Here is a 134804-nt window from a genome sequence, read left to right as displayed (position 1 = left end):
AGTTAATCAGACAGCATTCTCAAAGCACAGACAGCCGTAAACTTGCTGCCTGCAGAATCAAGTGATAGCCATTACTCAAATGGAACCATCAATGGCTGCACTGTGAACAGGCGTGGGAGTAAGTCTGTCCACACTGGAGCTGCGTGATTCGTTCCAATGTTTCAGTTACTGGCATTTTCAAAAAGTATATAAAAGGAAAAAAAAGATGCAAATTATTGCTAATAACACTATCATTGTCATTTATAAAGTTTACGGCTCATAGTCATGAGCCAACATCCGTTTTGCAGTAGGTGCTGTACAAACAGAAAACAAAACAACAACCCTTGTTCAGAAGTGCCATCTTCAGTGTTTTAAAAGAAGAAAATATTAAAGAAATATTTTTGTAAATATGCAGGTAAATTAAGCTGTTCACTAGAAACCACTTCATTTTAACATTTAATGAAAAATCCCTATGCAAATCAAGGACTTCTAATGATATAATAGATTAATTGCTTTTTGCCTCCTTTACAATTCAAGTCTTCCTTTAACTAATTCTCATTTCAAATCCACAAACTATTGCTAAATTACAGCTGCTCTTCTACAGAAAAGAAGAGCTGCTAACTTGAGCTAATGTTTCCAACCACGATAAGTTTACCACAATCCTTTATGAACAGTTACAACTGTCAGTTTCCAATACTGGATTTCAGTGCAGGTTCTGGTCACTGGATCTTAATATCCGTATTTCTCTTACATAGAACAGCCCTTTGATATACTCTCCACTATGCGTACTTATAAATGGTGTTCAAATTGTTTCACAACATTCTTTTGGATAACCTAAATATAGAGAATTTCTCTTTCTCATTTCACAAATCTCCCAAACCTCAAAAGATATATCATCCCTTTCACGAACTTGTTCTGTGATTTGCAGTACATACCATTTTCAGAAATTTTTTATTCTACAGTAGGGCTTTCATGTTTCTTGAACTTAGAAGTTCTGCTTTGGGTTTGGTTTTTTTCCTCAGCAAATTATTGAAACTCTGGCTTGAACACCACGCTTTTATTGGTTAAGATGCATCACATTAAATTAATGTGAATTGAGAGGACAGGAACTGCATTTTCTGGTCTGCAGTCACGAAGTCTTAATAACAAACTTTGTACCGCGTGTGAAAATATGAATGAACATTACAGTATACTAGATTAGTACCTCAATGTGGCAGAACATGAATAAATTCTATTTGGATGACTAAGGAAGATTTTAGTAATCCTTTGTGAATTTATGCACAGGCTGGACATGCTCTTTTACAACTTGGGCATTTCTCTCTGAAGCATTTCCTAATACACAAAATGTTGCGTCTGCTTCTGGTTTCACCTCGTTTGTTTCACTGCTCCCAGATTTGTTCAGGTGTTTTTCATTTTGATTTGAAACGATCACAAACACTGGTTGTTTGCCATCGACTTTTCACAGGATGAGATACCACAGATCAAAGTCGATTATCTGTAGCTGGAAACGGATGACTTCTTAAACTACATAATGGTCACTGCTTTGCAGTAATTTCTAAATGGCTTTTTCATAATTGGAAGGTTCTCTGATCCCCTTTCAAATATACAAATACATAAAACATACAGGACTGAAATATTTAGCAAATGTTGGTCATGTAAGTACAACAGCAAGCCCAATTCCGCTCTTCCCACAAGTGCCTTACTATGAAACACGAAACGTTTGACTGCTCCCTTGAAGTACATCTGATCTTTTATGCATTTCCCCACCACTCTACCCGGCTCTTACGCTGCCTTTATCAGAAGCCCAGTTTGCAGCCACCTGTACAGGCTCTTCTCCATATCACCTGTGCTGGTGGCATCCCAAGAGCGCGCAGCAGAACCCATCAGCATCACACCCAGCCACTTCGGCCCCGATCCTACAAACACTTCAGTGAAACTACTGCTGGAAGTGTTTGCGGACTTAAGAGTCTTTGTAACTCAACCACACTTCACGGAGCGGGCCAAAGAGAAGTCTGGAGCTGGAAGGAATGCATTCGCCCGCCGCCCCTGGGCCCGCAGCACCCACAGAGAGTGCTCAGAGCCGGCAAGAGGGGCTCACTGGGACCCACCGGGGAGAGGAGAGACATCGTCACCCACTTACACCTAGGGACTCTGTCCAACGCCAGCTCTCGCATCAGCTGCACTGCTCCTGTCACATTACAGTTAGTCAGGCTTTAATGTAAAAAAATAACAACTTTTTGTACAATCACAACGGATATAAAAAAGCGAAGAGGGAAAGTGAGGGATGAATCTGTAACCATTGATAGCATGTGGGATAAGGGCAACCCACCCCGATTTGCTTTTGCATTTGGGATTTTCCTGACGCCTCCTCCCCGGAGGCAGAGGGGGAGCCCCCAAGCGAAGGGAGGCCGGGGAGGGCGCGGGAGGCTGGGGGCCGCCAGGTCCTGCCGCCGCCGGCCCGAGGCTCGGAATATGGCCGAAAGCGGAGCCCCCGCCCGCCCCGAGGCACGGCCGCAGCGGGCAGACCCTGCCGGGGCCCTGCCCCTGCGAGCCCCTGGGGGAAGCGCCAGCAGCCGGGGAAGGAGCCCGTGAAAGCGGGCGGGGGTGAGCAGGAGACGCACCTTTTCAGCGCCCCCCCGGCATCATCATCATCTTCTTCTTCTTCTTCCTCCTCCTCCTCGGGCCGGCCGGTGACTCCAGCAGCGGCGGGGCCTCGGCGGCGGAGCGGTCTGCAGGACGGGGCCGCCCCCGCCTCGCCAGCGCTCCACGGCCGCCGCTGCCCGGGGCGGCGGAGCGAGCGCGGCGCCTACCGCGGCGGGCCGGGGGCGGGGGCTGCGGGCGCGCACCGCCCCGCCGGGCCCGGGCAGGGAGGGAGGGAGGGAGGTGCCGCGGGGGGCAGCGCCGCCGGCTGACTCAGCCGCGGGGCCGCCGGGGCGGGTTCCCCCGGGGCCGCCTCTCCTCGGCGGCGGGGGGCAGGGGGGATTCTCCCGCCGGTCCCTGCCCCGGATCGTCCGAGGCCGGCGGGATGCGGGCGAGCCCGCCGCGGGCAGCTCCTCCGCATCCTGCCCCAAGCGAGGCGAAGCCAGCGCGGGGGGCTCTGCCGCTGACAGGGCTTTGCAGCCCCCCCCGCCGCCGCCATGGGTGCGCGCCCCGCAGCGGCACCGCGTCTGCCGGCGCCCCGGGGGGACGCGTGGCCGGGGGCGGCATCCCACCGCCGCCCCGCTCCCTGCCGTTGAACGGCTCCACGTCGTGCAAGTTCGGCGGGTGGCAGTGCCCCCGAACTACCGATTCCACTGATTCTTCCCCCTCCGTCAGTGCGCGTGGCTGCTCGTAAAAGCCCACAGAGGGGGTCCCCGAAGCCGGGGAGCGCACCCCGGGTTCCGTCCCGCCGGGGATCCCCGCGGCAGATCTTCCTCCTACCTCCCGCCTCCGCTCCGCTGGGTAACGGCGCCGGCCCCCGCAGCGGGACCGGCTCCAGCGACACCGCCGTGCGCGCCCTCCGGGCCGGGGCCGGGGCCGGGGCCGGGGCGGGGGCGGGCCGGGCCGCGGCTGCCTCACCGCATCGGAATGTCGGCCCGCGCCCCCCGGCCGGCGGCGGGGCACAAGGTGGTGTGTGTCCCCCCCCTGCAGCCCGGTGCGGGAACAAGGGCCCGATTCGGGAGCGGGCTGAGAAGCGCTGCCGCGGACAAGCCCTGTCCTGGGCTCCGCTGCCAGCCGCGGTCCCCGGGAAGAGGGAGCCGGGGCTGGGGAAGGGGAGGGGGAAACGCTGCGTGGTTTCCACCGGCCCTGCGGAAAAAATACGGTTTCGGTGAACTCGGCATCTTCGCGTGCCATCTTTTCCATGCAGAGTACAACAAGAAGAAAAACAGGCTCATAAACTTTCATTTCAAAGGAGGCGTTCTCATTTTTCTAAACAGGAGAAAGCTGGCCATAGATCACACGCTTTCATTTTGGACATTTTTATGTGAAGGGCACCGATTCTCATAACTAAGGTATGTGGGGATGGTGTCCCAGTACAGGGTTGTAAAACTTACAGTTAATTTACTTTGTTCCTTTCCAGTGTAAGGAACTTGTCATACTGTTTTTCAAGGGAAGAACAAATCCGAACGCTTGAAAGTCAGATTTATTACTATACATTCTACCCTGTTACCTCAGCAAACACTCTGCACCTCATTGCAATAATTGTCTTGTGAGGATAATGCAAGTACAATAGTAGCGATGCCCTGTAGATAGTAATCACAGTGAAGGAAGTCTATTAGCAATTCAACAAATACATCAAAAAAAGTCAATAAAGTTACCCACTGAAAGTCTACAGAAGTTATGTGCTTGCAAAAAGTTTACATTTGGGGGTTTTTTTTAAACAAATTAGGTCAGATACAGTGTTATATATATTATATATATTCACTTACTGCTTCCTGGCTTTACGTTTGTTATCTACTCTGACTCTTCCGGTGGCTTACAGGTCCTGGTTATTAGAATAGCGAGAGAAAATACATCCAATATAGTAAAGTGCCTTGATCTTTTTAGCAGTGTAACATCAAAATCATTTATTGCTTAGGAGACATGAGACATGGCCAGTCTGGGTTAATTTGGTTAATTAACTCATAATATTGATCGTTCCATACTGAAATACCGTACTTATTGGATAAAATCCGGGTCCTACAGAAAATGTAATATTCCCTTTGCCTCCAATGTGGCCCTATTTCATTCACAGCATATAGCACCCCCAAAAAATGCCATAATACAATATTTTGCAAAAAGTAAAGTTTAACTAGTCAATCTTTTCTTTACCAATTCACGTTCTGTCTGGTCTGTGTATTTTTCAGTACTTCCATATAGTCATATACTGAATATTGACCCTAAATACATTCAATTAATAATACTTTAGTGTACTTTACATTTTGTTAGCATCAGAGGCATAGTAACGACTTCATAACAAATCGTGCAATAGGTTTTCAGCACTACAATAGTGACAATGAGTTATCCTCTAAACACACAGGCAACAGGAACCTTTCCAGGGAAGCTTTTTCCAGTTTCGCTCTGCTTTTCCAGTTGTTTTAAAGAGTGCAGGAAAGTTATTATCACATTATTCCAGTGGAAAATATATATCAATTTTCCTTCACAACGTGTTCGCTCTTCATTTTTTTCAGCTTGCAAAACTCCAACAATAAAAGGTATCCTGCACTGAAAAGAAAGTGATACATTTTACAGAATGGAAAATTTGGAGAAATCGCCATATCCTTGACTGAAGAAAAGACTAAGGCTAATTTCAGGCACACGTCCCTGGGCCAACTGAGCATAGCAGGGATCAATAACATGCTCAAGCGATTTGCTGCATTAAGGATCTCTTTCTGAGATCCAGCTTCTCACGTGTAAATGGAAGATTTCCATCTTTCACTGGGACACTGGAAGATTATTTAATAACGGTAAGATTTTCAAACATTATGGTAACAGAAGATATCAAAAAACTTCTAACAATGTGAAAGTTGTAAGTCAAATACAATGGTGACAGGGGCTCCCTACAAAACAATTAGAGGCTCATTTCCTCTGGGATGACATTCACTTCTCTGAATACTGTAGGAAAGAAGGAATCACAGGGCTGCAGGACTGCTGACATAGCTGCTCTCTTCCTAAAATGTGTTTACATGATTGATAGTTCAGAAATTGCATCCTTGAAAAGCATCGTAGACTGAGGAAAAATTAAATATGAAGGAATAATGTGCCTAGATATATCTAACAACAATAAGCTGCTAATTAATGTTTTTTAATGCAATTCCCTTCTTTATAAACACATCAGAAGTTATACACAGGTCATGAGAAAGATGAATTTGCAGCCCAACTACACATTTATGACATTATGGTTGAGACAAACCATCTTCTTTCTATTCCAACAGCAGTGCATGGTCCTCTGAGATGCTGCAAGCAGATTTACTTGGGAAGAACCTCATTTCCTTGGGGACACGTTGGAAAGCTGCTTGTTAGAATAGTTACCCGGGTAGTCTGTTTGCCTCCGTTACTGCGAGATTCATCGGTTTTAGACCTCTCTTCCTGGTTGTACACATAACAGAAGTAACTCCCCTGAACAAATGTCACTGACCTTCTTTCAGAACTAATTTGTTGCCGAGGTGGGAGAAGTCTGCAGGCGCTCATTAGCATCCAGGACTCCTCTTCCTCTGCAGGGGACTCCCACGCCCAAGTTTTTCAGAAGTGAATTTTGAGCTGCTTGACCTCTGCACTGTACAGATGAAGAAACTACTTTTTTGCTGCCCTGGGCTCGATTCGTGGGCCACAGTTTCTTTTTAACATTCACAGCCAAGCAGAAAGTGTTTTCTTTTCTCTCTCGTCGTATATCACTGTCCCCCATGGTGACTGGTAGCCATCGCACTGTGCCATGGGCTCCCTCAGGCTCGATGATATAGGTAGACAACTCACCCAACTCAAATTCACCATATTTGCTGGATTCACTAGCAACGTACAGCAAACATAAAAACTCAAGGTGCAGATTCACATAAGAAGTTTCACTAATCTTGGATTCTACACACAATTTTTATATGTAGAGAAAAATATAGGCCTTTCAGAAAATATTGATGTGTCTTTCAGCTTTTACTAGCAGACAGTCTTCTAACCAAGCACATATTATTGGAGTTTGGGTTACAAAATTGATTTAGAGATGAACTTCAAAGTGATGCATAAATATTAAATTCCGCACATTCCCGCAAGATGGTAAGTATTATTCACATTATGCAGATGGGGAAACTAAAGCAATGTGAGTTTATTTGGGCGATTTTCCCAACGTCGGGAAGAACAAGTAGCTACGGTGGTAGGATCAGTACTCAAGAATACCTGGCTTTTTTTCTGTGCTCAGTCTGAACTATACATCACTTGCCTAAACCCTGCAGTATAATGTATAAAGGAGTATTTTGTCTTTAATCGTGGTATTCTGTAGCAATATTTTCAAACAATTTATTTAACAAATTACATAAAACACTTAAATCTGCTTTTGATTTCAAAAAAATAGCCAAAAGGTTTTCCCTTGGGCTTTGCTCCAAAATTCACCCTTCAGCTAGAAGCAAAGAAAAGCACGCATGCTTGCGCACATGCAAACAGAAATTCTAAAAGAAAATTAGAAACACATGAAAATAAGGACTGAGAGTGTTTTCTTAACTGCGTTCTGGTTTCAGTACAGCAAAATTTTCATTGATTTACTAATGGATAGCGATTTTTCTTGTGAAGGAACCCATAGGCCCTATCTGCAATTAATTCCCCCGTTCCATTAGCCCAGTTCTCATTCTGCACAAGTACAGCCCATGGACACAGGGTAGCGACCGCCCTGTCGGGGCAGCTCAGCTCTCTCTCTAAAGCACAATTTTAATTCAATCATAAGGTGATTCTGCCCCATGAGCAGAGTTTTTACAGAAAGACAGTTTCAGTTAAGACAAGTATTATTTTATTGTAATTTCTAGATAAATAATCAAACCCAGTACAATTTCTATACTGGTTCAAAATAATAAACATATGGAAGAAAAACTACTTGAATTTCAGAAATTGTTTTAAAATTATTAACTCTGGACTGCAGGTTTCTTATCAAGCCTGCTATTCTATGAGTGTTCCAGGGGCTTGGTGACTATAGTAAAGATTTAATGTCACTTTACGTGATGTGAAGTCTGTTTTGCCCGTCTGACTATTACAAACACCAGCAGTCATGGAGGCAACTCTGAAAGCCTAATGAACATGCTCAAAGACTTCCTGACATTTCAATTAGCAATAAAAAAAATAAACTAGATAAAATAAATCACTGTCTAAAAAGACTAATAAGCTGAAACACTTAATTTAGAGTTTTGGAACTGGCATCAACTGCTCGACCTTCAAATCATTAGTAAAGTCATCTTCCAATTAGTCTTTGGAAGAGATACAAAAGATTTTGGAGTAAACTTAAAAAAACCCCATACATTATTTTCAAATATTTCTAAGAGAGAACATTTCTGATAAGGATAATTAATTATAAATATGGAATAACTGCATTATTGCTTTTTTGGGTATACAAGTTTTAGTCTGACAAATTTCATATTTCAGCAGAGTAACTCCTGATATAGATCAAATTAAAGGAAGCCGTTTATGCCTCAACTGTATTTCCATTGTATAACTTAGCTATATTTTTAGTACCGGTTCTTGCTACACCGTTATTTTATGACAGTTCTTTAATTTAGCAACTATATTAGAATGCAGGATTTCATCTTGTTTACTTCCTATTACGGTTCAGGGACAATGGAAGTCAAACAAATTATTAATACCAGTAATTAAATAAAGTTAATAAATTTAATAATATGAACACTACCCCGTAATTTTCTCTTAATTCTTCCTAAAAACAGAAGATGGAAAATATATATCTATCAATGGGTGAACCTACGAGAATTTGAGAGTCAAGAATAGTACATAAATATTAGCAATATTAAAGTGGCAAGTAATAAACACTGACATTCCAAATCAAATTATACCGCCATACTATGTACAAATTATACATACATACTATCCTTGTACAGTCTCAGATTTAAAGTCCCGCAAACACACAGTAAAGCCTTAAGATATTTATAATGATAAAATGTGTTGTTTCTTGAATGAAATTATATGGTCCAACCAGGATGGAATATTGTCCTGAGCATCTAAACAATAAATCCTGATTTATCTAACAACATTAGATGTATCTATCTTTGTATAATCCCATTAACTGTTCACCTTCACTTGATTAATCCTGTTGAACAGTACTTTATTTCTAGGCTTGTTTCTCCCGCTCAACATTTTCAAGGAAGCTTTACCAAAGGCAGTTCTATCGCCTTCAGTTTGTATACCAAATTATTATTGTACTCAGGGATTCACTTCCTCCGCAAACCAACAAATGATCTGACTTGCCCGTGCTCTGTCATCACCTTAAACAAGCAGCCGGGACAATGAATTATCCATGTAATAAATTATAAAACTTGTATTGTCCTTAATGCCCGTGTCTAAACAACCACCAACCTACAGGGTCAATTTAACATTCCGTTCCTTTACTGGCAACCTGCCATAGCACGCATTTGACCAAATCCAAGAACCAAGACAAGAATTTGTTTAGGTAACCAACCAGAACTGTTAACGCCATAAGATATTTTAAACATGTGTTTATTTTTCTTTTAATAGCTGAAAAATCTGGGTGCCAACACAGTGGGCAGTAATATTGCACAACACATAGCTACAAAGTATGTTAGTATTTTTGCTCTTCTTAATGTTAAGATACTTCATGTTGGATGATTCAAAGTACCCGCTACGTAAAAAGTTTAACTCAAAATCTCGTAGTGTTTTCCAGTGAAGTTTGGCAAAAATTGTTCCTTTGCACAGATACCTAATAGACACGCACATTGTGAGATTTAATTATTAAAAGTATTAAAAACATGGAGGATACCGGGAGGGAATTGCATCAAGTTGCCAAGAGTTTTCTTCCATTTTTCCAATAGGCTGCTCTTCTTTTAAGACTTCATTCTGCTACTTGATATTGGGTATAATTTGTCTTTTGTGCTACAGAAAACGTGTATTCTTACTATAGCCAAATACGGCCATTTTATGTGTTATCTATTTATTGCACATACACACAAAGTTTAATGTCCACAGCCATTTCTTTCTCTAGATACTCTTAAAGGATATGCCCATAGATGAAAGATTATCAGCTGAAGACTAAGATTAATCTTTAATTAAAATTTTAATGCTTGAAATAAGCATCCTACTTCCTAATGCCATACAGTCTTAGCATCAAAATATGAGATTTTTGCATGCGTATAATACACAACCTTCTTGAAATTAGTAATATCACAGTAAAAGTACATTTTTCAGCGACTGACATCTGTTTCAAAGCACTAACCTGGGTATTACCTGATTCTTCCAAGACTGCTTGAGAAGAGACATTATAAACCTTATAAAAAGACCCAAGCATATCTAAGTTACTTCTAGCTTTCCAATAAAACCTCAAGTTGCTGGAATTTACTAATGTATAAAGGCTGCGGAACAGACCAAAGTTTTGTATAATGTTGGCATACATGACTCGACTAAAAGTTTGCCTCATCCTGAAAGCAGACATTTCGGTAGTGCTTTTTACAGTCTAACATTAGGATGTTAAATTTTATGTGACAAAGTCTAAAGATAAATGAGTTCTATAAGCTTTTATATCATTCCGATGAATTAGGGTACAGTTTAAATAAAAATAACTCATAACTTTTGCTGTTCAATCTAGTAAAAACATATTTTGGAATTCACATACCCTGAATGTCTTCCTCGTGTTTTTGTTTCATATTTATTATAGTCTCCTACCTTATGCAGGTACTTGCAAGATGACATCTTACAAGTTTTGAGGAATGACCTGAGATATGTAACGCACTTTGATCTGCTATTAATACCACTAGATAGCTGGACGATTCAAAAAAATGCATTTGCTTTTGGGAAATGGATGTGTTTGGGAATAACAGCACTCAAAAATCAGCACAGAAAACTTTAATAACTGGTTTCGGGAGTTAATATCCTCGAAGATATTAATACAGAGAGATTTGTACGACTATTAACCAAATGGTGTTTAGACAGAGAAAAGGAAGTAAATTGACAAGTGATTAAATTTAAAGAAGAGTTGAAAATGAGAGCGTTGTTCACAGAGCTAGGTTAATCTTCAGTCTTTGCTGGACAGTTTGTGAACTACATCTTAGAAAGAGGTAACTTGGGCTAGGAGAAGCCTTGCTCCCGTGTCACAGAACACACTGGCAATTTCATCCTTATCACTCTTCCGTTTTGGGATCCTTCATTTCTATTGCAGATGGATGACTTCCAAATAGAAAGCATAATTCAGACAATGTTCAGGAAATCAAGGCGGTTTGGGTTATACAATGCAGTATTTAAAAGAGCTTGGGCCCTCGTGTCTCTTTTTCAAATTTAGTTTTTCAACGAGAATGTGATGCTGTTCTTTGTTTTTCTCATTAAAAGCTATTGAACTAAGGTAGATTCCAACATGTATTTAAACTGTTAGCTTATTGAATCTGGCAAAAATAAAACTGAATCAATTTTATAAAGAAAACCTATGACCGGACTATTCAGATATTCCAATGTGTAACCAATTACTTCTTTTTTTCTTTTTTTTTTTGCCAGATTGATTAGGATTTGCTAGTGCACGTGAATTCTGGACATGAAACAAAAGGGTTTGCTTTCCCCACTATTTTGACATTTGATATTACCAAAAAAAATAAAAGCTCAAGAATGAGCATCTGACAGTTAATATGTCGAAGGATCCATCTTTTCCATCAGTGATGGCAGACTACATTCTGTAATTTTACATTTAAAAGCAATCCACTTTTATTAACTTCCTTTGTAGTTCTGTTAATATATTGACTTTTGTTGTCACTGTGCTTGCATACATGCCGTTTGTCATAGCGACATACAGTTATACTACCAGCAGCATTTGATTCATATATAAATTCAACGGGATTTCTTTGATACTTAGGGACATAAAGAAAGCACGTGGCTTTGCCACATCATCTTTCTTTTTATAAGTGCTAACAACAGAATGAAAAACAACGAACATATTCCTCTAAACAGTAGGTTTATGAAAAACAAGTAAGTCCATTATCTGCCCAAATCATTCTGAAAGGTTATGAATAGCAATTCACACCAAATAGTAATTCACTGCAAATCTAATGTAGCATTACACTAGCAAATTAATTCAAAAGGAAAATAAACTGAGAAAAAAATTTTCAGCACTGTAATAGCACCCATGTTTTAGCCTGGTAGGCACTTCAGTGCTTTACTGAAATATATAAAAGTAAATAATAAGCTGCTGTGTTCTACAAAGTCGGGTTGGCTGATTAGGTGTTGAAAACGTGAGAGTAGGGGAATACTTGTGGTTAATCCTAATGGTGATTCAGAAATGAGTACATGTGCCCAGGACTTTCCATGAAAGGAGCCAGACAATCAGACTGCAAAAAGGGCAATTGCTACTTTGCTCTTGAAATTAAAAAAAGGACATGAACTTTGCAATATCTATTATAGCCTTCTTCCCCAAAAGGCAACATCATTACATTTACTGTAAATTCTAAAACCACACATTTTACAATCAATGTGTAAAGTTCTAGTACTGAATATTTAAAGCAAAAAAAAAAACCCCAAATTACCTTGTTCCATTAAGTGCATATCAGTGCGTATAGTTTCACAGCTAGTCCTGGACAACTCAATTTTATGTAACCTTAACTACAACAGCACCTTATTTAAGTGTTCTTTCTTTTATAATAAAAACAAAATAAGCTTCAGCTTCTGTTTTATATGCCAGTTGAGATTCTTTGCAGTAATTCCTTCCACATCTGCTCTGCAGCTTTCAGGTTTATAAAAGCAGTATCTCCCAATTTCATTTCATCAAAATATCCATATGCTGTGTTTTATAGACACGTTGGTACATTTTAACACCGAGGCACTAATTACAACTTGGAATCATATGCTAAGGCTAAGAAAATAAACACATGCGGTTATGAGGCATCTAATACAGAAAATCCCGAAAAACCTAGCCAAAAATTCCTCCAAGTGTGATAACGTGCCAATGTAAGAATACCTGAAATTATCACAAGGGTTGTAAAAATAAAATTAAGAGAGGTAAAGGGGGAAAAAAAGTAACTAATAAAAGTAAACACAAGCACCACTACATTCTAAACTAATGACTAAGGTCATGTGCAGAAATGTTGCCATCCAGACTATGACAGTAAAACTGTTGTTAAAGAACGAAATTGGGAAAGGGGCCGGTATGGGAAGAGCTCAATAAGCCATTTGTCCAAAACATAATTTTCTAGGATTTCTGAAGATCGGTGTCTCCTCCTGATTTTGAGTTTGTAAATTGCTAGTGTGTTGTAAATGTCATTGTCCTTCCAGTGAACAGTCCATCGACGGCAGCAGCTGGGGGGACAGACAGCACGAGATGGATGATCTCCAAATCACATTCATCTTCACCACGTGCAGGATTAGGAGAGTTTTGCCTTGTCCTGACCAACCTGTGGTGCTGTATCCCCTTTTTTGTCTGCTGTCACCGCACACCCAAAACTCCCGTCCCCTTGAGGGCACAAGCACAGCAGCCACCCTCACTTCCACATCTGCCAGATGACAGTCTTCAGCACAACTGAGAAACTGAAGGTGGCCGCTGTTCTTCACAGCAAATGGTACGTAAGCACGGAACGAGCTATATAAAAATCAGGGGGCCTAAAAATATTCCTTAACCTCAACAGAAAGAGAACTAGGCTGTAATTTTAAAAAGTGCAGCGTAATCCCTCGTGCTTCTGTCTAGAAGTTCCTAACGCGCTAAGGACATTTCAGTGGGAGAAATGAAATGTGAATGGTGCTTTTTCATCAATTGCCTCCCTGGAACATATTTGTAAATGTGCACATGAAAGAGGAAATCTGTCTCCTCACAAAAATTGATCAGTAAAGACTGCAAATAAACGTCTAAATATCCAATAAAAGGAGACAAAGCGCAAATTAGAAAAACATGCTACAAAATATCTGTGGACATCACAAAACTTGGAAAGACCAGAGAGTCCTCTAGAAAATTTAAAACAGCTGAATCAAATTGCTAAGTATATTCCTCTCGAGGAAAACAGTATGTAAGTTTGTTGATCAAAACCCTGACATCTAGAGAGCTGCAGGCTAACACAAAGTAGCATCCATTACCTCAAAACCAAGGTTTCCAGGTTTCAATAAAGGCATACTAAAGAAATGAACACTAGTTTTCGTATTTTCTTCCCCGCTAACCCTGGGATACGAGTTGTAATCTGAAGCAAGCAGCACCCTGTCAAGGGTATTCTTTTATAATCAGCAGAGAACGAACTGTTCCTTCTCTTCCTTAAATCTGTGCCCAACCACACAGGCAGGGTTCACGGGGACAGTTGTGCTACAGAGGACTTGCCAGGGAGAGAACAAAGATTTTTCCCCCACACCTTTCCCTTTCCCTTTTCTCCCCCTTCGAAGCGAACGCGAGATACAGGAGGCTGTTCGCTAAAGTTGGGTGGGTCAAGATGATTTATGATAGACATTTACATTGAAATTTAGAAGTTCTGCTGATGCAGGAAATATGGTAATCTGTAAATTTTACAGTTCGCATAGCTTAAAAAAAAATATATTTCCACCTTCCTTCCTTCCCTGAAAATACAACATAGCCGAACTGTGCTGATAACATCGTAAATTGAAATTAGCCACCTTTTTTACAGATTGAGAACTAACGAACTGCAAGGGAAATACGGCTATGGGGTTCCAGCAAGTAAAGCAGAAGAGTGAGATGAATCGCATGAGCAAACCGGGCTTCTGGGGCAGAAAAGGCCACCACCTCCCTGTTTGTAGTCTTCCCACAGGAGATTTCAAATGGTGGTATTTCTTTATCACTCTCCATTTTCAATAATGAAGAAAATGTTTTGCCATATGGCAAGAGTAAAAAAATGTCAGCTAAGTGTTTTCGTATGGACTTCCTACGTACGTTACTACAAACAGCAGAACACAGGGCCTTATTCATATTATATAAAGATGGTGTTTAATGAAGAAATTGAACACACATCTATTACAAGGCATTAGTTGGCATGAAATATTTCTGGTAAAGTGAAAATCCGACACAATCAGGATTACTTTTTGAAAGTATACAGCTTTTTCCTTCACTTCCTGACCAGAGCTCAATAGTGACTGAACAGTTTTTATGGTAATATAAAGGAATATTTGTTTTAAGAAATAAATTAAGAATGGGAAAGCATAAAGTAAATATTAGTATCTGATTCCCAGTGCACTTTACATGAAATAAAATGGATTTGCCACATAGCCTTTCCAAGTAATATTAAAAAGATTTTTCTCTCCTTTGACGTTGCTTAGCTTCCCAAAATCTGTCCAGTACTTCCTATTAAATAGAACACCAAGTACCAGTGCCAGCTAACACCAGCAAAAAGTCCTCCAGCCAACCTTCCAATGGAAAATAAGTTGACGAGTATTTTTTCTAGCTCACTGTAGTAGTTAAATGTATCACCTCCTCCCTGTCTAATATTTCCGTCCCTTAAATTAAGTTGAAGTTGGAACACCCATTCCCAATGCTACCGGGCTTCAAGCGTGTGGCGTCTGTGCTCAAAAGCTTGCACGACCCTCATTTAATCGTCTGGTCTGACTGAAGAGGCTCTTCCAGCACCCCTGGTCCTCTCTCCATACCCCCACACTGGGGTGACCAGGGCAACACCGTTACTGGGAAACCCTGGCATTGGAAATATTTGGCAGTAGGGCCCTGGGGAGGAGGTGTTAGAAGATGTATAGGTCCTCCCTGCCTCAGCACCCACACGAGGAACCTGCTCAAGGAGTGTGCAGGGGTCTCACCCCAGCCCCAACATAAAAATCAGAGCGGAACAGAAAATACTGTTGTAAATCCCCCAAACAGGATTAAAACAGGAGGCAATAGTTACAACACACTGATCAACTACTCAGGCAGCGTATGTGCTCTATTTCTGTGTAAAATTAGAACTACTAGCCTAAATTCATCACAAATTACCCCCAAAAAATTAATGGCAAGAACGTACTTGTCATCTTCTTTTTTTGGAGGTTTTGTTTGTTTGGCTTGGGTGGTTGTTGTTTTTTTTTTTAAAGAATGCTTAGGACATATGCTAGCTATACAGACCATATCATATCCAACAACATCGTTACTGATGAGATGCCTAATTTTATTACAACACCCCCTCCCAATTCACTAATGTTCACATGAAGGTGGTAGGCCGGCTCTCCCCTTCCTTTCCCAGGGAGTGTTTTGGGGCAACAAAGAGCTTACAGAATTTCAGCGAGAGCACTGCTGAAGTCCCCCTCACCCTCTACAGTGTTTTGCTCTGAGAAGGGGTGCAGGATGCAGTTTAAGAACACCAGAGAAGAGTTTAAGACATTATTCAGGGGTTTGCTGAGCAGCAACCTATGCGGTCATTTGGAATCCTGTTTAAATTTAGGCATTTACATTGTCTACATCACACTGTATTGAAACTTTCATTGTCTAAAACTGTGGATTTTGATTTTTAACAGGGTTTATTTTAATCTTACACATTAAGGAATAAATTAAGAAAGACAGCCCCACCTACTGACAGAACAGTCACACTACAGAGTAAAAATTAAAGAACTTGATACTCGCCGGCCAGAAAACGAGTTTTCTTTCCATCTCTTTCACACGGACCCCAGAATCACTTTATACCTGCAGGGCAAGAACTCAAATCTCTCATTTTCCCTTTGCTCAGTACGTAAGCTCAGATGACAGGGTAGATTCTCATTATCCTTTCCAGAATTTACTGCTACTTGACAGCATAACATAGGAACTTCATTCAGAAGCGTCAGAAAATAAAGTTCAATACAAAGGGAACTGAAGAATCAAAAGAATCAGCTGAAACCTGTTTGAATAGTTCACCTGCGTATCGTATCCCTTGTATTGCTTCCCCTGCTCAGGACTGTAAGCACGCTTTATCAAGTCAATAATGAACAGTATTTTGCAACTTTAGTGAAGTTTGTTTTCCAAGTAATAATGAGAATGCTTTTTCCTTTGAAATCCTTTGATCCTTTTTGCCTTTTTTTTGGGGGGGGAGTGGATAGGCATAATTCTAGAATTTTGTTTCAAGAGTCTAAGTGCAACAGCCCTAATCTCTGTGCACTATGTCATTATCCATTTGTAAATAAGGAAGATTTTAATGTTGTCTATCCAAAAAGCTCTTTTTTCCTCGTCCCTTAATGTTTAAATTTCTGTATCTTACACATTTATAGCTGTTCCGAAGAACCTACAGAACTGCCAAGAGAAAGTTGCAGTGTTTCTCCACAAAATTCTGACATAATTAGTCTTCTCCAGCCTATGCCTGGCACAGTAAGCTCTCTTGGAAGCACTTTGCTTTTTCTTTTCCTTAGAGCCTGCGAAACAGATGGTGTCAAGTCATCCTACAATGAGTTAATTTTTGAGCATATAAGGTGAAGAAGAGGGTGCTGGATAGACGGGCTAACACTGCTAGTAATTCCCCACTATGTGACTCCTCTTCCTCATCAGTTTTTCCCTCTGTAACGCTGAGTCAAGTCACACCCAGAACTAAAGCTCTGCACAAAGCTCTCAAGCAGGCAAATACCCTTGTCCAGTTCTGTTCTCTTCTGCTCTTACAAAACCAGACAGACAGCACTACAAGGAGGAACCACTGTTATACGGGTAATTTAAAAATTACTACAATCTTTGTAATATTTAGCAATGGTGGGGGGTTTTGCTTCTTCTGCTTTTTTCCTTTTTGGCGGGAAGTCGATTTAGTTATTGAAACACTGGTTAATGGGAAGCGCTGGGACGAATCAAGTACCACCTTGTGACAGAAGGGACAAGGCTTGAATGCAAATCATGACCTACGGAAATAAAACAAAAAAACCAAACAAAACCCCACAAAAAAAAATTGCCACTTGGACACTGGAAAATTTAACTTTACTGACCCATCAATACCACAGTGTTTCCAGCTAAGAAATTTCTGTATGGAAGCTGATAGAGCTTCTTTTCATCTCTAGCTTATTTCAAGGCGTAAAAAGTGATGCAGCATGCTAATAGTAGCAGAATTTGAGGCATATTTCATATTTAACAGGGACTGCTTGATTAACAGTTCTTTCATAAAGCTTTTACAATCAGTACATTCAAATATGTTCTACTAATCAATGCAAAACCAGAGATTAATTCTTCAGGTTCATTTTATTAGCAACGATGAATATAAATCTCTTATGAAAATATTCTTAACATTTCAATATATAAGAATTGTCTATAAAAATATACTACTACATAACAAAGCCAGTAACTTCTACAAAACATATCATTCAACATATATTTAACAATATATAGGACATAGTAAAAATCTTTTAATTAATGCTGAGGGTATTTTTACCCCCTTTTTGTCAAATAACAACTCACATAACATAGAAAATTGCTCATTCTGATATACAGAAGTGTTATCACCACAGAAGTCTATGTATGTTCCACCCTGAAGTTACCTGCATCTGCAGGAACATAAAGCCACAACTTTTCTTTGGATGGACAGGCAGTTATGACCACAAAAACATTCTGCTGGTAACTGCAATGTCAGCGTTGCACACCTGCCGTCAGCATTGCCAAGCCTGAATCCATGCAGGGACAGAGATCACGCTTCTGCTGCCCCTCTGGGACTGATGCCACAGATGAGCCTGCCGTGGTTACCACGATTAGAGAACTGGAAAACAGACTCCTCCTGGTTAACTACTGCTAGTTCGCAAGGAAATAACTTTTAAGAGGCTGCCTCTCTAGAAATAAACTTTCTTCCAACAGACTGCCTTGAACAAAAGCTCAAGCAACAGAAAATACTGCAGGGCGGAAACTGTTTATACTAAATGATGGTCAAGGGTAGTATTCCCCATCTTGTCACCACCCATTACAGGAAGAGCCATCTTAGAACAGTTCTAGGGAGAGAGCCTAATTTCAGATTTCAGAAGAAAAATGACAAGTTGAACTAGTTATTTCACCAATGCTGTTATGCTGAGGTTACTTCATGCCTTGTATTAGACAAATGCAGGAAATCCATTTTAATTATATAGACTGCCCTTGTCTACACAATGAACCTGTCAAATTCTTAGCGTAGATGTATTTAGAGAGCTTTTAGAGCATACTTTGACAACCAACTTAACCTGAAAGAAATTGGCTGCTGCACAGTGGCAGTATATAGCTTTTTCAGCCATCAACTTTATATAGAAGAGTTGGGTACGTAAGGCTTTAAGGCAATGAAGTCCCACTGAAGAAAACAGATGATTAGTGTTTTGCATAGTAAAGAACGTAAGAAACATGCTTGTGATGCGTCAGTAACAACTAGATCCTTCTGCCCTGCGCATATGTGCAAAGTGACCAATAATTAATTATTACCCTTTCTATTCAGGATCCACTGAAATCAGTACTTGAAATTCAACCTATTAATTCAATGAGAAACTTAACTTTACAGCGTAGCAATCGCAATGCAACAATATTCCATCGTATTAGAAAGGAAGGACTTCCTATTAGAAAAGTACATTTATTGAATTTAAAAATACTGGAAGGACCACAACAGGACACTACAGGTGATGAACATTAATAATATATTTCTGACTCAAAGCTCAGAAAAATAACATTTGACCCTGAGAAACTTGCTGTATTAAAACTTTAAAAGCTAAAAAAGATTTTGAACGTAAAAATCTATCCAAGAACAGAAGAGAAAGAAAAAAGGAAAGGAAAAATCAGAACCTGAAAGTATCAAGGCTCAGCCAGTTTCATTTCAGATTGTCAAACTGTTAGGCTCTGGAAGGAAAAAAAGAGTTTGACCATCTTAACAGGAACGGTAAGAAATATTTTCCATTTTAAAAAAACCCCAACATTTTAGGGTATCCATACTTTTGTATAATTTCATTCTCTTCAAGGCTTACAACTAAAATTTTGGTTTTTAACCTACATGAGAGGAAGAAAAATTTAAAAACTGAGGTGGTTGCAAAAACTTAAAGCTTATATGTCTTCCATTCCCAAATTCATCTAGAAAAGCTAGTTATAGAAGCCAGCTTGTCATGCTTTTAGAGAAGCCCTAGTCAAGTCCTTCATTCTCACACTGGTTAAACAATTCTCTAAAAGATGGATCAAAATCAAAATAATGTTCCAAAAAACACAACATTCTCCAACATAGGATCTTGATCAGATTATTACTTTAACAACATAAATATTTAGAAAGGTTTTGGAACAGCAAAAGGAAATAAGTAGATGGAGCAATAAGGAAACCCTATAGGTTTGGACAAAGAAAGAAAATAATCATCTGTGGGTTTTGGCACTACAGATATGGAAATATATTGAAAGAGTTTCTGCAAGAACTTGAGAGAAAAATTACCAATCACTGTATCAGGCTGTTGATTTCAGGTCAGCTTATTTTCTACACTTACTTATGCGTTAAGGGCAAGAAAACAGTCCTTTCGTCAGTAGTCTGTTCTTCTCTAAGCGTAAACAAGATCCGTTGAAATCACATGACATAAAGATTTTTTGATATAAGCTTGTACATTGATTTTATTCTGCACTGACAAAGCAGCATTCATACGCTGTAATTTAAACTATTATCTAATTTCCCTTCCTAATGCTTTCACACTGTCATCAAGTTCAGGCTACTCTGGTTTTGCCCTCTCCAACAACCTTACCAAAAAGTTATGTAGCTGGATGAGCTCCCAGGGCCAGCTCACCACAACAACCGCATAAGCAGGAGCACAGAGCCAACGGGAGGGAGCAGGACTAGCTGACAACCCACATTCACATCAACCTGAGCTGCTCTGGAACCACACCTTTGTAAGTGTCAATTCAAACACATGCATATTAAGCATGAAGTGAAGCAGTACAAAAAAAAAAAAAAAAAAAAAAAAAAAAACCACCAAAATGCAGTCTTATTTTCCTTCCCTCCCCTGGAAGCTGTTGCTGAATGGCAGCGATGGCTGAGCAGCAGAAGAAACAATCTCCGATTAGAATTTCAAGTATTAAGCAAAATGGGTGCCAAACTGGAATTTTATTACTACATCAGGCTTTAAAGAAACGTAAAAGAAGTTTCATACTACTTCTCACCTTGTCAGCAGTAGCTGAACTTCAGCCTTCAGGAGAGGCAGAGAATGGACAGCTATAAGCAGGAACTGATTCTATCCCTGAGGTGGAATCTGCTCATGTCTATAAACATATAAGGATTAAGGGTGCTGGTTTACATACAGAATCTCACACAAAGATGGCTCCTCACATACAGATGCATCCCAAAGCACAATATGCATTCCTCTCCTTCAGGACTCAAGTCCCTAGATCTGCCCAGCCCTGCAATGCTTATTGACAAAATAAAAAAATTGTGACTAGACATCTGTAAATCAAAATAAGAAAACATCTGCCACTTCGTGATTTGGAAAAAAACATGTATTAAGTCTACAGAACACAGTGTTCTCCTTTAGAAAAACAATGGAGTGAGTAAATAACTGGAAACCGCCTTTGGACCAAATAAAGATCCAAGTTAAAATCTTCTTGAAGCACTACTAAGACAAGACCAAAAAGTACATAAGACACCATTTGGGAAAATCCCGCTACCTGACACTAAACATATATTCCTCCTCAAACACGAAGGACACTAAGATCAATAACACAAACCTTTTTTTCTTAGTACTTGTTGCTACCAAGAGAAAGCCTACAGAAGTGAGAAGTTGTGCAAGAGAAGTGACCAAGTGCAGATTTAAAAGGGCCAGCTGCAGAAATGGGGCTGAAGCTGCCCACTAGCACCGCCTGATGTAGAACGGATGCCTCTGTGTCATGAGATGTGCACGCCTTGCTCCACCATCCCACCAAGCTCTGCTCCAACCCCTTCTGTAGAATCTCTGCTGTGACCTTGGCCAACTCGCATTTTCTGTGACGCTGCAGCTACTCTGCACTCTTGCAAATTCTCAGGAAATAGGCAAATGCTTTATTGTGAATCCTCCTAACTTTATGAAGGCCAAGAAGACTTAAACTTGGTCTCCTAAAGAACTTTTGCACAAAAGAATCTAAACAAAAGGGTCATAAGCAGCATTTAAAATAACTTATATTAAATACCTAAAAAATATAATCTTTTGCATAGAATAAAGAAAAGTGCAGCTACAGCCTAACATTCCATACCACAAGAAATGGCTAATTTACAAGTGGTATACAATGAACTGTTGTCTCTCATCATCGAGACTGCAGCAACTAAAGACACGTTTATTGGGAAAATCACATTAAGAAAAAGGGATTAGGATGTTTCATTATGTCTGTAAAGCAAGTGCAAATATTTAAAATTCCTTTTAAATGAAAGCAAAGCTGATAGATAATTTTCACAAGTTAATTTTCTCTTGATATTACTTGGAAAGATGAAATAGCCTTTGTTCTTTTAGAATCCAGATTAAAAATAACTCCCCATTTGGCATCTGTTTTGTGCACCAAAAAAAAAAATTATAAAGCTTGTAAGTGTGCAAGCTCATTCTGTTCTATAACGGTTGGATATTTACAGGATTATAACTCTTCATTCCCTTTAACTTTTGTACTGCAATCCCTCTGGTAATCAAGCATAGAACAGTATTAAATAAGCCTGGGAGACTGATTTCCACTGCTCAGAAGAATAGAGAAAGGGTCTAAAAGAATCAGGAATTTTAGGAAAATAAAAGCCAAAAAACTATTGTCCACTTTTGATAGGAAGCAAGCAACTTTTAAATATCTTTCTACTTCTCATATTTGCATGCCTAAGTAAGAGAAAGAAAAGCATATACCTCATCAGTTGCTAAAACATTTCCGATTTTGGGTTTGTTTTTTTTTTTTAAATCAACTTATTTTATTAGATATAACTTGTTACTACAATTTGGTAAATGAGATATTTAAAATAAATAAAAATAAATATTGTACATATATTTCAAGATTGCTTGTTTCTGTAATGAATTAGTGTCTGTATTGTTAGATTTCATTTTGCTTAGCTTTTTTCAAGCTTTGTCGCCACTTACGAATGGCAGTTCCAGAACTACTAGCTACTACACAAAGGGCACCACCCACAGTCCACCAAGTTGGTAGATGATTGAGAAAAAGAATTTGTAAAATGAAAGCAAACACCACATCCATTGTTTTCATTATGGCTACAGGTCCAGCTTTCTCTATCTGTAATGCTTTTGTGAGAAATATCTGACCTCCTAACCCTAACAAGCCTATTAATATTAGAAAAACCCTATCTTTACCACAATATGGTAAACGCCATTCATTCATAACAAACAATGCTATAACACACCCAATCAAACCAATGACTGCATAATACCAAATTGACAAAAAATAATGCACAGATTTTCCCACTTTCCTTAGTATAACAAAAGTCGAAGCTGCAGATACTGTGCTTGTAATTGCTGCTATAGTTCCTTTAAGGTGATCTGTGTAACTTCCTTCAATCCCCGTAACGTTCGACCCAAACAGAAATGGTGGTCTGGCAATAAGAACCACTCCAGTGATTGCGAAGAGGGTGAATAGAAGATCCCAAATACTGTATTTCTCTTTGAGAAAGATCCATGCCAGCAACGATGTAAAAACAGGACTGCTAAAAGTTATAACAGTGGCATCAGCTAGTGGCATGACTTGGAAAGCATAGTAGAGAAGAATCATTGCGCTAGAGCCAAGGAATCCTCGGAAGAAAAGAAAAATTCTTTTACCTTTTGGTCCCAAAAACCCTGTCCTGAAAAACACAAATGTAACAGAAATGTTAAATTAATGTCACTGGCTAGCTTATTTCGTGACCAATACCCAATCACATTTAACTGTACACACCTTTCTAGATGAGGGACTTATCTCAAACATCAAAATATTTTTAACTGATTCAAGACCAATTTATTCCTATCCCCACCCCCAATCACATTCAGAGTCCAGAACCTGTTCTAGCTATTAATATCTTGCTTGCAAAATAATCCAAGAGTATGTACAAATTACTTTTCCCCCCCCCCCCTCCAAGAACACCACTTCATGGAAGATCAAGACATTTGATACAATCCCTGTAGAAACCTCTAAAATTCAGGGAGTCAAAGATTTTCAGTTTTCTGAATTGCATTAAGAAACTATCAAGCAATCCAAAACAATGCAGTTATGCAACTGAAGTCTGAATTAAAATAATACTGCAATCTGATTTGAGTGAGTGATATTTCTAGATCTATTTTTAAGAAATCACTTAAAATTTAAAGATTTGCTACACTTACTTGTAGTATATTAAACCAGGAAGAACGAATGCCATTTGGAAAACACATCGAAATGCACTCACTTCCACTGAATGTACATCTTCTATTTTTTTAAGAAATAAAGAGGCCACTGAGAAAAGGAAGGCAGACAGTACGGTGTAAAACAGACCAAGTCCTGGACATGCAGCTTTCTTCTTCTTTGTTCCTGCAACAGATAAACTCCAGTTAATAATGTTCTATTAGGTTTCTCAGGTCAGGCAACTCTACATGCTGCAGCGCTCCATACATTCGTATCTGCTATTGTGGTAAAGGACAGGGGAAGTAAAACAAATAAATGCAAATACCATGTGTATTTACCAGACCTACCTTGAAAACACCTGTCACTGACCACCACAGCTCTCCTTTTTTTCTAAAAGCAGGAGATAAGAGATTAATACTTTGGATACAAAACTGTTCCTCCACTTCTCAGTTCCATAGGAGTTACTAGGCTTTACTTCATGGAGGCATCAGACTAGTTTAGGAATTCACATGATTCTGACCACCACCCAAGGACCAATAAATACAACTGACTGAAAAATGGTCCACGGTCAGATACTGAAACTTATTCCCTGGGGATCATCTGACTATTGAGTAAGTTAATTAAGGTTCCTAAGCAACTGTTTAATTTCCTCTCTCACAAACACACATAGGTAGAAATTGTGTACAGAACCTCTACTTCTGTTATACTTCATGTTTATTTTGCAGCTAAATCACCCTAAATTTGACCTAGGCCTACAGAAGTTTTATATAACATTTTTATCTTGCTGTAAGAATCCAAATATCTTCTTCAAATAAACATTTTTAAGCAGAACAAATTTAAGTGACTGATTTTAAAACATCATAGGGCTGCTGAAAGTACTGATATCTATCACAGTTCTATGAAAACCTTAGTTTACGCCTATTTATCAGACTTTCTCTTCCTGAAGTAGTTTCCCAAGTCTAATGGTTTATGTTCAAGCTTCCCTATTGCCTCAGGCTCTCTTCAGTGACATACTCTTCCTCATTCTGCTCATCTTCTCCACCCTCGACTATTAAAAAGAAAAAAAAAAAAAAAAAAAAAAGAGACAGGGTGAACTGCTGCTGACCTCAACGCTATCTCCAAAGAAACCAGCCTTTTTTGTTATTGCTTTGCTGCCTAAGAGGAAGAGTCCTTCCACCTAACCTAGAGGTGGACACCATGCAAAACAGAACCCATGAAAAATTTGAGTGGGATGTTACCTCACTATCTCTTTTCTTTCTGTCTGCATAAAACATTGGGAGTTGCCTTTTATTCCACGACACCCTCTAAAGATAAGAGCGAGAACTCCATGTCCCTGCGGCAGTGTTTTGATAAAAGGGCGCCTCATCTTACATTAGTGTGGGGGCCCTGAGCCTTATGGATCCTCTAAAACGTAATCAGCAAGGCACTGCTGTGAGTTGCTTAGCAACTAAATATGGTTTTGAGGGGTTTCTTGTTTTGGGTGTGTGTTTTTTTGTTGTTTTTTTTTAAATTAACAAAACTTGTCACAAACCATTTTAATCCTCCTGGAGATCAGCACTCAAGGCTGAGAAACTGCACCTTTCTCAGGGCTGAGGCTGTGGGCTGACACAGCGTGTACAGCGCTGGTTCTGGCTTTAACCATTGCAGAGACCCAGGCTTTACAACTGCGCCCAGAAAGCCAGCTTTTGAAGGAACCCAGCCCCACTACAGCTGAAAACAAATGATGGTTTCTACTAGAGATATTTCTATTTAGCAACAGCCACTTACATAAAAGCAACTATAAAAACTACCACAAACCAACACTGGACCAGGACATCTACCAACTATGAAACAGAGCGGATTTAAAAAATGTTCATGAATTTCATAACGTCCTAATCCACGTAGTCACGCGACAGAACTACAAAGTCAACAACGACTCTAACATTAAAGCAAGAGGAATCAGGCAGGCCTATAACTGAAATGGGAAATCCAAACCCAGGCTGGGTTATGGATGAGCACAGCACAAACACAACTATTAACTTTTATTTCAGGCATGATAGCTTGTCTGATTACTACAGAATGAAGCCAATCTAAATAATGGAAGCGTTGAAATGGAAAAAATCAAATTAAAGCAAAGTAAGCCAAAAGGACCTTATACCCAGAACTAAGCTTTGGATTTGAAGGAACAAAGACAAACCAGAAGGAACTCATTCTTGTAAGTTAACCAATATACCAAGCCTATCAGAAACAGTGTCTTGTAATACTAGAATTTAAACCATCAACATCTCATATTGCCAAAGCGTGTGCTCAGTGCAATAAGAAAGTGTTTTATTTCCTTTTAAAAATAAAATGGTACAAGTTCTTCCACCAAAAACAAGAATTGCGGTTCTGAAGAATACTTATTTCAAAATATGTTCTAAGGAAAAGTCAGGTTAAGATAACATTCCCACCTTACAAAATATTAAGCCTCCAAAAACTAGCCCAATGCCATCAAAATACTCAAGTACTCATGCTTTAAAAAAAAAAAAAAAAGTGTAGTAGTCTGAAAATAAAAGTTTCAAGTAGTACCCAAGCCCTGTTTTCTGAGTGTCAACAGGTTTGAGATTTAGTTTTCCGATTTTATTTCCTGCACATCTCCACATGCAAGGCTTTCAAACAATCTACCACTCCTGTTTTAAGTCCTAGTCAAAGGTCTCCCACTGCACACCTTTTTCTGTCTAAATTCTTTCTGTTTGCGTTTTAATGCCATGCTTTCTTGCAAGCAGTTCTTATACTTGCAAAATACATACAGTGAAGAAAACTACACTTCTCACATACACTTATCTTGATAATAGTGACAGAGGCAGAAAAGCACTGGCTATGGGGAGGGTGGTCACGGAGAAGATGATTCTCCCAGACCTTCAGGAAAGCCAGAAGAGGGTGATCTGTTCCTCAGACCTTAAGAAGCAGAAGAACAGCTCTCTCACAGACCACAGCAAAGTGCCAGGAGCACAACAGCCTGCATATGAACTAATCATGGTCATGCAGACAAGATCCAGCCATGATTCATAAAGTTCAACCATTGACTCAATTAACATTTTGCTGAACAGACTAACTAAAAAAAAACAAAACAAAACAAAAACAGAAGTATTTTTTGGTGAATAAATGCAAGTTTCTCAGGATTTCAAATATTGGGGTTTTTCCTAAACTTTGCCTCAGAAGTGATACTAATGTGTATACTATCTCTTTTGGCCTCTCCACAGCCCACTAGCTAACAAAGATTTCAATTTTCTGCTGGAAAGTCAATTATAGTCCACATTTAATGAGAAACACATTTTCAGTGAAGTTGTTTAAAAATTACACATGCTGAAGTACTTCAGATAACAACTTCAAAACTTATTTTAAGATGGCATTTATGTTTTAGAAGGAAGCTGCATTAAACTCACAACAGCCTGCTGTGTATTTCACAGTAAGTTTGTGCCTTCAGCAATTCAAAATGACTAAGAAGCAAAGCACGAATTAAGGCAAAATAAAGAGTATGCTCACGCTAAAGCAAGGTAAGAATTACCAAGAAGTTGTAGTTCAAGTCTATGGGCTTGCTGAAGAGCACTCGTGCCCCTTCTCAACATATTTACGGTGCCAGAAGCTCACACTGCTGGAAGGCACCTCGATTTACGCAAACCTGTCAACTTTTACTTTAAAACTTTGACAACAGGAAGCACTGTTTTCCCGAGGGATAATCGCTAGCGAAGCTCTCGCAGCCCTACGTGTAGAACAGACCGAGCATCAGCCCGACCCCGGGGATGGGAGAGAGCAGCCGGAGCGCCCCGGGCGCTCGGCCCCGGGGCACCACCGGGGGCCCAAGCCGAGCCCGGCGCACAAGCCCAAGGGCCGGGGCCACGGAAGGCGGAGGGGAAAGAAAACAGCGAGGCCGAACCCGCTGGCAGGGGACGGGATGTTCCCCCGCCGGGCAGCAGGTAGGAGCCGCCGGGGCCGGCGCAGGTGCCGGGCGCCCTCTGCGGCCGCCCCAGCTCGCTCCGCGCCCCGCCACCGCCTACCGTGAGCCCCGGTGCCCTCGGGGGCCGCTTCCTCTTCCTCCGCCCCGCCGGCAATGTCACCCCGAGAGCGGGTAGCCCAGCCAGGAGGGCGTTAGCACCCCCCCTGCCCCGCTCGCCAGACTCCCCCTCCTCACCGGGTGCCTTGCAGCAGCGCGGCCAGGATAAGCCCGAGCAGCAGCCGCAAACGCGGCGCTCTTCGGCGCCCGCCGCCTCCATGCCGGGCGCCGGGCACAGGCAAGGCTGCCCCGTACCCCCACCGTCCTCCCGGCTCAGCGGCACCTCCGACTCCTTCCCGCCCGCTGCCGGAACAGCGGCGGCCTCGCCACCCTGACACAGCACCATGCGGACGCCGGGCTGCCCGCGATGCTAGCGGCTCCTCACAAGCCGGCCGGCACCTGGCCTCCTGCGCATGCGGTGCCGCCGCCCAGCGCCGCCCGCCGCCCGCCTTCCTTCCCTCGCACTGGAGCGCCCTTACGCCCGCGGGGCGGGGGGGCCATGCCAGGTGGCGGCTTGGGAGCGCCCGAGTGAGGGCCACGCCTGGAAACAGCCCCTTCCCATGGCAGGTACCTGCCTGAAAGCCTGGAGGGAGCCAGACATCCCCCCCGGGGCTAGGCGGCAGCGCCCTGCCAGTCCCTGCCCGGCGTCCCCTCAGCCTGTGAGGGACGCGGGGCGGGCGGCCGAGAGCCCTGCCCGGGCGAGGGGCCTGGGCCTCGGCGGGGAGGAGTGCGGCTGGGGCGCCTCGGGAGGGGGAGCTCGCATCCCGCCGGAGAGAGCGGCGGGGCTGGCCACCGTCGGGCCATCGCTAGCCGGGGGTGGGGCCGGCGCAGGCCGCGGCCGAGCAACTTTCTGAGGCGGTGCGCTTGCGAGGGAATAAAACTGCAGGAAAGGGTGACGGAAAGTTATTTTAGGGGCGTTGTTGCGTCATCTGAGCGCCTGAAATAAAAGTATAGAGCTGTTAACGGTAGGCGGGACGGGTGCCCCGCGGTGCCGGCTCGTCAGCCCGCTCGCAGGCAGGATCCGCGCCGGGATAATTGAGCTTTTATGGCAGCTCCTGCATGTTCCGTGTGTCACAGTTTGAAGTCCTACCGCTGCAGTCTCCGCACCGATTTAAATAGCTCGGCTTGCCTTCAGCGGGCCCATTAGCCTCTAATTTCTAATTTCAGGAAGAAGTTCTTTCCTGTGAGGGTGGTGAGGCACTGGAACAGCCTCCCCAGGGAAGTTGTGGATGCCCCATCCCTGAAGTGTTCAAGGCCAGGCTGGATGGGGCTTTGAGCAGCCTGGTCTAGTGGGAAGTGTCCCTGCCCATGGCAGGGGGGTTGGAACTAGATGATCTTTAAGGTCCCTTCCAACCCGAACCATTCTGTGATTCTGTAATTGCCGTGTCAGCGAGTGGCAGCAGCAGCATGTCTCTCTGGAAGCGCCACTGCCTGCACCGGCCACGTTCCGGGGGGTCAAAATGGAGCTGGGAACCTGGTGGGCCATTTGGTCGCTCTGTGTGCAAGTGAGCAGCCGTGCGGGATTGTTATTTGGGTACAAAAAATCATTTAACCACCTTAAAACAATGCCACCTGTGTCTTTGGGCAGGGGAAGCGGGAAGGGGAGCTGGTGTGAAGAAATAGAGAGCAGCTCCCTTTCCTTACCTGTCAAGGAGTGTGGAGAAAAAGAACCAGTATAAATTTCAAATGCTAAAGTTGTTCCCTTTTGAGCAAGTTGAGCTGTTATCAATAATTAAAATGGGGAGGAATTTCTATTCAAAGAAGCGACTTACGCTCACACTACTCTTTTTAGCTGCCTAAATTAATCAGTGTTTATTTCATTATTCTTAACAAGGGGAAATGTAATCTATACTTTAGCAAGACGGGTACTAAATGGTAAATACAAGCTATGCCACACAAACTATTTCAAGCTTTCCCTGAAGCTACCTCATAAAAGCTATTTCAAGCTTTCCTTGCCTCTGATTTAGCACATTTTATAGTCCATGCTAACCCACCAGAGGCCATAAGTATTTCATTATCTCAGAGCTTGATTAATATGACCAGAATTATTTCACAAATTAACTAAAAATTAGATGTGTTATATCAATTATTAAAAAAGAGAAACTAAATCAATTAAAAAGTTTGTGTTGAAGTCAGGATTAATTCTTTCTAAAGATTTACATTTTCTGAACTCCTCTTGCTATAAACCAAGAAAATAAGTAAATATCTGCTGCACTAGATATAAACTACATTTATTAAAGGTCCTATCAGCACACTGCTCTACAAAGTCTCTATTGAAAGCTTTACTAAATCTTTCCTCTGTGGAGACGCGATGGCAGCTGCATGTCCCACGAGTGGGAGAATCAGGCCAGCAAAATTTCCCCAACAGACACCCTTAATTAAGAAGTTACTTTGGCCTGATGCACTTCCGTCTCCCTCAGAGTTTGGTTTAATTTAGAGAGGGAGGTGCAAATAAACCTGGCGTCCTGCTGCTTTCCCAAAAAACTTACACTTCCCTGTACTCCAAGGCCGGTTCTCCACGTTGCTGTTCCATGACTCGCCAACATGAAGTTAGAGCTGTCCTTCCCCAGAGAAGTTTTGGTGGAAGACACCAGCAGACATCCCGCCCCTCCCCAGCCATCCTGGGGTGGCAATCCTGCAGGGTCTCTAGGAGGAAGACCTGACACGTCCCCTGGCCAGTGAGCGTGACGCTGGCTTGCAGAGGGCACGCACCCTCAAAAAAGCCCGTTTTGGCAGTCACTCAGTGAGTCACCTCTATCCAGCAACAGCAGAAGCAGCTGGCCAGCTTGAGTCCTCAGTGAAGAAAACCAGAGCCAAAACATTTGATCTATAGTACAGGCACACAACAAAATTTAGTGAGTTCTTAGGATTTCTGGGTATTTGTTTACATACTTTGTTAAAATATGCAGATGATGTATTTATTTTATAATACTGCCACCAAGAAACCCAAAGTAAAAATTTTAAGTGCCACACTGCCAAATACTGTGCTGTAGCGAGATTCAAAGAGACTCTGACAACCCCCTTTCCCCCCCGTCTAGCTTTGAAAGAGAACATCTAAGAGCGGTGTTTGTTTATGCCAAGATACATAAAGTGTTCTGTTTGCTCCTGGTCGAACTGCCAGGCTTGTCTCGGTTGAGAGATTCCAAGTTCTGCTTGTAAAGTACAACCCTCTTCTCCGAGTAAGGAGAGCACAAAATGACAGAGCAGTTGCAGCTGCCCAAACTAACCAGTCGGCAAATGTACTTTGCAGTCACGCTGCCCTAGATTGGAAAATTAAGTAGCTGCATAAATGTGACAGGTCAATGTTTTATGCAGCCCTTTCAAGTACAGATTAAGCCTCCTCTGTGTAATACTGTGCTCAAAACTAGCGGTTCCTTTCTCCGGCACATTGCCAGCTTGCAACCAACAGCAGAGCAGGAAGGACCTCCTATAATATCTTCCCTGAGTGCAAAGTCCATAAGAAAAAGCTTTAGTGAACTTGGGCAATTTGAACATTGAAAATTAAACTGCAGCACCAGCTAAAATGGCATTTATCTGGTTTCCATAATACCATAAGTGCAGAGGGGGAGCCAGCTTCTCCTGTGTAGCCACCACTCTCCACACAGAGAGTTTTGTTGGGTTACGCTTTTCAAAGGAGGAACATTTTCATTCTCATCCAGAATTCAGGCAGGCAGTTTTTGTTTTTTATAAATGCAGGAACAAGCCAGTGCTTTGTCATAGGTTGAGATACAGACCTGACAGGGACAGGTACTTAGTAAAAGTACTGTAATGAGTCACTGGTCTGGGTCTGTGTGCCTGGTGAGGGATCCTTTGGTGTTTGGTTTCCATCTCCCTGCCTGCAAGTGCTGTCTCCAGCTCCACAGAGTGGCTTTTCAGAAACTAACGGAAACAGGCACAAATGACAAAGTGATTATCTGAGTTTTGTGGAGAACCGTGGGAGTTTTCTATGAGATTATACAAACTTTACCCACTATCACATAATTTCTTTTATCCACTGCTGAGATACCCTAATGAGCTTTTTGAAACATTGCTGCCTCTTAGAGGTTTAGTGAGAATTAAGTAATAAAACCCAGGGAGCCTTAGAACTTAACTAGCCCTTCCTCCCCTCACTTAAGAGCAGCACTACGGGCTCTGCAGAGCACTGGTGAAAAATCTGGCAGGCTGGATTCCTGGGTTCTGCACATGGAACACCCTGGTGACATCTAACCCAGTTCGATCTGAACATAGCTGTGCCAGCACAGTTATGTACTGCCTAAGCTATAAAAATAGTAGATTCAAATCAAAACAGCGATCTGTATTGATGGCTTTTATTCTGTAAAAATGCTAGTTCTGTAAAACCACTTTTAAGATCTTAATTTGGGATTTGTCTAGCAATAAATTCATTAAAACTAATATAGGCTAGTGCAAAGACAGTAACACAATAAATAATAAACTTGCATTTGTTCCTTTCCTTCTGAAAAGGTTTAAGAAAAAAATTGGTAAGAATTACTGTATCAGCTTCTGAAATGGATCCAACTCTTAAGAGCATTGCAATAACCATTTACCTCTGCACCTGAATACCATAAAACAGATGATTATTGCAGCACCAAGGACTTTCATTGTCCCGGTCATTCATTCAAACTTCTGGTCAACCCAGAGTTGTTTGGGAGTCATAGAATAGCTGAGGGTGATGGGCACATCTGGTGCCTTGAAAGGTTGTCTAGTCCAAACCCCCCTGCTCAAAGCAGGGTCAGCTAGAGTTCAGGACTGTGTCCCTTGGGGTTCTGAATATCCTCAAGGATGGAGATTGCACCACCTCCCTGGGCAACGTGCTGCCGTGTTCAGTCATCCTCACAGAAAAAGAAAAAAAATTGTTTAAAATGAATGAGCCCTTGTAGTCTCGTGGCCCAGTGAAGATGTGGTCCATATGAGCTGCTGCCACTCCATCAAAATTCCAGTGCGTGTCTTAGTAGTTTTAATGTCCATCTTGTCTGCTAAAAGAGACCCATATTTGTCAGCTTCCGTGTTAAGATGGACAGTGAATGACACTCAGTTTTGCTGTTGCGACAAATTGCTTCCCTATGTATATATGTGACTTTTGTACAAACATTTAATCTTGTGTCAAAGAGTGTGTTCAGAGTATCACAGTTTTCCTCCCCCTGAGTTGGTGGTTGTACTGAATAGTAATATAATAGTAGGAGATAGGCTAGAACATTGAAATAATAGGGAATCCTGTATATAACGCAGAGAACCTGGGGCTCTTCTTAACTGCATTTTTCACATTGCACTATTGGCAGTTGCTGTCAGGACACTGAAAGTATTGAGACAAGTACATTCAGGTAGAAGTAAGGAGTATATGTAACAAAAAACTTCTGTGGTTTTCAGAATGAAAGATTAGCAGGACAGTATTCAAATTCTGCTTCTGTACTTGTTAGTGTGCTTTCAATCCAGTATTAAAGGTGTGCTGTTTAGCTGATTTTGGTCACATAAAGGTCATGCAGCAATGCCTCTATCCTCAGATGGCTTAACTACACTGCTTGCTAAACAACCAAGTCTCTGCAGTTAGTATTCATGGGAGGATAAATTAAAAATAATTTTTCCATGTACACTGAACACTGTAAGCTTACTGTTTTCTTTCTTGTATTTGACATAAATTTCTGAAGAATTTATGCAAATCTAGATGGTGATCCTTAAATTAAAAATATTATGTCATTTTTTGGTTCTCTTTAATCACATGGAAAAGGGTGTTATTCCAATACATCTTGGAGAGAAAAATCTTTTCTTTTAATCTTGTAATAAAAAAGCTATCTGATTTTTTTTTTTTTTATCATTTTGTGACCACTGAAGAACATAAACATCCAAGCAAACCAACAGAGTGAACTTTAATAGCTCACTGGCAGACAAGAAAATAAACGGTAGTACTGGTTTTGTTGATCATAAATATCTTTGCCACAGGCTAAACCAGTGTGAGTTTTGTAAAGCAGGGTGGCAGGTGGCATTCGGGTATTTGCCCTGGTACTCAGAGGAAACAGCAGCACTTGCTGTCTTAACTGCAGGGAAGTTTTACAGATTGTTGTTATCAATCATGGAATAATAATAACATAATACTCGTGTAATAATAATATCATGCTAAAAAGGCAAAACTTACTGAGTTAATCTTGAGGAACAGCGTTTTTAATGGTAAATGTATATTACACCCCCTGTGTGTCTCTATCTCAGATGTATCTCAGGTGCATACACATATATGTGTATGTACTTAGTAATTTATATTGTGACACAGTGAAGATAATGAACAGAATTCCTACATGTTTCAAGGCTATTACTTCTACTTCTTTAGGAGAACCTATGTTTTGAGTATAAGCTTGGCAAAGGAACTGATGTGAAAGCCCAAATTTGGAAAACTGTCCTTTCTGGCAAAAGAAGCATGGGTGGTGAACGATATTCAGGCACATCGTTTCATTTGGTTGGTTGAGGGTATCTGAGTCCTCACTGTATGTAAAAATTTTCCAGGAAAGGGCATGTAATTTTTTTTATATGTACTAGAGGAACATGGATTCACTGTAACACAGTAACTATCATAATTCCTTTTTCAGTTGTTTATTGGGGCCATTTAAGCAGTGAAGAGCTTGCAACCTTGGCATGTACCCTTTCCCTCACTGTACTTTCTGATCCGGTGTGTCAGTACTATAGCTAGGAACACAGAACATTTAGCTGTAAAACTAACTAAAACTCTCTTCCCTTTCAATAACTCCTTACTCATAAAGAGTAAGATCATGCAGTGCATACAGAAATGCACAGTGAACAAAAAGAAAATAAGATAAAATGAACAAGGAATCCAGAAAAAAACATTGATGGCATTTGATGTATAGAGTCACAGAATCACAGAATCATAGGGGTTGGAAGGGACCTCTGGAGATCATCTAGTCCAACCCCCCTGCCAGAGCAGATTCACCTAGACCAGGTTGCACAGGAACGTGTCCAGGCGGGTTTTGAATGTCTCCGGAGATGGAGACTCCACCACCTCTCTGGGCAGCCTGTACCAGTGCCCTGCCACCCTCAAGGTAAAGACGTTTTCCTTCATTCCCATATTCCAGTTTGTGCCCATTGTCCCTTGTGCTGTCGCTGGGCACCACTGGAAGGAGTCTGGCCCCATCCTCTTGACACCTGCCCTTTAGATATTTATAAGCATTGACGAGATCCCCTACAGGGATAGAAGAGAAGAAATAAGCATGCTAGCGTTTACGTATGCATTGCCCTGGGTAGGTGCTTCTCCTGGTACGTATCTCCTCCTGGTAGTTTCTTAAATTTAGATATTCCAAAAATAAAATGCTTCATTTTGGAAATATTTAAATTTAATTTTTTGACATTTTAAGCCCCCAACATCTTCTTAATTTAAAATATTTCCCAAATCCATCCCAATTTCTGGATCTTTCAAAAAATCGCGTTTGGCAATTTTGATAGCTTTCCTTGTTTTTTTCCACCTCCTCCTTGGAGGATTTATTGGAAATATGCCTCAGAACTTGTCCTGTTATTCAGTGCTAATTGCCACTTACATATAGCAGAGATTACTATATAAGCTTGTTCAATACAGCTACCAAAGCCAAAGGTCTTTGGAAGAGGGAAGGGCAGATACTCTTTGAACTATAGAAAGAAAACAGGAGTAGGCAGCAGGTATCAGTCACCATTCTGTAACGTGCTTGAATAGAAATAATGTAACCATGAAAGACATGCTCTTTTTAAATTATTCAGACAATTAGTAGTAGACAAGGGGGAGTATTTTCTTCCTTCTTCATAGCAGTCAGCACTATAGAGAGAAAAGAGAAATAAAAAATATTACATAACTTTGAAGTTCATGGTGATTTTCCAGAGATTTCTTTTCTGGCAGGCAGTGCAGTACAAAAATCAAGTAGTAGAAGTACAGCTTGAGTGCCGTTGAGTGTTAGCGGTCCCAAGGAGGAGCGGAGGAAAATGGAAATTGCTCACACTTGTTTTGTTCTGTTCTATAATGGCATTTGTGACTGTTAAGATAATTTGTTCAATTATGATTTTTCACTGTCACCTGAACTGTTTTTTTGCAGCAGTGGAAATGACTGAATATAAGTTTATCTTCATGGAAGGGGAGGGAACTATTTCAATCAGCAGCATTTCTTGGCACTTACACAGTACGTTTCCTATTCTGTAAGCTATCTGCCTGGGGCTGCTCTGCAGGGCAGGAAGGGGGAAATTTCCTTCCTCGCATCTCCTATGAATTATTGAGCATTCCTTTATATACCTTACTTGAAGGAGATTATTCTTCCTTGGCTTCTCCTTTTCCCCAGAACAAAAATTACATACAATGTACATGATCTTGTCACAGGTGATGGATCGGTCTTAGTGTATGGGGACTCCATCATACATATATGTATTTATAGATGTGAATTGATATTTATATAAAACATATTTATGTTCTGTACTTATAGAAACATATGAGCTATATAAAACACTAACATGATTCAGCCTGTGCACCTCTCATCTTGTTCTGACATGCTAGTGCAACATCGGCGCCTCTCAATTTGCTTCTACTCATATGTTCAAAGGGGAATGATCTGAAATACAAACCCAACTGTTGTTGTTATGGGAGGAAAACCTTAAACACAGGTTTTTAACCCTTTCCATTTGTCAGGGATACGGATATAAGTGGGGTCTTTCTTGTTTCCATTATTTTTTAAGTGAAGTCCTGCTCTTTCATTACCTCCAGGAGCTGCAATGCAGAACAGGATTCCTTGTTATAGAAAAGAAACCCTGCTGCTGCCATGCATACAGAATGCACGGATTCTAGGCGTTTTGCTGTCCACAAGAATACTTCCTTAAGGCAGCATGGTTTCTTTTCCTTCCTTGCTGGAGGCTGACAGGGTATCCTGGGAAATCATCGTGCTGTATATCCTATGCTATTTTTTTTTTTCGTAAGCATCGCTTCTGGCCAAGTAGGCAGGACGCTGGAGCACATGAACCCTGGTTTAACTCTGAACTGTTATTTTTATGTCCCTGTAACCTCAGCTAGCTCAGATCCTGCTCGCAGTGCCAGTGTGGCAGCCCCTCAGGAATGGGCTGACCAAGCTTTTGCAGAGTGTGCTGATCTCTGCAATCTGTTCCTGGCTCCCCAGCAAGTGGACGCAAAGTGAGCTTGGGTTTGATGACACACACAAGCTGATCATTCCCTCTGAAATACCAGCAAAACTGGGAATGTTCCGAAATGCAAGAGCTGGCGTCCTCGAGACCCTGCTGAGTTGTCCTTGTCGCTGGGAGGAGTGCCTCCAGTCTGTGGCTGTACTTCAAGGAAATAGTCACTGCTGAGGCACACATGGAGCTTGTTCCCTTCCTCCAAGGGCAGCTTCTGGGCTGCCGGCTCCTTGTGCAGGCGTGTGGAGGGCTACCAGGTACTGCCAAGGAGGGAAACGGAACTTGGCAATTTATTGGCTTAAGAGAGCTCTGATTGTATACAGGGATATCACTGTATCAGAGTTTGTAATAGTCTTGCCAGGTACACTTTACAGCTTGTGTCATTGAATCAACTGATTATTTTTCAATTTTACCTCGTTACATTTATGCATGCTTTCAGACAACAGTCACAACCCCCCCAATAGTAGGATTTTCTGTGAAGCAGTTGAAATCAGTTTCCTTTTTTTTCTTATTCTTAGATCCTTTGATAGTGTCACTGTTCTCAAAATAACTTTACAGAAATTCTGAAATGAGTTGTAGGATTTTCTGTGAAGCAGTTGAAATCAGTTACCTTTTTTCTTACTCTTAGGTCCTTTGATAATGTCACTGCTCTCAAAATAGCATTACAGAAATTCTGAAACGAGTTGTAATTCTGGAACAAACATTCATTTCCTATTTTGTTCAAGCTAATACAATATGATTATCGTACTGCTGTTGCAGTTTGATGGACTCCAGAACCCTGTATAGAAAGGCAGAGCTTTCCTAGCGGCCGCTGGACCGGATACTTTTCTTGGTCTCAGCCTTGAAGCAAGTTTAGTTTGAAGGAGTTATTGTTATCTTTAATAATGCTAAGGATGAGTTAGAGATAGTTTAGTTTGAAGGAGTTATTGTTATCTTAAATAATGCTAAGGACAAGTTAGAGATAGGGTTTAAGACAGGACTAATGCCAGTGCATGTGGATTATTTAAAAGCAGTGGATTTGTAATGGTGTTTGCAGTTTATAATCCACGCAGCTAATGCCTTCAAATGTAAACATTAAAAGGATGTTCTCTTTTCAGTAATGTTCTATATATCAGAAAATTTAGACATTCACAGGTGCAACTAAACTTTCCAAAACCAACCAGATTTCCTGACCACAGACTATTGTTCCTGTTCCAGCTTTGTCCTTTTTCTTCCTTTTTGCACTCTGCAGCAGCATATTTACTGGTGTTTTTCCTGAATGGGGAGTATCATTATGTTATTGTATATGGAGGACAAAAGGGAGCGGGGTACGGTTTTCAAATTTCACAGTTATTCGGAAATTGTGCAATTTGGGGCTGTTTATTTGTTTGGGTTTTTTTCCAAAAATGGCGATCTGTTCTTCTATTTTAGAAATTATTCCCTAACAGGACAATGCTATTACCTGGTTAATCATAAGGTACTTTGCAAATAATATTTCTATAGCTCTAATATTCAACTCTTAAAAATAACCTTATAAAAAAGCCGAGTTCTGTTCTTCCCAAGGGAGTCTGTGTCTGTCAGGACTTACATAGCTGAAGCCAGACAAAGTTGTGCAATTACATTTTCAAGCGCTTGCAAATAGTTTGCCAAATTTTTCTAACTTTTGACATCCCCCAAATATATGTTGCTGGTATCTTCCAGAGTTTTTCAGCGTTCATATTCTCAGTATTGTAAATGCTTCTGAACAGCTAATTCAAATGTATATCTTACATATTTTATTTTGTGAATCTCAGCAACAAAGTTGCGGTAATTTCTGAGCAATGTGTCTCAAGAAGTGAAAGTAAGAAATGCCACACCGGAGCGCAGTCGTCATCCGGCTGCTTGGCTGCCCTCTTCTCCGGAATGGCTACAGCCAGATGCTTCCCACAGAAGTGCAAAGGACCTCCGCTTTCCTAATAATTAGAAATTATTTTAAGTGCTAAAAAAAAGAGAAATACAATTTTTATGTAGTTTGTCCATGTTTGATGGCTTTCTGAATGCCGTGTTCTTGTACTCAACAACTGCCTATCGCAATGAACACCACAGTTTAGCTGGGGGGGGGCAGGGAGTATTTTGTTTTATTGGCTTGGTGTTTGTTAAAGTCAAGTGTCATCTTGTTCCACACCTTCAGTGAGTTTCACCGCATTTCTCCGAGTCCTTAATCATTCTGCAGTGTGTTTTTTGAGATGGCTACAGTAGTACTGCATGCAGTATCTCGGATAAAGCAACAGCCTTGCTTTGCCGTAACTTGTAGTGTTGTAGTCTCCCTACCGTCCTGCACATGTTGTAATGTTATTTGCTTTCTCCTGTAGCTGTATATCGAGATCGGTGTCTTGCTGAGTTGTTCGCAATGTCAAGTTGCTGTTCTTTACTGCTAATTTTAATCTTGTGAGCATTTCTTTCCTATGTGTAATATTTTGCATTTCTGGACCCTGCACTTCACTAGTCAGCCTGTCCTGCATGTTTAGTTACCTACTTTCTCCTGAAATTTTACGCTTCCATTTTCTGTTATCATTTCAGACATTCGACCAGATATAAATGCGGATCTTACTGGTCTGAGACTCAGCTGATTATCCCATGAACTTTTTATAAAAATAGACACAATATTTGTTACTTCCAGTTCTTTTTGCACATAAATGGTTTTTAATGAAGGACTGTGTATTCTTAGCAGATCAGCCTGTTTATTCTGAAGCTCTTTCAGCATTCTTGGATATCCACCATCTGGGCAGGTTGACAACTTGCTAACATACTGCTGTCGCTATCCAGGCCTTCAAACAGGAAGTGAGAACCGGTCAGAAAGTCCTTTTTCAATTGAAATAATTCAGTAGGAAGCATAAATTAAGGCTGAGTTGAAAACAACTTTTGAGAATTTAAAAACTGATTTGATGAATGGGAGATTTGGAACAGTAACATAATTATTGCCATCATCCACTTCAGTTTATTTGGAGAAGTAGTAAACAATTATATGAATACAAATATGCGTATTTAGGGCAAATTGCTTTCTACTGTAACAAATTTGAAGACAGAAGTATTACACTAGCATAACTAATTGGAGAAATTCAAAGTCTCAAAGCACAAATACACCACCACTTCTGTATAGCACGCTGGAGATCTTTGTAGCTATAGTTCATTTCAGGAAAATTCCTGAATAGGAATAGGGTTAGGTTGGCCTCCAAGCACTTTGTTTAAGTGAACTATAAACAGAGACATGGCTGTAACACCAGCCATTAGAACTCAGAGTCATTGGTAATGAAGAGAAGTTGCCATTAGCAGTAAGTCAAGCAGCGCACCGCAGCTCGGTCCTGAGGAATCAAACTCCCCAAGACCTCAACATTTATCGGTTAGTTCCTGACCACAAAAACATGTTTAGCCTTTCTAATCGATAGGAGTCGAAATCACAGCTTTCCGACCACGCTCAGGTCTCCGGATGGGCAGCTCTGAGAGGAGAAGGCTTGCAGGCATACGGACGGTAGCTGGGAGTGTTTGCAATATGTATTAACAAATTGGAGAGAGAGCCTGCTGGGCACTGGGGGAGGCATCAAGAGCCGAGTGCATTGAGCGGTTGGGTTTGCATTTTCCATCTGCTAAACCTGGCTTAACTTCTGTCCTGCCCGGCCCTGCTTACCGCTCTGTTCCTGTCACCGCTGTCGAGATCGTTGTAACAGAGAGATGTCCAAAGGAAAAACTGCCACAAACTGAGATCATGGATGTAGCGCGTTAAGTTTGTAAGCCTTTTGCTGTATTTTGAAAGAATTGGATGATCATCCAGATTTTCAAGGGTCCCTGCTGAGGAGGAACACAGTATGGGTTTCATAGTAAGGAAAATATTTCCTTGAAAGGGAAGAATCCTGGATTCTTGAGACTTGCTGTGCGTTTATATCCTGTCCCTAGTTGTAACATTTTGGGCATGCTGACTTCTCTGCTTTCTCTTGGTGCCATTATCAGTAGTGTTCATCAACAGTCTGAGGACTGTTTGTTACTTCTGTGGTTTAAATATTCTTTGTTTTCCATTGAATACTAACACAATATGTTGTAATGCTCATATACATAAATATAGCTGTTAGACAATTAGCTTCCCACTGGAATATATCAAAGCGTATCACACATATTAGCTATGCTAATAATCATTTCCCATTCTCAAGTGTACTTTGAATGGCTGTTATCACCCCTTCAAATAAAGTTTTAAAAATAAAAGGAAGAGAATTATGAGAAGTTATAATTAAAATGCAACCCCAAGCCAATAATGCAATCTGTCCCTATTTCTGTTTGTTTTGTTACCTTACAGAATGAGATTTTTCCTTGCTGAATTTTCTTCTTAGGAGGAAGCGTGCATTTTGGAATATTTTTTCAATGGAAAACAAGTAGAAACAAAAACCTGCAAGTCCTAGATATTACAACAGACAAAGAAAAAAAAGCTACACATGGCGTAATAACAGGTATTCTGAATGTATTTTAGATATCCCTTCCAGAATGGAGAAGTGTATATTCTTTTATATATGTGCTTCATTAAAAATCTAATGAAGTAGTTGTAGGAAAACAAGACAATTCCATTAACAGTTTTTCTTGTCTTAGACATTAACATGACTAAGCGGCATCAAGGATCAGCAGCATCCATTAATAAACTTCAGTATTGTCTTCTATAATACTTTTAGTACTTTACATACTCTGTCAGTCGTAAACAAAACTATTACGGAGTTTAGAAAATCATTACAACTGCAGAAGACAACCAGTCACCTGCAAGTAACATAGACTTTCCTGAAAGAAATTGATTTTTTTAAACAACGTTTTAAAAAAGTGTCAGTGTATATATGATAAAAGGTCCTGTTTTAGTTTTTGTCTGGGACTTGCACTGATACCAGAAGGAATACTGAGCAGAGAACCGGGATGGAATATGGCCTTGTGCTCAGAGGAGCTGTTAAAATGCCCAGTCTCTGAAATTAGGAAGAAACAGCAAAGGGAGCCACCTAATGAGCCTTTACACTTGTCTACGTTAAAGATAATGAGTTCTGTTCTAAAAATACCCCAATTTCTTATGTGGTGCAATGAAATGCTATACTTGCACAATAAGAAACCAGCTGTAGTCCCTGTGAAATTCCACCTGACATAAATTGACTAGAGAAAGGGATTTTTAAAAGAGAACAGATTTAGATCCGGCATTTTATAGTGATCAGTTGGCCTTCCACAAATGACATAGGCATTAAGAACTTCCCAAATCATCAGTGCTTGACTACAGGTAAAATTTCCTGATGGAACAACCAGACCGATAACACAGTTGTGTACTTCAGCAGATTAACCCAGCACATTAATCCCTTACCACCCTCCACTGTACCGTGGCTAGTTTTACAGGTATTGTGAATGTAAAATTCTGGTGATTCACACCCTTGCAGGCTTCTAAACTCATCCTTTAAACCCAGGAGTAATGGTGAATTCCCAGAAGTCTGTCATATTATTTCAGAATAAATTAACTCAGGAAAACAATCATAGCACTACTATAGCATAGGGCATGCAGCTGGCTGGTTCTGAAATATAATTCCATGAAACATAACCTTCTCAAGGTACAGTTGTGAAGCAATACGTTGGGTTATAGTGTTTGTGAATAGCAGATGAGCAAGGTTATCCAGCTCCACTTAAACTCAGTCAGATGTCCATAATATGTCCATAATGAGAAGGATCCATAGCCATTATTTATACAATTTGATAGAGAGTGCATGCAGGCAAGCGTAGTGGGAGATCAAAATCAGTGTACATAATTCAATAGGACCTTAAGTAAAAGAGCAAAGCAAAAGACAAAATGAAGCATGATTTGCCAGTAGATCGGAGATTGGTTCATGACTTTCCACTTTATTCCTTTGCCGTGCAAGGTGGATTGAAGAAGAGATGGACAGACAGAGTTGGCAATCACAGTTGGGCAGCCAACATTGAGAAAGAATAAAAGAGATTATTTGGGTTCATTTGGCGTTTGAAATCATGCTGATATGAAAGCTAAAGGTTTATCAAGGAAACTTGTCAAGTGAATGATAGTGATGATTTGTCAAGATGATTTTGGAAAATGTATTTGTTAAGGAAAAAATTGAAGGTTTCAACTGTGAAACATAGTTTAAAATCTTTCTATTCACACTGTAAGCATTTATAGAATAGGTAATTATTAAGCCAAATACTGACTAGAGCACAGGCAGCTATGGATAAAAAGGCATCAGAAAAATTAACTTTATTAGAGTAGCACTGTTCATGTGGGATTTAATTTCTTTTTTAATAACATTTAATATAAAAAAAATCTATTTATTAAACAAGCATACTGTTTAGGAGTAGCTTCTTAAAAGACACATTTTATGTCTATTTTCTTAGTGATTATTTTTCTGCTGCACTAACAGGTGCTCTCAGCAGCACCATAAGCAAAGGAAAAGTGACTGAGGCTGAAACTGCTCTGCCTTTTTGGGGTCTGTGCAAGTACAGCTTGCAGAATCAGCTTGTGTGATTAGCTGTCATGCATAGTATCATAAGTCTTATTTGCCAACCAATGCTTGTGAATGTTAGAAATGTGAATAAACATATACAGTATTCATGTGCATATTTTAAAGATAGCACTGAAGCACAAGGTTTGATAACTTCGAGTGCAAAGGTGTCTAAAATCAGCTTGTGTTCTCTTCCCAAGCTGCGCCAAACGATCTTCAGCAGCAGTATTGGTTTCTCACAAGTGATGCACTAGTTGTACGTAAACAAAAGACTATTTAATTTTGAGTTTGTAATAGGTTTTCATGCCAAATTCAGACTTGGCATAATTTAGCATATACAGGTAGCTTCCCTGGAGTTGCATATGCTACACCGAGTCTGTCCTGCCACGTTCATTTTTGTTAGAAGTCAGGAACTTCCAACTATACACAGTACAAAGCCCCATCCTACAACTGGATCTATATAACTGAACATCCTACAACCTGATTTGTGTAACTGAACCCTTTTTTTCTGTGTGGAGTCCTGTTTGAATCAGTGAAGCTTCACATAAATGGAAGGGTATGTCCAGGTGATCATTTAGAGGACTGGGGTTCAATGCTGTATTTTTATCAAGAACTTCTGGTTCTATGTGAAACCCACCTGATCTTCAGTATTGTGCATCTTCTATGCAGCACGACACTGCACTGGGCAATATGCCTTCTTGGGTTTATTTTATATGTGTATAATATATACACAAATAAAAAGTATCACCTGCAAATAATATTTGGAATGTGAAAGACACAAAATGTAAACATTTTATTTGGCAGTTGTTTCAAACAGGTGAATAAATAAATGGAAAAGTACATCTTAATATTCTTTATAGCAACAGATGCAGTTGCACACGTATTTACATATTGTGGATGCAAAGAACAGTTAATTTAATTTCTTTTTGTTAAAAAATGCAACTTCCAACACCACTAGACTTGACAAGTAAAGATGAAGATACTAGTAATACTTTGTTCTAGCAATCTCAACTTTTAAAGGCATTCATTTGGAAGTAAAGATAAGAGAGTCATCATGCATTTAGTTCATTTTGTCCACTTATGGTAGAAAGTCTGATGTAATCTCAGAATTATGAGTGTCATGCGCTTAAGTCAACTATGACATGTTTATAAATCAATGTAGTTCCCTTAAAACTTGAAGCAAAGAGAAAATCTCGTTTATCGATGGAGACATGTATGAAAGATCTTGGTGCCTGTACGTTTAATTCTTGAAACTTCACAAATTTTGCCTTTTCAGCATCCCAATAATAGACTTGAGTGAAAGAATAATCACTTCCAAGAATGGCATATTGATAATTACTTATCTGAAGCGGTTGGAATACCATTGACCCTCGGGATGGCATCCTTTGTAAATCCAGAAATGCTGAACCACCCCATTTCATTACTTTAGAGTCCCCAATAAATCTTGTTAAGCAAATGTATACATCCTCTTTCACTTTGAAATGCTTCACTGCATACGCATCTTCCATATCTTGGATATCAAAACGCTTAACAAATTCATTTGTTCCTTTGTTCCATTGATATATTACGGGTCTTTGGGAACTACTTGACAGAATTAAATGTGGTTTGCCGGATATTTCAAGATACTCCACATCAGTATCTCTGTACCAGGCATGCAGAGACTGATGGGAATAAAATCCATTCCCATTCCATTTGTAAACCGTGGTGAAACCAGCTTTTGAACTGTCTGCAACAACAAAATACCAGTCTTCAGCAATCCTGAAAGTTTCAATGTCATTGGGTTTTCGGATTTTAAGGATTTCAATATCTTGAATTTTTATAAACTTATTAGCAAAAATATCTCTTTTATATATGTGGGAGCCTCCAAAGAGCTGCGCGACAATGACATACAGCTGACTCTCAATAACTATAGGTTTACACACAACAGTTGAAGTACCTATAAAAACAAAAGTAAAAGACAGGGTTAGCACCACTTTTTGGATCGGCTGTTGTAAAGTTATTTGCCGAGCAGTGTTCATACCTGTAATGTTGTCGTAATTCCTGAACATCACTTCTACATGGTCCCATTCAAGAAAAATGCATTTTCCAGTAAAAGGCTGAGCAATAACCACATGTTCATCATTCATGTATGAGAAAGTATCTACTGACAGAGACTGGTACGGCAGGGACTGATAAACTTCAAATTCTGCAAAAGTGCACACAACGTATGATAATTGCAGAGATACCCTCCATAGTGTACTGAAAAAACATTTGCTTAACAGATACCAATCTATTATCAGTTACAGTATTTCATCACTAGTCCAATTTTCCTGTTGATAAAAGAGCACTGCAACTTGTTTTTCAGTCTCGTTCAATTAAAAGAGGTGCTGGTTTATGTCCCAGTTCTCCAAATTTTTATAAAGCATATTAAAGTCTGAGCAGAAGCTGCAATGTAAGACCCCACTCCCAAGTGATTCACATGTCAGATTTAGACCTGCATAGAATTCATATTGGTTTTAGTGGAAGCTCCATCCAGTATGCAGACTTCCTGAAAAAATGGACCCTAGAATAAAAAAATATGCAGCTTTGACTTTAATTTAACAAGATTAAATAATTTGAAGCACATTACCTGTAATAATGCAATCAAATTCTTTCGGCGAGAGGCTATTGATTTTGCGCTTCTTGTATTCTGGTGGGCTTTCACAGTAAATGTCTTCAACTGTCGCATTGGTGCTGCCCAGCCATTCCACTAACCACTTCAGCTTGCAGTCACAATTAAATGCATTGCCTCTAAGATCCCTACAACAAATAAATCGTGCATGGAAAATAAGGAGTCAGCTGATGTATTCCTCCTTGCAGGACAACAACAAACTGGGCTCGCGTTAAATATGAGCCCTCTTGCTTATTCTCAATTGATGTCTTCCTGGCTTAATTTATTCTGATCCACAGTTAAATCTACATACCAGAACCCACACAGATTGAATTCAACTCAGGAAATCAAGGAGAATTTCGCTTGATAATCAGTAGGAAATTTTTGTTGATTTCCCCAAGTTTACAGGTACACAAAAGCCTATCAAACTGTTGGCCCCATATGTTGGGAGGTTATTTCTTCCAGATTAGCCTTTCTCAATAAGAGCATTCTAGGTGACAAAACTGGAATTAGTGTAACCTGGTGGTCAGCCAGTGAATATGTGCTATCTCCTTTACATATAATCATTTCGGGCTTTAGAAGACACAAGCAAAGGGCTTCTGTTTAAGTCTTTTACAGCTGTCTTCAGTCAGATTGCAGATCGTATGTACAAGAACGGGCAAGCGCCAGGATCAGACTGTGTAACCACCTGGCCATGATCAGTCATGCCAAGGAATGCTACCTGATACACTGACCGTCTCCACAACTGACCGCTGCAGCTCTACCCTGGGAGTTCAGCCTACCTTGTTCATACAGGGAGCAGGCAGAGGATGTCCTGCGCTCATTATCCCAAATCAGCTGAATCGGAATTTGGTGTGTGGTAAACAGGACATATTTCAGTGAAGCAACTATAGGATTTATCTGTTTATTTTGTATTTCTACTGGTATTTAAGTTATATGTTTAAACAAGTTCATATTTTGGTTTCGTTGCAATTAGATTTAGTATGGGATATGGTATTTAATAAGACACGTGCTTTTGTGATAAAAGATGGCCTTCCCAGAAATTTTTTGCAGACAGAAATGTTACTCCATTAAATATCTTCCACCCTCCCCACATGCCACACTCTCTCATGCATCCCTAAGGATACTTCCTTCTTGTTCACTAAGTCTTAATGAACACGCAGCTCTCTTAAATAGCTCCTACCGATATTACTTATCTTCATAACTGGTGGAATATTCAAAACTGAAGCAAATTATCAACAACAGTAGACAAAACCAAGCCTACCCATATGTGGTAGTCTCTACCCAGCAATAAGACCCCGTAACTGGCTATTGGTTTGAATGGTTACTCACAGTGTCCTCTAAAATCCTCTCTTTATATTTTTAGTATAATTAATAGATTAATTAATTGCTTTCTTACACATTTGTTAAAGAATCCAAGCCTTTGAATATGTCTTTTGGAAGCGATTGAAGATTATTATTTGCGAGACTCCTGTAAAAGAAGACACCTCAGTATCAGTGCTGAAAAATCAGTTCATGAAATTACACATTTTTGCACAGCGTGATACTGTGTGGGGCGTTTTTCTTAAGGTAAAGAATCCTGGTATCTCCAGCACTTAGTTCAAAAAGATTGCTTTTAAGACTAGCTCATTTACTTTGTGACTCTTTCTCCCACTAAAATGCCATCCCTCCTTCTGCTTTCTGACTCTTCAGCAGCCTTGTCGCATTTACAGTACTTCACTTAGCAGGGTAAAAAGTGCAGTCACCTCTGGTGTTTTGCCAACACCATTATTTTAAAACAATTAGTCATGATTGGATCTACTGATGTTTTCCCTGTGAGATACCAATACATGGTGTTCATATTACCACAGTTTCCCCACTTTCTTGTATCTCTTCTGGAAGGAAAATCTTAATGCTAAATTTCATTCCATTTGCCTTAGGCTTAGCTCATAGTTTTTGGAATTATGCAGTAATAGACAAGAAATTGCCTTTAATTCCCAATTTTTGATGTTGGGAAATCTCGTTTAAATTCAGTGAGTATTCTAGCTACTAAAAGTGACAAGGAAGCGAGCAGGCTTTGAACAAGCAATATATTACATTTCAGTCAGACACGTCTGTGTGAGTCCACCAAAGGTCTGGCTTCTCCGAGATGTCACTGAGGGCATGGCAGGAAAAGAATAATGTTGTAGGGTATAGCTTATGTCTCTTTTAATTAACAACATTATTTATTACTTATGGGAAGAAAGGAAAATGGAAAGCAATCTTTCTAGTTTAAGATCCCAGTTAAAATCTGTAGCTAGTAAGACTTAGAACCTCTTCTGTTTCCACTCGTAAACATAAAAGTTATTTATTAACTACAATTTCCCTATCCAAGCAAAGCCACTTTTAGGCATATACTTAAATTCAAAAACAGGCACAAAGGTACTATGTCTACTGCCTCATTAAAATCGTTTGCCTTATCAGGAATAGTAAATACGGGGCGATGCCATTAGTCCGGTCTGACTTCACCGCTTTCAAAGTACATCTGATTGTAACACTGGTGTAGGTATCATGTGCTTCACTTATGCTTAATTTTACACTCAAAAGGAATTCTTTAAAAGTCAGGTAAGTCATCTGGAGAAAGCCAAGTAGGCTTGCAAGCTGAGGCAGGTTTAATGCCCTACATATTCTTTATGACCTGGATTATAGCAAGCTGGAAGGGATGATGTGCTTGGAAGTACCGGTGGTTCACCACTGCTACGGGAATGTGACTGACAGAAAAATTTACACAAGGTTTACGCATTTGCCAATTTTTGGATGAAAATTACACATTTTATATGCCACTGTTTAGTTTTTCTTGTCTTAAATCTGCCCCAAGCACAACATAAATTGTGTTGCATAATGAAAAATATTAGATGGCTCTATTTTACAATAAGGACACACTGTAATTATGGAAGTTAATTGCATTATAAAAATACAAATGTTTGGATAGCTTACTGCATTGCAAAAGTTATGCTGTGAAAAGGAAGCGAACAGAATAAATAGAACAAAGTTCATCTTCTCTAACTTCACAGAACTCATTTGTATGCTTATTTACTGATTCTTTTTCATATATTTTATGTAGACAAGTATTCTCCTTTTTCTTAAATGAGAAATGCCTCAGGGTGCCAGATGATTATTCTTAACGTCTATGTGCAATTTTCCCCAGAGGGTGGGGAGCGGTTCTGCAAGCAGATTAAACTAGTCACATTCTGTGGTTAATGGACCTGCCTTTGCAGTTATTTTCTGCAAATTTCTCATTGTCTTCATGAATAGCGCTCCATGTGCAATAGCAGCATGATGCACAAATCCATGTCCCAAAAATGTGCATGCAACCACATGCAAACCGCAGTGGCTCCTGAAATGTGGTTCTGTCTTTTGCATATGTTTTCTGTTACGAAACTGCCGAAGCATCCCCAGAAACCAACGTAACAGGGAAGACAAGATGTTACTCTCGGACTGTATGCTCTGTGAAGAGGAAACTGTGCCTCCCTCTGTGTTAGAAAAGCAATTTGCTCACTGGCAGCAAAAGCTACTAAATAAGTAAATGAATATGATAAATAATGTACTGGACCCATTTGTGAATATAAAGCTATTCATGTGCATAAATATTTTGAAGATAGGGTCCCAGTTACCGGCCTTATCCAATTATCTGCCTTTTTTAACAATACTATAATTATGCCTATACCTCTAATAGGGATTTTTATGGGATGTGCGCAGCCTGTTTATATACCTTTATTCTCTCTCCGCTCTCTTTCCTCTTCCTCAGACCTAGAGCCATTCTCTAAGTAACTTTATATACACGAGTAGTCACAGATGGCTCGGTTTCAGCCAGCCATGAGTCTTGTCTGTTCTGACCAAAAAGGGAAGAGTAAAGTGTTTTATGGTACATTTACTATGTGGTGAAGGATGTGGTGAACTGCAATTCAACTACTATATTTAGGCATTTTAACTATTTAAAAGGGAACCTTTGCTTTCTCTCCTGTGACAAAATATATGAAAGAAGAAGTTAAATGACCCTGTTTCAAAACCCTCTTGGAGGTTATTGTGCTAAGGCCAAAAGGTCAGAATCCACTCCCCTGCCTCTGACACGCACCCCAAGATATATGCTTCAGAATGCAAATGCTCAGAGCTGGGTATAAACCCGTATCAGGCACACTCCAGATGTTTTAACCTCCCTCTCTTAGAATATTATTGTATTTTTTATGTTTTGTGTTTTTTATGTTTTGTATTTTTTGTGTACATATTGTATTTTAAATACATTTATTGCTTGCTAAAATGAAGTTATTGCTAAAAGGTAGACCTGATGTAAGATAAGAGACAAAAGCCTGTCTAAAAACTGTCTTGCTAGCTCAGAGCATGAGGCTGCTACTCTTGGCGTTTGCAGTGAAATGTTGCAGGTATTTGTTGCTGGCGCGCGTTTCACCTGCTGAGCCCAGCGTGAGAAATGCCTCTGCTGGTGTGGGCATGGGAAGTGCTGCTCCCGACAGCCGCATTAGCATCCAGAGTGCCGTGGACTAAATTCACCCTCGGCTAACGCAGCGAGGGGGCTGCAGCATGTCAGAGGGCAAGGGTCTGCCCGTAGCTCCAGAACAGCCCAAGGGCTGGGCAGCAGCGCGAGGAATGTTAAACAGATCCCGGTGTCAGTGTGGGACGCTCTGTGGGATGCTCTGGCTTGCGTGGAGGAGAGGACAGGGTGCAGCGCAGGGGTTCCAAGCCGATCCTGCCATCAGTCTAAAGGCTGATATGCCCTACAGTTAAGTGGAACAACTGGGTCAGTGAGTCATAATAAATACGTCTTGTTGCAACTCGTCTATTTAAAATTGTTCTAGGTGGGAATTTTAAAATCCAATTTGGTCAAATTCTGCTGGATACAGGTACTAGCTGGAGTGGACACGGGTACAGAGAGTAATGGCCTGTCCCAGGAATGGCCGTAATATTTTCCTGGATCGATGCCAGATTGGGGTACCTGGGGAGAGGCGTGTGTCCACCCCTCAGCCTCTCGCCACTGTGGCACCTCAGTGCTGACCACAGCTCCCACCTTCCTCCTCTCCAAGTCCCGAAATGGGACTCACCTTGTCAGTGCCAAGCTTCCCGACTCATCCTGCTCTCTCCCTGCTCCTACACGCTCAGCTGGAAATCCCCAGTGCTCTGAGCAGAGGAAGTCAGGGAGCTACTGCCGCCAAACATGCTCTGCTGGAAGCTGTTTGGGTCCTGGCTTTCTACACATACCACAATTTGGAAGTCTTTGGTGGAAACACAAAGATTAACGTTCTAATTAAATTACTACTAATATTGCCTAAACAAATGTGAACAGCTATATATCAAAATGCAAAGTTAAACAACACAGTGGTTCAGTTACTATATTAAAAATACCAAGCAATATATTCAACCACTTTACTTACAGGTGAATTAAAGATTTCAGTCCTCTGAAAGTATTTCTTGAAATTGACTTAATGCTGTTGTTCTCTATGAACCTGTAACGGGTCGTAAAGTCATTCTGGTCAAAGCAATGCCTGGAACTTGGAAGCCCACCCACTATATTCAATAATGCCAGGAAATATACTTTTTTTCCACTCACAAATATTCTAGATGAGGAAGGCCCATGAAAGCATCATCACTAATAACATCAAAAGTGTTGGATGTAAACAACCTGCGTAAAGAGATGCAAAACAAAAGACCGTTAGGTTATTAGCATCTTTAGAAAACGGTTCAGCAAACCATGGTAGGCCAAATTTCCACTGACTGCTTTCATGGGTTTTGTCTGTGCAAGCACGACAGGATCGTAAGGCTGAGAGACTGCACCGAGTCTGGTGCAAAGGGAAGGACCCAACAACTTGTTGCTTTGCCTGCTGGGGCCATCTGATCAAATTCCATTGACTTCTGTGGGTTGTAAATGTGGGTTTATCATGCCAGTAAAACAATGGGATTGTACAAGCGCCACTGGAGACATACTTGGATGACAATGAAATGTTCAAGTACTACAGAGGTCTAAATTGTGTTGAAGAACACTTACTTTTGATGACAACATAGGGAAAGTATTCAGCTGCTTAGCCAGACATCAGGTTGAATTTGCACCACTGACAGGCAGGAAAATCCCTTAACTTAGTGAGCATATTTGACCTGAGGGTACTGAAAAGTTACTGAGAAAAAAATGGAAAATCTCTTAATTTAGTCAGTGTTCATATCAGAACTATTTTTAAGACTATATTGTACCTGCTGGAGATAGCTCTTAGTGTGCGCATGTATTTTTCATCCAGCTAGCAGTAAAAATACCAGCAACACATTTTATTTTATGTAATTTTATAAGCATTAAAAGGGGACTAGCACTGATTTCTCCAGCTTTGTTTATGCTTATCAGCCATGTTTGCATTTGTCCATTTTAATTCAGCTCTGGACTGTCACACCCTTAATATGGTGAGGCATTGTCAAGTATGGTGAACTTTACTTTACCCCAGTGGAATACTAGATGCACATCTATATTTTATTCAGTTAGACCTGATGGATAAATAGATTCATGCTATGACATCCTTAGGCATTCAGGAACTCAAGATTTCCAAGTATGAATTAATACCCTTAATGAGTTAATCTTGTATTTTGAAGTTTGCATTAAGAATAAATGGCAGTTGATTCATTTTCTCACTTGGCTATTTAGACTGTGCTTCTTCCACTTTAAATATGTTCCTATATATGTATGAAAAATGTAAGCGGAAATTCTTCCCTTTTGTTAGGAACAATTAATACTTCTCTTTCTTAGAGGAAATAAGTATTTTTGTAAAATCTCTGAATCAGAAGATCAATTTAGTAAATCTGCTGCCTGCAACTAATTTTACTTTTCCAATGTGATTTCAGTGGATAATTTTTCCTTTGCGGCACTTTGCCCTCCTTGTAATTTAAAGAACCGGGTGGTATCTCTTTAAATTGTATAGCTATTTCAGAGATCGCCAGGCTTATGGCATAGGTCTTGCACTTGGCGAGCTCATTTGCCTTCCAACTCGTACCTCCCTCCAATGGCTGTATCACACGTATTTGATGCACAATGTGACTTTTTTTCCCACTGTCTGACCTCAAACACCAGATTTGCTTGATCTGTGACCCAGCGGCCGTGATCACCTCCCTCCTTTCTATGGGCTTTCATGTCACCACTTTATAAGGGCACCCTCAGCACATTGCTGATAGAGAGTCATGAGTGCCGGAGATGAGAGCAGGAGATTTTCTCGACATTTAGGGAACACTCCTGCTGACACTTCATCGTAGCTGTGTAGGTCCTTCTTATTTTTGTTGTCACATGAAGAGCACAGAATATATCATCCATACTATTCAAGAAGAAAAGCTCTCCTGACGTGGGACTGAGGGGTGGTGTTTAGCACAATGAGACCGTGACTTCTGAAAAGATCATTGCCGCTACTACAGTAAAAATAGTAGTAAATAATAATAGAGGCAGATATATTCCACACTTAGAAATGTGTGACTGGCATGCTGGAGAGACCAAATTACATTTGGTATTTCTAAAAATGTAATGCTCGAGACTATTATGTAAAAATATGTATAGGTTGCTAAATCTTGCTATTGGCTAAATTAAACCTACCAATACAGCTCTGTAATCATGCAAAGCTAAAACTTACTTTCATTTTTAATTAACATGAGTTTCCCATATTCTTATTTCCCTTGCTCTCTTCTGCCAAAGGCAGGGATTTTTCTTTCCCACTTACAAACTGGAGTATTGGCCCCACAGATAAATCCTGCTCCTGTGGCCTGTGTTTAAGGAGTCATTTGCCTTAGATCAGGAGCCTGACTTCCCAAAGATGGCAAGCAACTCAGCTACCATGTTAGAAATGTATCTGGAAAAGTGCGCAGCAGTATTTTGAAAAATGCTAGGTAGCAGAAGTAAGTAATCTGTGGATTGTTGGCACCATTTTAACGGATCTCTCATCGAAGCCCCTAATGGAACAAAACCTGCTTTTCTGGGGTCAGAGCTTTTGTTGGAGCATTGATTAGCACAGCTTAGAACGTGAAGCATACAAATTATTACCATTACTAAAATGCCAAAACCCATTGCCAGAGGCACAGACCCCACTGTAATAACTCAAAATAAAAAGACCGTGCCTCTCCTACTCCTCCCTACCCAATTCTGCCTCCCCTGGCAGTGGGATCGCTAAGAATAGGTGGCGTATCGTAGCCAAGAGAGATGATGTCCTACTCACTCTCTTCAGATACAACCTCCACCGATGCTGCTGTTTCTTTTTTTTCTCTCCTTTGAAAGGCCCTTCGCAGGAATTATGTGAAACATGTCCCTTTTGTGATGTGTGACCACCTGGGAAAAGCTTTGCAGGAAGCTTTTCCACCATGGAAAAGCATTTAGGTTTCCATAGTAACCGCATTTACCTATTTACCCTGTATCCAAAAATTGTACCGTACGTCTGCACCTCCTTGTCAGCTCCACTTGAGGTAGCAGAGTACAGCCAGGGTCAGGGATTCAGCGATGGGCACACCGGCAGTTTGATCCGGCAGCCGTGGGGCTCCAGTACATCATCATTACACCCCCGACCACAGCCGGAGCGCTCGGGGAGCCAGCCCGGGACAGACGTCCCCCTTTTGATGTTGATCACATCAGGGACCCGTCATGCCGGGTTGCTGAGACAAACGCGGGTGTTTGTGGGGCTGGCAGCACGTCCCCGTGGAACGGTGCGGGTTACACCCCCTCTGCCTCCGTATAGCTCACAATTACATAAGCCGATGCCCACATTTCCAGGAAAGCCTGTAAAAAGCCTGTATTAGAAATGCATCTAATCTATAAGCATCCCAAAATATTCCCTCCCTGCCTATACCTCGTGGCAGTATTTCATTGTGAAATAACGGCTTAAATTTTTAATTGAAAGAAAATCTTCATTACTTTTGTGTTTGTTTTTTTTTCCAAAGAACATGAAATAACAAATAGGATCAAACCCAGGCGCTCTGAAGGCAAAACTCCCACTGAAGTGACTGAACTTCCACAGAAGTCAATGGCAATTTTACACGGAAAAGGACTTCAGGACCTGTCCCACTGCAATGAAGGGCCCGATCTGGGGGGTTCTGAGCTCCCGGTCGATGGGAATTACAAACGGGCAGGTTTATACTGGGATCAGGCCCCAGGACTGCAGAAAAGACACAGGAATAGCTGTTGCAATGCTCAAGTCCCTACTGTAATGATAATTAAAGTATAATGAAGATAGCATACGTTCTGTCACCGAAAGCTTCAGCATGTAATCATTCAAAGTAGCACTGACAACAGACAGCCTTGCAAAATACTAAGTACATGCACTTTGAAAAAATTACACATGCACTATCTTTCAAATCGCTAAAAAGTCTTGTATTTTGTCATCTAATGAATGTTCTCTTGCTGTTTCTTATAAAATTTATACTGAGACCCCTTCTAAAATATTTATGGATACATATACATTTCATAACAAAATTGTATCATAAAAATATTTCTCACAGAAGCTGCAGAGATGGTGTGAGCAAAAAACTCCCTTCTGGGATTTTAGTAAAAGCAGATCTCACAAAGGATCTGGAAAGAAGAAAAAAACAACCTTATATTAATGTAGTCTCATATATCTGTGGTTATAATACTGATCTGGTCATCACAGAGAAATTTATTTATACAAGTAAAAAAAAATAAAAACCAGAAAAAATGAATGTTACAGGTTTCACATAGTATAGAAGAAGATATAAAATGGTATGTGTGCACATACACAGACAGACAGACAGATGAAAGAGAGATAAAAATCAGGATTCAAGGATGCAGCACAATTTTAACACATTAGCTGATGATTCTGAATGCTGGAGGTACTCCCTGCAGCAAGCATCCTTCTGTATGCACTGAAAACACCACACATCCTAGTTCATTTTAAATCATAAATTAAATAACCAAATGCTTACAGCCCTTACAGTGAGATAACATCAGGCGGAACGCTGCGAGGAATAGATCTGGCATTTTCACATAAAGCATTATCTTTGGTACAAGTACACCAGGCAGGACATTTTGGCTTCACTGGTTTCTTCCCTTCAGTCAGCAAAAGCACAGATAAAAGGCATAAGAAATAAGCAATTCTTCTAAAGGGTCTGCTGGCATTTCCCATTCTTTTGATCCGCTCTCGTTCCAGCCAGTTGAAAGAATATCCCAAAACATGAACAGGGGTTCTTTATTCAGCCATTGGATGTCTTTCTATAAGTCCAGGTCAATATTTGTCTCTGCTTTCCCAACCCTTTTCTTTCTCTTTCACTCTGTTTTTGTAGACAGAAACCTGCAGCTGATCTGTATGTTTCCACTCACTCAGGCAACGTACTGCTCAGAGAAGAGACCTGCGAGGTGCTGTAAGATGGGGAAAATCCAACCGGCTGAAGGGAGGAAAAAAAAAAAAAAAAGAAAGAAAGAAAAAAAAAAAAGACTTGCATCACCACAAAAACACTGAGCACAACACAGCATTAGATTGCAAAGTGATGTAACTGAGAAATACACAGCTTTCTGTTTTCACAGGGAGGCCCTTTCCCTGTTGCCAAAAATAGTGCAGCATTATGTTTTGCTGGTGGGTGGGTGAGTGGGTGTGGGGTGGAGTGTGTGCGTGTGGGGGGAGAAATCAGTCATCTCTTACTGGATCCCTACAACCTCGTGAACCTTTGAGAATTATGCTTCGCAAATTGCAAGCAGCAGAACTAACGGCAGTATCCACAGGAAAATGAAATCGAGTGAAACCATCAAAAGCATTGCTGCAAAAGCTGTTAGATTAATTTTTATCCTTAGCCCTTATTGCACATATTTGTACCACTGAAAAACAAGCTGCCACACATGGAAAATATTAAAATGTATGAGAGAATGCCTACAACTGTCATTCCTAAACAAAATATTTTCTCATGCAAAATAGACCCCAACTGCCCTTTTTTTCTTTTTCTTTTTAAAAACATTCTTATTTTGTTACACGTTTTCTGAGCTAGTTAAATAAAGTGGATCTAGCACCATTCAAAATCGACAAGATTAATTAAAAGTTCACATTAAAAAATTCATTTGCTTGGAGACCAGTTTGATCATTTTAGATGGAAAAAAGAAAATTGCTATTTAAACACCAGCGATGTTAAACCTGTAGTTAAGAATGGACCTTCTCTGAAAAGTGCCAGGGTAGGGACAGATCTTGATGGTAATAATGAATCTTTACAATACTGTCTGGAGGCTGCAATTGAAATTAGTACTCAGTGCGGGATGAATACTCTGTGAGATACAGTCCTCAGCCTGAAGACTTTACAGTAAACTACATTAAATATTTTATAGGGGACTTAAGCAGCACCTAAATGTTATTATATAAAGAATGGTAAGACAAAACTAATGAATGCCAAATAGCTGGAAAGCCATATGGGATGATTTTATTTTTTCCAATACAGGATTGCTATTAGAAGACTTCTGTAAACTTTAATAGGTCTTGACACTTCCCCATCAGACTGGCAGCACTGTTTGGGTTACACAGATCACAAAGTCTAACAGGGTCAACCTGACGGTACAGAAGTTTAATACAGTCATGCCTGTTATTGTCTGCTTCACGTAGGTGCCGTCTTCTCACCAGGAGACACCTGTAAGCCAGAAGATCTCTTTTCACTGCTGTTTACTCCTCCTTTGATTCCACATGGCCACCTGCCTCTGGCCCATTGCTCCTGCTCTACAGGCCATGAAATCTCAAGACCAACGCTGTCCATGTCTTCCTCAGGAACGATGCCAGCAAGGCCCAGTGCATACCCAGATACGGGTGCCCAGAGGCACACGCTACGTGTGGAAGACGGCAAAGGGGGACAACAGCCTGCAAAACTGCAAGAAACTCGGTGTATGGACACTAGGCAGGACCCCAACATCACTGAGTCCTTGCCGGGACGGTGGCTGAGGTCCGTCTCCCTGGGCTGAGAGGAGACCCACAGAGCTCACACCCGGTGGTGGGACTGCATCCTCTGAGAGACGGGGGATGGCCAGAAACGTCCAGAAAGCTTTCAGAGGCAGAGAGCCGCCGCTGAAGGTCCTGCTGGGAGAGGTCTCTGGTGCCTGTGCACCAGCACACTCCCCGCCTGGCACCCGTGCCTGTGGAAAAGGGCAGCTTGCGCTTTCTCAGCTCCCTTGCTCTCTGCAGTGTGGGTTTTTTTTAAAGCTCTTTATTAATTTAAGTGCGGGCCCATGTTTTTTGCTCATAAGGAAATCTTCCCTGTCAGCAGTCTCTCCTGAAGCAGGATTGACTTCAACTAGGAGTGACACAGAGCTGAGCCCGTCCACCTTCTGTAAGAAAATGGTACAGAATTACAGTAACCAAGGCACTGAAATCATTATAAAACAAATGTCGATGCCTTCCCCTGCATACAAAGGTTACTTCTTGCTCTGGAAATGATCTAATTGTACGACTGAGAAGGGAGCTGGATTTGTGGGACCTGTGTAAGTAGGGTACGCTATCTTCTCCCTTCCAAGATGTCCAAAAGCACAGACTTTGGTGAGGTGAGAACAGAAAATTCTCTAACTTTTTGCTGAAAGAGAAGAGGACTGTTGTTGTTTGTTTGTTTATTCCTGGCAAAGCTACCCATTGCCATGGCGATATTTTGCCATTGATGGTGTAACCCCGTGTTTCATTTCCTTCGGCTCATTCACTGAAATCCACCATCAATTACTGAGGCACTTCTTTTTAGTTAATACTCCAGCCACATTGTGAACCTCCTGAAAACTTTGCAGCTTAGCGGTTTTTCAGTAACAAAAGCACACTCTGCAGCAGGGCAGTAACCCGACTCCAGTTTTGTCCGTGCAGAGAACCGCCTGGAAGTTAGTCTTCTATTCCAAACTACACGCCAAAACAACCGCTTTTTCCAAAATTGCAAATATTATGAATATTTAGAACACAGCTGTCAAGAGAGGGGCATAAATCACATTTTCCAGGCTCCTTTTGTGCCGAGCTCAGTGTCTCATGTCTCGCCATGTAGCAGTTAAAAACAAATGGGCTGGTGGCTTTTCGGTGGCGTAGCTGCTCTGGAGCCATCACAACACTTGGCTCACCCTGTAGCCATGCCATGGGGGTTTGTTTCGTGGCCAACAGAGCAGGCCGGTTGCCTGCTGTGCCCACATCCCCGCGCTGGCCCCGACCTCCTCACCGGCTTGTTTTCCCCCGGCGCCTCAGGTAGTGATTAGGCACAACGTGATTCAACGTTTATTTATTTTCCCTTTTTTTTCAGCAAGGTTTCTGCGGGAGGGGTGAGGGAGCTGGGTCTGCTTCCCGGCATTTGACAACGTCTGAGCTGACAAACTCTCACCTTGCCGCGCAGCGCCGGCAGACATGTTCGGGTGCGGGCAGGGACGTGTGGTGGCTCTGCCTGACACCGTTGGCTCGGTGTCGGTACCGAGCAGGCCAGCGGGTCCCCACAGGGGCCACCGGTACAGCCGCCCCGCCGGCGAGGCCGGGGCTGCCCTGACGGCGGCGGGCGGGCCGGTATCGCGGAAACCCCCCCGCCCGCGCCGCGCCGCGCCCGCCCGCCCCGCGCCGCGCCCGCCCGCACCGTCCTGGCGGCAGCGGGGGTGTGTTCACCACCCAGCATCTCTCGGGTTCTTTGGGCCGACCCGGCACAACTTTTGTGGCTTGGTTTCTAGAACAAACATATGCATTTATTATCATAATTGTTACTAGATTTACTAAAAATACATTTTCAGCGATATTCTCGAACATCTGGTTAAAATGCGGATACTTCTACGAGCAAACCTGTCTGCTACAACGTCTGAGGAAAGCAAACACAAACGGTCAGAACACAGAGCCAAAAATTATTTTTAAAAATATTTAATACTTTTTTGAGGGATTAACTCTGCTCCACTGACTATATTTGCATATTTGCATTAGCCCAATATGTTTTCATTACCAACATATGACAAAATTTTAATAAGCTTCCTGCAGTTTCATGCTGACTACATTTCCCTTTGCAGATACATATATTGTTACAGTTATCCTTTATTTCACCCTGCTTTTAGAAAATTGTGTTGCCTTTTCTGCGCTCAGGATGAGCCGCCCGCACACGTGTGGCCTAAGCCAAAATCCACCGATGGTGATGGCGAGACTTGAGTGAACTTTACTGCAGTTGGTGTTAGGGCCCTAATATTCCACCACACAGATGCACAATAGTCCAAATTACACCCCAATATTTATGAGTCTCCTAAAGAACAAACCATTGTCACTGCTGTGTCACCACTGTGCTTGGAGCAGAAGGATTTTGAGATCAAAGACTCCTACAAGCATCTCATGAGCCTGAGTTTTCGCTCTCCCGGTGCCACCCTTTTAAGAAAATCTGCAGCAAATGGCAAATTTAAAGCAGCTGAGACCAAGGCCGTACTTTCAATAAACAAAACTAAGAAGTCTTGTGCATTCTAAACAGTTCTGAAAGGACTATGCTTCCTGGTGGATCTGGCACCAAGAGCCATTGCCAGGAAGAGGCCTTCTGCAGGTTGGGCATAATAAAACTCAAGATGCCTTTACAACATCTCATAGCACAGGCTCGCTTGGGAATGATCACACGGCTGCCCAGCACTTTTTATTTGGAAAGTTCTTCTGACTTTGCCCTGCCCTGTCTATACAGGCCCGTATTACGGATTTCCTTCTTTGTTACATGACAAGAGTTTTCATTGCAAGTGGAACAACCAGGCCAGTCCCTGTGTCAAAAAGCTGAGGAAATAGTTACGTAATTGCTGCCAACTTTAGAGGAAAGAAAAACTATGAGGGTGGTCTCCTTTCCCTTGCATAAAGTAGCCAGTTCACAGTTCACTGTGGAGTTAGAAGGGATCACCTCTGCCGGTGAGAGAGTCCGGTCTTAGCTCTCATGGCCAAAATTGCATGGTGACAGAATCCTCTGAGCATGTCCTGGAGACCGTGCAGGTGGCTCCAGGACTGCTCGCTGGCTTAGGTACACCAGAATTTGACCAATGAAACAAAGTACATCAGGAGAGATGGACTGTTATCTGAACTGTCATTCTTTAAGAAAAACATCCAAAGAGAAGCTAGACAAAATTCTTCTATGTTTAGGTTTTATTTTGTTACAACCAAGGAATTCCAACATCTTTATGATCCTTGATGCTTCATTGTCAATTGCAGGTTTTTAAATAGTAGAGAATATTAGAAATTACCTCAGAAGGCACTTTTAAGCTATAGGGCTTCTACGCCTTGTGATTTTTTAAAGGTGCTCTCAGGCTGGGAGGGACCTAGGAAGGCCGCCTAATCTAACCTCATGGGTAACCAAGAGGGATAAAGGCTCAGAAGCAAGATATGAAGTATCCAAAATGTACTGGTTTGATACCACATGACTTTTGAAACAGTATTGCAAAATTTTAAGGACCTAATCCATCATCTTTGAACAGCTGATATTGACAATACTGCTAATGTTAACTGTGGGATGCCCATTCATGCTGGTTTGACTGTCTTCCAAGGCAGGCAGGTAAGTGCCACAGCTTGGTAGCTTTACTTTATGTACGTAAAGAAAAAGAATGGAGCAAACTATCAAACAGAAAAGTCCATTAATTGTCTTTCAGGTCAGACATAGACAAAGCCTCAACTACTGGATTGGCCCTTCACCATGAGAAAGAGCCCACGAATCCTACTGATCCTGTTATGTATTGATCCCCAGTTTCCTTCAGGGTTGTCTGTTCCTGCTCCTCTGAAGGGGACTGGATGCCCGTATAAATCCCAGAGCTGTGATTCCTCAGCTCTTCCCTGGCTCCCGCCTTCTGTTTTCCAGCAGGGTGGGACCACTTGCTTTCTCAGGTTTTTAGAAGGCTCATAATCTCCGTTACAAAGCTGTGTGCTTTGTGGCACAGAATCCAGTAGCATGAAGTTAACTGCTCTCCTGAATACTAGACACTTTTCTCCAGCTCTGAAGAAATAATTCCTGCTTTGTTTCTATTGTCTGTGTTTTGCCTTGAAAATGCCGACAATGGATATTTAGAGATGGGGGGGGGGGGTGTATGTCTGTGAAAACAGCAAACATAGAAGCTCAAGAGCAAAGGAGAGCCCCATTCAAAGATGTGTGAAGCTTCATGGTTCACAGCAGGAACTGAGACCGCACCTAGTACAGAGGGAAGTATTAAGAGAGGAAACAATAAAGAAGAACACCTTGTTTTTACTTGCTGCAGAAATCTGCACTTTCTCCATCTTTCAAGAAAACATTAAAGAAAAGTTGCCAGTAGTTAATTCAGACTCTGGGAAGATCAGCACCTCACGTGTGCAAGGTTGGAAATGGGGACACCTTTCAGCCAGACAAGATGCCCATCCACTTCAGTGGAACGGACATCAGACTCGTCACCTAGCGTGCACCCTACCATAAGATTAAAGTGCCCTCTATAGGAACCCTCAGGGAGGAAAAGTTGTGTTCAAATATGCAAGCTATTTTTTTTGCCTTTTTTTCCCCTACATGGCCTGATCAAACATTAAAAGCATGATACAACTGATAAAATCTATGGTTAATTTATAATTGGAAATGGTCTCATGACTTTTGAAGAAAATGACATGGTGATACTGAGAACATAGTTCTGTGGAACGCTTTCCTTAATGGGATGGTTTCTCTCTTCTCCACTCTTCCACAGGCTCTTGCTTCTGCCCCTTCCACAGCTCACTACTGGTGTTTCCATCTCTAATGCTATTCTCTAAACTGGATCAAATAAATGTTCTGGTAAGAGAATGAAAACCAAATAAACCCCTAAACAAGCCCAAACACTTCCAAACCAAAAAAACTGATAGAGCCAGAACAAGCAGCTGAGGACCCGGGTGGGCAGGGAGCATTGGTTTCGCTGTTAAGAGAAAATGTATAGCGAACCACACGTTTAAGGGGCAGTTTCATATTACAAATGTTCACAAGCATTTAAATGAACTATAGGACAGAACTGGTGACAAACTACCTCAGTCTGGACCACACAGGACAAAATATGGACCTCATAAAATGCCCTAGTATTTAGCTGGCATTGTTTAAAAGTTACCATTTAACTGGATGACAGACCCCCAAGAGGTGTATACAAACTGACACTTGATAATTATGATCTCCACCCTGCCAGCCCCTTGCACTATTTATTAATTTAATAGTTGTTCATAGGAGGTGTCCTTCATGCCTACAGTAAAAATACAGAGGGATAGAAAATCCAGTCCAGTGAGAACCCTGTATCTGAAACAAAATGTCCCAGATATTCTAGCATGAGCAAGTGCTTTCTACAGACCCAAAACAACATACCACTGTCACTGTAGCTAAATGCCATTTAATTGGCAACTAGAAAAGTCTATAATACATTTCTTCATGGAAAAATGTTTGAGCTCTTTCAGTTTGCCAAGATGCTAATTAAAAACAGACGGCATGTTATAAAATCCTTTCCTTGACCTGTGCTATCTTACGTTGCCCTTCTGTACTTTTTTGATGGCATTGGCTCCCTGCAGAATTATTCTAATCTTTATAAACTTGTATTTAATTTTCCTTGTCATTTTGCACACACAAAAAAACCCCCACCTAAATGTTATTTATTTAAATGCACATAGGAAATTTATTTGTTAGATGGCAGAGATAACAGGCTTTTGAGGAGAGACTCTTTACTCGTTAAAAACAGAAGGTTTCTACGTCCTGAATAATTCACAATGAAAGAAATCTTAGTACCACTGAAGTCACTGAAATAGTTCAAGTAAAAGCCTGGCTGGAGTGCCACTGACATAATGAATTGCACCATGAGAAGGATTTGCCTCATCAAACACATATTATTGTTTCATCATTGCTAATCAAAACGCTTTACAAAGCTGGGATTTGGATCAGCGCTGAAACATTTTAAGGGGTCGTTGGTGATAGCTCCACAAGTGTATTTTACTGATGTTTTTATTGTTTTTAACAATTCAAGAAATTTGGAAAAAGACTTTATTTCGGTAAGAGTTAATCCCTTTTACCTCAAGCAAATACTAGATGTGCCTGACACCCCACCCCACGCTATGGTGGGCACACTGCCACTGAGCAAGCCCAGATTCTCCATCAAATAAGACAGCGCACCAAGCTGAACTCCCCACTCCCTTTTCCTTACGAACCACATCCCCCTGCAGAGGAGACTTCGGAGGGCTGAAGAAGTCCATCACCATTGGTTTGCTCAGATGCCAACACGCTATTTACTCAGTACAGCTTTAAGAAAGGATTTGCTCTTTTGGCTGCTGGCTCTCTCCCTCTGCAGTGGGAGAGCAAAACCAACACAACGTCGTTAGCTAAGAACTGGCTATAGTTTTAAATCTAATTTTCGTAGCAACAGAGAGATAGATGTTTTAGTTATGACTGCTCAGAAGCTAAAGGATTTTCCCTACCTTCAGTATGACGACATTCACATTTTGGGCTAACAATGCTTCCTATATATCACTTTCCTAAGACAACAATCCGAATTCCATACAGCTGACTTTCTTTTAGAAACCAATCACTTTCAGGCATCTGCAAGTCTCCACTGTTGCTGCCCTTGTGATTTAGGCAAAGAGTCATTAAAACTGGAGGGCCTAATTCCCAGCCTCAATATAGTACATCAGTAAGAAGTAATAAGCTCCTTCATGAAGCAATATAGCTCCCCAGCTAAATAAATGACACAGACTACTGATTAAACAAAGGCACATGTGGCTTTTTTTCCCAAGCATTTTTTGAAGCAAACAGATGAAAAAGGACAAGAAACCAGGCATGGGACTCGGAGAGCAGTAGAGAAGCTGAGATCTCAGACCCCAGGCATTGGAGAGGGGGTCCTGAAGAACATCCCTAGAGGACTTCTTAGAGCAAGTATTGGCTGAAAGGAGCTTGGAGCTGCAAATAGTCTCCTGCTGTTCAATTTGCTTTTCACTCAGGGAAATGCATGCTTCTTTGCAAATAAAGACTGAATCAAAGATACCTGATTCCATTAACAATTTATTTGTCTAAACAGAACAATGTGAAATAATGACTCTTCAGATAACCGTTCAGGTCAGACATAGCGATAATGCTCTACTCTGTTTCTGACACTTCTGCCTCCCTTCAGGGAGGCAGATCTCCCTTCATATACACATTATATATATTAAGATCTCTCTCTCTCTCTCAAGAGCTATATATAGCTTCTATTCACAGGCAAGCACCAGAACCACTTATTCATTCTTTTCATGCTTTACCTGCTGTTTTCAAGGCTGCCCTGATGCTAAAAATAGCTTCACGTATTAGAGGAGGGTTGCTATAGATTCCGAATGGGTGATGTTAGGAAGACAGCTAAATCCCTCTTTGCCGAGGACAGGGAGCATCCGCGTGGATGTGGCTGATGGGCAGCCGTGTCATTATCTGTGGCCCTTTTGTAAAGACTCTGAGGCTCCAAGGTCAGGGTATTTGTGTTGTTCTAAGACTGCACTGAACTGGAAATCAATACAAATCATGGATGTCACCCTAAGTTTAAGGCTTCGGTTTTCATACTGTAGTGTTAGATCACAGTACAACAGTACCTTCATATATTAATAGCGCATTAGCTTATTTTTAACTGGGAAAACAATGTAATATTCTGTTGTATGGGCATATTTTTCTGCAGGCATTGATGTCTCCAAGACAATATCAAAATGCTTCGCTAGTTGTTCTTACTACAGAGTTGAAAGGATGACAATTCATGATCTATTTGATTATTTTCAAGACAGCAATGAAACCACATTAAAAAATTGTACGACATACCGTTGTTTTGAACTTCTGGCAGTGTGCCCTGTGACAATGCTGACAAAGCTAATGTTAATTTTGGAAGTTACCTCCCTGTCTACACTTTAATGGATAGTGCAAGTGAAAAACTGCTTATACATAACTTTCCAACTCATATACAGCATAAAACAGTGAAGTGTGCTATAGATAAGCGTCATTTGACACTATAAGCTATAAAAGCTACGTTTTCACAATTTGTCTGACAAAAGTTTTTGAATCATAGGAAAGATTTTGTCACGCTGGAACACGTGAAAGTTTTGAGGACCATCTCTAGAACATAGTTATCGCTATACTCTGCAATTAAAAGGTCCTTAAAGTATTTTCCAGCTTTTGGAAATCACTTTTCTACACTAGGAGAATACCACTGGTTGCATCCTTTCAGGATGATGAAGATCAGATTAATGGAGATAAGCAAGTGTCTGAGTAAGACTTACTTTTCTTTCATAATGCAGTAAAATCCTTCCAAGTGGTAACAATCTGATCTTGAATTTGAATACATGAGTTAAAGGGAAAGTTGCAAGAAAGAATGGATGGCAAAATATTGGTCATTACAGTACCTCCTGCCTAGAAACACAGGAGTTTTATTCCACAGTATACATTAGCTCCCAAACACGTAATAAAACTGGTTCATTTCTGTATACTGAATACCTTAAACTTACTCAGCTACATTAACTTTCTAAAAAATTAGGTGATTTTAGAAAATCTACAATGAAAAGTTGAAGCTGGACCGAAAACTGTATGAGAAAGATGATGCTTCAGGAGTCCCACATTAGGAACTGAATTTAATGCTTCATCTCCAAATACCAGTTTTCCTAGTTCTTGAAACTTGTGGATGGATTATGACCATATCTAAGAAGAATATTTTCCTTTTGTTAGCAGACTCAGACTATAGAAACCTGACAAATACTGACTGTTAAGGCTGAGGTTCAAATAAAAGTTAGTTGTACAGGGAAAAAGCGGCACGGATCGACTAAAACAGGATTATTAGAATAAATTAAAACAGATCCTAACATAATTTTAAATAATAGAGTCCATCTTTTAAGAACTGTATATTTGAGGACAGTATAATGCAAACTTGAGAGAAAATTCCATGATATCCTAAAGGAAATTGTTTTTCACTCAAATCTCACTTCATGTCCTGACCCTTATCTTTCATGTGGTTATGTTTTATTTCCATTCAAGAAAGGCAGTCATCTAGATACATAACTGTTAACAATTTAACATATCACTTGCAAATTGAATGTGGTTTCAGCAAGTAGCTGGATCTCTCCCAAGGTACAAGCTGGAATATTTCTTTTTACCTGCTGTAGATACTTTCCTCAGCAGTTTTTTGGCTCTGCCATTTTTATTTCTAGAGTTGTGGGTATTGCACGGCTCAGCGTTGCTGGCTGTAAGTAACATAACTCGATATTTGAAACTAAGTTAGACTAATTGTTCCCATTTAGGATAGTTATCCTTCCCGTTCCACTTAGGTGCCGTGGAATGAATAGTATCCTGGCAATGCTTTCAATAGAAAGGTAGATAGTATTTCAGTACTTTATGTCTGAATGATATTGGTGATTAAATAACACAAAATTGTATTTAATTTGAAATATAACCCCTATTATTTCCAAAATCTGGCAATCAGTAGTATACTTCTGCTAATGAAAGGTCAGTTATAGCAGAATGGCTAATGGTATTATTAATTAAGTGGGGTCTCACAGTAGTAGTCTATAAGCATGTTCATAAAAAAAAAATGAAATAGGAATTTTTACAGATTCATCCTACTTTACTGCTCAGAGAAGCCTCTTTATATACCTGTATCCTTCAGTTTCCACTGAATGATCAGCTATTGATCACCTCAGCCCAGGTACCACCAGCCTCTACGTGCAGTTATTGTACTACTGGACTATGTAAGTATCTCACTGAAGTCATAATGTAGAATGAGGGTTGATTCTGCCATCATTATGGCCATTATGCCCTTATACCTTATTTTTTTTAATCTATCTGTGAGATTCCAATCACTTGACTATACCACTGTACATTGCAAATAATCTGTGCTATGAAATATTTTCTTAGCTTTAGGACAACCAGTGGAAAACACGGTGATGAACACGCCTGACCAGCTGCGTAGTACAATTTTCAGGACTGACTTTCTTGATTCCTGGATTAAGATCTCAACTTTTGGTTAAGCAACACATCTCTAAATGCACAGGTGTTTTTCTGGAACATGAGTGCAGAAATAAGACCTTCTTTTTCTCTTACATTATATCTTAGACTCAGCCTAGGCACCTTTCTTTTCCAGGCTTTCTACGCCAGGTACATGAGTGGCGCTTAACTGCTTCTATGACTCAAGGCAGGGACTCGTCACTCACCTCTTTATATAGACTTTAGATTCCATACATTCAACTGTCAATGATTTGTACCTTGATTCAATTTTCATCATAAATGAATTATTATGAATATATATATACATGTTTGAGATTATGCACAAAAATGTGCATCAGGGAACAAAGGAACGCATATCTGTTCCACTATGATTTAAAAGTGCAATGGATTGTAATTTTGCTCACATATTCTTTTATTTTCACTAAACAAATCCAGCAGAAAACAATACAATTTAAAGAAAACAAGTACATTGCTTGTTGGTTGGTTGTTTGTTTGTTTTTTTTATTTCCACATTACTATATTTTCCTTGTCTCTTGCTTATTATTTTCTCTCATTTTTCCCTCATAAATAACTCTGATATCACATTTCATTTTTTCTTGGATTTATGTATTTGAATGCCATCAGTCGCTTTTCACCATAACAGATCTAGACATAAAAGTCGGATTAAGCATTCTTTGCTCTCTTAGGAAAATGTTCATACTTTGGGGAATTTAAGCATTATGCACTTCTAAAATCTCCTCAAATGAAAACTGGAACACACTGGAGGAGTTAATTTCTGTATTCCCTTTATTTCAATGCAGGTTGATAAAACTACGAAGTGCTATTTTATGCATATCGATAATTACTTTTTAATTAAATTCTTCATAGGCTGAAGTCACTATACTTGTTTATGCATGCCTACATGCGTGTGTAATCTTTTAGTGAGCTTTATTCTCAGCAGAGCTGCCAGACTGTGAGCTCTGGAGACCAAAACTACCTGCCACAAAACAACTGTGGCAGTAGCAGTGACAATTAAAGGACTATAGACAGGAGTCTGCATAATGTATCTCTAGGGGATTTATTAGGTGAGATTCTTTACTTTTTGTCAAAAAAAACACAACTGTGGAGATAATATGGGAGGTTGCTTCCATGAATTATTTTTTGACGCAAGTCTGCTTTATTATTTCCATAACTGAATCAGTTAGTCTTTATAGGGTCATACTGGCTTTATTTATATAAATATAAATAAACAAACAAAAATAAACAAAATAAATGTGTTATCTAAAATAAACACACATATTAGTGTGTTTATTTTAATGCAGCTTAATATATTTTAATGATATTTTTTGAAGTTCACAGAAATTTTAGGATCAAGGTTGTTGCTCTGAGTGCAACAGAATGAATGAATGAAACAATCTGTTTTTCAAGATGTTATAATAAGATTCTTACATAACTGTATTCATAGTCAAGAAAACTAAAACAGGTGTTAGAAATCAAAACAATTATAAGTCTTCATTTATCTGTGGTTCATTAGCATGTTAGGAGTGTAAGGGATTTTACCATCAAATAAAGTGGTCAGCATGACATAAACTAGCTCAGTCCATGATAATGAAGCGATTTCCTCGTATTTTTTCTTCTTGGATATTTTCACATCAGCTGAAAGCTTCAACTCCATTTTTAATAAAAGCCCTTGATATTGTTTTTCCCCTATCAGCAGAACAACCTTAACCTGGAATCTGAGATGCGTACTATCCTCTTCTTGAGTTTTGGATTAGTGTTTATAAAAGTAATTCCCAAACTTTGGTCTCAAAGTGCTCTGTAGATGGCCAACAGAACCACTGCCTTCAGATAAAAGTCTACCACTGCATTAGGCAATAAGTAGCTGTGGAGGTTTGGAGTTACGTGTTCACCCTAGAAGTACAGGAGCCTGGAATAAGAAAAGTCCATGGGTCAAATTCTACTCCATGCAGCCTTCTAAAATTCCATCATCTGTCAGCTCTGCCTTTACATATAAAGAATCAGTGCCAGATTTTTAAAAGAACCAAGTTTTCCGAATTGTTTATCATATGGGAAGCCTTAGTGTTCCAGAAATTCTGTCCCTACACAGTGCGTTTGACGCTGATCTCCAACGGTGTTAAACGGCAATAATTAAGAGGAAAATTTCCACTGATAATTGGAATTTAGGAAATTCTATACTCTTATAATAGGATTAGATATGATATTATTATGTCTGTTTTATCTTATTAACAAATACAATGCAATACAATAGTTGTGGTTACTTAGACAAAGATATGGGATTTTGGAACAAGGGAGGAAACTGATGAACAGTCAGATGCTATTTTTTCAAAGGCACTTTTCTGACAGTGATTACACGCTGAAATGGTAATTACAACTCCATAAAAGCATAAAACAGCACAGCTGCTCTTGAAATAATGGACATAGCATGGGCTTGTCTGTGATATTTTTTTGTAACTGACTCTATACTGGAAAAAAATTTAAATCCAGAAGTGCTTTTATTTAATAAATTATCAGCCAAACAAATAAAACTGCATTTGCCTTTTAGCACAACAACATTGACACCTAGTGGCTAATTAAACTCTACGTTTGATATCCTTTGCATGACAAAAAACGTGGAATTTACTGAATTCAACAAAATAAACATGCATTTCAACAGCCTGCTCTCTTTACATGACCTCTAGATGATTACAGAAGGGCAGTAGTTGTTAATGGCTAGTCTGGAGTGACCGGTCGCAGTGATGGGAACTGCTGAGTGGGAGCCATTGCCCCTCAGCACAGCCCCACTGCAATTCCCTCCCAAGTCTTCAGCTTAGGAGTCTGCTGCCTGACTGAAGTATAGACCTTGCTCCGGGCTTGCTGGGAGGCATCCAACACAGTCCTTCCCTAAAGTTGTACCCAGGTACATCTAAAAGAACTACACTTACTGCATATAACGTTACTGGCATATGTGAACGTCCATTTTTAGTTCTACTTGCTTTTCTACAAATTACTAGCGGACTTCAGATAGAGGGAGATGAAAATCAGGAACGTGACAGATGCCATGAGACTGTTCATACTATGAAGACAAGAAAATAAATGATTTGGCAACTTATTTCATAGACATGTAGAAGATAAGAAGGTGCCAATATCAAGTAATGTTAGAAAGCCTAATTTCCTCATTTTTCAACAAAATAACTGACTTCATGGAGAACAAGGAAAGATTAGACATGATAAACCTCAATTTTACTAGAATTCTTGATGTTTCCACATTATTTTCTCATGATCAAACTCAAATATGGTCATATATGTCCTCTGAAAACAGCTCTTATAATGGATGTGGTTCTCAGTGACCACCTTGGCCTTGCTCTCCATACCAGTGGTAGCTGCCTCTTCTGGCCTGCTAGCAAAGCTGCCCGATTTGCTTCATTAAAAATTGGATGCATTTTTTAATCAGCTAACCAAACTAATTTTGACCAAACAAATCAGAGGCTGTTGAGTTTAAGCAACCTTACCAGAAGATCTTAGGAGGCAATGACGTCTTGCAGGAAGACTGAGGTGTTTCTTCCTAGCTAAAGACTGATAAGGACTAAATGGTTGTGCTTAGTGTTTCTTAAAATCTGAGTCTGAAGAAGAGCAATAAAACATAGAAGAGTTCTCCAAAATGTAACCTATACGGAAAGGATGAAAGATTTTTATTTAATTAGCTTCAAATGGAAGAATGGAGGCACGTGTGTCTTGTTATTAAAATGATGATCAATTCTTGCCTTCTGTATCAACTAGTGTAGGGCACTAAGAAATTATCTCAAGTAGCAACAAAGGAGATTTATCTTAGACATTAGGGGAAAAAAACCCTATATACCTAAGAGGTTAATAGATTAAGCTATTTATGCTGTGAAATCTCCCACACTGTAAGCTTTTAGGAACAGCTCCATCCCTGGAAACATTCAAGGACAGGTTGGGCTCTGAGCAACCTGATCTAGTTGAAGATGTCCCTGCCCATTGCAAGGGGGCTGGACTGAATGACCTTTAAAGGTCCCTTCCAACCCAAGCTATTCTATGATTCTAAGTATGTCAGGTATGTTCCTCTGAATTCTGCATCTCCAGGATTTAATACCTTCTTTTGGTACATACACATTGATAAAAGTAGCCTCTCTAAAAATATGGGGGAATTAAATAAGTAAATGAACAGGTGGCTTACGTAAACATAATGCTACCCCCGAATGATAAGAAAGAAGGTCAGAAGTCTGTCCTGAACGCATCCCAGATGTTAAAATTCACATTTCACCCTCCAGAACAAATGCCATGAGGCAATATGTATTCATACTGGTGTCAGCAACAGTTTCACCACCCATTTAATGAATCTGAATGGCTGAGAAGTGGCAAATTCAATCAAATAAAACTTTCTGTCTAGTTTTTTGTGTACTGGGGCTATTTCCATGGTCTGCATAATATGATCTGTGATTACATAGGTGACTGGAAAAAGATAGTATGAATGTAAATACAGAGAAGCTGATGAACTCTTGGGAGTATTTCAGAATCATGGTCATCATATTATTAAGAATATGCCTGGGAAGAATTTTGAGAGGGAAGAAATTTCCATTTCTTCTTCACAGAACTTCCTACGGAACTGTTACACTGAGTCATCAGAAAAATTGAGTGATTAAAGTTGACAAAAGAGTATGTTGACGATTTGAAAACCTGGGAGAAAAAACATATACTTCTTGAAGGTTTTAAAATCATGTCTGACTTAAGCTTTCTGGATACACTAGGTCTCATACTTAGCCCATTTCTAGACTTAGGGCAGGAGTAAAGTAAGAACTACAGTGATGTTTTCTCCTTTGTGGGCCATGATGTTCAGGGCTACTGTAATTTAAGAGTAGGTTTCACACTGCTGCTAAGCTGAACTAATAGAGAGCTGCTGCTAAAAGGGCCACCCTTGTTTCTCACCTCCCCCTTTTCTCCTGTCCCTCCGTCCTTAACCTTTTTTCGCACCAGCGCTGTTACTCATCAGACACCACAGCAGGACAGTCGGAGGAGCTAGACTGGCAGAAAATTAAATACGGCAGTTCAGCACAAGTGGTCAGACAAGCACTAGCGACAGTTCAAGAGGAGGAATGCTCTCTTCAGCAGCAGTTGACCCATACATTGATTTACCTCTAACAGAAAACTGGGCTCCTAAGTTTTGGTTTTACAACCATCAAGAATCCAACTTAAAATGGTACCACTTCATGCCCTGCAAAGAGTTATGCCCACCTCTTCTTTTTACCATATCTTTCAGTCCTGTGGGACTTTTTGGTGTCAAAGCATACTGATGCTAGATGTAAACTATGGAGATACTCCCACAGGATCACGCTATAATCCATATACCAAGGGCTAAGGACAGGTACAGTTTCAACTTCCAATTTATTTAGGAGGCCATTTCTGATCCACTACCCCAGCTGTAGCTTACTGTAGCCTACATACAAAAAGCACTCAAGTGATGTTTGAAAGCAACACAGTCAGACATCAGAAAAGCATAACATAGTAAGATTAAATTATCTAGCTGCTGTTCTCAGGAAAGCTGTTTATAAAATAACTTCAGCATCTACAACAGTTGCTATAGTTGCACTCACTGCAGAATTTTCCTCTGTCCCAGAAACTATTTTTTCTATACGCAGGCTTTTGTGGACACAGGACAATGCCAAAAGATTCAAGAATTGTAAATCTTTCCTCTACCTTTCCCACTTTTCTTCAAAGTGCATAATCAATGATATGTTGGCCCAGTTTCCAGAATCATGTCAGGATTCATTCACACTAAAGCAGTCTGCCATTTCCATAAGAGGAACAACAAAAAGATGCCTGCTATTACAGCTTTGTGGGTATACATTATTTATTTTGAGATATTTAAATTATTAATTAGGATAATTCCATTTTTGCAGCAGAGTCTCTGCCCTTTAGAGGAAACGGGCCACATTCAGTAGGACTTCAGCAGAAAACTGCATAAGCACATTGCCACTCAGTTCCTTTCCACGCGACACTTGAGCATCACCTTTACATCCCTTCAGAGTGATAATAACATAATGACTGACAAAAATAGCAGGTCAGGAAAAAGAAATACTTTTGCTTTTAAAACTGAGATTTGGTAGCCAAGGTAAGGAGGTACACTGTCCACTATGGCGTGTGATTGCCTTACTGCATAATAGCAACTAGCTACAACTTATATATTACAATGACAGCAGTAGGATTTCAATGTTGAAAATTTCCCTGTTTTAAGTGTATCTGCGGTTTAAGGCGCCAGGAATCAATAACACAGCTGAAAACTCGGATACAGTCCAGAAGAAAATATCTGTGATGGATTAAAGCATTTCAGACCTGGGCAGTCAAAATGCTGGTTCAGGTATCGTGCACCCTAATGTTTGACGGGAAACAATATCAACCCCCTTGACAGCTGCTTGACTTAATGCTGAAGGCTGGGATTTCCCAGCTAGCTCATGAGCAAACAATTTTAGTTTATAAAGCTCCTTGCTCTGATGCAACCCCACAGGCTCCCAAACTCTATCACCCAGTTGCCGCCGGTCCTCACAGAGAAACTGGGTCACACGCTGCCTCTCCTTCTCCTAACTGCGAGATGCGATTGAAAAGAAGAGAAACCGCTAAAACGTGTGGAAACCACTGTCAGAAATTACCTTGCCGAGGCTGCCGGGGCGTTAACAGGGCTGCGAGCGCGGTCCGTGCCGCGGCGAGGGCGGGCAGCGCACACACCTACCGCCCGAAGCCCGGCCCCAGGGACCCCGCCAGCGCCCGCCCGCCGAGGAGCGCCCTCCCGGGGCCCTGCCTCCCTCCCCGAGGGGCCTCCTCCACAGCCACCCTCGCATCCCCGGTGCCCGCAGCCGGGTCCGAGCCGTCACGGCCTCCCCGGCTCAGCTCCTCCAAGGGTGACTGCCCTGCCCCAAGCGGTGCGGGGAGGAGAAGGGCTCGCTAAGGCCTCCCTGCGAACCCCTGCGGCCGAGTCCTACCTTCCCAGAGGCGGAGACCGCCGCAGCCGGGGCCGCGCACCGGGTTCCCGGGCAGGGAGACTCCCCTCGCCCTAAACATGATGAGCGCCTTTCCCCTCCCCTGCCGGCGCGGCTCGCCCTCGCCCTCCCCCGCCCGCCGGCGGCCCCGCAGTCTCCCCGCTCCCCTGCGCCGCGCCGCCCGCCAGCGGCGGAGGGAGGCAGCCCCCAGCCCGGCCCCGCTCCGCCTCTGTCCCCGGTTTCCGGGAGGGGCCCGCGGAGCAGCGCCGCGGACGGAGAGCAGGGCCGGGCGGCGGAGGCGGCCTTCGCCCGCGTCCCCAGCCAGCTGCCGCCGCCGCCATGGTGCCCAACCAGCTGCGCCTCTCGGCGGCCGTGAGTGGGGCCGGGAGGGAGGGACGGAGGGAGGGAGGCAGGGGCGGACAGGCCCCGGCGGAGGCCGCGGCCTCCATGGCGGCAGGGGTGGGCCCGGCGGAGGGGCCAGGCCGTGCCTCTGCAGGGAAGGGGCCGAGCCGCCCTCCCCCTGCGGCGGGCGGGCAGCCGGGGGGCCGCGGTCTAGGCCTGGCGGCCGCGCGAGCGCCGCTCCGGTGGCGGCGGGACGGGTCGGGTTTGGTGGGCCCCGCAGTAGGCCGGGGCAGGGCTGGGCGGCGTTCGGGGCACGGGAGCGGCTTCGGAAGCCGTGTCGCGGTCACACGGGCCGTTTTTCGGTGTGATTTTTCTCTGTGGAGCCCCACAAAGCTCTATCCTGGCTGCTCTGGTCTGCTGTTGCCTACCTGTCAGTCCTGCTTCTTTCATAGTTTTAGAGCTTTAATAAAGGAGCAGCATCTCGTGGGTGTCTTTTTCCTTTGTTAGGGGTGGTCACTGTACAGCATATGCAGATATTCCTCGTAGTTAGTTTTAGAAGGAAGAGTGGTTTTGAAGCGAATGGTACTGACTGTCGGGTTTTTCCCCCGAGGGGGGGTTGCAAGGCCTCAAAGACAATCTCAAGGCAGGAAGAGGGTTTCGCAGTGAAGCGTGCAGACCCCATGCCTGGCACCCATTTTCCAGCCCCCATGCGCCCTCCAGACCCTCTCGGAGCGGTTTGTTTGTACGAAAATGAGCACTGGGGTCTGCCCTGGGCCACCTCCGGGCTGTGGGCAGATGGGAGCGCAGACCCCTGTGCTGGGCAGATAAAGGGAATGTGGGAGTGACGCTCCTGAGGGGAGCAGTGAGGTTAGGGCTGAGGTCAGGAGCCACAAGTTAGGATTTTGTGCGTAGGATGGTTTTGCCTTTTTTTTTTTTTTTTTAACTGTCATTTTCTGTTTTAACTGCATGTTGTGATCAGGAGTTGAGGTGAATGGTTCTATGGCATATCCATTTCACTAGTGTGTGTTTACCCCGGTGGAGAGGGTTAAAGGAGGTGCCTTTTCTGGATGCAGATACCTCCTTGTAAATGCAGTGCCGGGGAGTCCGCAGTGTCCTGTATTGACATCAGCAGTTGACATCTCCTCTATCTGCCCTCAGTTGCATCCAGTCTTTGTACACTTTCTGTGTTTATGTTACCCTTTTTTAGTGGGTTTGGTTCTGTCTCCAATTGCTTCACTATTAATTAATCCAAGATGTTGGGATTACTTAAATGTCAGTGATTTGAATGTATCCCAAAGCATATTGGTACTTGTTTTAGTTTTGTGGTTTCCATTTGTTTTGTTGTTTGGGGAAAAAACAAAAGTTCAAAGTTGGTGCAATGGACAAAACACATTGTACTCTTTAAGTTATGTAGCTTTCAGGTTCATGTTTTAATAAAATGTTGGGTATTTACCTTAGTAATTTACTAAAAGCATTTTGAATTTCTGACAAATTCCATCAACGTGAAGATTATATTAAGGGGTTTATCAAATAGTGAAAGTAGTTATTTTAAATTATCGTGACAATTTTGCATGTCCACATCTATGTATACCTCTCTTAAAATCTGCTAGCAGAAGGCTTTGGTATCTGCACCTCTTTTGCTACAGTTAAATATTAAATACATTTTCCTTATCTGGGATTGTTGCCTGGCTTTTTTATGTAGAAGGGGAGAAATCGGTCTTGAAATTTCACAACATTAAGCAAGCGTCTGCTTACACTGTCCTTCCCAATCAGAAAGATTCATTTATGGATGAGTTCTTTGATAGAGTTCATTTTTATGTTTTACCTAAAAGTCAGGTCACCTTGGTGTTATCTGAAGGCATGAGGTCAGTAATTGTTCAGTTGCGGTCTCCAAGAGTGCTGTCCCGCACTGCTGGAGCTGCTGATGTCAAACCCAACTTCGGTACAGGATATGTCCATCCTGCTGTTGCCTTTGAAGAAGGAGTGACCTAGAAGTGTCAGGACATCAGGCATGGGTTGTTTTCTTTTTCACCCTGAATTTATGTTTGGCTGATTGTGGTGATTCAGAGGGGTGGCTGAAGAGTTTCCCTGTTGGAAGAGCAGCCTCTCAGGACGTAGTCCTTAGTCATGCCTGCCCTTACATCCGCAGTCACAGCTTCTGAGAGCCTTACAGTATGACTGCATGGGAACAGCTTTTCTTGCATCTTTTTTTTTTTTTATTATTTGATCAATTCCCAGAATCAGTTGGCAACTTCTTTCCTGGGGCCCATCATCCAAGGGTAACCACTTTGGGAAAATCTCCTTTTGCATGAGCTTTTCTCTTCTTGCCTGTTTTTATAAGTCGTCTGTCTCGTGTTGACTTTCATGCACATTTTGTTGGCTTGGACTTTCTCCCCTTTTGAGTGTGAGGGAAGCTCTCAGTGTTCATCTGGGAAGCATTACTTTTGCCATTTAAAACATTCCCGGTTTACCATGATATTTTTAAAATTTAGAGGCCAAGTATAAATATATTTGCTGCGCACTCATAATGTATTCAGCCTTTTTTAAAGACCAGACAAGCTTTGTTAATAAAAGTAGTGACAGGCCTGCTATTAGAACCACCTCTGCTAGGAGACCTGCATCTGAACTGTGGGTTATCGTGGGACGGTGCTGGGAGGACTTCGCACCATTGCTCTTTTGCCAGTGCATGAGGGCCACTAACACCAGACACTGCAGACAGCTGCTGCACTGGTTTTTGGTAACTGGTAACTTTTGTGTCTCCTGGGAAGCAGAAAATGTAAGGGCAAATCAGAAAGTTCTGGTTTGCTTTTGTTCAAATGTATACGTATATGAGCACTATGTCTTCTTCAGAACAGTTCAGAAGTGGAAGGCACGTTACATTATGAAAGCAAGCAAAAAAAGGTATAGTTTATTATTATTAATAAAAATAATTAAAAAAATCTTAAAGATCCATCCTTGACCATCAGTGTGAGAAGATTGTGTTTTATACACTCTGCATGATACGGATACGTTGTTGATGACAGTAGAGGATATGGTTGACAGTCCAGCATGGCGTTGCTGGGAGGTCTTTGCATCCAGAGAAGGCACCTCATCAAAATCATCCTGAAGAGTTGTGTCTTTTTTGCAGATTTTGTTTTTCTCAGGTTTTTGTCTGAGGAGGAATATGATTGTAGGTAATGCAGGAATCAGCAATGCTGAATCAAATACACTGGTTTTCTAACCGAGCTTTTCTCATCCACAGTCTGAATTACCAAGGCACTTAGGAAGCATGTGTTGAACCTTTCCCCATGCAGATGTGTAATAACCATCACTTTTGTTTTTAGCTCAGTTGTGTAAATGTTCCGGTTGTGTAAATGCTTTTTGGGTGGTGGTGCTGGTTTACGCAGTTCCCAGCTCTGGCTGTTCTCTTCTTGTGCTACCCCTCCAGTGGGCTGCTGTAGCTGGTTGGGGGGCTCTGGATGAACTGTCAGGAAACTTATCTGGGTTAAAATAATCTTTTTTGGATAGGGTCCTTTGTAACTTGGGTGAGTTGTTTGTTCTGGTTCATGTGTAGTTTTACAGCTGTAACTGAGCAACTGTAAGGGAGGTACCAGAGCAGGAGTGAGGGAGAGGAGATGGGATCTACTTAAGCTATTACTTCTGATGAAAGACCATGTAATTGGCCTTGAAAAACAGAGGGGATGGATCGGGGCATCAGTCAGTGCTTGTTCGTTTGATGGCATTAAGATATGGGATATTTTGATTTTCTTATATGCATTAATTTGGCATTGTAGTCCCAAAGTGTGTGGAAAAAAAAGATTTCATTTCATGGTAGGAATGTTGTGCTGATTAAATGGTACATTTTTGCAGGCATGTTGTTATTTTGTATTTTAATTATCATTTCAATTGGCTTTCCAGCTACCAATGTAAGATCTAATGATCTAAAATGATGTACCACAGCCCAAGAAACTTTTGTTCTCATCTTTGTTTGTTTATAATGCGAGCACATCAGTTGTTGTCCTCCAGCCCTCTGAGAGAGTAGCTTCTGGGGAAAATACTCACCTTTTTCTTACAGAAGGGAAATAGTTTGAAAGTAAAGACCAGTGTTGTTTATCATACTTTTGGTTATCTGCATCTATGTGAAGATTAAATATGGGGACAACTGCATATAAATTATTTATAAAGTTATATTTTGACAGACTGACAATGTTTGTCTTTGCCCTTTGTTATTTGGAGTATACTCTGCATTGTCTGTTGAATTTGATTTGGTTTAGACATATGTGAGAGTTTGCGCTTGCTTGCTTGCTTGCTCTCTGTCTTTCTCTTTTATCTGTGCATGATGGACAGTACTGATTTCTAGTTATGTTGTGTCCATATTACATTAGCAGGTATATTGACTGATACTGTTATTTTCAGGGACGTGGCCATGGAGGCTATGATTCTGATTTTAGTGATGAGGAGAATGGAGAGAAGTCTGTGCAGAAGACTAAAAGGTAATATAGTACAGAATTAACACTTTGCATTATGTATTTTGTGCAAATGGCTTGTTGCTATGTGTAGAAGATTATGCTGTGGTATGTAAAGTCTGGTGTTGAAATGGTTTTTGAAAAATCAATCTCTCTGATTTCTGCATCTCCTCATGTCAAGCCTGCCGAAGTATGTCATCTCCCAGGGGCAGCTGATTAAGATCGTTCTGCCGTGTCCATCTGGTGTCTATATGCCCCCCAGTTCTCGGAGTAGAGCGTTTCATTTTTCCGAGCATTAGTATCAACTGTTGGGGTTTGGCTGCCCTGTTCGCTTCACTGTGATCCATCAGGACACGTGGAACTGCTAAGAGGGCAAGGCAAAACAAGGCCATGTGGCAACAGGCTTTGTAGATATAAAACACCTGCTTGGAGGAAGCAAAGAACTGATGCTACTTGTTTATTATTTAATTTGTGAAGAGATCTGGAAATTGGTGAATTGTGTTGTACACAATCCTTGAAATGTAACTACACGTCTTTTATTTGAGATCGCCTTTGCCAGTTCTTTCAGTGGTTCGCACAATTAGTGACCTTGAATTTTGTATTCTGATCGCATTATATTACTAAGATTTTTATTTATTTATGTATTTATTTTGCTTTGGCACCATAGTCCTTCAATGCTTTCTGCACCGTACTGAACATTTTGCCTACATTATGCATATATTTTTCTTACCTTTTCTTGTCTCTCCCTTGCTCTGTTACTGAACTTCATTTAAGAAGGCTTTCTGGAAAGTTTCCTAGGGCTCTTGCATATTTTCCTTTGTAGTAAAATTGAAAGAATGGGTTTTGTAGTGTCTGACTGCGTTCTGGGGGGAAAAAAAAATCATGTTTTAATCATTGGAATAATAGCAGGCATTGTGCTGTTCCATTTATTTTATAAATATAGCTGTTCTCCATTAAAACAGTGACTGGTTTTGTTCAGTTTTCATTTTCTTTAAAAGGCCATTACACATTATACCATTCTAGGTGGAATGTTAACTAACCATCAGGAGCCTTTCAAAAATACCATGATTACTCTTGTTCTGGCACACTACTGCTGATTCCCAGTAGGGCTCTTACATGGGTTCACTGTATATGTACACATCCTTTTCTTGCTCTATGATGATATTTATTTTCACTTTAAGGAAAATAGTAGTCTTAAGTTTTCTTCATATTGCTGTTTTATGGAGTCTCCTTATGGGAATCTTGTGCCTAGAGATCCTTGTGAGCAAATGTACCCTTAGTTTCTAGAGTCCTCTATTCCATAGCTTGAAGTGTAAATTCCCTGGCTTGCTTTCTACAGGTTTCTCACTTCCATTCTTTCTGCCAGCTGATAATTATGGAAAAATTTTTTCTTCACATCTGTTGAGGAATGAAACTAACTAAATATACCTTTTACTAGCTAAAGTGCATCACTTTATATTCAACTTTTTATTACTTTGTTGAATTCTGAAAGTATTTTTAGCTGCCCACTGACGAGTGTGGTTCACAACAGAGTACTTAAGTTTTAAATTAGAGATTCTTGTGATTACACTAAGAGAGACAGAGGTGTTTAATGAGGTGTTGAGACATTAGCATGAAAGGATGGTATAGGGTTACTAGCAGGCACTCTTACTCAGTGAACACACTGTCCTTGTTCCTACTTGGCTGTGTAGCTGAGATTTATAGAGGGCTTTAAATGCAGAGTGAAACTGAGGAATCGTCAGGGTTTTTCATTGTGGTTCTATAGTGATAATAGTAATACAAATAAATGTTACTAATTGCTGTTTTAAGAAATTTTCTTCAAATGCTAACTGTAGGCAAATACCTTTCCGGTTCTGTTCTGCAAATGAAGTAAAGTCTAAGCTGATGTTGGTTCTGAAGTTTGGTTTTATTCATGTAGAAACTAGCAATATAACCGTTTTTGTTACTCGGGTTAGTGCAAAGTTTGGCACATGGAAATTTTATTGCTTATGAAAAGTTCTTGACTAACTTTTCTTCCTTTCCCCCCCCCACTTTAGTACAAAGGAAGATGGCCTTCTGATAAAGCCATTCCAAAAGCCAAAACAAGGCAGTGTGGTTCACAGACAATTCGCAGCTGAAGAATGGGATAGGTATCTTTTCTTTATTGCTTTTGTGAGACTTTTTTTCCCTTTATGTAAAGATAGCTTTCACTCAAACTTATTTGTTATTAACAGGGAAGAAGCAAGAAAAAGAAGATTTCACTTGATAGCAATGGATGCTGTATCCTTCTATGCCATTTTTCTTCAAGTTTGAAGATGGGGCACGGATTATCCATTACAGTGAAATACTGGGATTTCTTAGTTATCACAGCAGTTGACAGTGCAGCACCAGATACCGAGTTGTCCTTCAAATTAGCTTCTTTTTGTTGCAGAGACGTCTCTGAGAATGTCTCTACTCAGTAGAGGCATTTCCAGATTCTTTCTATATGCTCATTTGTCCTGCTTGGGACAAAATTATTATACAGTGAATTTTATTTAGACTGGCACAAAGATACTTTGCTGTTTCAGTTTGGTTTATACAAAACATAATTCTATATAGGGCTGCTATTAGCTACGGACAAATACATTTCTACTGTAAATTTAAGAATGCATTAGTTAATTCAAAAGTCTATTCAAAACAGGCTTATCTCCAGTAATATCTTCTACAGATGCTATAATGTGAGCCTGGTCAATATCGTGCAGTTTTATTTTAGTTTTTTTAAATCCCTTAATCATATTTCATGCATAATTTGTAACTATTTTCATAACTTCTAGCTTATTTAGCTTACAACCTTTCTTCTTTTATTTAGTTTCCATCTGGGGCAATCATTGCATGTTTTGACTGAGTGTATCTGAAATACCATCAATTCCTTGTTTGTTTAAATAGCAGTTCTTTAGCAGTAACAGTTAATAAGTAGGAAAGTAAAGACTAATTAAACATGGAAAGACTTACTTAAATCTGTAAACTCCAGTAAAAAGAAAGTAACTTCTCCTAACCTGCTTAGAATTTGGCCAGGCACTACATAAACCATCGTATGCCTGTAAAGGGGACATACCATAATCAGTCCCACTGACATTGTAGACTGTCATTAGCCACAGAAAAACCTGTATACCCTGGAATAGCTACAAAACTCATGTGTAGAGACTTTTATGAGTTTCTGCTAATGTTTTTGAGTAGTTCCTATTTAAAATCTTTACTGCTATGCATTTTTAACGCCTAGTAATTCAAATGGCAGCACAAAATAGTACGTTCTGTTAAATGTGTGTAATTGTGCCAGTTAAAACTTCTGGGCTTGCTTCTCTATTCCTTCTATTTGTGGTGGAAAGGAAAAAAAAAAGACACATACTGAGGTTAAATTAACTTTTTTTGGGCCTTTGGAAAATAAATCTTTTCTCAGTAAAATTCTAATACACGTAAAAATAGTAGCTTGATACAAATTATTCACACTGATGCAGTAGTTGCCAGGATTTGTACCAGGAGATAATGTATTTCCTAATTTGCTGCTTCAGAAACACCATTCAAGTTAATTGAAAATATTTTTAAGTAGCCATATATAATGTTTTTATTTGTGAAGACACTTACTTTCTGAATAAGTAATTGCATATTTTTGCTCAAATTATGGTACAAAACATGTTTCAAATCATGTCTCCAAGGCTGAAGCGTTCTACAAAAAGCATTACATATTTTCCTGTGATTTTCATCTCCAAACTGAAGCAGATAAATTTTATTTGTATGTTGATGGTAAAATGTAACAAATGGTTCCATTTTAGTAGCCATACTATTTTTATAATACAAAAATACAAACCTGTTTTAAACCAAAACTGCAGTACTAAGAAGCCTTGGTCTAAATTACAGATGAACAAATGAACCCAGTTTCTATGTATATGCGTACAGAACATCTTTGATAAAGGAAGACAATTATATAAAGGTCTGTCATGAATGACGTTTTAAAGATGAAATTGCCTTGAATTCCTTTATTTGGAAGGTAGCTTTCACGAGAGGTTATTAAGTAAAAATTGCTAATTCATTCTTTCTGGAAATTACTCAACTGTTTTTGAGGAAAAAAAACCCCTTATGTCTGTGAAGTATATAAAAAATTTTTTAGTTCTGAAACAATCCTTAATTGCTTTATTCAGTATGAAAGACATAAAAAGTTTGTGAAGGACTACATTTTATACTACGGTGGCAAAATAGAGGATTTCCGGCGTTCTGGGTAAGAACCATTAGCAATCTTTCCCTTTGTGCTCCCAAAGCTCCCCTGGTATGTAAAGCCATTAAATTTATATTAGAGCTTTGGGGGGAGAGGGAGGTGTGGCTGTGTATCAAGCTACTAATTCTTTTGGTCACAAATAGTAACTACAGTCTTTGCAAATATCCAAAACACAGAATTGCCTTGTTTCGTTTTGCACCATTATTTTTATATAAGAACTCACCATGAGCAGAATTATTCTTATTTTGTTATGTAAAAGGAAAGATGACAGGTGAGCATTAATTGAGGGTAAACTGAGAAATATCTGGCAGTACCTTCAAAATAACAATCTGAAATAGTTTTGAAATGTGCAAATTGCTATCCATTGTCCAGAATAATGATAACCTTCTTTAGAGCTATCTATAACTGCCTTCTAACATTACTGTCTTCAATAAAAAGTATAAAAAGTATTTTCAGGCAGTATCAAGTCATCCACAGTGACCATTTTCCACTGTGAATTTTTCACTTTGGAAAAGGTACACCAAGGAATACATTTTCTGATAGTTTTATTCCATAGCAAGTTCTTCCTTTGTGCAGTGAGGTGGAGATCACAACTGTGAATTACTGGTGTTTAACAAATTATTATTTGACTGACTTTTCATTTTACTGTTACATTGTACTAAAAAAATGTGTCCTTTTACAGAGCAAATGACAAGACGGATCTTGATGTTATTAGAGAAAACCATAGATTCCTGTGGAACGAAGATGATGAAGCCGAGATGAATTGGTACCTGCAACTATTACAGAATATGCTATTTTTAGATCACTTGTACCAAATTTGTGGTGTTCTCTACTAATTAAGAATTACTGTGCATACTTAGTAATCATTCTTTGATCTTTAATGCATTTGTAATGTAATATTGCTCAGCGGCAAAATTAATTGATGACAGAAAGAACTCAGAAATATTTGTGCGTTCTCTGAGATCTAAATGACTCTTCTGAAAACTCTGAGGGAAGCCTAGTGTGCTTCAAATGTATTTTAGATGTATTTTTCCAGTTTTGTTTAAATCACCCCTTAGCTCAATGAGTGTATTTCTGTTGCATTTCTAGCTCTGCAGCATGTGTTCTTTGGATGAAATAACATCTTTGTTTTGCTGATGTCATCATAATGTAAAATGAATTGTATCATGTTCTATATTTAATAAAACATAGTACCTTTTATTATAGGGAGAAGAGGCTTGCAAAGAAGTATTACGATAAATTGTTCAAAGAATACTGTATAGCAGATCTCAGTAGATACAAAGAGAATAAGGTACGTTTCATTATTGTAAATCATCTTGGTATGTCCTTTTTTAAAAATTGCCTTATGATTGTGGATATGTTGTGAAACCAGAATGTTAATACCCCTTCCCTAGAAAGAGAGTTGTGAGAACTTGCCAAGTTATTTAATAAGCAGCAGCAGTTTGAATCCAAGCATTGTCACTGCCCCAAAAATGTGCTTCTGTGGGAATGGGAGCATTTCTGTCAGATGGCGTTGTATGAAGAGGTACATTGTGCGTAAGAAAGGCAGAAAATGGAAGGAGGTTAAGGCAAGAAGGCTAGAGAGGTTTGCCTGGAGAGAAGCAGTAGATGAAGCCTAAAAAAACCCTGGGAATGTTCCTGTTAAAAAAAAAAAAGAGTCTAAAAAGAGAGTCTTGTACTTGAATGCTGGCAGAAACAATTTTGGAAATGTCTGTTCTAAAGCAGTGTCTTTTGCTGGTGGTTCTTTTCTGTTTATGGAAACAGGATTTGTATGTTCCTTGTAAATAAATAGAATTTCTTAAGAGAAACAGCCCAAGTCCAGCACTGGTTTTTCTTCTTAACCGGAACAGCCTTTGTCATTTCCAAGTTTTTGACTGACCAACCTCTTAGTCAAACAAAAAAAGGTGACTTTTCCATTGTGATTTTGCAAAAAGTGTTGCTAAACTCAGATGTGTCTTAGTTTTGTTAGCGCATAGTAACAACCCAGCTGTGTGAACAGTGTCTATATAAAGTTCTTCGAGACTATTTATAGTATTGAAAATTACATTCACTGGTAAATATTTGCAAGGACTGAGCTTAAACTCTAATATTAGGCAGAAAAGATGACAGCCTTCTAAAGAAAATTGGAACAGAAAAATGCAAAAATTAAATGAAGATTAACAAAAAGTAAAATGCTGAACGTGTCTTCCCTCCTTTTTATTTTGAGGAAATTTGATTTTATTTTCCTGTAGCTGTTTCATATCCCTCAATTTCCACCCCGTCCCCCAACTGATTTTCCCTTGAGCACACTTACAGATTTTGTTTCTTTCGTTACTGTGCCAAGTTTCCATATGTTTGCTGTCTTTTGCGGGAAACTGTTCTGCCCCAGTTTCCTTTTTGTGTGTGTGTTGTGAACAGTGTTTCCCTGTTAGACTTCAAATGTGGCTGTCCTAACTGTGAGGTCACTCTGTATTCCTATTGATGATCATGAGTCATTACCTATATTTTTGGAATTTCCATGTCAGCATAACTCTGCTGTATCATGTAATTTGTTCTCTTGTATTGGGTTATGTTTTCTGTTCTCAAATACGTTCTGACCATTTGAGAGTCCTTTCTTAGCAATTCTTAGAAAAACAGAAAAAATGAGATTTTTCTCAATTATTGATTTATCCATGCCCATGCTTGGTACAGAAGAATGTCAAAGCAGGGTTTTTTCTTGGAAGTAGGCTGCTGATCCCATTCGCACCAATGGAATGCAGTCTGTGCTTTCGGATTTTTCCTGCCTTGATTCTTTTTCTGCATTTCCGGAAACTGGAAGTGGAATATCTTTAGCCCCTTGTGCCTTCTGTTTTGCAGAACTGGTGCTGTGAGAGGAGCAGGGTGGGTAACAAGCTTCTCAGCTGGCCAACCTTTCATATGATAGTTGTTGATGCTTTATATGATGATGCTTCGTCTTGATACAAGAAAGAAATTTTTTTACAGTGAGAACATGCATTCACTGGAACAACCTCCCCGGTGACGTGGTAGAGTCCCCATCACTGGAGATTTTCAAGATGCGATTGCACAGGGTGCTGGATAATCTCATCTAGGCTCTCTTTCCCACTAAGGGTTGGACCAGATGGTCTTTTGAGGTACTTCCAACCTGGGCTGTTCTGTGATTCTATGATTCTATATCCTGCTAGGTGGTGCCAAAGTAAAGTTAGAGGTCAGTTTTCTGTGATGTTTTTAATATATATATTCTGCATAGATTGAGACTTGCACATGCATACTCAGCTGTCTTTTCACAACTGTAATTGTTTTGCTACTAGCCAAAATCTTCTAGTCAGCTAATTCTTCTAAAGACCTCTGCATAGAGATTGTAGCTCAGATCTCATTTAGAACTTTTCTTCTGAGAAAAAACCCACTGTTTTCCTAAGTACTAGATAATGATAAGGACCAGTTTCATGGGAGGGGCTCTCTTGAGGTCTGAAAAACAAGCAGAGCACCTTGTCAGAGACCGAAGCCCCTGGACATGTGAACCCCTGAGGCTGCAGCCACACTCCAGTTGCTGGTTCAGCCTGTTTAACTCGCATACGTACATGTATATCCTCATATGCACACACAGAGACGGCTGGGACTCCCCTGGTCCCACAGCAGACTCCCCAGTGCTCTCATGCTTAGGATTACACAGATGCTCTCACACCCAGAGCTGGCTGGTGGAGACCCGCTCACCCTCCTTGTTCCCAGGACACTTCATCTAGCTGATGGGCTAGTCTGGCTTGGTCTTCCCTGCTGCTCACACACTCACCGGCACTCACCCCGGTTGCTGGGACCTCAGGCAAATGGGACCCTGTGACCCACGATCCCACTTTTCTTTGTGTAGTTAGGACATATAATCTTCTTTTCTTTTAATGAGAAATGCCAAGGTGACCTTCTGACGTGAGGCTACTTAGAGACGCTGGAAGAGTGTGCTCTGACAGCTCTTGCTTGTGATGGGTCTGTTACTCCTTACGTTTTCCCTAGATCAGAATTTTTTAGGTCTAGGTTGTCTTGAACCTTCCGCGCATCTTGTCTGCAAGCGTTGAGGCTGATAAATGACCATCTTACTGTCAGATGGTTTAGTTCTATTGTCAGTTTTGCAGTGCAGTGAGGGAGAGTGCTCTGCATGTAAGTTTTACTTTGATACGCATTGGACTCAAAATGTTCTCTTCTCTTTATTGTCTTATTTTCCTAGAAGGGTTCTTCTTTGCTGTCTCTGCTTTGTTTTGTAGCTTAACAGATTGGAAATGTCTCCTATTTGCTAAGAAATGAAATCTGTCTGACACCTGGTCATTGAACAGAATACATTTTATTCTTTTGTTTTTATTTCCAGATCATTTTCAGATTTCTAGGCCAACTTGGCTTCCACGTGGTAACGTTAAGATGTTCGCTTTTATCATTGTTTTTCAGCATGGAGGCTTTCCTGCGAAAATAAAAATATATAAAATATCTATGGTGTTTTTCCACAGTGTTGTCTAAATTCATACATTTCTTTTTTCCTGAAAGAGGTGACTGTGGACATGTTAGTCGTTGCTGCAGCCAATGCATATTACACAAACAGTCCATATTTAATTTGGGAATTTTATTGTTTATGGGTATTAAATGGTCTTTCATATATTTAAAACTCATTTATTATTAAGTTAGCCATTTGATACTTTTGTAAAGCAAGTATTTTGGGGTTCTGCTTGGTCTTGGTCTGCCTTGTAGAAATAGCTCTTTTAGGATCTTGTTGAACTCATTTAACAAAGAAGATGAGGCAGAATAAATGCTGTCTGCTGACGATGCTTTTGCATTCCTTAATATTGCAGGCTGGATATTCAAGAACCTACCCAAATTTTTCATTTTCCTGTATAGTTTAATCTGTTCGTGATGTTTTAGCTTAGTTAGAGGAATTCAATTGTGTTTACTTTTTATTTTATTGTTTCTTCTTAGCCTTGGTCACTCTCTGTCATTTTCCACTAGTTGGTGAAAGAATGATTGCCAAAAATGTATGAGGATGAGGACAACTTTTGTCCTACATGTACTAGGTGCTTTGGGCTCCCTCATTTCTTTTGTTTTGCTTATTTTGCTTGATACCATTACAGAAAGACTCTATAAGGATATAATCTGATTTATAGCTTACTGAACCAAGTTCAGACCGTGAGGGAAAATTTGTATACAAGTCTACTTCAGTAGCAAAAGCAAGCATGGATAACTTCGTGATTGGTGAAGTAGCAGATGAACTATGAACAAGTAAACGTGCAGATAAGGGCAAATTGTTTTTTACTCTTTACTGCCAGCAGCACATACGTTCAAAATTGGTGGTAAAATACTGTTGATGTTTAATTGTAAACTTGCGGTATTTTTCAATTACATCACAAGCTTTTCAGAATTAGAATACCCTGTAAAACAGCAAATATCCTTTAAAAGAGGAAAACCAGTTACTATCACTGTTATACTTACACATAGATCAACTGTTTTCCATCATGAATTCTACATTTACAGATGTATTTTACATTCTGTTTTCACTGAACTGTTCAGCACGGTTCTTGGTTTTTACAATCGATTAATTTTTGTTTGACTGAAGTGTGAGTGGTATAATGGTACCTTAGACCACAGTGCAGATTTTTAGAGTAGGCCAGGCACAACTGGTCATCATATGCAATATGGCAGTAGAACCTGATCTTCTCTTGGGATTTTTTTTTTTACCAGTGAAATGAGTAGGTGTGAAAACATTATTTATGTTATAATACCAGTTAGAAAATTAGTGGACTGATTTTAAGAGGCAAATATTTTCTTAGTGTGCAAATTCTTAGTTTTCTTAGCCATCTTCTCTGTAATATATTGACTTGGGGAAAATCAGCTCTGACAAAACATCTGGCCACTGATATCTTTTTGCTCAGTTTTTTCAGTTTTGTTATCAAGGTGCAGAGCATTTATATGAGAGTATGGTACATTCTTATAAGCTAAAACTTTTGTTTCCCTATTTTTTCTGATGTTCTTTTGAACCACATACCACTTCATGTATGAGAACTCCACGCTGTTGCCCTTCGGATAAGTAATTATTATGGTTTATTAAAAAAATCAACAATGTTAAAGACCACACACAGCAAATAGATACCTCTGCTTCTGTACAGTGTTTAAAATTACATTAAAAACATTAAAAATCATTACAGAATTTATGTCACTGCAGCTACAAAATGGACATTTATGTGGGTTCAGTCTATGAGTGCATCAAAAGAAGGTTCATATTCCAAAGGACACTTCGGAACTCAGGTGCCAAAGATGGGCTTTGCAGCCATTTTTTTACTTCTTTAATTTTGTAACCCTTCTTCCCCCTCTTCCCTCTCCATCTTTTAACATGAAGTTCAGAGTCTTCTGCACTTTGCTTACAAAGCAGCAATTTAATCTTGTCATCCTGTGTTCATGAATTTTAAATGAAAATACAGGATAGTCCTTTTTGGAGAAGTTGTATGCCTCTGAGTTTTATCCCTTTTCTACTTGTTATTGAAAATAAAATTGTTTTTCCCACGCTGTTCTCACTCCCTTCCATCTTAAATCTTTTCACTAGGCTACTTGCTATTTTGAGACGATGAAGCAGATTCTGCTGGAAAACAAAAATAGTGGATGAGTTGTCTACATGTGAAGTTTCTAGGCAATGTAAAGAGAAATACAACTTAGTTGTTGGTTTTCTTTTTTTTTTTTTTTTTGTCTTCAGGGTGTAAGAGGTGATCCATTGATAGGTGCTAATATCAGTATTCCAGCGGTCTTCTCTGTTCTTAGTGTAGACAAAATGGCAGTGAAGTATCTAGTAAAGTTAGTCTGTCCTAATTTCCTATTTGTTCTGCCTGCTATGAAGCTGTTTAGAAAGTTGCTGTTCAGTCCTCAACAACGTCTACTGGAATTTGAATTGCATGTGCAAATTGGAATCCTTCTGGTAAGCAGAGGCAGAGAGATATTTTTAATTAACAGAGAAAGAAATTAATTTTTACTAACCAGGATTGAATGGAACCACATGCAGGACATCAATCAACTGCAATTAGTCTTTACATTACTGAGTAAGTTGACTGTTCACAACTTAATTTTGGTTCTTATCTTAACAGTTTGGATTTAGATGGCGACATGAGAAAGAAGTAATTTCAGGAAAAGGTAATGCTGTCTTTCATTTTATATTACGTTTCTTCTTGATGCTTTGCTTGCTGCTTTTTAACATAATTTTGTTAGACGGTATTTGACAATACTGGTAAGTTTATCAGACAATAATGGAGAATAAATTGGCCTAACTTTGCTGTTTTATGCGTCGTAGCTCTAGGGTTCACACTGATCTGCATACATTGATCTGCATACATTAAAATTAAAAGAATATACGGTTTATTTTCAGAAGGTCAGAACACCAACATAATGCATTTGATAATGTAGAATTACATGGATATGGTTTTTAGCTGCTTTTCTCCCGTAGTTCTGCAGTTCAGTAGACCTCATTAGTCTTTGATACCTTTAATTGAAGTCTCTCAATACTTTTCCTCAGGAAATAATTTTCTTAACAGTTTCTCTGATGCTGTTTTGCAAAATGTTAACTTTTTAGTTAAAGTTCCATGTGTGATGTCTGGTTTAGGCTAACTTGTTTTTGAAAGCTTCAGTGGAAATCAGTGGGAATGTTTGTCATGTCTCCCAATCCTGTTTCTAAATCAGTAGCTTATTCTGACTTCTTCCGTGTGTGAGGTCTTACCGATGTGTTATTGGGACTTTGCACAGTGGTTCCCATTCCATGACCTAGGCACGTGGACTTTTTCAAGTAGCTGAACAAGCAAGAAAATTATTTAAATGTAGTGCTGTTCCTGTGGGTAGACCTTCATACACATGTACCGTTTTCAGAAGTCATCTATGCACGTGCAAGAAAATTGCATGGAACAATACTGTTGATCAGAACGGTTCTGTAAACAGCTGCATTTATTATAATACAAGAAGTTAGAAAGACACTTGTTTTTTAAAAAAAAAATATTTCACAGGAGGAAGTGTAAACATTAGTGGTGCTTTTTTCCAAGCTATAAAGATTAAAGCTCCTAAAGATAGTTATAGTCATAGGTTGCATTTAGCACTAGAGATTATATTAACAGATAGTTACATTTGGAATAGTTATATGCTTTATTGAATGCTTGTAAAAGATAATTAAAATTAAATGAGAAATTAATAATTAATGAACAACTGTGTCTTCATGGGGGAAAATAATTTAAAGCTGCATTCTACGTTTAATATCTGATGCTCTATATTTGAAAATGTGGGAGAAGGTGCACAATTACATGTTTTAAGCTTTTTAATGAAATTCTAACGGAAAACGTACAACTGGAACATAGGAATTGAGAAATAGTATTTCACCACTAGGGGGCGCAAGAATTCAACCTTATCTCGGGTATTGGATACTCTTCTCAGGTGCAGTTTCAAATGATCACTTAAAAAGAGGTGAATCTTTAATGCCTTTCTTTTGCTATTTTTAAGTATAAATCAGTAATATAAGTTGCTTTAATTAAATGCAATAAAGCATTAATACCTACTTGTCTGATAATTCACATAAAAAAAAAGGAGCGCATGAGCTTATTTTAGCTGTGACAAGAATAGTGGTGATGAGAATCACTGCTGGTGGACTGTACTGTGGTTTGGGGCATGTTAAGAAGGGAACATAGGAACGGGGTACTTGCATTTGGTTGCATTGTTTTTGATGTGTGTAAAGTCATGGAGAAGAAGAAGGGTTAGGATGAGTGAAAGGAGAGGTATCACTTGTATTACATATTATAAAGCCAGACTATTTCTTTCTCTTTTTTTTTTTTCTCCCCACTCCAATCTATTGCCGTAGGTGGTTTAAAAGGAGGTCATATTGGAGATTGCAGTTTTATCTCCTTAAATTTAAAATGTAACCTTAATGGTGGTAATACATTGCTAGTTGCAATAAATGATTCCACAGAATGGGCATTTTCTTAATTAAAATCTTAAGGTAGAAACCCTACTTTAAATTTTATAAATCAGTGAATAGTAGGCATGTGAATTAGTTGGTCTGAGACTAAATCCTTCAAATGAAAAGCTTTTAAGCGATTTTAAAAATATATTTGACATGTCTTCCCAAGTACTTTTTCTCTGCTTTCAAAGCATGAATAGTAAGGTATGGCATAAAATTTTAAAATAAAAGGTATTTTAGGCAGAAGGCGATAGTGGTAAAAGTTTTCTGTAGGAAAATAGGTAACAAGTTCATTGGGTAGAGGTGAAATAGGACTTTTTCAGCAATATGCAGAAAGAGCAAAACTGAACATGTGGTTATCTTTGCTGTTTTCAACTTATTTGTATTCGTAGATTAAGTAGTAAAATACTTGAACCAGACATATTATTTGGCAAAGCAGGGTTTAATACCTGCAAAAGATCTACTCTTCATTTTTTCACTATCTTATTGAACTGTTTCACTTTTAGCATAGTAGTGTCTTTCTTAGCCTATTTTACATGTGTATAGATACACATATAATATGCTTTACCTTATTTAAACAAATGTTCTTCCAAATCTGTTTCCATTTATTTTTTCTCAGTAATTTCCTCCATGGAAAATAAGCCAAGTATCAATACCTAGATATGCATGATGTATCCATGTACCAGTCTGGTACACCTGAGTTCTGATCAAAATGCATGAAAATCAGTCTTTTGGCTCTCTAGATTTCCTTAGTATCTTTAATTTTCAGCACTTCATTTAGCTTGTAGAATCATAGAATCTTCATGGTTGGAAAGGACCTTTGAGATCATCGAGTCCAACCATACACACAAAAAACCCCCTACAATCTCTGCCACTAGAGCATGCCCTGAAGTGCCAAATCTGCACGTTTCTTAAATACCTCTAGGGATGGTGACTCAACCACCTCCCTGGGGCGGCTGTTCCAGTGCCTGACCACTCTTTCAGTAAAGTAATTCTTCCTAATATCTAATCTAAACCTCCCCTGCCGCAGCTTCAGACTGTTTCCTCTGGTCCTGTCATTATTTGCTTGGGAGAAGAGGCCAACACCCACCTCTCTCCAACCTCCTTTCAGGTAGTTGTAGAGGGCAATGAGGTCTCCCCTCAGCCTCCTCTTCTCCAAACTAAACATGCCCAGTTCCCTCAGCCTCTCCTCATATGACCTGGTCTCCAGACCCCTCACCAGCCTGGTAGCTCTCCTCTGGACATGCTCCAGCACTTGAATGTCCCTCTTGTACAGAGGGGCCCAGAACTGAACACAGGACTCGAGGTGAGGCCTCACCAGTGCAGAGTACAGAGGCACGATCACATCCCTGCTCCTGCTGGCCACGCTATTCCTGATACAAGCCAGAATGCTGTTGGCCGCCTTGGCCACCTGGGCACACTGCTGGCTCATGTTAAGCTGGCCGGCCACCAGCATCCCCAGGTCCTTTTCTGCCGGGCAGCTTTCCAGTCACTCTTCCCCAAGCCTGTAGCGCTGCTTGGGGTTGTTGTGACCGAAATGCAGGACCCGGCACTTGGCCTTATTAAACCTCATACAGTTGGCCTTGGCCCATTGATCCAGCCTGTCCAGCTCCCACTGTAGAGCCTTCCTACCCTCAAGCAGATCAACACTCCCACCTAGTTTGGTGTCGTCTGCAAACTTACTGAGGGTGCACTCAATCCCCTCATCCAGATTGTTGATAAAGATATTAAACAAAACTGGCCCCAAAACTGAGCCCTGAGGGACACGCTGGTGACCAGCCCCCAAGAGGATTTCACCCCATTAATCACAACTCCCTGGGCACAGCCATCCAGCCAGTTTTTTACCCAGTGAAGAGTACACTTGTCTATGCCATCATTCGCCAGCTTCTTCAGGACTTGTATTTTCCACCTATTCTGCTCTTCGGCAAGAAGCAGAAAGTGCTAATAGTTTTTGAAAGCACACATTTAACAACCAGGTTATAGGAACTATAATTCTGAACATGAAAGCGATAATTTCCCTGGAGCTCATAGCAAGGCGACACAACTCCAGATGGAAATGGAATTTTGGACATACATTTTTCTTGTTGATTAAATAGGTAACTGTCCACTCAGCATACTGGTTTCTGTGTCTTTGTTTCTTGGACACCTAACTATGGGAAAAGTCATATTTCAAATACTGAATAATTTGGTCCATAGTTCCTTTTGATTTGGGTTCTACATATTACACAATGGGGATTATAATGATCTCTTTCTTTGCAAAAATATGGTTTTTAATGCTTTTATGACATTCAGATATACTAGAGTGACAAATACTACTGAAAAAGCCTTCAGAAAGAATGGAATTCTGTATTCAAGTCAAGGTTTGAATGTGTGTTGTAGGGATTGCAGTGTGAAAGGAGGTGAGAGAAGCCTGGCTGTTTATACACGTGTATGGCATGGAGCAGGGATCTACTAAAAAAACCCAAACCACCATGATTTCAAATATTTAGATGATCATAAATGCAAGTAAATGTGTAAGGGCACAGAGTTACGGTGGTTTACACAGTCAAGTTCTGGTTTACCTAAGAATTCATTGCTTTTCTTAGCAATCTGAAGATACTGTTCCAACTATATTCTTGTGAACATACCCATTTTGACATCCAAAATGTAGAATATCCAAAATGGATTTTACATACTGTAAAGAGCAGCTAATTATAAATAAAACTGATGTTTCTCTTTTTTCTCTGCCTGTTCTTCTGGGTTTGTTTAGGGGTTTTTTTCAGAAGATGTGAAGTCAACAGAGTGGTTAAGTTCCAAGAAGTTTTATATAGTATAAATTTTTCCTTGTAGATTTTTGGTTCTTTATATAAATTATTCCTGATGACACAGCGTACTGATTGCCATACCTTACTTAGGGTTATACATATTTAATGTATATAAATTTGGGTGGTTTTTTGGTTCAAGTGTTAGCATTGCAAGTGGTTTTACATTGCAGAACTGAAGTATCTGAGGACACTGCCAATCCATTAGTTAGCAGCTTAAGCAGAATGTTCTGAGGTTAATCGTTCACCAACAGTTCTGCTTGTGAGCCTATTAATACACATCCTTACTGCCAGCTTTGCATACAAATCAGTCTTCTGCAAAGAGAATATGTGTATCTTTATTACTGCAATATTGTGAACCTGGTAGTGTAAACAACATTGATTATGTGCAAATTGTTTGAAAATTAGTGTTGTATTTAACATAATAAACCCAAGGAAGCTTTTAAAGCTGCCATGTGGTTTCTCATAGATTTGGATTTCCTTTTCTTGAAAGTGTTCATGGAAAGTCATTAGAATACAAATTGTACGTCCAGTATATCAGGTAAACCAGTAAGGTAATAAGAACGTGGGCGTCTTAATTTTGTACGTACATGATACTTTGAATGGTCTGATGTTATTAAAGATGAATGTCTCTGAATCGCAGCTCCTAGTCCATCAGCCTCTGTTAAGTAAGTAATCATTTAAGATATAGAATGTGTCCTAATGACATTCATTTCTTCAGAGTTCAGTATTAGGTTTATTATTTCATAACATATGCCTTCTTCTATATGTTGTAAAACACAGTTCAATTTATGTTCTTTCGTTGCAAATATGCAGTATTAGAAAAGTATGATTGATTGCTTTGTCATTATCCGTTATGTTTCCTTAATCTAGATGTTACTTTTAGATTTGGGCTTTTTTATTTGAAAGAAATGGAAAACAAAAAGCAAAAACTGAGCAAAACTGGACATAACACCCCCAAACCTATGCTTGTTAATCACTGAACCACAGTTTGCTGTTTTTGACCTCTTTAAAGGTCAGTTTTCCTGTGGAAATAAGCACTGCGATGAGAAAGAAGGCCTGAAGAGCTGGGAGGTGAATTTTGGTTACGTTGAACATGGTGAAAAGAGGAATGCACTTGTGAAATTGAGTAAGTCAGCCAGCCCTTCAAGGATATGTACACTTAAAAAAAGACCAATATCTTGTACTTCTAAGTCTATTGAGTGAGACCCAATGATAATGATATTAGTTCATGCAGAATTGAAAATGCTGAACAGGAGATAATTTTGTTAAATTAATTACATGTCGTGTGATGGTCTTGATTTAGAGAGAACAGCTATTATCATTATGTATGACAAAGTTGTTACAGGTTGAGCACTTCATTCTGTGTAATTGATGGTGTCATAAAATTAGAATAACTGATTATAAGCTGTTTTGCGTAGAAGCATGTCTGGTTTTAACGAACAATACGGCAATGTAAGGAGGATTTCATCATTGTCATTGCTTAATCAGTTGGGTGGCTTAGGAGTCCTCAGGGGTTTGGACCAGACAACTTCTTGCACGCCTTCAGCTCTACTAATTTTATTTTTAATACTTAATGTTTTCTTCCAAAAATTCTAACTTAATTAAATCACTTCCTTTTCCAGTCTTTTCTCTTGAGTGGGATTTTCTTACTCATATGGTGTACGTTTTGATATGTTCACGAGATCATTTAACTTACCACCATTTACACAATTACTTTGTGTAAAACGAGCTAATGGTGGTTTTTTCTTTTGTGCACAAGACACTACATGGGGCAGCACCTGGTCTCTGGCAAAGCTCTAAGAGTCTTATGTGTCTTCAGTGTAATTTTAGAAAATTTGATCTGTCCACAGAGATCCATAAAATAGGATAAGTACATGATAAGCACTGATACTTTTTTATGACAAGTTGCCAGTGCTAAACCTGTGATCTTTCTCCAGGTTTAGTAAAATCTGGGTTTGAACTGAAGACTTCTGTCATTGTATTTTTCTCAGCCCTGGCTGCAATTACACTGTAACTTTTGTTTTGAAGGAAAAGCTACTGAAATTAGAAGATAGTGTTCTATCTAGTTTTAGATATGTGTTAATAAGTTTTGTTGATTATGCTTATCAGTTACATGGGTGTAACGTTCGCATTCTCTCTTTTTCAGGACTATGTCCGGAATGTTCCTACAAACTAAACTTTCATCACCGGTAATGAAATATTTTGAAAATATGGGGGCTGAATTATTGATAGATTACAGTTATGATGAACATCAAACAGGGGGGCAAATTCAGCTAGATGATTATGAACTTCATTTATGCTGAAATAGATTCTGTTCTGGAGTTCTTATAAAGTCACTGGCTTGATACTGTTGAGGGTTAGATATTGTTGTGCTAATTAAAGTAAAAAAACCCTCTAACTGGAAGAATCCCATCCCCACCCACACAAAAGTTTCTTTTGCTTAATTTCAGCCCAGTGATTATTGTTTATGGAAAACACTGTCCTTCCCCGCCCTGCCCCCGCCCTCTGTGTTTGAGAGCTGGAATGCTTTTCCTTTTCTTAAAAAAATAGTGGTTTTATGTGTGAGTCAAGTGACTGTGCTTTGAAATTTTAAATTTGAGTATTTGTTCTTCTTTGAGAATCAGTTATTAATGGGAGAGGAAAGTAGTGAATTTTGAACCTATAAAATGTGTGCATTAAGATTTGATTTGTTTTTTATTGTTATCTATAATCTTACTGAATTCCACAGCTATTGATACTCAGTTTTCTGATACTCAGGTGTTCTGAATCTCAGTGTGGCATTCACTTAGTTGTTGCATGGCTCAGTAATTAAGCTGTACAATTGTCTGAAAAGCATATGAAAGGGAAACCCTTGAGCTAGGAAATGATGATTTCTTTTTTAAAGTAACAAAAATCAAAGGTCTGTCTAGATGGATATATTCAAGATAGTTAATTAATCCCTTTTAAAAGTTAACTCAGATTCGATTTCATTAAAGCACTGTGTAGGCACATATTAACGGTGAGAAGTAACTAACTGAGATTAGCTTGATTTGTCTTGCATCTTTTTGGAACTAAAATTGTAGAACCACTTGAATTGAGAATAAGTATGGTCAAACATTTTCTCTTTGTCAATTGCAGAGTAATACTTTGAAACAATTTTAGTGACTTTGTGCAAAGAAGCAGGAAAAAGTTATGGGTTGTTGGTGTGTAGTAGGTTCTTAGGCTTGAGATTCTTCTACCTTATGTTTTGTCACTATCAAATATGAAAATATATTTAAAAACATGTATTAACAGTGTTTTTCTCATGACACATATATATACAAAATTGTTTGCTAAAAGAAAAAATAATATTTCAATATAAATAAGAATTTGGCATGTTATAAAATTATCACCTGTATTTAGACAATTCACTGGTTTTGTTGCCTGCATCAGTGTCATTTTAGCAGCCTGAGCGTTTCCTCTCCTTTGTCTTTAGCTATAGAGCTCTAGTGTTTCTATAGCACTTTTCATTTTAACTGAATTAATTTTTTTCAGTTTAACTAGTGATAAGTTTCTGAAAAAATGGCAACTGTTTGACTGAATTAAATAGTTAAGATTTACTGTTGCTTGAGGAGTACATATAATACATATAATACAGAAGATGTACATCCATTTTTTTTAAAGGAGGAGAGAGGTCAAAGCACACAAGAAAAGAGGCACAGCTGTGCCTAACTCTAAGGAGCCCAAAATTAAGAAGACAAAATTATCTTCCTCAGAAAAAAAGAAGTCCAAAAAGAAGACCAATGAAGGTAAATTTAAATTTGAGACCTTCTATTTTTAAAATATTCAAATATGTGAGTTGAATCTTAGTTTTTCTGTAGCTACATAAGTATACAGATATGTATAAATATAGATATGTAACTTTCTTGATTGTGTAACACAGGTAGCCAAAAAGATACATTTCATAGGCAAAATTTCCTATGTGCAAGAAAAAGATAAATTTGGAGGGAAAAAAGATGAATTTCCTATATTTTACAGAGAGGAGAAAGCTTTTTGGAAAATACAGATTGCAATGAAAATTTGTCCAAGATTCGGACGTTGCATACCAAAAAGTGTTGTGAAGTATTTAATTCCTTGAGGCTTTGAGGTTGAAAGCCTCTTGGAATTGTTAGATAACCTTTTTACACCACAAATCTCGGGATGACATATTTGAGCTCAAACTGATGGCCTTTGAACTCATGCAAAAAAAATCTTTTTACTTCAGTGTTTGCGTGCTTTCTTTGAATGTATGCTGTGTGCATGTATGTGCGCACATGTTTATGTGTAATACATTGTGATAAATATATCCTTGTTAACAATTTAAGATAATGGATAAAAGCAAGATAAGCTTACTATTTTTTAAATGGTGTTTCTTTCCAGATCAGGTTTCTTCAGAAGATTCAGATAATTCTGATAAAGGTAAAGTATTTGAGTATCTTCTGCATTTTATGGTTTTGTAATAAGTTGTATTATTTCATGGTCATTTGTCATTGTTTTATTCTCTGGTAGTTTTAATATTTTATAAGATTATAAGAATGCCATATGAAACCAAGCAGAAATATGAAGGGTCGAAATAATTACTAGAAATTACTGGAGAAAAACTGTCAGGAATTTTAAAAAGGAAATCTTTTAAGTTTAAGTAAGGAATAAAAATGTGGGCAGATAACAGAATGGAAATATTCAGAAAAATAAGAGGTCAGGTTGTTCCAGAGAAGAGGGTGCAAAAATAGGCACATTGTTAATAATTGCATGGGTCCAGATATGCAAATATGTGCCGTGTAATGTTTGCTGTGTAAAGAAAGTACTTTTCTGATATAACTACTACTACATTTCCTTTCAAGGAATGATACTAATATGTACTCTACTCAAAAAAATTAATAGATTTAAAATAAATCATAGGCTTGAACTGAAGTCTTTTCCACCTTACCACCTGTAGTACCTCAGAGACCGACTTGTTGCGGGTGGGTGCAGTGGGAGGCTGGGTGACGCCTCAGGCACTGCTTGTCTCCCTACCTCACAAATGCCAGCCCCCACTTACTCTTTTGATGAAATAAGCTCCATCTCCTGGTCACGCCAGTTCTTGCTGCAGACTGTCTAGAAGGGATGGAGTGTTTCTACTGATGGCTCTGCTGTGCTATCAGTTTTTAGGAATGTGCTCAGCACCTACGTTTTCCCAGTTAGATACGGAAGACCTGAAGAGTTTACGTACGACTCAGACCATGCCCTAAGTCTCTGTTTTGTCAGGAAAGCTCTATTGGAAGAATGGTTTATTTTAGGTCAGGGCATATTTCTGATAATAAGATCTTTTCTGGTTTTCACTCCTTCTGTATACTTACACGAAACAGTTATGCAGTAATCCATGTTTTCTGACAATTTCACTGATAAGTTACAATTGATAAAAGTTGTCATTCAAATAGGAGTAAAGTAATTGATTCATTTGATATCATGAGTTGAAACTATTGTAATTCTGGGTATGTGATTATAAACCCTTAATTTTAGGAAAAAAGTGCTATGCTGCTGTTGTGTCAAGATCAGTGTTTTGACGTGATTGTTGTTATGTTTGGCCAAAATATTAGTTCGTGATATATAAGAGTCTTTTTGATGCTATATCGAAAACATTTTCCAATGTTATTCTTTTTTACTTTTTGCAGAGTAAAGTGTTCTTTTTATTCTCATGGTTACAATTAAACATCGCTCTTAGCACTGTACCATCTAAATAATAATAAAAAAAGAAGATACATTCTTTTCAAATTTATTTCATAAGCACTTATAATTTTTTAACAGATTCAGATAACAGCGATGCACAAGATGGTCCTTCAGATGCTGACTTTTGGAAAGGTCCTCTACCAGAAGCAGATGAAAAATCACGGTTAGTTTGATCCAGTGAACCTGTAGCTAATAAAACATACTGTGTCCATTCAGAACTGAAAAGGCAGAGATTTTTTCCTGAGTGGTTTAATGAGTATTCTGACATTTAAAATTAGGTCAGATCTCCTTCCACGTAGTAAACCTAAGTATGTTTTTTTTAAAGAGGAGAAATACACAACACTGGAGGAGAAACTTTTGTCAAACCACTACGATGCCACTGCTGTCTTACCCCCTACTGTACCATTAACTATCTTAGAAGTAAATCCTAACAGTCAATTATCACAGCTGTTGCACAGAAGGGGAAATGTGAAGGATATTGGAATGCATTGAATAAGTCAAAATGGTCTATACCAGCTACAAATTCTAATCAGAAGTCTGATGAATCTTTTTCATACGAAGATTATCTCCTAGGTACAGTGGTATAGATCCAAAGCAGAACTTTCTTTGACTGTTTTTGTTGTTTTGTTGGTTTTTTTTACAGAGAGGAGGAGTTTGATGAGTATTTTCAAGACTTGTTTCTCTGAAACTTGAAGTTGATGTAACCTGATTTTCTTCACGTATTACCAAGATGAAAGTCTGGAAATCCAGTCATAATTAGGGACCAGAGACCTCTTTCTGCCAGCATACCTTTTCTACAGTCACTCCCACGGACCATCTCAGTTGAGTATCTTTGTAGAAGGCTTCAGGTCTAGAAACTTTTCTTTTTCTTGTGGTCGGCTGCATACTCATGAAATAAGAGAAGTAATTTTTTCAGTTCAGTGCAAAAGATATATGGCACCCAAACTTAAAAGTAGGAAGGATGTAAACAAATTGTTTATTGACGTTACATAAAGGAAGTTGGTTGCTTTTTATTTCTTCACAAACTTCAATTATTGTCAGTTTTTTTGTAAAGGGGCATTTTGGAAGATTCTGTTATTAGTTTAAAGCCATACACTTTTATATATTAATATTTCTAATTTATTAAACAAGAGTTAATAGCCCTAAATTTATTGGTCATGTAGACTTTAATATTCAGATTTAGTCTGTATTTTCAAATGTGATTGGAGAAGGTCAATTTTTATCAAATAGGTATTTTGCTTGAATTAAGTAAACCGTATCTGAAATATGTCCCATACTCCTTAGAAAAGTTCAGTTCATTGTGACTTTGTTTTAAATTTTAGTTATAATATGACATGACTGATAATTCCACTTAGAAAAATCTGGTTGGTTGGTGAAATTTTTGATGTAAAAAATAAAGTGTGTGGCTTTCTACTGGAGACGTACATGTGACTTGTATGTTGTATATGGTTTCTGACCTCCTTAACATTGATTGAACGTTAATCCTTCTTTAAAGTGTAATCCTAAATAGACAAGTAAAGAATGTATATTGCTTGAGAAACTTACTGGATTCATCTTCCTCTTTAAATTGCAACACAACTTTAAACATTCTTTATTTTTGTGTTTCCAAAGAAAGTCTGCATATGAACAGCTGAAGTGACTATTTTCTTTGTCAGATGGAAATTACTTTGGATATAAAGACAAACGTTTTTTTAATTAAATGTTCATGTTAATCTAAGGAAAGTTAATGTTGTATAAAATCTATTTTTGATAAGTACTTCCCACTGTAGATATATTTATAGAAAGTATTTATAATAAGTATTTGACGTGGAAAATGTAACAGCAGAGCTGGTTGCAGTGTATTTATGAACATTTTACATGGACTCATAAATTGAGAACTCTATTTACAAAGTATTACTTAACATAATTACATTTTGAACAATTTGTACTTACATAATAGATGACAGTACAAGGACATATTTAGGGTGTCCTTGAGTAAGAAATAAACGTAGCCTTGCATGAAGGCTTCTTTAGGTAAGAAGGTGGATTTAAAGGTTAATTCTCTGTCATCTTGCAAGCTTGGTTGAGAATCAAATCCAATCTGCCGCAATCTGCTTACGTGTATGCAACTTGCCTAAAGGGGCTTTTGTCAAATGTGTTGCTATATTTGTTGCCTCGAGTTTTGTATATTGTGTGTTCTGGCTAACTTACTCCTTTTGGGGTCTTCAAAGTTACAGTTACGAGATGGTACAGTATACATACTAAGTACATAATTTAATACAGTTTGAATAAAATCACATGATTAAACAACCTTGAAATAGCTTTCTTTAGTACTGCATTTAATACAGAAAATAATACATGATGCTCAGTTTTATGTCAGAACTAAGTTTGCATAAAATATTTGGCCTGTGTATAAGTAAGGAGGTAATAAGGGGGATTTTTTTGGTGGATTCCTTTAATTTTGGGTGATAGTTGTACACAGTATTTTTGTTCGTAGAGCATTCTTAGAAAGGTATATACTATGGCAGATCGTTCAGTCATTCTCCCTTCTGTGTGTGCTGAGGGCCCTTTGGAGGAAAAAAAAGTATGGGTCTGCTTTCTTTAAAGGGGGAAAAAAAGTGGCAGGATTGAATCTGCATGTCAGACTTGTTTGTTGCAGGAATTGCATTTGACATCTGTCTCCTCTTAGATTTGGAAGTGGTTCCAGGAATACTCAGATCCGTGCATAATACACTAGCCATTTTCCTTCCTTCATCTGCAGGAGGAGCAGGCTTCGTGAGACCTGAGTAGAAGGTATGGGGTGGACTCTGTCATTCTTCAAGAACAGAAGGTTTTGGTAGGGAGGTCGTTGTTTATGAAGAGCTAATTTGTGAGTGCAGTCTGTCTTCTTGGTTGTAGAAAGAGAGGTAATACGAATTCTGATGTGCTCTACTTCTGCTGTCCTCTCCCTCCCAGGATTAAATTGGTGCCAGTTCATTGGTTTTCAAATACTTCCATTTACTGCATTTTTAAAAAGGTGCATTGGGAGTACATGAGCCTTTTAAAATGCCTTTGAATGTAGATCCTGCTGTAGATATACTTGGTAAACTCTTACTTGTATGCAAAGTATGATGCTTACCGTCTGCCATACCTTTATGGTATGACATCTACCTTTTTAGATTTTTACAATAAAAGGTGATAAAACTTTACAATAAAAGCAGATAAGAACTGTGGGCAAAAGAGCAGTTTCCCTGAGCTATGGGTACAATTTACAGATTTATCCTTGGTAGTTTTGAAAAAATACTGTGTACCACGGACCTGCTTTTAATAGATATGAGCCAGGGAATTGTGTTGAGCATTCCTAAAGCGAACATGATGTTTACTCTAGAACTTTATACAGTATTGAGAATGAAGGAAAAGGACAATTCCAGATTAGGGAAATACACATAATATAAAAATCTAAATATACAAGTTATGAAAATCACAATTTTTTGTTTGAATCGTACATGTTAGATTTCATTCAGTAATTTCATATAAGATCTGTCAAAATTATTTAATTTTTGCCTGGACAGTGGGCAGAAGTTACATATCTTAATAAAAATACTGTGTGTAAATTTGAGTGACAGGAAAAAATATCTAGAGCGCACAGTTAACTCATTTTGCACCATTATTTTTTCTTTTGCTTTCCCAGGTTTTAATTGTAACTGTTTATTTACTCCATTAAAAATTATTTCCAACAAATGGCAAGTGTTTAAGAGGATTGTTAAAATTTTGCTCTATACTATTCTATGCGAAGCAGAAATCCACTGGGGCTCATTGAAGTTCTTTCTAGGTGTCTTTTCTGTAGCAGAAACCGTGTCTGAGACAAAGAATTACAAAATTATACATGTTTTGGATTTTACTTCCTCTCCACCTCCGCCACCACCATTTTCAGCTAAAAAAAGAGAGAAGGAAAGTAAAATGAGTATTTTCTGTTAATTTTAGTTCTTCTAATTTCTTCTTAAAAAGGTGTTGCTTCTATCATATGCATATTATGTGTGTTTGACCTTCTGAAAAGTGAATGTGCTTTCACTACTTGTCTGGGAAAATGGAATAAGAAACAATAACACATGCTATATATAGATATGTGTATATAGTGTAGGAGCTGATACCAACATTTCTCAAAGGACCAAACACACACTGAACCACTCTTACTGGAAAGTTTCAGTAGTTAAATATATTTAACTCTGTCCCACACATACAAAACTGAGGTATGCAAGCCATGCCAAAGAAATAAACTCTTGGATCAATATAATGTGAATCTATTTTTGAAGCAGATAATACAAAAACTTTAATTTGACCTAATTGTATAAGCCTTTATCCAACCCTGCATGAATCCCTTTGTAATTACCAATTAAGAGAGAGAGAGAGAGACTTTTTGTGTTTGTTATCTATAGCTACTGATTCTGTTACTGTCTCTCTCAAATGATTCCACAGATGTTCATTGGTCATAGTTAAGATCCTTTCCATTTAATAAATTGCGTTTCATTTAAGGTAAGATACCAATATTAGAATTAAAACTTACATTTGAAAGCTGTGGATCACCATGTTACTAGGTCATTTTCGACCCTTTCCACCTGCATTGAAACATGTCACATAATCAGTGTCCTACCCTCTAATTTGTGGATATAATCAACACTATGTTCTAACTATGTATTTTATTTTCTTAGTTTAATACTGTATTCCGTTTTACTTTCTCTTCTGAACTTTCCACTGTAGTGGTTCAGCAAACATGTTTATTTTGTTTTCTGTCTACAGATTGGCTAAGAATAGCCAGGTCAGTGTGATCTAGAGAAACCGCTGTGGTTCAGCATGTATCGAATTATTGTTTGTATGAACTGACTTAACAAACCCATGTATTTACGTGGCCTTGGTTTGACAGCGTCAGATCTGTTCTTCACAAATGTACATGGTTCATTCCAGTGCACATTTGAAAAGATGCAAAATAATTGACTTACATTTTGTGATACCAATTATGATATGCAAAGGTCAGATCCTTAACTCCTGTGAATCAGTCTGTCCATGCTTGCCTGTGTAAGGTTCCTTTTAGGAAAATTCTTCTTTCCTTAAGTCAGTGACTAAGTGATTCCAAAATACTAATGATGTAAGGTGGTCCTAATTTCAAGTGCAAGTAGAAATACCCGAGTCTTCCTAAATGTATAATTTAATTTTTATTTAAGAACTTTATGCTTAAGGGCAAAGGATAAGACTTTACTAACTATACTCTTTGCCAAGAAAGCAAATGTATAAGGAGGTTTGTGTTTTAGGGCCTGTGTTGTTTTTGTTTTGTTTTGCTGGTATTTCTGTGAAGTTCAGATGCTAACATTCCAGTGTAAGGAAAGAGTACCTTGGTCATATTCACAACCAGCTAGTACTCAGCAATAAGTTAATCTTAAAAAATACAATATGATTAATTGTGAAAAAGTGTCTTAAAAATTAATTTGGGAGACAATGGGATGGGCATAATTTCTGTGAATGTGTGTGTAAGTGGTATCACAGTGTGAGTAAGCCAAAACATTTCTCGTAATTTTATTACAATAATAATATTTGATTCATTTTATTAAACATCTCTTTCAAAAATCTGCTTTGATTAAATAATGTAACTTACAGTACTTCAGCCACTTCATTTTTATTTTTTTTTTTTAATTTTAGGCTAGTATAATTTATTTTAGGAGCCAGTAACTCTCTAGTTCCGCTAGTGTCCACACTCTGACAGTAACTTGATGGGGTGGCCTTGAGTAGCGTCTTTTTTATGTGAAATGTGAAGAATACTCACCAGACACTGATTAACAAATAAATTATTCAGTACTGGTTTGTGTTTTAAAGATGTGAAACACACACTTAGAGTAGACTAACTTTTGTTTTTCAAACTAGCTGACAGTAAATCATTCTGTCATAACAACACACATTTTTGTTTTAATCTCTGAACCTTTCCAGTCATCTCAGCTGATTGGCAGAGCTGCTGACCTCCTGTTCCACATGCAATACAGAATAAAAACAACTGACTCATTTCACTCTTACGCTTGAGTGATAGGTTCTCAGAATCTATACAATCAGATTCTCGTTTGGGTTATCATATGCAGAGCCATACTTTCAATTTCAGAACCTGGGCTGCCTTAGGAAGATTAGTGTTAAATTTGTAATATGAGAGAGTGTGTTTCAGCCAAGAAACTGGTGGTAGGGAGCTAGAGCCAAAAGCTTTATCTTAAGCTTGGAAAAGAAGTGGGGATTTGCACTGCTTTTTTGTGTTCCAAATGCACACTATCCATTCCCATCTCTTTTCCTTATGCTTTTCATTTTCAACTCAAACAAAGCACCCAGATACGTTTGGGGCTGATGCCATACAGAATTTTGATACATCTCTATTATTTCAGGTGATTGCAGCATTCACAGATAAGTAAGTGTTTAATTACATTCAGTTTTAAGTCTTAAGACGGAATAAGTTTTACATTCCCTTCACTTTTGTGATGGTCATATTTTCTATAATTCTGCAGTTTAGAAGATGAGCTCAGTGTATTGGATTTGTTTACTCTTTAAAGGTTACATGTCTTCCAAGTAAAGATAAAGCTAATTTGGCTAATTCAGAACTTGCATACCACTATTATGAAGTTTAATGGTGTATTGTGCAAGTGTACTGCATGTGTGAATTTGAGAGACAGAGAATATGTTGACTGCCTTACAAATATATATAAATGAAAATCTTAGAAGTTACTTAACCTTTTTTGGCAGCTGCTTCTTCTTCCTTTTTCTTTTGTTCCTCAAGAACTTTCATCTTCTCTTCATATTCATCAGCTCTTGTTTTCCATTCAACCCTGTTGTTTTGAAGACCATCAAACATAGGTGTAATTTCCTTGTGAAACCTTGAGAATTCCTATACAAACAATTTAAATTGGTAAATTAGAAATTTGTAAACACTCATGATTTGTAAAGTCTGGATTTGTGGAAATACTGCTGCTTTGCAGAGAAAACATTAGCTTTAATTTTTCTATTAAATCTAATTCAGTGTATATACTAGATTGATTAATTTTATTTGATGTCACATTTTTTTCCAGCGCTTGTTCCATTTCTGGTTGTAGGTTTTCTGTACAAGAAAAAAAAAATTTAAAAGACATAGTGTGAGTACCTGCTGGTGCAAATTTGAAAGCATGCTCTTGGCCATGCAGTGGTGGCATATTATTGGAAATACTGTGTTGGGATAATAATGCCCGATTGTGCATAGTCAGTTAGAATGCACATTTTTAGCATCTTCCCTAATCACACATTTGATAGTCTGATTCATATAATACAATTATAACTATGATACATGGTATTTTATCATATGATTATCAGTATCAGGATATAATAAAAAATGTCTAGTATCCTATAGTATATTCCAAGCAGATGAGGATGTATCTGAAGATGTTAAAATATGACATGTCACTTTTTTGCATTACATTTTGCAATAATATTAAAAGCTAGACAGGGATTAATAATGTTGGCATTTCAGTGCCTACAGAAGATAGAGAGTATCTGTATTTCCAGATTATTACAAGTTTCCTGTTTCCTTTGCTGTGCCATTAACTGCTTTCTGTAACCATCCACATTTTGCATACTTAAATGGGACTGTGAAGAATCAAGGTGGGCTTTGTAACTCAGTCTTTCAAGGTAGTAACAAAATCTCAGCACCCTCAAGTTTCACTGAGATGTTCACTTTTAATGAATTTGCTTCACATCTCTTGAATTTGCTTTGTGTGAGCAAGACTGAAAAATTGTGTCAGTTGTGATAGTTGTTTACCCTGTGACCAAGAGTTCTGCTGCTGTCCAGATTTTTTAACTGCAACAGTTTGTCACTAATTGTGCCATCAGAACTACTGCAGCGGGAAAACAAAAAAATTATTCTTACCTTGTACACAAATGTACACACAAAATCTATGAAACCAACTTGGAGCTTAGGTAGTTCATCTCCTTTGTTTCTGTCCATCATAGGCTAGAACAAAATAGCAGTAATTTAGAATGTGTAGATATCATGCTTTTCGGTATAATGATCCAGTAATATCATGAGACATTATCTAGTCAATGTTTTAATAACAGTTAATATTGCTTAACACAGTTAAATTATTTAGTACTTACAATTGGTTGTTGCTGTAGCACAGTTCGTTCCAGGTCACCTTGCTCCCAGAATTCATTTGCAACCATGAGGGCAACCTGAATAATCACAATTCAGTGGAAGTGTCAGCAGAAAGCAGTAAATTTAAATAAATAAAAGAACAAGGCTTTCCAGAAAATGTGAAAATGTTGATTAACCAAGAACTGGCATACTACTGTTTACTACTTAATAGTATTATTAACTTTCCTTCCACAAAGAGAGGACATATTTCTTGCTAGCTGTGTTATCTCTTGAGTAGTTTAAACCAGAAACATGGAGTTTTGGTCAAACGCAATGAAATTCTACTCTATAATCCCTGTAGAGACAGTCAAGCACTTCTTTCAAAAATTACAGACGCTCTCTGGTGTACTTCAGGCTTTTCCCACCGAATTATCTCTACCAATATTGCAGTGCATGCTAAGTTAATGGTAGATTATTATCAACAGGAACAAGACAATATTAGCAACATAACGGAATCTTCTAGCACCTGTAGTATGTATTACTTAGAAGGTTCCACAAGAATCTTGTTTAAAGGAACAGGATAAAGGATCTGGTTCCTTTAAGGCAAAGTGATGAGGTTCAGCATGATGGCCAGTAAGTACTGAAGTACTTGAAGTACTTAGGTACAAAGCAGTGTCACACTGTATTACAGAATGTATTTTTAGTGTGTTTAAGCTACTTTGAAATGGCACCAAGATCTACAGAATAGACACAGTTAATTCAAATCATACTGTTGTTAAATCTGTACCTGAAAAATACATGAAAAATAGCAAAAGTTGGATAGCAGAAAATAATTGTGATATCTAAGGGTAGCTAGGACTGCTGATGGAATCAAGGATGCCAGTTTTAGCTGAAGGCCAAGTAGAGAAGGGTGAAACAATTGTAGAGTGGCTGGGGAGAGGCATCATGGAACCCTTACACAGAAGGGTGACAGAAAAATAGAGGTTATTTTCTGGAAACACGGTTGAGTGCAGATACTTAAACATCTATAAAATGATAATAAGTAATATTTTTTTAAATGATCACGCACCAAATAGGCAGTAGAAGAGAGAGCAAATGCAGTATTGTCTGTTCAAAAAGTACCTACCTTACTTTGCACTTCCCACGGCTTGGTTATAGCAGACAGGTCACATCCAGTCATCATCATAGCCCTTTGAAAACACAAAACAAAACAGGAGTATAGTTAGGACAATGATTAGAAAAAAGAAAAAAAAAAAAGTCTAGATCTTTTAAGGAATTTAGATACCTAAGATGCAGATGGATGCATATTTTGCACATTTTGCAAAGAATGTAGACATCTATTTCTAATTTAAAATCATGGTTGTGCTCATTGTCAGACAATAACACCAAGTCTTAATTTACATATTTAGGTGCCCAAATTCTTTTAAAATCTAGTCCTAGATAACTGATTGAATAAAGAGAAAAGTATTAACCACCTACATGATGACTTCTTTTTTGGTTGGGTCAATAGATATATATTTAATTGCCTCCTCTTCTGTTTCCATTTTTTCAATTGCATCCACGATCTTTTGAAACATAGTTCTTTTCCTGTTAAAACATACCAATAAACCATATATAGTTTCTGCATTAAAAATTAAATAGAAAACCATATTTCTGATATATATGCTTTTCCAAAGTAGTATCCTAGTCACAGTAGTATGAAAGTGACACCTTCTTCCTGTTTAACTCGAACTTTTCAGGTAGCCTAGAACATACAGATTTTGCTATGTACCACTGACATGTAAAGCAGTATGTCAGAATTCCTGACAAATAACTAACTAATTTGCTAACTCTTCATATTAAACTGGGGTGACATTCACATTTCTTTAGTATTGTGTTTGTTACTTCCTGTAACATAATGAATTAGGGAAAGTGAAGCAAATACTAATAAACGTTCTTCCATTCCCTCCCCTCAAAAATCCAAAGAACCACTAAGACAGACGTGACTGAGAAGAACTTTGAAAAAATGTGTCTTGCTATTGCTTAATTTGCATTTAGAATGAATGAAATATTGGAATTACTGTTTACCAAAATTTAATAACTGCTGTTGAACAACTTACTGAATTGTTTCCTGTCTCCTGGCTTTAAATTGTCCCAGTCATAAGACATCTGGACCAAAAAAAAAGGCTCCATATATCTTTAAGGAAAATATTCATTGTAAAACAACATTAAGTCAGTAACTTGGGAACGGGATGGACGATTTGATATTTGGAGTCTTTGGCATATTTAGTACTGGGATCAGTTGACGTCTGCAGTTTTGCTTTTAAACCAGCATCTTAATTTCCATGTCATAAGCATACTCCTGTTTAGTATGAGTAACTGTAGTACAGTACACTGAATATCACACACGCACACAACCTTACAATTAGGCTACAGAATCCATACTTCTGAAATAGTGTTGGCTGTAACAAAAAGCACATTTGAATGACCTACTAAATACTAGTTGTTATTATATATATTTATGTGTTATCTAATTTGAAAACTTATAATGACTCTAAGAATGTCTTTTCTAACAAGAATTAGACTTAATTTTAAATATACTCTGTACTCTGCATATAAACAATGAAAAACTACAGTTATAAATTGCATAGGATTGACATTTTTTTCAGTAGGAAGTTACACAGAATTTAGTACTTACTTGAAATATAAAGCCAAGTCAGTTGCTATTATTGCAACTTCAAATAAGTGTAGAACAGTTTCAAACTGGCGCTTATTTAGGTTCTGGAAGATGTTTAAGCTCTGCAAGATGGAAAGTTTATGAATTCAATTCCTTTTATCACACTGGCTTTGGTTTGTACTATACAGGTTGTCTCAGAATAGTATAACAAAACTGGCCAAATACAGTCCCTAAATTAATGCCACAAATGAAAAAATATTCCACTGGTAAAGATGGCCCTTATTCACGGCTAATAAATGGCTAATTAGCTGTGTGAATGGTGGGTGGATCTCAGAGGCTGCACAAATAACTAAATCCACGGTGACTCAAAACAGTTGCAAGTCCTGCTATTGCCATATATAAATTCAAACCAAAGAAAACCACCTACATAGTAAAGGAATGGCCGTTCTTCATAATTTCTTTGCAGTTCACATTCCATAAACCTAATTTTCCTAGACTTTTTAAAGCTTCATGGTGGGCGCCTTTTCCACCTGCTCACTGCCTGCAGTGCTGTTCAGGACCTATTGTGGTTAAATGCAATGGCCTTTTCCTCAGGCAAAGGGAATGAGAGCATCACACTCAGTGTTTTTCTAACTGTCCTGGTTTTGCTTCCTTCTTTCTTTGAGGGGACAATACCCGTGAGAGCACGGGGTGCAGTGACGCCGCTGTGGTGAGCCTCCAGAGATCGTGACAACTGCTCCAGCAAAGAGCAGGGGTTAGTCCCTGGTACCTCACATTTGAAATAGTGCGTCGCCATCAATAAAGGTAAAGATGGTTTCTGTTTGTTTGTTGGGGTTTTTTTTAATCATAAATCTTCTGAGTTTTTTATGATCATTGTGCTATTGGTTAGTGTAAGAATTTATCCTGTGGCCTCACAAGGTCAGGAAATAGCACCGCCACAGGAATTAGGAAATGAAAAATGAGGGTGGAAGTGGATGCCTGCCGTGCTGCTGCAAACAAGTGGGATGGAAGGGGCATGTGTGTTCAAGCCTTGCCTTTTAAATCTCTTATTTCCCCGCAAAATATGGTAAAGAGTTGTAAATAGTCTCTTCCCTTGTAGCCAGGGCAGAGCCAGGCTCCGCTGAGGGAAGGGTGGCTGACCCCTGCCAGCGGAGCAGGGCTCTGCGGGGCAGAGGGCCCTAGTGGGCTGCGCTGCCGCCATTTTGTTGAGCCTGAGGAGACCTCCCCACAGCTGCTGGGGAAGCGCAGCTGAGGGCGCCTGCCTAATTCAGGGAAGATCAGTAATGGGAGCTGCAGCAGATCCTCATGATACGGCCTCCGTGGTTTTAGCAAGGTAAGGTGTGTGTGGGGTCTGGCCTGGGGATGAGGGGGCTCTCCATAAGCTGCTCCATTCCTTTGCTCCTCAGCTGCCAGAGCCAGCAGCTGAACGCAGACCTCCTGAACCAGGGACAGCAGTTTGATTACAACATTTTGTACATATGTAATTGTATTTTCTGCTTTGGTTTCAACATCAGCTGTTTCGTGAAAAAGGTGGAAAAAACCTGAGTGTGAGTGAGACCCAGAGGAAAAGCTTTTCTGTCTTGAATGAGTCTGTTTCTGGTGGAATTACTGATGTTTCTCTAAAAGTGGACAATGCATTTGACCTAAGCTTCTGAATTTTAGCATAAGTTCTTAATCTGGACCTAGGGGAATGAATGAGACGTGAAATTTGGAACAACATAACTTAATTGCATCTTTTGTGTTGATCAGTGTGAGCAGAAGGTTCATGCAGACGTACCTCATCTTGCAGTAGGGTTTTACTGTACTCTAGGTGATGCCTTTCTAAAATGGAAGAGCCGTGAAGTTTTGCCAGTGGAGCAGCTGACCTGTTGAAAAAGAAGCAATTCTTTATAATATTTTGTAGGCTATGTTTTTGATTCAGGATTCGGATTTTTTTGATTAAAATGCTTATGATCTGCATATTCAATATTTTATTCTGTATATCTTAACCATCGGTATAATGTAGAGCAAAAAAGAAAAAACTTGCTTGCCTTCACTCTTGTGACTGAGTAATGATGGAAATTGGAGAGCACTGGATGTTCAGTGTCCACCAAAGTCAAAAGCATGGTTAGATGCCTCACAACTCAAAAACTCTTTTTTTAAAAACATGCCTCTGTTTTGTCTTGTATGTTCAGTTTTGTTGTTTGTTTAATTTACACACCTTCTGTGTACCTTAAAAACAACCTTTATGCATCTTTTAGTATTTATTGTGTGGCACAGCTTTTGAACTCTTGTCTGTCTATAATGACTGTGGGCCACGTCCCCTGTGATTCTAACTTACTGTAAGTTAAATCTAAGAATTAAACTCTAGCCTAATGGAGTTTAATTCCTCTAATACCCTTGGGCTCCTCCCCTCCCCCAAAATCACCGTTTTATGGACTGCACAAGTCCTGACAGCTCAGCTGCGTTCAGTCTTATTACAGAGCTCAAAGCATTCCTCTAACATTGGGCTAAGCTTCAACCGCAGGAAATTCTGCGTCAGTCTACGGTAGTGAGAGGAAGGGAGAAGTGTCCTATGTACATAGGCTCCAGGTGGTTCTGCATGTTTGGAAGTGTATTTTCCTCCTTTCTTCCTTTGGCTAATAACTCCATGCCTCAGATAACCCAAGGTGGATTGCTACATGCTACCTATATTTTCTGACTTGTGATAAGGACTCTCGTGGTAAAGCCTGATAACTTTTATAAATAGCTTTATTGCATGTAGGAAGATTTAAAACCTCCCTAAACTTACTTGGATGAGAGTCCATCTGCTGAATAAGAATCAGCATCTGTCATTCTCTCTCTCCTACGTCACATGGAGAATCCCTGAGAATAATCGGAAAATCCCCTCACGTCACTGCTCTAGCATGTGGACTGAAACACCTCTCTGGGGAGAAGTGTATCCAGGGTCATTGTCGGAGGATGTATCATTCTGGAGATACAGTTGGTGGGAAACTGTACTCATAAAATTATGGTTATAGTCTTCTAGTACACGTGACATTCTGAGAAACCTGCGTTCTCCAGCTAGCACATAGAAACAAGTCCTAACATAAAATGTAAAAAGACTAAATGGTAGATTGTTCACTCCTCAGGAGAAGAATGGGTGTCACCATTATATGTAATGTTGTAATAAAAAGGTAAGTTTAAAATAAATTAATATTGTTTTATAATAAGCACCTACTAATTAATATTGTTTCATAACAAACAAGGGAAAAATCACAAAGAAATCCTTTAGAATATTTTCTCAGAACAAAAAGGATTGTGAATTGCAAAGCTTAACCTCATGATGTGTAGCTTACTGGCATGCAGACCCTGCTGCAGAACACAAACTTTTTAGCTCAGAATCCTGTATAACATGAGGAGATTACGCCTCAGGACAGGACCTCCATCAGTCAGTAAACTGAGGGGGATGGGGCGGAACAACTGAGCTAGTCAAATCGTACTGTAGAAAACAGAGAAAAAGAATGCATCTTAAATCCTGTGTTCCTCTAAACTGGCCCTTGTCTATGTCTATCCCGAATCCCTCTCCAGAAAGGTGCTTATGCCCTGTCTTGAAAAAAAGTAATCCAGTTAGGGATTTTAATTTACTATTCTCATTTCTTTGTGGCCTCATGTGCATGAGGCTCTGCGACAATCCAATCATTGCAAGAGCTTACTCTCTCTTAAAAATGAATGGCAGCTCTAGGAGATCCTTCTAAGATTCCACTTTTGCATTTTGTCTTTGTGTTTCAGTTGTCATGGCAAATGCTCTGAGGCAGAAGTCTTCTGTAGGATAAATGTTCATTAATGCCAGATGAATATATACCTTATATTTTTGCAAGTTTTGACTTGTTTTTTTCATTTGCCATTAAAAATAATACATATCCATATATTTGAGGATTTGTACTTACTTCATCTGATACAAGTTATTGGTCCCTCTGTGATCAATGTCATGGCAGAAAGCAGCAGCAACCATGGCAAAGGCTTCTAGATCAGTGTAGTATTTCTTTATTTTGCCTGTCTATAAAAGAAAACAGACAATTCTGAGTGTGCACCTCCCAGAATTTTCCTGTTGGAATTGAAAGGAAAACTAAGTAATGAATGTAAGGTTAATATTAGCAACATTACCATGAGCAGAGTAAACATTGTTTGTCCCACATTGAATCCATGTCGCCAGTTATGGTAAGTGATATCTCGATAACCCTTCCTGACTGTGTACATCCATCTGGTAAGGACCTATTACGAACAAAAGTGATTAAGACTGTGCTGTTAATTGAAACAAAATAATGGAATTCCTATAAAGTTACTGGAATATACTATGAAACTACTGTAATAATGTGCAAGTTCTATGAAAATAATTGTTTTTCCTTGAATTAAACATGGAAACAGCACATTGTTCTTATGTAAATTTGATTGATTTAATTCCTTTCATAGCTCACACAATTTCAGGATTAGTTTTAAGTCTTTATGACAAATACACAAATGTTTAATTAAGAAAGGAAGTTTGCTACCCATACCACTAATATTTTAGTATTGCCTACTTCTATATTACAGTACCTACAATGAGGTATTTTTCTTCTATCTTAAAATAAATATAAACAAGACAAAATAAATCAGACCTCAGCTGGGACTTTGAACTTTTCAACAACATTTATCTCAAAGAACAGTCGTATTCCACAAGTTATCAGGCCATGCTCTGTAACAGGAAAGTCACTGAAGCGGAATTCATACAGTTCTAAATCTTTTGGATCAGGTAATTCTTCTTTCTGTTAGGAAAAGTCAAAAACACAAGTGTTTTTTTTCTGGCAAGCACAAAGTTGGGAAAACTTTTTTCTTTTCTGGCTTCAGTAGAAACATTGTCTCAGAACAGGATGCTTACTATATCTTCAAATGCCTCAGGTTTCATTACAAACTAATGTGTATTAGGTTATGAAACATGATTGTGATACTGATAGCTTTCTTTTCAAAGAGGATAGGTAAAAGGCTTGGCCAGGCAGTGTTTCTTCCTACTCTGAATTCCAACACAATCTCTTGTGACCATCTCAACATTTCCTTAGTTCAGAAATCTCAGGTCATGGAATTTCTCCTTCCTGCTATGAAATCCTATGATTCTCCCGCTTTTAGCGATTAACTGGGCTGCAGTTAATCTTTTTCACAACCAAGATTATTCTTGCTAAGTATTGTTCTTCCCTTTTGAATCTTATGAACAGTGATGAATATAGTGACCAAAACCAACCTGTCTAGAACAAAACATTTTTTACTTTTACATTAAAATTAAGTATAACAACTTTTTTTTTTTTTTTAATAATAAAAGGCTTGCTTGCATGCCTACCTACCCATAGCCTTGTCTTCTCTTGGAGAGACTATAAGCAAGCAAAGATTCCTGTACATTTTTTAACCTCTGGAGTGCTGGTGGTTTGTTTCTGCTCCACAACCAACTCTCTAAATCAGTCCGTCTTACACTGTCTCCTGTGACAGTCTCTCTGTGTCTGTGACAGCCTACATACACTTAATAGACAAACCTGTGGGGTTGATTTGGCACATGTAAAGTAGACTGGAAAATCCTACAAGATCAGCTGTAAAAATTCACAAATCTTATTTGTGTTCTTGTTTGTCTGCTTGCAGTAGATTCTTGACTGCTTGGCTCTTTAATGATCTCAGTATATGCATGAAGTAAAAATTGTTGCAATGCTTAAATGTACAAAGCATATAGTATTCATGGTTATTATGGCTTACTTCAAAACCCTTAGAGTCATTTACTTTCTAGTGCTGTAGTTGGTGATGATTCTGTCCTAGTAATTGACTTGCTGTAGTTAGTTTACAACAGTCTCATCTGAACAATCCTGACCACTGATGAAAATGAGAGGTCATTTCAGAAGTAGTGGACTGTATAAGTGCATATTTTAAATTTCTTTAGAAGCTGTTTGGGTGACATTCAGGGATTTTTCTCTCTGAAGAGCAGATACAGAGCTTCAGCCAACTCTTTCTTGTACTGAAGAACCTCCACAAAACGTATACTAAATTCTTACATGCAGAGAATATTGAAGTTAAGAAGCCTGTATTAAATGTAAATTGCCTATTTTGTATATGTTATATAGATTCATATTGAATTGCCTAACTGGTAATAGCAATATTAGTGAACTGTTCTATAACACTTTTCATCTGTGTATCCCAAAGCCTAGGGAGAGCTTTATTATATTTTAAAAGATATGCCCCAATCCAAACAAGAATTAATTCAGGAAAGTCTGATGCAACACAAAAAATAGATGATATGATCACAACGACTCCCGTCCACCATAGTAGTTTATAAATGATCTCCATTTTATGGATGAGGAAAAAAGATGACCGAACATATGCATGTATTTCAACAAAGAAGGAAGGCTGAACATTCATGCAAAGATACTACCTTCTTCCTGGGATTTTCCTTTATATCTACTCTGATCTGAGGTCAAGGACAAGGAAGTCTGGATCGCTGGTGTTTTAAGACCTATTACTTTTTGAATCATCAGATCTAGAAACACCTGCCTTATCCCATTAGCTATGTGGAATTCCAGCTCTTATAATAGGATAAAGCATTCGCCTGTAGCCTTGGCACTGCAGATGATATTAGATCTTTGAATTTTTGACTCTACAATGTTGAGAGAATTAATTTCAATTGCTTTTTGGACCTTTAAAAATTCACACTAGTGTTATGTTTTTACGTTCGGAGCCTGTAGCATAATAATCACTTATTGCTCTACCAGCGGAGAGATTTTTATAATTTTTATCTATTCATTTTTGCAATTCTTCATGCAGCTAAATTAAATTTATTTTAAACGGTATGTGAAGATACACATGCCCTGTTGATGTTTTTTGGTTTCACCACTTGTAAGATGTATGAGCATCTGTTTTGTGGGAGCCCGTAAAACCCTAACACCATTGCATTCTGGCATGCACATGTACATAAATAAAAATAGTTTAATGAGATCTTTTCCCTAAGGCTATGTCTACATTAGCAAATGTAGTGTAATAGGAGGAAATACGTGAAGTGGTTGGTACTGGAAATCAACAGATTTGTGTGTATTTGACCTTTTTTCTTCAGCCTAGCTCTGTTTTCATCCATTAACAGTGGGAGTTCATTCAGTGTTTTCCTGGAGCACATCTTTGAGTTTTGCTCCAGATAAACTAAGCCAGTGCATGTGGTCCAGGACTGCTCCACAAGAAAAACTGAAGTGCACTGAGGGGGCACTTTTTTCTCCAAAAAGGCACCCCCATTCTAGAGTGAAATACTAAGGCAGCCAGAGGACCATATAGGCTGGAAAACAAATTTTTGTTTAGTAGTAGCAGAGTTTTAATTGATTAGGTCAAATTTATTTCGTCACTGTGAAGTTACTGATCACTGTCTTTGGAGTTCTCTGCCTAAGGAAATGCAGGAAAATTAATCTGAAAGTAAGTTTGTTCCACTGGACACTCCTGCTTGTGTTCTCTTACTCAAAATGAAAGTGACCTTATATCAATGTCCGTTCTTTTATTTTCAAAATTAAATAAATTCATTTATAGGTATGTCACTGTCCCTATGGATATTTAAAGAAGTTAAACAGTTTAAATGTTAATTCATATAAATGTTTCTATATAACTCTGACTAGCCAAGTCTGACACACATTTGGGACTGAATGTTTCCCTATAGGTAACAATGGGGTCTGCACGTAGAAGAACCAAAGAGGCTGAAGATGTATTATTAAATCAACTCCATCTAACTTGTGGAACTGGTAGGTAAAATCAATTGTATTAATCAGGATTTGGCTATACACAACTTTTTCTATAATGATGACACATCACTATCTAATATAAACACACTACCATAATTTTCAGTTTAATGACTTACCAAAATCCTGATAAGATCCTTTTGATCACATTCTTCTAGACTATTTACATTCAATTTCTCCTTGTATTTCTAAAAATGAAAATGAGTAAGAAATTCAGGTTTTGTGTAGCAAATTTCCTACTTTAATTTTGTGACTGTGGACAGAAACTCACCAGTATAGATTCAACTTCAGAAGGGGTGGCCTTTGTCTGGTACATAAGCATTTCCTGAGCAATGTCTTTCCTGTTTTCAAGCTTGTTCATTTTGTCATAAGTGTCAGTATTTAAAACAGACCACCCCAGGAACTGTGTGAGAGTCTGGAACAAAGACAAAGAAAGTGAAGATGACACCATGACAATAAAATTGAACCGACAATTTGAACTTACTTTACTTAAACTCCAGTTTCTGGTAGTGCCCTTTGAAAACCAATGTGTAACTCTGTTAGAGGCCTTTACCCTCCATCAACAGGTTCTGTTAGCACCTAGCAGCTTTTAATGACGTTGTTTGTCTTAACCTCGTAATTAAGGGCCCATATTTCCATTTTGTATACAGGACTTTGAGGCATATGAAGCTGAAGTTAGCTGAGTGAACTTGAATACACTGTGTAGCATCGTATCTTGCCCAAGTGCATGTGATCATGAACGCTCTGTGAACTCCCATGATCACAGGCATGATACCCATTGGCAAGCAGCACACCTTACCTGCTTACCCACTGCTAATTAGGAGATGCTGACCATCACTGAAAAGTGATTAAAAATAAAATTGTATCTGACTTTTGTTCATTATTGAAATGTAAATGATCTCTCATAAATTTTCATGTTCCTAAAGAGAAATAAAATTTCTGATTCTTAAGAAACTATAGTGAAGAGGATAGACATTTGGTTAGGCATTAATAAAGATTCTTTGAAAATTTTCAGACATTTGAAAATTATTTTTTACAGGAATATTTTTATTAACATCATATGGCTCCTTAAAGCCTCTAATCCTATTAAGCTTACTTCAATGATCTGTTCATCATACTCGTCAAAAGGTTTTCCATCTTTCCTATTGTAAAATGTTGCAACTCCCACAATTTCTTCTTTTTTGTTGACAATAGGCAATGACAGGACATTTTTGATAACCCATCCAGTCTCATCCACTGGTCCTTTCTGTAGGAAAGCCAAAGAATAGGAAATGTTGTGTATTTCTTTTAAAGTAGTAATACAGGTATTGATATAGGCAATGCAACACTAAGACCTGTGCATCACAAACAAAGGAGAAATTATTATATATAATCAACAGTATAGTAAATTATATTATATATAATATAAATTATTATATATAATCAACAGCCTATTTTTCTGCAATATCTATAATTATTAATATTACTGGAATTACCTGAAATGAGAAATATTCATCTGCTGGTGCATTCATCATGTTACAAATCTGCAGCATAAAGAAAAGGAGACATTGTTTAAATGGAATATAATGTGTACCCAGTCTTGGCCTGATATTTTAAAAAGGTATTTATTTTCGAAGCTAGTAACAGTGAGCACCTGAGCTAGCTACAGAAATTAAAACTTCCCATTAAGTTAGATGTGGTTATTCTAACAGATGTCATTCTGGAGTGCTCGTAGCAAAGTCCCTTGTGTATGATGTCTCACAGCGCATAAGCATAATGGTTAACAAAATCACTTCCAGTTTAAAATGGCATGAGGGTTTATAGAAAGAAATAACTGATTGCTAAAGTCTCTGTCCTTACTGCTATTAAAAATGCCATAGGATTACAATAACTCTCATACATCACAACTTTGAATTACGTACATTTTCTATGCAAGAGATAAGAAAAAAAGAAAATTGTAAAACTGTGTATATGATGACTTTCTTACTTTGACATTTTGGTATGAGACTTAGTTAGCACACCTGTAAAGTGACATCAGATGCACACATTATTCCTCCGATGTCACCACAACCAGAGGAAAATTTTCATGGTGTTTTGGGCTGAGGGATTGCCTCCATCCAGACTACTGATTCACATGATTTCACTGGGAACCAATGACACTGGAAGTAGCATGGTATTTTTATACAGGTTCTTGGTTGTGGGGAGGTTTGGGGGTTTTTTTTGTTCAATCAGAAGAACTGCATGAACTAAAACTTTTCATTTTTACTTTTGCTATGAACTTACAAATCCATTTTCAGCAACATATGTTGGCAATCCACTGACAAGACACCAGTGATCTGCTGGAGGTGTCCTTTAGGGAGAGAATGAAATTAAATTATTTCTGCAATACAGACATGTTATTATTCTCTCAGCAATACATCTAATTACCACACATTCACAAGCTGCCAATGAATACTCACGGAATAACTTTGATTTCTTCTTTTCCATGTAAAATATAGTCAATAATCTTATAAAAGTTGACTTCCTAAATAAAAAGAAAGAATTACGTAGGTGACCTGTACAGCTTCAATGTCAAAATTAAGATTCATAAAAAGAAAAATTAATATCCTCACTCGTCCATCAGGTGTCTTGGGGCCTTTGTAAGGCTCTGCCTCCCCCAGCCGGATTGGCCACTCATCATAGAACTCCTGAGAAAGTGATAAACAGGGTTTACCAAAATGAAAAAACAAACCAAACCAAAACAAAACCAGTTCTGTGTTCATAGATAATATGACATATGTGGATAGCAATTTTATTTTTCCTTCTCCACAGCTGTACTAGGTGGTCACATTTCAGACAATATTAAGAAAATGTTGTTAAATATATTCCAGGCAAGAAATGTTAGCCAGTAAATTGCAGGCTAAACTGAAGCTTATCTCTGGATGGTTGTACAGCTTAATTGTTGTTTTAGAAGGCAGGTATTTACAAAGCAATAATCAGACCTGCAACTGTCTCTTCTACCCTTTCTCACATGAGTATGAGAAATCTCACAATATGAAAAATTATTTCAGAATTTGCCTTTATGTTTATCATGGTTGTATCCTTTGCCATGCTTATGTTTTGCATGTAATTTTTGTAACATGGTTAGATTTTATATAAATTATCCCAAAGGGTTAGAAAGCATGGTAACTTTTTGTCTTGGAGAGACATGCACCAGAAATATCCAGAACAAATGAATTAGAAGGATGGATTTTATAACTTAAAGTTAGGAGCAGCACTTATCTAGCAAGTAGACAAAGTGATTGTTACCTTCTCTTTAGTCATGTCCAGCAGACCAACAGAGTACCTTTCACAATTCAAATACATTCGAATAGTATACAGTGCTTTGTGAAACTGCCGTTCTATATCTGTTAGCTCTTCAAACACTTTGTTGGCAGACCACAAAAGCATCTATTTACAACAAAAGAGAAAGAGGGTAAATGTTTGCAACACTAAGAAAACATAAATATATGAATCCTGGGCATTCCAGAATAAAATTATAAGCTGCATTACTATTATCAAATAAAAGAATTAAATAGATGCTATCCTTACTTCAATAAGCTTGCAAGAATATAAAATACTGGGAATAATAATGGTTTCACACAAACATGAAGTATTATCATTAACAAATTCCTCTATACCTGACTTCTTCGGCATTCAATATTGTAGAGATATGTCGTATGATGATGTCTTAGGACCAAAGATATAAAATTGAGGTATTTTTTAAAGACCTAAAAATGACAAAGAGCAAAAATAAGACAAAAATGTCAAATCAAGAGGTAGATTCACTCAAACTACTTGTTGAACTAAACAGCTCTACTGTGTGTGATATTTGGGGTTATTACCTCTTCATCCTCTTTTGAGAATTCAGTGGCATTTAATTTGTTGAGTGCCATCACAACAGCAAGCACCTCTTTACCCTGCATAATTGGGGTTGCCAACATATTGAGTGTTGTATAACCAGTTTTTTTGTCCAGAAAGTCAGAAAAATGGTTGTTCTGAAAGAAAAAAAAACCAAAACAAAACACAAATGAAACGCATAGTTACCATGCCAAAAGCAAATGATCATGTAATTTGATAATTTATGTTTGCAATGCTATGAGCACAGTTTCACAGTGCAGTAGGTTTATACTTGCAAAAAACCCCACTATCATTATTTAACCCAATCTTGCAGCGTTATATGTACGACCTTAACTTAGGCATTAGTAATGAATACAGCTTCTGAAGCTAAGTTCTGTGCAGGTTTTTATTAGAATGATGAGGAATTTGAGGATTTAAAAATATGTGAAAATCTAGAATAAAGGAGAGAGTAATATGACTTTGTGGTTACCTGAGAGTCTAATACATGTGGGTTGCATGTAAGAGAATGACTTCATAGCTATGTTAATATCTCTTATTATTTAGTTATTTCTGTAGATAAAATTCATTATACTGTCCCATTACACAGTGTTCAAACTACCATCTGTCCTGAATGTATATGGCTAAAAATGCTTCTGACAGTCACCCCCAGCAGGTATGCATCTGGATGAACCACTTCTTATTCCTTCCTGTCTGACAGACTCCCATTCCTGCTGCTCCCAGTCCAACATGCTCTTCTGGTGAATGGGAGGGTGTAGGACTGCGGCATTAGGACACAGAGCTGCCGTTGTTGGGTGTGTGTGATCCTGTGGGAATGAGACCACATGACTAATGAATGAGCTACAACTAACTACTCCATCAATTTCATCCTTGAAACTGAGTGCTGAGGAGGGTTTACTAAAAGCTATTCTTTTTCATTCTTTTATGTAAAAGCTACTGGGAAGCTAGTTCATGTTTCATGGAAAGCTGTTTCATTTCCTCATATCAAAGAAATTTTTGGGTTTTTCTTTGAAATGCTTTAGTGTTCTCTAATTTAAAAAAAGGATTTGAAATTCATCAGGGAAATCTGTTTGTCAAGGGTTGTGTTTTGTGATGTTCTTATGATAATATATCTAAATGAGCTGAGTTATGAGTTTGGGGATTGAAATCTGTCAACATGTGCATACTGAGAAATGACATGGTTCTAGTAAGCAGCTAAAATAGCCAGATTCTGTATTTATTGAGCCTCTTCCGTTACCTCGCATCTGCCACTTCTAACAAGTCAGTGCTCAAACTACTTCTTCAGAGCAATGAGCACTCAAGTCCTGGTCCACACTCAAATTCGGCCTGAATTTCCTTTAACAGGTATACTTATTTCTGAAGGTGATGAGCAGTTGGTGCTAAATGAGAATGCCAAGAGGTGGCGAGTGGCCTGGTAACCAGGGAAGGTCAGACTACATTCCAACACCATGGATAGGAATTGCAGCTGGCCAGAGGGAGGCCAAAGGAGTCCTGTTTTAAGGACATCCATCCAGAACCAAGACTCCCAAACCTTACCAATCCCTTTCTGTTAGCAAGTATTTGTGAACCCACTTGTAAAGTGGCTGACTTGTTACTGCATGTCTACCCGCAGAGCTGATACATATTACTGCTATTAATTACTGCATTAGCTTAGGCAGCCAAGATCTGCGTGGTAGATCTCAAGGTCTCTTCCTTGCCAATGAGCTGGAGAATGTTGCAGGCTGACACATAGTGGAATTTCTGCTTTCATAATTTAAACACGAAACTACTTAAACAAACAAACAAAAAGAATAATAAAAGTAACCAATATGTTTTCTGTGTAGTTCAACGTATCAGGCTGTATTTGGGTTCCTGGAAAGTGTAGCCAGTTCTGAATATATTGTCTAAGTGAAGAGGAAATGTTTTCTCCGTTTCTGTCAAATTTTCCCTGAGTTGTTGTTTTCTGTTTCTCTCGGAGAATACTATAGGGGTATCTCACTTAACAGACATCCAGGGAAAATGCTAGTCAACCTGTCTCTTCTATGTAACAATCAAATGCTGTCCTGTAGTCTGCTAAACAAGTATGCTATTAGTGGAAATATTTTATTTTCTCTGAGATGTTTTACCTACTGACAGAACCATTCTGGTTTTGTGTGTGTTTTGGGGCTTCAGGAACAATTTCTGAATCTCTGACTGTTTTAGCTATTCAAAATAAAGTAAATCAGATAGAGAATTTGACCCTGCTTTGTAGTTCCTCTGCCTCACTAAGAACAACTAGCATAATGGTGAGGCCCAAGTTCCTGATTTTAGAGCGCTGTATGCTGCTATGAGGGAATAAATAAAAATTTCAGACACTCCTGGATTTCTGCATACTTAAAAGGAACCTGTATACACAAAGTGAGCTGAATCAGCAGGACACAGATGCTGAGTTGTAATTTGTTTAATAACTCCAGACTAAAGGTACAAGCAGTGGTGTTCAGAGTGTTCAGAAGAAGCACTTTGGTTATACAATTTTTGCAGAGGATGATAGAAAAATTTTAAAGAATGCAAGTCTGTGTTAATAAACAAAAAGTTCACTAACCACAAGCCATCCTAAGTTGTGCCTAGATAGTGCAATGCAGAAAGATATAAATACCTCGTAACACATTGGCAGTGTTCCCACAGCATATACGAAGACTCCTATCGCACATGATTTGCATATACAAGCAAAAATTTGTGCTTAGATTTAGACTTTTCATTATTGAATATTTTGCACATAATTGCTAGTTTTAAAGCCTTTATTTCCAATCAAGGTTTTAAAATATTTTCTCTTGAGAACATAATCTGCTTCTGTTTTCAAAGAAAATCACTTTTCACAATGTCTGGAAAATCATGTTCATAGGCAAATAAGCCAGAAATATGCTCTGCAGTACCAGAGCCAGAAGAGCATCTTGGTGCTCCCATGGATATATGAATGTGGACACTTAGTCTATTTGAGCCTGATCTTTTGAATCCAACCATCTTTCAGAGCAAGATTTGAACTTTCAGCTCTAAGATAAATCATAAAAATAGGCTTTTAAAAAAGTGAGGGAAAGGCGATCTATTGATAACTCTAACTGTAGTATATTTGCAAGCATTTTCTACTAGCTTTGTTTAAAGCTAAACACAGCTATTTACTGTACAATGATCAATTCTGTAGATTTATCCTAAGATGCGCAACATGCACTAAGCTAGCACCAGCATACAGGGGTGGAAAGTCAGGATGCCTCTTTGTGTTCATTTTTCTGTTATAGATAGAAGGTAATAGGAGAGGGGTTTGAAAAGCTACTATGGATCTAGCCTATACACTTAAAATTATTAGCTAATTCATGTTTCTTCATTCTCTAAACCATGAAGCCAGTTTTGTCTCACTGTAACTTACCAACACTACTACACATTATTATTATAAACCTCTTAACAATGAAATATCAATATAATGCTCTATGTTCAGATCATTTGGCCGCAACTTTTCAATTCCTTTAAGTTTTAGAAGCCTAATTTCCATCTCATAGTTAGCAGTGGAATTTATGAAATCAGAAGTCACTGTTGTGAAAACAGTGTGATTACACCTCTGTGAAAGTGAAAAATAAGCCCATTCTTTCTAAAAATAATTTTTATTTTCTTCATATAGCAGTTACAAATAAACTTGCTTACTGAGACTATACTACATCTGATTATGAATTGTAGCTACCCAACTATAAGTTCATATCTGTAATAAAGTAAAATAAATATAAATGAGAAAAACTCGCTCCCTGGGAACAACAGGCATTTGGAGAAGAAAGTTAATTTTTAAAGACTACATGAGTAGATAATGCTTTATGATTATGTAAGGGTTTTTTAAAAAAATCAGTGGTGCTTTATTGTATCTGAAAAGTTCTTATTGATGGACTGTTCAGAAGAAGGAACCATCTTGTCTCTCTTATTTCATGGCTCTCCTGCAGATCTCAGTTCCTTTCTTGGGAGTGGTATGTTCTTCTATGTTTCCTTTTACCAGTTTTTAAGGACCTAATTTATTTCATGATGAATTCTCCTTCGTTGGCAGATTTTAGATATCCCACAGTTCTTTAAGCAAACTATGAAAAAGAGCTCTGCAAAAATTTCTAACCTTTCACAGGCTTTATTCTATGGCAAGCATAAAAAAAATGAAGACCATCATTCTAATATTCATTACATCACCCAAATCACGTTATCTTAGGATTTGCTACACTCGCTCCAGAACACCGAGCTAAACCTTGAGACTAATGACAGAATGCAGCCTGAGGCAAGTGAGTTTGACACTATTGGAAACTCCAGGTCAAAGTCAGCAGTGTAAATTATTTGCTGAGTGTAAATTTAATCAGAAAATGCAAAAACTATTGTAAACAATGAGATAGGGTAACCCTTGTTATTTTGGTTTCCATTGCACGTGCAAAAGTATGTAATTTGTACAAATGCAGGAAAGACTGAGAAATGGACAAGTGTGAAAAGCAATTAAAAATGAAAGTATAAGGGAACAAGGATCCCTCTTTCCTGTTCGGCTAGTCAGGGTAAAGATTCACTGCTCTGGTTCATTTGAGGTAATAGGAAGAGCAGCTCAATAGTGTTAGTACCAAGGCTTCTCACATCTCCAGTATACTTGTTATTCCCAATTGCTTTTCATTTAGCACACTGTCAGCATGTTCATTACACATGGGCTTTGAAATGTTAGGAAATTAGACTATCCCATAAACCTTTGCTTATGGGAGACTTGCTAGGAAGCAGCATGATGTAGTTTTGTTTATGTTCCACAGATGACATTTAGACCTTGGTTTTCATATCATCATTACTCCTATTCAAAAAACTCTTACTGTTCCTTCTTCTGTCGACTCTGAGTGACATGTCAGTATCTGCTGTGCAGTCTACCTCTCCATTTTGAGTTTGGCAAAGCGTATCAAATATCACACTTAAGGAGAAATGAAAAGACTTAATCCTGCATCTGAGGAGATAGTGTCAAGAGAGCAGACAACTGTTTTCCTCCACCTCTTTCCTCTTGTGAAGCACAGAGGAAGAATGGCTTTCTGGGACCCATTGCAGCTATGACTACTTTGCTCATGTTGGGCCAGAGGTTCTGGGTTGGACAGATGAGCTCAGGCTGGTCAAAATGCATCATCCTTTGGATGTAAGATGACCAGGGGTGGGTCTGGAGCACTACTGGAACAGGAATCACAGAAACCTCTGACATCAGGAGCTGGTGTCACGCTCTTATCATTATCACACATTTATTTGCATATCTTTACATGTTTCTGTTTTCCTTTCTGGTAGCCTTGCAATATTTTCTCCTATACTGATATTTTCTTCTCCCACAGCTTGTCTTGCATTGGTTTCTCAGACAAAATTTTTTGCCACTGAGTAGGTGGTATTGGTGTGCCATATTGCTTCATCTCTTATTTCTGCTTATCCTAATTTCAACTTACAAATATTTTTTTTCATAATGATATAATTGAGTATGAATGGAAAATAAAAAGCACCTATCATCAGCTATGAAAATGTCATCAGTCTGATTCAAAATCAAAACTAACTAACTAAATGAGTTTGCCATTCATTAGGGCACACTCAAAAAATCCCACACTGTCAGGGATGTAAAACAACTGCATTTTGACATGTAACTTACTAGCATTGCAGAACAAATTGACTTTGATATCTTCAAGATCACTAGAGTTTTGAAACAAAATCAAGTAGAAATTAAGATATCTTTAACAGCATTTGGGGGTTGAACTTTTCAGTCATGCCATTGAAATGTCTGCTTGTTATTTATCATATGTAGTGTCTATTTTGCAACTTTTAAAAATTGAATCTGTGTTATATGGCTTGAAGCTAAAAATTTAGATTTTCATTTTAGTTTTTAATATTAATTTTTTCTTCAATTTTGGGAGCTTTCTTCTTTTAACAGAAGTCAAGTGAAAGAAAGAACTAAAAGTTTGGGTTTTTCTTCGGGAAGGCACGATTAATATAAATTTATTCCTGTGTTAAAATGTTTTCTTGTAAGTTGACTGAATCTTTGTCCTTATAACAGATTGAAACACATTTCCATTTTTCCAGTTAATATTTACTATATTCAGTGTGAGTTTATGACAATCTGTTTTTTATTATCAAGATGATAAGATAAAATGGAGGAGCAGACATTAACATTTACAATGCAAGTTCTTCCCAGGTAAAAGGCTACCTCTCAGTTTTTTCCCCTTTTTAGTTTATTTTAGGATTATTTCTTTCGGTTCTTATTACTTTCCAGACATTCAGGAAGGCAGCATCTCTGTAACATTGTTTACCTTTGCTCTCATTTCTTCTCATCTTAGCAACTCTGCTTTTTGTCTCAAGAACTTCCCTCTAAAATTATTTTAACAATCTTCCTCTGGCCTTTGAAGCTTTTTTAACATACTCTGCCTTGTCAATATGTTGGATATTTGGGTTTCTTCTCCAAGATCACATTGTTAGGAGCCTAGCTCTACCACAAAGTGACTCCATTCTTTCCATTTTTAGGGCAACTAGTTGTGTCATAGACCATCTTGCTCTCTCCTGTGCTTTCCCACTGCTCCATATTTTTTACAAGGATGCGCCTGATTCCAGCCATGTCTTCTTGCCCTAGGAGGGAGTCTAAGACTCCTGCCTGATCCCAGGACCACTGCTGTGTATTACCAGAGCAACTGTTTGCACACATAGCAACTGGACAACAGTTCAGTGTCCAGGGCTCCTCGCTGCCACACAGGAGTTTGAACCACTGAGCTGCAAAACCATGCTTCTTTTTGAACTTTTCTGTCCCCTCTTCAAATAATCTTTAATTTATGTTACAGTTTGGTATAGTTTCAAGAAAAGGGATGGAGTGTCTCTTCATCCTTGTTCCAGGTTCAGACAGCCTGGAGTCTGAGGACTGGCACATTCCCATGAATCTGAAACTCCTGTCACTTCAGACAGGCCTGGAATTGAAGTCTCTCCCACCGTTGCATTAAAAAGAAGTAGAGCTCCCAGAAAAAAGACTCATGCAAGCTGAAGCTGAATCAGTTTACAAAGGGATGACAGAAGTGCTTGCAACTTGAAGATGTATTTGTTTTGTATCATAGGATTCCAGTGGTTAAACTAGGTGCCACAATAATCACTGCCCTGGCTGCTTAATTTGAGTTGGAAGCACCAGAATCTCTCCACACTCTGTTGTTCCTTCACTTCACTGGAGGTTGTGGATACCAGTGCAGGATCTCTAAAAGCGAGGGCTTGTTATTTCAGCATCAGAAAATTTGAGTCCCTTTTTGGATCTAATCCAAAAGCCTTCACTTCTTTTGAAGCGTTTTTTCACCATTTATATAATTTTATACTCTACTATAACCAGGAATATTATTTCTTGAATTTACAATCCTCAGTTAAATCTTTGTCTTCAAATATCTCTGAATTAAAAGAAATAATGCAATAATTTAAATAAATGATGGATTAAAGCAAATATATACAGTCTTTATTATTGGTTCTTACAGGGTGAGAATGTGAGATTTTGATTCCTCAGAAGACATGCTCGTTGTTTAGCTACTTCTTAGTTCTTAGTTTTATTTGAAAATAATGCCTTAGCAAAAGATGTAAGGTTATAGTACTCTATCCTGTTGTCCATGTTATTCTTTAAATATGAATTTAAAGAATATTAATGGACACATCAAATGTTACGCAGTCTATTATTTTACTTTGGAATATTTGAGTCCTGTACTCTGATAGATCCTGGGAATAATGTAAGGCAAATCATTACTGTAATGGTCCTGCCTGGTCTTCTGTTTCTCACTACTGTTAAATCCTGGATTATACGCTATTAGCTCTCACAGTCAACAGGTCCATAATCTTGTGGGGGGAAACTGTTCTGGCTATTAAGTTAATTATGGAATGTCTGTATCTTTTCCTCTGCTTTTCTTTTCTCAAGCATTAGTCAGGATGAGGAGCTTCCTCACGTTTATTGGTACCTTTCCAGGTTGAAGAAGGAGATAATCCCTAAAGAACTGGCTACCAGGCACTAAAAGTGGAGTCTTAGTTTTTTCAGTGATTTACTGCTGTTGTGATCTTTCATTACATTCCCTCTTGTTCTAAAGGGGCGTTGTTTGAAGCATGAAAATGTTTCACCGTGGGTTTGTCAATGTTGTCACGTACTTAAGACTTAAAAACCACTATGCTGTTTGGATATGGATTATGTCAACAATAGAAAGTGATTAGACATGACATCTTTAAAGTGCTATAGCCATCTAGAATTATTCGTTGTGCATTTTGTATTCTGACAAGGCAGAAGGGGCAAAATTCCTCTCTGGCTTAACTCTGCTTGTCATTTTTTGCTCAGGATTTGGGTAGCAGACAATCTAGTTTGACTGAAGTGCATACAAAGTGATCTGAAAAATAATTATCCTTTCAAAAACGTCGTAAAGGCTTCAGTGGCTGCCTCTTTCTGCTGCCATGGACTAATTATATTCCTTAAATGTTACTGACTATAGATGCAGTTCTGGGTTCCTTACTGAGATAAAGATTCTGGTGACAATAGTGGGAGCTTTGCCTGTGTGAGGAGTGTGGATTTGCACACTTGACTTTTTTTTACAGGTAGAATGGAAATGGTGACAATTCTGAGACCTTCAGGGTTGTTTTTAAATAAAAAATCTTGGTCCCAGAGAAGTCTCAGGGAATTTTGCAATTAACTTTTAAAATGTCAGTGTTCTGATTACATTTAGTTACCAAATGTGGATTAATGGCTTCGTGGTTTAACTGCATTTTTAAGTGTGGGCCTAATGGCATAGACCATACTGAGAGAGTAACTGAATGCCTAAGTAAAGATTACCTTAGAATGACTGAATAATATCTGGACAGATATTCAGCTGACATGAATTCATTTATGAGTGCAAAATGTATACATAGTAGGATTAGATAGACAGAAAGGTTCTCTTATTTAAGCATATTCAAATTACATTTGTCACAAAATTTTGAACAAATCCTATTGCAAACACAGAAATGTTTGGGCAGCCCTCCTGTGGGCACCTCTCACATAATGATATTAAGGAGCAGTCCAGTGTCTGATAGAAGGCACATCTTTCTTGATCCTTCTGATCTTTTCTCACGTAATCAGCCTTATGAATTTAGAAGGATTATCCTCCAATCTCCCCATGTGGTGGTAAGAGGCAGTAAGTCATATGCTTCTTGTCAGAATAGCAGACATTGAAGAATGCATCTTTGTGGTCAGTTAAAAATCAACTGATTTCTTTTCTCCAATCAGTCATTCTTCTGTTTGCTCCTGTGATTCCTACTTACATCTGAAGTAGTTTACTATATATTGGAATGTTCTTTTCACATATATATGCATTTTCATTTGTTTCTGAGCTTGAAAAGTAGTCCTTTATTTCTTTATACCTGCCAACTTTTAACATGATAAAATACATTACTTTTTGTTTAACTCCTGGAAAACATACCTAATTGCTGTGTATAAAGATTTTTATTGTTTACATTGAGCTTAGGACACTGAGGTGGTTTCCATCTCTAAAATGGCCCGTAATTTTTAACTGAATGTACAGGAAATACTGAGAACCAGACCGTCATCTTGTATAATGATTTTAGCACCATTTGATTATGCTGAGTTTTTCCATATAAGAGTAAAAAGAGATGAAGATGTCACCTTTTGATAATGTAAGGTTAGCTATTTTTAAAGAACTCTATAACAATCAAAGCACGTTTATGTTTCCCCATGTATTTCAGAGCAGTTTCTAAAGCAGTTCTTATTCATGCATGTTTCTGTTAGGTCACTCGTCATTTTAATTAACATTTGTAATAACCTTATCAGCACAATAACTAAAGAAGCTCTGAGTCATTAATCTTCTATAGATGGTTCTGAACAAAAGCCCTGTAACTGGACATACACAAAATTTGGAGCCATTTTAAATTCAAAGACAGACTTGAAACTGAACATATATGTTGACATCATCTTCATCTGGCTTCATCCACCTACTTATAAGGAAGCATCCTCATTACAAAAGCTGCAAATTAATTATGTTCAGAGGTGCATGTATGGCAGCACGGAATGGTAAGGGAGAACGCTTGCAAACCCATACTGGAAAACAGAATAGGAGCCTGCCTTGTTCAACAGAAGCACAAGTACTTATTGGTCTCTATTAATCTAATATTCTCCTCCCTTATTATAGTAAATTACATTACAACTATTGTGCAAGGATACTGGAAATACCTCACTAGGTTACAGGATGTAGTTCTACTGTATTTTAAGCAAACTATGCTGCTGCTTTTCTTGTGCATTTGGTCTGGATTTCTGTCTCTGGGATGCTTCTGAAGAACGGCTCTGTACCACAAGCCCTGTGAAGGAAGCTGAGTAAGCGAACGCACAGAAACCCATTCCCCAAGAGAAGTCACTTACCTTTTTCACATCAGGTATATTAAAAAACTTCTTGGTATGAGCAACCCATCCTGCTATCCCGATGTCCAGAGGAAAAACAGCCTCATTGTCTGGATTCACCAAATTGTCCTCAAACTTGGAAGTTGGAGTGACATCGAGAAGCCTGGTGGCTACCTCTGGAATACCATTTCGGGAACGAAAAATAAACATACTACACCGATCAGCTGCCAACAGCTGTGCCAGCCTCTGCAGGGCCTTGTGCACTGTCTTTTCCATAGTGCCTCCTTCATCCTGGATTTCTAGTAGCAGCTCAAAAAGTATGTGAGACTCCTCCAGACGGGACATGTCTTTGAAGCTGACTCCTTCCTTCACATCTCCAGGGCTCACTTTAAAGATACTTCCCAGCACTTCTGCCCTCATTTTTTGGTCGAAATACTCCTTGGCAAACTGGGGGTTGTTCTCCAAGTATTTTTCAACGGCATCTTTATTTACTTCTCCCATTTTTGCTGGATTGTTCTTAGGATTTCTTTTAGAACTGCATCACTATCAAAGTAGGAGAGGTAGCAAGAAGTCCTAACTTGATACTAGTAAGAAAACGGTACTTTGAACATATTGTATAGCTCACAGGCATAGTACATTCACCTTCCTCTGCGGCTTCCAAGCCTTCTGAAACTCTTGAGATATGACAGAAGGCACTAGCTTAGCATCTTCTTAGTGTGAGATCTTGGAGGCTGCTAATTAAAGAGATGTCAGGACACTAAACCCCTGAGCATTCTTAGCTCATAAATCCTACGGGAATCATTTTAGCATTTTAAACTAACCAATTA

At 39.1% G+C, this 134804-nt stretch overlaps 4 protein-coding genes across 7 annotated transcripts; 1 reads left to right on the top strand and 3 right to left on the bottom strand.

Annotated features, from left to right (window-relative positions):
* Positions 1 to 17760: 17760 nt before the first annotated feature.
* SLC35G1 (solute carrier family 35 member G1) lies at positions 17761 to 28158 on the bottom strand. Its single transcript, XM_063339640.1, has 3 exons — positions 27906 to 28158; positions 23758 to 23941; positions 17761 to 23243 (listed from the first exon to the last, which is right to left on the bottom strand). Exons 1-3 carry the CDS (start codon positions 28111 to 28113, stop codon positions 22484 to 22486), a joined length of 1152 nt encoding a protein of 383 aa, XP_063195710.1. The 5' UTR covers positions 28114 to 28158; the 3' UTR covers positions 17761 to 22483.
* A 15075-nt stretch (positions 28159 to 43233) lies between these two features.
* LGI1 (leucine rich glioma inactivated 1) lies at positions 43234 to 74976 on the bottom strand. Of its 3 annotated transcripts, none has more exons than XM_063339829.1 (9): positions 74840 to 74976; positions 55929 to 56378; positions 55477 to 55548; positions 51583 to 51654; positions 51407 to 51478; positions 47404 to 47475; positions 45984 to 46153; positions 45396 to 45560; positions 43238 to 45311 (listed from the first exon to the last, which is right to left on the bottom strand). In XM_063339829.1, exons 2-9 carry the CDS (start codon positions 56117 to 56119, stop codon positions 44494 to 44496), a joined length of 1632 nt encoding a protein of 543 aa, XP_063195899.1. In that variant the 5' UTR covers positions 56120 to 56378; positions 74840 to 74976; the 3' UTR covers positions 43238 to 44493. The 3 variants fall into 3 exon arrangements, with proteins under 3 accessions (XP_063195902.1, XP_063195899.1, XP_063195900.1); XM_063339830.1 differs by lacking the exon at positions 74840 to 74976 and adding an exon at positions 74510 to 74645; XM_063339832.1 differs by lacking the exon at positions 74840 to 74976 and having other exon boundaries at positions 43234 to 45311; positions 55920 to 56059.
* A 7-nt stretch (positions 74977 to 74983) lies between these two features.
* On the top strand, positions 74984 to 102702 carry LOC134517859 (protein FRA10AC1). 2 transcript variants are annotated; one of them, XM_063339834.1, is made up of 14 exons: positions 74984 to 75208; positions 79574 to 79650; positions 81660 to 81752; positions 81837 to 81882; positions 83778 to 83854; positions 84534 to 84617; positions 85058 to 85142; positions 90931 to 90976; positions 96594 to 96707; positions 97728 to 97770; positions 99224 to 99348; positions 99959 to 99997; positions 101363 to 101447; positions 101928 to 102702. In XM_063339834.1, the coding sequence occupies exons 1-14, from the start codon at positions 75176 to 75178 to the stop codon at positions 101968 to 101970; spliced, it is 990 nt and encodes a 329-aa protein (XP_063195904.1). In that variant the 5' UTR covers positions 74984 to 75175; the 3' UTR covers positions 101971 to 102702. The 2 variants fall into 2 exon arrangements, with proteins under 2 accessions (XP_063195904.1, XP_063195903.1); XM_063339833.1 differs by lacking the exon at positions 74984 to 75208 and adding an exon at positions 75248 to 77457.
* Positions 102703 to 104734: 2032 nt separating this feature from the next.
* PDE6C (phosphodiesterase 6C) lies at positions 104735 to 134478 on the bottom strand. Its single transcript, XM_063339828.1, has 22 exons — positions 133999 to 134478; positions 123608 to 123760; positions 123404 to 123493; positions 123033 to 123173; positions 122357 to 122431; positions 122204 to 122268; positions 122028 to 122094; positions 121241 to 121288; positions 120862 to 121011; positions 120037 to 120180; positions 119885 to 119953; positions 116640 to 116786; positions 116149 to 116256; positions 115932 to 116041; positions 113801 to 113888; positions 112045 to 112145; positions 110847 to 110954; positions 110494 to 110557; positions 109391 to 109465; positions 109164 to 109247; positions 107999 to 108152; positions 104735 to 105176 (listed from the first exon to the last, which is right to left on the bottom strand). The coding sequence occupies exons 1-22, from the start codon at positions 134476 to 134478 to the stop codon at positions 105115 to 105117; spliced, it is 2583 nt and encodes an 860-aa protein (XP_063195898.1). The 3' UTR covers positions 104735 to 105114.
* Positions 134479 to 134804: the final 326 nt, after the last annotated feature.

Source organism: Chroicocephalus ridibundus, chromosome 6, assembly GCF_963924245.1.
Source record: "Chroicocephalus ridibundus chromosome 6, bChrRid1.1, whole genome shotgun sequence".
In the NCBI taxonomy this organism is placed as follows: Eukaryota; Metazoa; Chordata; class Aves; order Charadriiformes; family Laridae; genus Chroicocephalus; species Chroicocephalus ridibundus.
The sequence above is the reverse complement of the archived record's forward strand: the minus strand, read 5'-3'. Positions and strand labels throughout refer to the sequence as shown.

What these genes read in the sequence shown, in the direction of transcription:
- SLC35G1 (XM_063339640.1), bottom strand. Translation starts at nt 28,113, where the DNA reads ATGGTGCTGTGTCAGGGTGGCGAGGCCGCCGCTGTTCCGGCAGCGGGC. An exon ending in GCGCTGCTGCAAGGCACCCG is followed by an intron (nt 23,942 to 27,905) that starts GTGAGGAGGGGG and finishes TATCTGTTGCAG; the next exon opens with GAACAAAGAAGAAGAAAGCT. An exon ending in CCTGGTTTAATATACTACAA is followed by an intron (nt 23,244 to 23,757) that starts GTAAGTGTAGCA and finishes TGTGTTTTTCAG; the next exon opens with GACAGGGTTTTTGGGACCAA.
- LGI1 (XM_063339829.1), bottom strand. Translation starts at nt 56,119, where the DNA reads ATGGGAAATGCCAGCAGACCCTTTAGAAGAATTGCTTATTTCTTATGC. An exon ending in CTTCCTCATCTAGAATATTT is followed by an intron (nt 51,479 to 51,582) that starts GTGAGTGGAAAA and finishes GACCCGTTACAG; the next exon opens with GTTCATAGAGAACAACAGCA. An exon ending in GAATTACGACAACATTACAG is followed by an intron (nt 45,312 to 45,395) that starts GTATGAACACTG and finishes TTGTTTTTATAG; the next exon opens with GTACTTCAACTGTTGTGTGT.
- LOC134517859 (XM_063339833.1), top strand. Translation starts at nt 77,353, where the DNA reads ATGACTGCATGGGAACAGCTTTTCTTGCATCTTTTTTTTTTTTTATTA. An exon ending in CTGGGGCCCATCATCCAAGG is followed by an intron (nt 77,458 to 79,573) that starts GTAACCACTTTG and finishes TGTTATTTTCAG; the next exon opens with GGACGTGGCCATGGAGGCTA. An exon ending in AAACTAAACTTTCATCACCG is followed by an intron (nt 97,771 to 99,223) that starts GTAATGAAATAT and finishes TTTTTTTTAAAG; the next exon opens with GAGGAGAGAGGTCAAAGCAC.
- PDE6C (XM_063339828.1), bottom strand. Translation starts at nt 134,478, where the DNA reads ATGGGAGAAGTAAATAAAGATGCCGTTGAAAAATACTTGGAGAACAAC. An exon ending in TCTCAAAAGAGGATGAAGAG is followed by an intron (nt 123,494 to 123,607) that starts GTAATAACCCCA and finishes TGTCATTTTTAG; the next exon opens with GTCTTTAAAAAATACCTCAA. An exon ending in CAATGTTTACTCTGCTCATG is followed by an intron (nt 116,042 to 116,148) that starts GTAATGTTGCTA and finishes TTTCTTTTATAG; the next exon opens with ACAGGCAAAATAAAGAAATA.